At 40.4% G+C, this 105328-nt stretch overlaps 2 protein-coding genes and 1 long non-coding RNA gene across 6 annotated transcripts; 1 reads left to right on the top strand and 2 right to left on the bottom strand.

Moving 5' to 3' along the window:
- Positions 1-514: 514 nt before the first annotated feature.
- On the top strand, positions 515-21632 carry ZC3H12D (zinc finger CCCH-type containing 12D). Of its 3 annotated transcripts, XM_052784763.1 has the most exons (7): positions 515-720; positions 3321-4791; positions 8721-9160; positions 14202-14341; positions 15359-15593; positions 17373-17479; positions 18168-21632. In XM_052784763.1, exons 3-7 carry the CDS (start codon positions 8778-8780, stop codon positions 19193-19195), a joined length of 1893 nt encoding a protein of 630 aa, XP_052640723.1. In that variant the 5' UTR covers positions 515-720; positions 3321-4791; positions 8721-8777; the 3' UTR covers positions 19196-21632. The 3 variants fall into 3 exon arrangements, with proteins under 3 accessions (XP_052640723.1, XP_052640724.1, XP_052640722.1); XM_052784764.1 differs by lacking the exon at positions 3321-4791; XM_052784762.1 differs by lacking the exon at positions 515-720 and having other exon boundaries at positions 1127-4791.
- LOC128140628 (uncharacterized) lies at positions 21270-28733 on the bottom strand. The gene is made up of 3 exons (XR_008234795.1): positions 28301-28733; positions 23930-24003; positions 21270-22102 (listed from the first exon to the last, which is right to left on the bottom strand). It is a non-coding gene; the product is annotated as an uncharacterized LOC128140628 (long non-coding RNA).
- A 7382-nt stretch (positions 28734-36115) lies between these two features.
- TAB2 (TGF-beta activated kinase 1 (MAP3K7) binding protein 2) lies at positions 36116-104981 on the bottom strand. Of its 2 annotated transcripts, XM_052784765.1 has the most exons (8): positions 88296-88311; positions 56958-57147; positions 53320-53609; positions 49927-51439; positions 42502-42662; positions 41743-41836; positions 40308-40388; positions 36116-38100 (listed from the first exon to the last, which is right to left on the bottom strand). In XM_052784765.1, exons 3-8 carry the CDS (start codon positions 53443-53445, stop codon positions 37955-37957), a joined length of 2121 nt encoding a protein of 706 aa, XP_052640725.1. In that variant the 5' UTR covers positions 53446-53609; positions 56958-57147; positions 88296-88311; the 3' UTR covers positions 36116-37954. The 2 variants fall into 2 exon arrangements, with proteins under 2 accessions (XP_052640725.1, XP_052640726.1); XM_052784766.1 differs by lacking the exons at positions 53320-53609; positions 88296-88311 and adding an exon at positions 104924-104981.
- Positions 104982-105328: the final 347 nt, after the last annotated feature.

Consider the following 105328-nt stretch of genomic DNA (forward strand, 5'->3'; position numbering starts at 1 on the left):
CTTTGGTGCTTGTAGTAGTTAAAAACCAAAGGAGAACAAAAAACCCCACCTTCCTCTCTAATATCAAGAATAAAATTGAAAATGTTGCAGCAGAAACATCAGCTTCTTCACTTTGACTTAGCTGAGGCCTGTTTGAAGGGGAACTCTTCATGCCTTAGGCTCTCTGTTCAGAGGTTAAAGGCTTAAAAACCAGCTCCTTAGAGTTTTCTGTTGGATTCCCTTACCTGTAACAACTTAAAAATACGATGTAGAGTCTGTAAACTGTTGTATTCCATGGATAAGACGAAGTTAGAGACCTATTTTGTAGTCATGCATTGCAATTCCTTTAGTTCTTTGTAGCTCTCTGTAGACTTGAGGTGGACTTGACCAAAACCATGTTATGAATGGGGTCTGGTCTTAAAGCACTAAAAGCAAGTGAGAGAGGCTAGTGGTTTGCAACAGAAATCTCTCTTTAATCCCATGGACATCACACAAGTCAGTAGAAGTAGCATAAGGATTGTATACAAGTGGCTGTTATTCCAGGATGGGCGACACAGTAAGTAGTTACCCCAAAACATTTGTGATAACCCTGCATTCATCCCGGTGTCTGCTCTGCTTGATGGCTGTCGGCCTTCTTGCTGATGGCTTCCTCTTTCTTTTTTCAAAGGTCATGACTGTTTATGAAACTCCTCAAGCATAAACCCGGGATGTGCTCTGGGTGGGTTAAGGAGCTGGCAACACGTAAGCATTCTTCATCAAAATCCTGTTTTGGCATGACGACTTGGTGCGTGTGCTCTGCCTTTGGGATGTGTGCTGAAAGAGTTGTTCTGCATAGCCCCATGCGTGGATGGAAAAGCGTGCCATGTGTCCCTGGTTCTGGGCTGCCAAGAATCTTTACTCTTGTAGGTAAAGCTGTACCTGCTTCCTTCCACTTGTCAAAAAATCCCAACAACCACCCAAACAAAAAAAACCCCAGAACAAAGCACCCCCCCCCGCCCCCAAACTATTAGTTGTTTGGACAAGCATTTTAATTGCATATTTAAGAAGTTACATTCAAAATTTTTCAGAAGCATTTCTGAATCTGTTGCTGCTTTTATCTTTGTTCATATCACCCTCCTGTAGCCTGATTTTTTCATATAAAACTTGTATGTTACTGACAACAGGATTACCAGTTTTGCTTGTAGGCTTCCTAGAGCATGGATAATGTCTCTCCTATTCTGTCAATCACCTGTTGCATACATAGGGATAGCATAAGCAATTTGAATAATGTTAAATTACACTAAGATTTATGTAAATACTTGTTACAGGGCAGGGTTTTTTTGTGTAAAACTCTTGGTCTGGTTGCTGACAGAACGTGCTTTTTCTCAGTGAGCAAGCCAGTATCATCTTGGTTAAAAGTGGTAGCTGTGTTTAAAAGGCATCAGTAAACTATATCAAGGTTTGGGTCTTCCAAGTATACAATGAGTCGTTGAAGCTGAAAGACGGTTCCAAGAGCTTTCTGAAACCTTAAGCTGAACAGCAGTAAACTTTTGAACTTGAAACTTGTTTGGGACTTTCTGATTGTAAAAGGTACTTTTTATTATAAGCCCGGTGGAAAATACTTGAGTAATAGTATGTTTTTGTACAAAAGGCAGAGGAAAAAATAGATATTTTAGGCAAAAACAAGTTGGCATCCTGCTACATCAGATCTTAAGATGGGATTGTAATTTTCCAAGATGTAAAAGAAGTTACCATTGGCTGTAGTACTGAAATCAGTTCTTCTCTGTTCTCCCTATTCTGTGGTCAGATGGAGTGCTCACTACTGTGGCATAGTTTTGGGGAGGGAGGAAAGGTGGTCATTTTGGTAAGCATGTAAAAATACCTTTTCTACAGATACTGGCTCTTTACTAGCCTGAATACAGGATTGCCCATCAATAACTGGTCTGGCACTCTAGCAGGACCTGTTGAGTTAGTGATGTAAATTTGGGGGGTGAATACATGTCTCCAAGTCAAAATTGCCAGCGTCTCCAACAGGGAGACAATTTTACTGGCAGAAAACATCTAGACTTTGCCTAATGGTGTGTAAAACTCATATTTAAAATTGGGAGTGTAGTTCGTACTGTGTAACAGTGACTTGTTCTTTGTGAACCAGGAGATTGAATTGAGGGAGTATGGCTTGAGGGTCTGACCCAAGCCTTGCTGAAGGCAGCAGGGAGATTGTTCAGGGCAGGAGGGGGAACGTATTAGTTCCAGGAACTGTTTAAAATATTCCTGGCAATAGACCTGTATTTGATTAAGCATTTGCTTTATCCTGACTGTCTTCTGCTGGTTAGGGGCTAAAGAATTTTCGCTGTGATACTATGGCCACCTACACTTGTTTGATTTTCCCAGCAGGTGAACTTATTCAGATGAGGAAGACAGTAATAACGCTTTTCTCTGGTGCTGATGCAATAAATGACTGCTTCCTTTAGCAAAGCAAATAGCTCACTGGGGTGTGTAGACCAAAACACCTGTTCCACACTACGAGTTTGAAGAGAACGTTTTTTCCATACTAAAGTCTAACAGCGTCGGGAAAGAGGTTTTGCACAGGGAGCCTCCTTGAAAGTCATGGAGGGGTCCTCTCCATAGCCTCCAGGAGCTGCCACAACAAGGCTGTCTTGCTTTGAGGTTGGTAATGATTCTTTCTGGTGAAGGTCTAGTTGTTTCACAACCCAGTAAATCCTCAGTCTTCAGCTCAACAGAGGAATGAACATCCATTAGTTGGGGGATCTTCCCCTCTGAAAAACACTGCAGCTCTTTCCCTCTTGAACGTAACAGTGCCACTGAGCAGCAATAAATCTTTGTGCCGGGAAAACTCGGCGTGCTTGTCAGTGCAAGGGAGCACAGCGGAGAAAGGAAATGTCTGTGAAACCACAGCCTTGGGCGCTCAAATGTTTAGCTGTGCTGGTGAGCAAAAGGGTTTGAGACCATCTGAAAAATTAAATATGATCCTGTATTTCTCATGGTCTTATGTGTCTCAGCTAGCTATCACCTAGGCAAAGGCTCTGAACAGATTTCAGGAATTGGGTAAGGGTCTTCCTGGCTGACCATGATTTGAATGATGTTGAAGTGTTTTGCTCATGGCTTTTTACAGTAGGTGGGTTTCGTCATTTCATTAGAAATGGAAGACGAGTGCAAAATCCTCATATCTGATTTCCTTCTTGTTTCTTTTTATAAGCTCTGGTTTGTTCTTATTTATGTAGTAAAAAAAAGTTTTACTGAGAAGTAGGAGTTAAAACGGTACTACGCAATGTCGCGTGCTTTGCTCTGTTGCCTTCCTGGATTATAAATAACACAGCAACTTTCTCTTTCCTTTCCAATAGTACTGCTCTGTGGCAGTCTTGTGATGAGGTATGTGGCATTCTGCAAGTTTAAATGGAGCAAAGAAGATCCTTCTTCTCCAGAGATGTGGAGTTAAAGGCTCTGGGTGTTCTGCTCTTATAGCTGTTCTGGGCAGCAGCAAACTAATACGTTTCTTTAGCTGTGACCTTAGGAACATTTTTCCTATTCTGTAGCCACTAACCTGCCTAGCCAGACCTTTGTGGATCAGAGGGAGTTTTGTGCCCAAGGCAGGATAGATGAGGCGGTGTGGTGCCCTTTCAGCCTGTGGCTGCCAGGGCATTGCTTTTCAGAGCAGCAGAGCAGCCTGCATCCCAAAGCGGTCCCAGGAGTCTGGGTGTGATGCAAAGGCACATCCATTGACTGGAACCAGCTGGGAAGCGGTGGTGAGGCTTGCTTACCAGCAACCAGTCTTTGGATTAAACAGGATGCCGCTACCAAGGGTTTGGCCACCCTGCTTCCTCCCACAAAATATGCAAGTAGGGGGGAATTTCTGGCCAGGAAAGGTGTGTCAACTTGGGACAGTGGCAGAGGTGCTCTCCTTCTGCAGCGGGGTCTCCCCACCCTCCCTGGCCCTGTGGGCAGAGGGCATCATGCCTGCAGAGCTGTCCGCAGCATCCCAAGGGTCCCAGAGGTTAACCCCTCCTTAAATCTCCAACCCTTCCTGCTGCCTAAAAGTGGATTTTGGGCATATTTGTTTGCAGCAAGGTAAGGAAGAAGCAGAGGAAAACCTTAGTTTTCTATTGGGAAGTGCCTGTCGGTCTTTGCTGTGGACAGGCTGCATGTCTCTGAAGTAGTCTTTTGATTGAGGCACTGGTAGGTTAGGGGGCTTGGTTTGAGTTTTGATATTTCACTGTAGTCTCCCAGAGCAGGTTCCCTCAGATGTGGAGGTGTTGGAACGAGGCTTTGCAATGCGAGATGCTAAGCAAAACGTTGATTTTTTTTTTTTTTTTTTTTTTTTTTTTTCCATGTGTCCCTGAAGGTCAGAAATTTGCCAGATGTAGGGGGAATGAGGCTGAAATAACTTGGTAAAGCATTCCTGGTGGAAAACTTTCCACTTGCCCCTGAATTCATATGCCGTTTTCTTACTGCGTGGTGTTGTGGATCCCTGCCACAGTAGGTTTGACTAATCTTTGCCTGTAACTCAGAACTGATCTGTGTTGGGAACCTCTTTTTTTTTTTTTTTTTTTCCTTTTGAAAAATGAAGTGAAAGTTTATCAACCAGTACAGTTAAATGAGAGCTCAGCCAGCCAAATGAGGAAGTAAAACCTTCCTATAGAATGAGCTCTAACCTGCTCACTGCACTTGTTTGCTTTCAGTTGACATCAGCCTTGCCATAAAGCCTCTAAACACAGGCTGACGACTTCCTTGTGAGCCTGGTACTGCTCTGAATCCAGCTTCTGGCTCGTGAATGGTGGGACGATATTGCTGGAACGCAGAAAGAGCAGCTGTCAGGTAAGGTGCAGAGCAAGTGGGGCTCCCTGTGAGTACGGCTCACTCTCTGGGGAGTTTGTTTTTATTGTTTTTGGCAAATGCAGCAGGGAAGGTGGGGAAAAAAAAGGCGAATCTTAGTCATCAAGACAACAAATGACTGGTCTTGATATTAAGAGTTTATGTGCATCTCTAATTTGTGCAAGTAAAAATCCTTGTTTTTCTGAAAGCAGAGCAGCCCATGTTCTTTCAGAGAAACAGCTCATGGAAGGGCTCGAGTGGGCTGGCAGGCTGAGGTGGTTTGCAGCGTGATTCTCAGGGACAGAGGAGGAGGAAGAAGAGGCGGCCCAAACCTAAGGTGTGAGGTGGGAACGCTATCGTGGCAGGGAGTTGTTGCTCGTGAATGGAGTTATGGCATGCACACCTGGTTTAGAGAAGACTCAAACCTGCTCTGCCTTGACCAACGCCAGCTCTGGCTGCGGCCGTGTCCCCTCTGCCCCAGCTTGGGCAGGCAGGATGGGGCTTTGGGGGGGGCTTTGAGGAGCCCCAGCTCCCTCTGAGTCAAGCTGGTCCTTAGTGTGTTTCTGTGGCTGGAGCCGCTGGAGGTGCTGCTTAAACACACACCCACTGGGCACCTTGTCCTGCTCTGTTTGCAAGTGGAGCAAAGACCTGGTGGAAGGACTAGACAAAAGTTATTCTTTAAAGTCATTCAAGATGAGGAATTGGAATATAACCACTACTTTTTTGGAAGCTTTTTACAAAAAATTCAAATTATTATTTTCTAATCTTCCAAATCTGTCAAAATATAAAAAAGACAGAAGACCTTGACAGGTGTCTCAATTTTTTGGTCAAAAGTAATTATTTTTAATTGCTAAAATGTTAAGATTAAAATAGAGTTTTGGAACCATGACTAAAGCCATTCCGTGTGTGCCTGTGTGTGTATGTGTATGCAAGAGGGGGCACAACATTGTAGACAGAGAGGGGTGCTTTTTAAGCTGGAACATAGGATGGGCACATGATAACCTGTGGATAAATTTAGCCTGGAAACGAGAAGACTTTGGCTCTCAGTGGAGAGAAAACAAGAGCAGCTTCCCAACAGAGTCTGCTGACGTGAGAGGGGAAAAGTGGCAGGAGGAAATGTAAGTAGTTTGAAATGAAGGTCATAAAGTTTATAAATGGGATTTCACAACCTGTTCGTCTGTGATAGCAAAAGCTGGACTCTGTGATGCACAATTTCTCTTCTTGTCATACGTTTTTGTGTGGTTATAAGCAACCAACTGACCTGTTGGACTTGGGCACGCTACTGACTGTTTACTAACGTGTAAGCTAGTGATTTTATTATACTTTAATTCTCTCTTTAGAAGGGTGACCTCAGTGTTGGCTGTGACCGAGCAGAAATCCAGTGGTTAAGTTTACAGAACTAGCACGTTGCTGGTGATGGCCGATACTGCATCGTATCAACCCCAGGCAGCAACACAGAGCTCAGTGTTTGCCACGCGTTGCCCCAGCTCACCAAGCCGAAGGGTGTACAGAAGGGCCAAGCCTTGCAAATGCTGCCTCTGCCTGCCAGGATGCAAAGTGTGCAGACGTGGACCACGGGCTCGGGGCTTCCTGGGATGGGGCTGGAAAAGTGATGTGGCGAGCAGCCTTCATCCAGCACGTGCTCGTGCGTGCTGCTGCTGCTGCTGGGGCTGCTGCTGCTGGGGCTGCAAGGTGCACGCCGCGAGACGGACGTGGCCTCTGCACCCTCTGCAGCTGGAAAGCTGTCTGGTAAAATTGTGAAGGATTGAACCCGATGAAATCCAGGACAAATATATACACAACACAATGTGATGCTAATGTGGGAAATTTCTCTGATATAAAAAAAACCAAAAACCCACATCAGAATAGATAAATACAGGTTTAAAAAACAATAGTGATGGCTATTAAAATATGTATTAATTATTTTGTTTTCAACCTGAGGACAGATAGCAACTAAAATTTTTCATTTACAGTAATTTATTAAAATAATCTAGACATAAAAACAAATCAAGTAGTACATGTTAAATGTTTGGAGTCACTGACTGCACACCTGGAAGAGGGCTTGCTAGCCCAGCTGTGACAGCTCCAGCTGAATTCAGATACAAAGATACATTAATGGATTTCAGTTCAGAGAGTAGTTATTTCAAAGCTGAGAAACCACTTCAGTAATGAAAAAGCAGGCAAATACCTTTTCATCCTCAGTCCATGAATTAAAAACAAGGATTAGATGTAAAAACTGTTATGCTCGTGGATTGCACTGTGAGGAAAAATGGTCAAGCCCACTGGCTAAAATAAGCAATGCTTTGGTTTAGATGGAAAAATACACATGGTAACTGCTTTCCCCTTACATATATGACATATTCAAGGTATTTTTTTATTTTACTGATGCTATTTGTCACTTTTAAACAGAGTGCCGGATTTCTTCCACAGAAGAATATCTGAAAGTTAGAAGGCTACATAGAAAGGTAAAAGGCCAAAGTTGTATGAGGTGGGGTTATAACTAATTATCAGGTTTTCCTGCTGAACTAATCGGTTTTAAATTAATGGAACTCAATGTGGATTTCTTCCCCGCAGCCCGGGGGTCCTCTTAATGCCTCGGGGAGGAGCTGCACTCGGGCTCCTCTCCCATCTCCCTGTCTCCAGTACCTCCGTGCCTTCCTCCAGATGCTTTTGGCTTCTGAGCTCCTGGGGTGGCCCGCAGCTGGGCAGGGAGCTCCGGCCAGCGGGCTGGGGATGTGCAGGGTGGGCTGGGAAGGGGAGCCGCCGGGTGCAATGTGGTTATGGCTCTGAGCTCATCATGAAGGTAGTTGTTTGGTCAGTTAATTCTGCATCATTTGCTGACCGCAGTTAGTGAAGGGAAGAGGGCCGCCCTTATGTCCGACATGTGGGTAGAAGTACCAGCCACGGCTTTTATCCAGGTAACACCAATAATTGCAGAGCTGTGGCAAGAGAAGCTTTGGTGCAAGCATGCCAACAGTGACTGAAGATGTATGGCTTGATGGATGAGTGGTCACCGTGCATGTCCTTCCGTTGTCATGCTTGTTGGGCTGAAGTAGCTCTGGCTATGCCTGCGTATGCTGCCCATCACCTTCATTTACTGGCTAGACCAGAAATGTAAATAGTGCAGTTCTGGAGAAGCTTGAAGCAGCTTTCTGCTGCTTCTGCACACTCATTTCTGGATTACCAGTTTCTCTTGACAATAAATATAAGTGAAATTGAAACCACTTTTCAGACTGCCTGCTTCCAACCACTGCCCTGACAGCTTTCAAAAAAAAAGCTGCTTCTCTGAATATAAAAGTCCTCGCTGAAATAGCAAATAACACGAAAAGAGTAAATCAGGCATCGGAACAGATAAGTGACAGAATTGCATAAGGTATGTTTGTGTGTACGCAGATGGACACATACTAGGAAAGACAAAACTATAGAAAAAAGTTCCCAGCTACTTTGCAAACAACATTTCCTTAAATCACTTGATGAAAATTGCTATAGTTGTTAGGTTGCTATGGCATCTGAGCTCATCCAACAACATCTGACAGATTTTTATCTGTGTCTTACAAACCACACTGAGCAAATTGAAAATCCCCGGTTACACCGTCTTTTGTATCATTTCCTGTGAGATAAGTCTGAAGAACAAACTTACGCATACAGCGTGTCTGTGTACAGACAGGCTTGCATAGTTCATGAAGTAGGATGACACCTGTCTGACATAACGCCTGGAGAGTGGCAAACATTGCATGGGACACTCCAGTGCTTTTATAAATAAGAGTGGACCAGAAAAATGCTTTAATGCTGAGAGAAGACTGGACAGCCTCTTCAGAGAGAAGACGGCTCATCAGATATAGTCTCTTTGCGTGCACTAGGCAAATAACTGAGATCGCACGTTCTTCCTTAACACTTGTGTTTTGTTGTTTCTGATCTTTTCCTCCCTAAAGCTGATGCCTGTTGGACAAGGCTGGGAAGACAAGAGCACTGGGTTTAAAGGAACGTAAATGCCTGCTAAGATGGCACTGGCCAGTTCACTTTCTAGCAAACCAGTACCACCACGCTCCAGAAAAGTTTCTACGGTGGGTGTGGAAGTGCACCAGAGCAAGCTGGATTTTTTCTGCAAGCTGGGCTATGGTAAGCAGGACATCTGCAAAGTGCTGGAGAACCTGGGCCAAGGGGCCCTGGAGGATGATGTGCTGAAAGAGCTGATTCGGATGGGGAGCAAACCTCAAGCTCTGGAGAGCCAGGCTCAGTCTTCCCCGCTAAAACTTGTTGCCCGTGGATCATGTAGCACCACACCAGGGTCCAAGTGGCTTGGAGAAGATGAAAGTGACTCTTCCGATTACTTGAGACCCATTGTGATCGATGGCAGCAATGTTGCAATGAGGTAAGCTCTGTTTCCTAAAAGGGAACTCTCTTCCTCTGAAGCTTTTGAATTTTAAAGCTGGTGGCTTGAAGTATGTTTTCATTTCAGGTGAGAGGAACGTTGATGTATTTGATGTGTAATGTACGAACCACCGCTGTTCCTTGGCTGAGGCACAGCTTGTAGGGACCCACTGTCTCTATACCCGTAAATACGCACGCCAAATGCAATCACTAGCTCACTCTGCATTTTGATCTTTTATAAGCCAACAGCTAGCTAACCACTACTGTTTATGGCAGTAGGATTCAGCAGCTTGCTCTCCCTTTAGTTCACCATGATCTTTCCCTGCCTGTTCAAATGGGTACCTAGGATTTCTAAATCTCTATGCTGAGGTGTTTCCAGGAAAAACTGATGAACAGATAGACAGAACAGCCCAACTAACTTAAGAAGGAGAGGGAAAATAAAAAGACAGGTGACTGTGGTTCCTAACAACATTGCAGTTGTACTGTTTTGACTTGCAAGCAAACTCCAACAATGTTCCTGGCTTGTATATTTTTGTTGGTTTTCGGTTTGGCTTCGTTTTTATGGAAATATCAGGGAATTGGTAGTTGACTTGTACTGAATAGTCTCATTTCCTCCTTAATTAGTTCTGTTTCTGGGAAATGTCATAGCAACCCATCCTGGCCAATTACATTTCCTAAGCAGTGTCCTGACACTGTGAAAGCACTCTTACTGATGGGGAGCCTGGCACATCCATATGGATGGGGAATCCAAAGACAGCAGTGGGTTGGCCTCTGTTTACCCCAGCAATATGAACAGCCAGAGGCTCCAGCAGTTGAGAGTCTGGGACGCGCTGGCTATCCATCGGTTTTTCCCTGTTAACTTGCCTGCCCACGCAGCAGGGCCAAGCCTGTCCCCGCAGGTTGGGACAGGGCAGGGGAGGGCTTCCTCCTTCCGTTAGCTTTGGTGTGAGGTGAGGTGAGACCACATCCCCTTCGGTTAGAGGGCAAAGTGGACAAGTGCATCCAGAGCAACTGGAGACTAAGCAAATTATGCCATCTTCTGGGTGAAGGGAGAAATCCCATCCAAAACCGAGGGATTCCTCAGTCAGGGCAGCTCCTGAGGAGCAAGAAACGAGCAACAGAGCAAAATTGCTTAGCCTTGGCTGGGCCATGAGCTCGGTAGCCAGGTGTTAGGATGTCCTGCCTCCATGTGCATTTTCACCCTAGACCCTCCTTAGGGTGTCCTTCTTGCCTCTCTGCAAAAGATATGAGCACCCATTCAGGCAGAGGGGCTGAGCTAGGCACCTGCCCTTCCGTTGCGTTAGGGGCAATACTACCCCAACTGGCCGTGTGCTCCATTCTTCTGGCACAACCTTGTCCTCACCAATTTACCAGGGCTTTTTTAGAGCAGGCAGAGGTGGACAAGGCAGAGAAGAGCGTTGTTTCCAAGATGGCAGAAGACGCAACCTTGCCGCTGAGCAGGAGGCCCAGAGTAGGCTGGTGGCTAATGAGATTAGTGCATGTTTTGAGCTTGGAGTACTCTGGGAAAGCTCTGAGATCATCCTGCTGTGCCAGCCTGTGCACGGGAGTTTGCTAGACAGAGATTATTTAAAACAAATGTCATTATAGGTATGTGCAGCAGATGGCTTGAGCTAGCATGTCATATCGCTTTCCTAGCCCACATGCCCACATAAATGGGTTTTCAAGAAGCCACGTGTGCTTCTGGCATGTAAAATCTAAATCTTTTTGTAGAATAATTTTCAAAATTTGAGTCCGAGAGATGTTTGCCTGCTAGATTATTGAAGGCTGGTGTTTTGCTGTGGATTCCTCGTCTTTCACCTAAAAGGAATTAGAGGAATGTGAAGTACTTTTGAGTTTCAGAAAGGCAAAGGTTTTACAGCTCTTCTCAGACATCCCCAATCTCTGTCTTGATAAAGTTAAAGACCACCTGGATGATGGAGAAGACTATTAAGCATGTCAGTTCAGTTTGTACTGAACTGACGCAGCCTGGAAGGAGCTGCTTTTTCCTCTCCTGGATGCCTTTCAAAGTGGTGCCGAATGGCATTTACTTTGGCTAATGGCACAGGCTTGGCAAGTGCTTTTGGTATCCTCATTTTAATTTTTCTGGTTTGCTGCTATCAGATGGAGAAGGGCTTTTTGCAGAAGTCAGGGAAAAGGGATGTTAGGTTTCCTTGCTGGGTAAGCATCATCATCAACACCAACAACCATAAAAGTACAGGAGAAGCAGCAGTTTAGGGATGAAGCTGTCAAAAAGTTGAAGCTTGGGGAGGCAGTTGCCTGTGTGGAGAAAAACATTGCGAGCCTTTGTATTTCTAGCTTAGGACTGGTGTTTCTGGAGCATTTCAGAGTTGGTGTTGAGGGCCCATTGTGGGGTGCAAGGTTTTGAAAAGGATGTATATGCCCCAGGGTAATAAAGCAAGTGAGCTGGCGGTCTCCAATCATCAATCAGCCTATCCATAGAAACTGAATGGAAAATAACCTTGCCTTCAGCCAGTCTCACTAGTCAAGCATCTCAGTACACTTTGCGTTTCCATCAGATGTAATGAGAAACTTAGCCATCTGCCAGCCTATCCACAGGAAGCGGGCAGGATGGTTTAGCAAGGCTAGTGGAAAAAATAAATGGAGTTGTGTTAATACAAAAAGGGAACTGTCATAACCCTATTCACTGCACACCGAAGAGGCTACCTAGTCTAGTGCTTGTGCTTACACCTAGTTTTTAAGCTGTGATAGGTACAGAGGCCTTTTCCTAGGCCAGCAGAGTCCTGCGTTAGGCTCTCTCCCTTCTGCCAAAGCTGTGGCTGATGCTGTGTCACAACAAGGTGGAGATGGGGCCATTCGCAGTTTTCAAAAAGAGTTATTTTGACTAAATGTCTTCTCAAAGGGGTTGGAATTGCATAATTTAAAAAGGAATCACTGCATGCTAATTATGGCTTAATTGCCGGAGTCACAGCAAGGTCAAATTGCTGCTTCAGCTTCTGAGAGATGGGCCTTGCTATCTGTGACCCAAGTGCAATGTACCCTGTGGCTGGAGGGAGGGAGAGAGTTGGGACTGAGTTATGACAGATCAGTTATGGTCCACGGACTACGGGGCTGTGTGGGAAAGGTGACTGACAGGAGCCAATCTGTTGTCAGGTGACACAAATTCACCACACAAGGAGAATGTAAAATTTTAAAGCCCCTGCTCCATTGCACGGCAGACATTGGTGTTCAGTTGTGTCAACACTGCAGCATACCATGCGTGTACATATTCTTTTAGATACACGTTCCCCAGGTTTGGCTGTAGCAATGTAGCAGCAACTGGATTAAGTGATAACGCTGAGAAACAATTCCAGGTGCCTATTCTCTCTTGTTCTGCTTGGCCTTTTGGCCGAATCACTTGTGCTTGGGTGCTTCACCTTCTGCACTGGGGGAACATCTAGAACTACTTTCTAAAGCTGACAGGGTCATATAGATGAGTAGTCAATGTTAAAGCAGGCTGTCGCTGAACTTTAAGTTGTGGTATTAAAGATGTACCTAGACTTCCTTTTAAAGGCAGTTAACTGAAAAAGTCACCTGAACTTTCAAGACACCTGTCCAGGTGACTTTATACCTATCCTGGGTAGATCCTATCCTTTAAAACCAAACCAAACAGCTGTTCTAGAATGGAGATTAGATATGTCGAGCACCTCAGACCATGTATTATTGGTGAGGGTTTTTTAAGACTTCCCATTGCCTGGGTATCTATTAATAAAGAAGCAGGTTTCTTCCTCTAAATTGTACTATTTTTCATTTGTGGTCACACTTTCAGCACTGGGACTTTTATTAGGTATAAAACAGAGCTTTGGTTATGAGGGTGATGTAGGCAGAACCTAGAGATGCATTCCTGGGGAACGAAACAGGGAGAGGCATCTAAGACTGTGGCATCGTCCTCGACTGATCTGTCACCGCAGGTAGGTGTAGTAACCAAGACAGTCATTTACAAGTACGTTTTGCAGAGGTGAAAGCCTGAGTGAGACTGTGGTGATATTATCTAGAAAGCTCAAAGTACAAGGATGAGGTTTCTGTAGATAATGTGAGGGCATTTATCCGTTTTAGGACTTTGTGTGGAGTTTATTTCTGTTTACTTGTGCAGAGATAGTTAACAAATTACCTTCCTTTACACATGCACTGCACTGTAGTCACATTTTAGATAAGCAAATGACAAGCAATAAGAACTTTCAAGGGGGGAGAAACTTAGGAAGGATATCACCCCTAATTGTTTTTCTTGAGGTCGTTTTCTGTGTCTTGCTCTGAATATTGATAATTCTTCAGAACCCGCCTTGCCTGCATCCTCTACAGCACCTGTCCTAGGGCTTTCCTACCTCTCTGTGCAATGAAGACAAAACCCCACCAACTAGGGCAAGATAAACATGGGCCTGAGGTGCCTGTGGCCATCTCCACTGAGGCCTTGTCCCTTTTTTGGTGTCCTGGGTTAGGTTCTCTGTATTTCCCATCCTGCCTCTTACAGTTTTCCTTCCCCCATAGTTTGACTCCTGCTTCCAGCGGCTGAATGACCTGCGATCACACTTGCAGCTGCTTCAGACATTAAAATCCCTAATGTCACTGTTACCACAGAAGAAAATTCCCGCATTTTGTTTCTCCTAGGAGAGCCTTGTGGGTTTCTGCTTGTGTTGGAAGAAACTCTCACTCCTCAAACCATTAGCAGGTGAGGCATGTGAAGGGTCTAACACAGCCTAAGGTCTTGCTGGTACTTTAGGAGCCAAGTCCATCCAGATACAGATGGAAGCAACAGGCTTGGGTAGCAGGCAGGTCATGGAAATGGGGCATAGGATACCTCTGGTTTTAAATATCCAAACTGCTTCAGATAACAAGTTTCTGGTTCCACTGGAGGAGGTGTTTGGATCTGCCCTACCAGGATACCCTGCCAGGTTGTTTTCTTGGAAACTGGTGAATGACACAAAAGCTGTTTATTTTGCCATTTCATTACTGGCTCAGTTAAAGAGAAGTCTATAAGCTTCTTGAAAGCTTTGCCTCACCATCCTCCTCCTCTTTTTTTTTTATAGTCATGGAAACAAAGAGATATTCTCCTGCTGGGGGATCCAGCTGGCGGTGGATTGGTTTCGAGAGAGGGGGCACACGTACATCAAGGTTTTTGTCCCACTCTGGAGAAAGGAGCCCCCTCGACAAGACAGTCCCATTGCAGGTAGGTCACCGTCCTGGGCATAATTTGGCAACCCTTGGGTGCAGGTTGGAGACAGGGGATGTGAAGAGCCCGGTGCAGTTTTGCCCTGTAAAGTCAAGCACAGTGCAAGTTGTGTATCAGGTTTCCATCACTTAAATTAGTCATTAATTTACTGCCGCAAGCTCCTGACTAGCAACTAAAACTGCTTACAAGGCTTTGTTATGCTGCTTTGAGTCTTCTGCTTTACAAGCACAACTTGCTGCCAGCTGAGTTAAAAAGTAGTTTGTCAGCTTGCAACAAGTCCACAGAGCTTTTAAGGCCAGCCAGGAGACGATGACATCGTTGCACACATTATCCAAAGGCAGCAGTATCCGAAACGTTCACTACTGCATGACTATTATCTGTTAGCCTATTAACCTGGTACAGGAGATACATGGGTTCCTCTTCCAGAAGAAGGAAATGCATTAGCTGAAGTCTGTGGAGGGGGGTCAGATTCAGTTTGTATGGAAATAGATCTGCCAGATTTGTGCCAGCAGCTTGGCGTCTGCAGATGAGGCGGCTGGGGATCCACCTTACTGCATAGCAGGAATGACAAGAAGTCAGAGTGTCCTCAATAGCAGCAAAAGAAGTTTGTTTATTTTATCAGGCACATTTTATCTCCAAGTTAAGCTCATGTCAGGGCTGGTTATGAGCTTTCTAGCATCTAGCAGGGTAAAAAGGGCACTACAGGGGTTCACTATGCCTCTGGTATAGAATTCAGGCCATCCTTTTACAGATAAGAGTTAAAAATCAAAAAAGGGTATCTCAAATTTTACAAGTAGATGCTTTTGTAAAAGACCTAATTTTCAAGTTGCCAAATAACCACCAGATATCAGTGCATCTGAAAGTCATACTGCTGTAAGTTACCTAAAGGGCTGAAACATCTTTAGATTCCTGTAGGTTTCTAGCACATGATTAAGACCTGGTTATTATTAATTAATTAGTTTCTCTTTTTAAAATACTTTTTTCCCTTTCTATTTCTGCCAACCACCCCACCAGATCAGCACATTCTTGAAGAGCTCGAAAAGCAATCAATCCTTGTGTACACCCCATCCCGGAAGGTGAAAGGCAAGAGGGTAGTTTGCTACGATGATCGCTACATAGTGAAAGTTGCTTATGAGAAAGACGGAATCATTGTTTCCAATGATCATTACCGGGATCTCCAGAATGAAAACCCCGAGTGGAAATGGTTTATTGAGCAGCGACTACTCATGTACTCTTTTGTCAGTAACAGGTAAGAGACGGTCGTTAAGCAATCCTGAATTTAAACGTTAAGGGCCAAGACAGCTCCAACATCAATGCACCTCCCACCAGTAACAGAGTATGCGAGCCTTTTTCTGAAAGGAATTTACTGCAACTTTTCTTATCTCATTTCTTTAGTTTCTGCTCCCTTAGCTTTGGTCTTAAACCCCCCATGTCACTCTTCAGTGAATTTCTCTATTATTTGAATGGGACCATTAGTGACCAGCTTTGCTTCTTTCCAATCCAAATTGGGATGTTAAACCAAGGCTTGCTATCTTTTAATTTCTATTTCCTGGAAGAAACAGAATTAAATCCGTGGGAGGAGGCTGGCTATCTGGCAGTATTTTTAGCTCCCCTACAAGGCAGAACAGCAGTTTTTCCTATGCTTTTGTAATCATAACTTTCTAGAAGAAGAGAGAGGTGAGAAGCTGGTCTCTCTGGCCCTTAACCATCCCCATTGGTGAAGGTTTTCATTAAGGCACTTGAACCATGCCTGTGAGGCTAAGCTGTGCGCTCCTCAGTCTGTATGTACTAACCTTGTCTAAGTTTCCTAGCAGCAGAGGTGTTCACTAGCCATCAGTTTGGCTGGGGAAATGCACTTGGAGACATCCAGTGTGCATGGAGGAGTGTGAGCGGAGAAGCCGCCTCACACTGCAGCACTCACTGTGGGTCAGGATGGAGACTTGGCTCTCCCGCCATCAAAATTGGATGGAAGTGCTTGGCACTGGGTTTCAGTTTCCCTGTAACATCATTCGCAGGAATGCAGTCGCTGAACATCAGCATGCTGTATTTCTCAAAGCTCCAGTCCATTATCTCTGACTACCACCAGGCTTCTTCCCTAGTTACTAATGGGTTACGAATATTTATATGGTATTTTCCTTCCTATTTCATAGGGATTGCCAGACCTTTGCAGAACCCTTCCCTCAGAAAGTCTAGCTGTTACTGTGAAGCCCGTTTGAATAGTTTCAGCAGGACCCTCTTGCACAGCTTTGGGAACCTCTCTAAAACCACAGCCTGAAGTTGGAGGTTTCAGTCCCATTGTGTGGATAACCAAATTCCCTGAGTGCATCCCTTCCCCTCCTGCCCATGACTCCCTTCATCCGACAGAGAGTTGTTCCATGGGTGGGTGCGGTGCAGATTCCTTTGCAAATAAGTCCAGAGATGCTAATTAGTTTTCTTCCTGAAGCATCACATTCAGGTACTGGCATAGAAGAATAAAGAGAGTGATCTGAGCATTTCGCTGGCCTTGTAGCAGGAAGCCTTTACTGAATCCTTGAAAAAGACTGGGCTTGTTTATCACACCACATGCACGATCAGCTGTAACTCCGAATTAACTGCTGGCTTTTTAATCCTCATTCTCCTACAAGTATTTAGTAAGAGAAAAGTGAGTTTGCTGTGGAAGGGAGCTGATGGTGAGGTTCGCAGTGCTGGGACCACAGAAGAGTTTGCTGCGCTGCTGCTGCTTCAGAGAAAAACGAAGCAATCCTGCCACAGCTGAGGCTGCTGGCTGGCCAGAGCTACACCAAGCTGCCATGCCTTTCCAGTTGTTTTATGTTATTAGGAAAAAACAACTACATGAAGCTGAAGCATTGTTGTCTTGGCAGGCAGGAAGGCACCGTGTCTGGTAAGGCAGCCTGAATCCTGAAGGCCAGGCCACAAAAGGAGCATGAGGATTTTCTGCCCTAAGCTTGTGCCGTAAGCTGTGATTGCACTTCAGCTCCAAAAGCTCGAGGTGTTTTTGTTTTACCTCTGTGACTTTTTTCTTTTTCAGGTTTATGCCTCCCGATGATCCGCTAGGCCGGCATGGACCCACTCTTAATAACTTCCTCAGCAAAAAGCCAGTGCTTCCTGAACCAAAATGGCAGCCTTGCCCATACGGTGGGTTTCTCCCTGTGCTGTGAACTGCCACCCCTCTTCCTCCTGGCCCTTGCTTCCCAGCAGCGCTTTACTTCGGCTAAGGGCAAGCGCTGTTGCCATGTGCTGTCCTGCTTTGTGTGGCAGGGACTTGGGTCAGGGCTGCTCAAACGCGTGATGCTTTTTCCTCTCCTGCTTGAGTGGCTTCAGCCTCAGCGAAGGCTGTGGCTGTGCTGACCCCCCCTCCCCAGGCTGCACACCCTTTTCACCTTGCAGAGTGGACTTGTATTGTAGCGCTTGGGAAAGGCCATCCAAATATTTCCCCTCTCTCCCCTCCCAACAGCTGCCCAGCAACGTGCAGGTTTCTCAGAGGTAAATCCCTATACCATTTTTTAAAGCAACCCTTTGTAGCAGCAGGTCTCCCAGCCCACTGAGTGCAGCAACTGGAACATAAATTAATTTCAGACACTTCCAAAATAGCAGAAACTTGCTTTCACTGCTGCTTCACCCTGCAATACTAGGTCACCAATATTTAAATCTGGGGTCAAAAGTACTGAATTGGAAAATAGTACTTCCCCTCTTTGCTGTTTATGCTCACCATGCCCCTGCAAATGCACAGTGCTGAGGAGAAGTGATGGGTGTGTTAATCGACGTGGGTGCTAGCAACAACCTCCGGTTTGATTTTTTTTTTTTTTTTTTTTAATTCTTTCAGGTAAAAAATGCACCTATGGCAATAAATGCAAATTTTACCACCCAGAGAGACCACATCAAGCTCAGCTCTCAGTTGCTGATGAACTCAGGGCCAAAATCAAGGTCACGTTAAGCCTGGGGAAAGAGAAGTGCAACCGCTTGCCGGACAGGACCGGGATAGAGCCTGCGCCCTCTGATGCCTGCACAGAAACGCTGCGAGAAGCCAGTGGCGGCGCAGGGGCTTCCTGCTACCCAGGGTGGTCCCAGGGAAGCTGTCCTGAGCAGCCGTCCAGTGCCTGGGCCGGCAGCCCAGGCTCTGACCTGGGGGTGGACCAGAGGTTGCTACAGCCAGAGCTGCTGCGAGACCAGCCGCTCCTGGAGAAGATGTCAGCGCTATCTGTTGGTGATGACACCTACTGCTACAACTGGTCCATGCGTACCTCTCAGGACAGAGAGGTGACGGACAGCCCTCATCGCTGCGGTGACCTCAGGCACAACCTGTACTCGCTTCATCACCCCCATAGCTTGGACCACACCTGCATACTGGGATGCCCTTTCCAGCAAAGGGTGCTCCCGCCGGCGCTGGGCAGGATGCACCCAGCCCACAGCTGGCCTCAGGAGTGCTGCGGCATGCAGGGGATGGGTCAGAGGAGCCACTACGTCCCTCATAGTGCTCAGCACAAACAGGCCCTGGAGACTCAGCGCCTTGTTTTGCCACAGTCCGCAGCTCTTCCCCCTGACCTGCTTCACTTGTACAGCGAGCATCAGCAGCACCGTTTCCCCAGCCGGCCCCCACAGCGGCCCTTTCTGTTAGACTCAAGCAACAGACTGGGCTTCTTCCAGAAACCCCATGCTTACCCTGATGCCTCTTACGGTGACTACTGGCCCGCCCCAGCTGCAAGGCCACCCTCTGCCCAGCAGGCAAATGTACACAGGGAGCTGTGCTCTCTTTTCCCTTACAGTGAGGTGAACCACATCATGGCTTTGTACCCCGATATCAAGGATATTGCTAGCTTGACTTTACTGATTCAAAGACACAGAAACTTGTGAAACCGTCCCCATCAAACCTTTCCCAACAAGCACAAGTTCTGGGGCAAAAAGATGCTACTCTGAGGCTTAACTAAGTGTTATTAAAGGGCTTTATGGTAAGGGTTATAGCTGTCCCAGGAGCGCAAGTCCAAGCATCAACCAGCTATGTCACATGGGGCATCAAGTCAGGGCAAAGACTGCCGTTCATTGTGGTGGGATCTCATTCACCTCCCATGGGAGTGAACAGGAGGGCTCAGGCTAACTGGGCTGTCAGCATTTGAACCTCACTGATGACTGGGTTCTGGATGGCATAGAACTTCGTTAATGCCTTGACACACTAGACATGTTTTTAAAGTCCTAACCTATTGTTCAACTACCATAAAAGAACCATGCTCTGTGGTCCCCAGTAAAGGGCTCTCCACAGCCCCCCATGAATGCTTGCTCAGCTAGCATAAAAAGTAATTATTTGGCCTATTTTCTCTAAGACAGGGCTGTGCTCTCTGCTAGAAGGCATCTTTGGGTCCATATTATTTCCTGATACAGGCCCAGCCCTGTATCAGTAAGCTTTCAACGATGCACCTCGTGTTTATAAACCAATGCTGTGTACAGACTAGCAGGGGTGGTGGAGGTACACCAGAGCGCTTGAAGATAGCTGCAGGTACACTTCTCAGGGATCACGCCCGATGTAAGTCAAATCAGGGAAGTCATCTTCAATACAAGTCCTGATGTAGACTGAGGACTCAGGCTTGTTAATTCAAAAAGAAGAAATCCAGATGATGCCAAGGGGAAAAGAAGAAAAAAAAAAAAGAAAAAAAAAAAAAGAGAGCTTTAAAATGTCTCTGTTGTATCAAACAAGAAAACTATTGTGGACTTAACTGTTAATTACCAAACATGGTCCCATAATGCAATTACACAGCTGATTTATGATTACAAACATTTAAACTGAGTTCTGTTGGGACATATTTGGTTTTCAGTAAGCTGTAAAGCTGCTAATCTCTGCATTATTCCACTGAATTCTTCAGGTTATAATTCAAATATTAAGGTTGATCCTGAAGGTTTTTGGCATTTTACCAAAGTTTAAGTATGTCAGTGTGACATGTTCTAAAAATGCTTTAACACATTATAAAATGGTCATCTAGAACACTTAATTCTGAAAAATGTCTTTGTTTTTCTTTTTTGTTTGTTTTAATTTTTTTTTCTTTTCCATTCCTCTTAGCACTGATGCTTCATCAAGTCCAACATTCAGGTGGGATTTACAAACTCTCTGACCTTGCAGTATCTCTGTTAGGTTCTTCTCTGAAGTGCAATCAGTGATGTTGCTCTTAGGCAGGAATTAAACATGGCCCTCGCTGACAACTCTGAATTCTCTTGCTTTCAAAAAGGTGACTAAGGAGTAGTAATTTACCATTAGTGACATTATCACATGATGCATTTTTTGAAGGTGGTGATAGTTTGACCTGTTTCCCTCTGCAAACCACCAGCAGCTTTTTTTTTGGTGGTGGTGGTTAAAGAATCTTCAGGAAATAAGTATGCTGCATCCGTTCAATCTCTTATGGCCATGCGGTTGGCTCCAAGAAATTCTAATTTGGAGTTTGGAGGTATGATTTGTCTTCACAGAATGTGACAGGTTTTTTTCCATATGTCATGAATTTTCCTTTTATTATAGTCATAATATATATATTATAACTGGATCACCAACATGGCTTATAAATTTATCCACTGCATATTACATAAAGATGAGAAATGACATTAAAACAAAACTATGGCATAAATGCCCTGTGAAATGCTTTGAAAAGTACTTGAGTTCCACAGCCATCATTAGTTGCGCTGAAATATGCCACACACCACACTTAACACACTGAAGCGACCCGAGACGTTTCATGGATTAAATGCCTATATTGTGCCTATGCAAGGCCAGGCTCATTGGCTTGCCTAAGCACCTGTACTGGAGCTTTCCCAGCTACTGCTGTACACATATGTACACTCACAGAGAAAGTGTGAATGCAGAGTGGAAAAATACCTTCCACATACTCAAACAGAGCAAGTCCCAGATGACAGCATTTGGAAAATATACACACAGCAATGGGGCAGGATATAACCATACATGTCAACATTTATTTTTATGTCTGGAATGTACGTTACATATTTCAATAGAGAAAGCATTTAAAATCTATAGGAAAATTGGCACGCTGCCTTTCTATAGGGCCTTTGGCTTGCTGGAGACATGTGCATAAGCTTTTCTCCTTTTCCTTTGAGGATGCACAGGAATTTGGTGGTTGTTCAAAACGCTCTCTTGATGTTTAATAACTTATTTTTCTTTCATTTCTGTCTGTCTGTCTGGGGAATCTTTCAGTAAAATACATAGAATGTGCATTCTGCTGAGAAAGTGTCTGAGAAAATAAATCAGACTTTGGCGCTGAAGAGAACTCGATTTCTCTTGGCTCTTCTCCTGACCAGAGGGTTTTTTCTCATGGAGCTTTTGTTGGAAGGGCAGCTCAGCAGCAGTGCTGTGTCACTGCCTGCTTGAGGGGAACTCTGCTGCTGGCCCGGAGCCCACGGAAAGCACAGACTGTTCCGTTATTTCACCACAGCACAAGCATCTGGGACTCAGGAGTTTCTGCTGCAGAGCCTCTTACACTTTCCAAGACAGGAGGATTTCTTTTTGGCTTTGTCAGCTCCTGAGGTAAGGGAAGGGGCTGCTAACAGAAAGGAGGCGGCAGCTTTTGCACAGGCAGGGTAGGAGGCTGTTGCTATTTGGTGTCTCTGCTGAGATGCATTCAGGTCCAGCTCTCCTTGCCAAGTTGAAAATGAATCCATAAATCCCAACAGGCTTGGAAAGCCCTTGGTGTTCTTTGCTTTTTGGTTGTCAAGACTCTTAGAAGAAGCTGGAAGCAGTGGGAGCAATCCTCCAGGTGATGGGCTGCTTTCCTAAGGGAGGATTACAGAGTTGCCAAGTTCATTTTAAGATTTAAAAAACCCCCCAAAACTCACAAGAGAGAATCCTCTTCCTTTCTCTACTCTCACCCTTTCCCAAAAGTTAGGAAGCCATAGACACCCTCCTTTGTGAGGGGCTAGGGAAACTAGATACAAATATTTCACTGAGAAGTCTTGGGTAGAAGTCACCCCTGCAACAGCTCCTTAGCATAAAAAGGGGGAAAGAGGGCAGTCCTCTGCACCCGATGCAGTCCTGGGCAGCTAACAGTACCTCCCTCCCACATCTTCTTAAATACAGAAATTTCTCCATCACAGAACATTGATGACAAGTCTACTAATTTGGTGAGCTTAGATACTATAAAAATTAATGCCATAAGATGGTCTATGAAGTATATAATAATCTTGCTCTGTATCAAACACTTATTTTATTTGCCAATTATTCTGAGAACTTTTGCTAATATTTTAACTCACTCCCTATAAGAGCTGGTACACTTTATAAGCAAATATTTGAACTAATCACAAATAACTAAAAAGAACAAGATATGTTTTACAGCTTCTCTCCTCCTTAAAAAATATTGGATTGTTAGGGAAGAACAAGCAAGCCCTGTACTTCAAGTGTGACAGACCACCTCTGCAAGTCAAAAAAATCCCAAAAGCCTCTGCTGAAAGCCTTCAACAGACAGACTCCTATCTTGGACACAGGTACTTATATCTAAGACAAAAATTCAGATATTATCTTTCACCTTTTGCACGGACTTTCCCCAAGCCAGGAGTGGGAACACCTAAGTTTTACTCCTGGAACTGTCACTCATTCACTCTGCCACCACAAGCCCTTTGCTTCTCTGCCTCGGGGTACGTCTGCTCTGCATTCACCCACATATATACAAGACCGCTGTAGTATTTACCTCCTATGTGCTGGTGGGACTGGGATGCTTTGAACCCTTGAAAAGAACAGTTTAATATTACAGCACCGATCGTCATTAGCATTATTAAGAAAGCGCTAGGACTAGCAATCGATAGTGAAGGGGTTTTTATAGCGTTTTAGCCATGTCCCTTCTCTGCCCCGAGTTGGGCTCACCACCTTGAAGTCTTGCAGCAGGCTCGGAGGAACTCTTTAGTAAGGTGTACTGATGTGCTGACTTGGCAAATGCAATCAAAATGGACATACAAATGGAGGAAAGTTGTGAACGCAGTGATTTGTGGGGACAGCACGTGGAAGGCAGCAAGCCAGAATGTTAGGACAACACGTGCAGGGCTGGCAGGCCTCTGAAGGCAGCAAGGAAATTAGGCAATGTGCCTCTGCTGATGAACAGCACTGTCAGAATTGCTCACTGTAACCGCACTGCCAGCTCCTTCTCTTTGCCTTTCCCCTGTGTCACACAGTTTCCTCAGCTTCCCTAATTTTTACACTTTTTTTTTTTTTCCTGTTCTCACAGGGCTCAGGATTTCTATCACACTCTTTATGGAGTGGGTCACAAGTTAAAAAAACCTTCCCCCTCCCAATGCCTCTCCTTTACCTCTGCAAAACCACCCACCCACACCCACCCATAGCCACCCCAAACGCTTGTTTCGTGCTCCCTTCGCTTCCCTGCTCCCTCCCCGCCCCGGGTGCTCACCTCCTCCCTTGCTCTGCTGCACACTCCTCCTGCTCGAGCCCAGATAGCATCCTATCTCTCACTTCACCCATGCCCCCCAGCTGAAGGTTTTTTTTTATTTTGGTTTTTTTTCCCTTATTTTATTTTTTATTTTTCTTCTTTTTTTTTTATTTTTAATATTGTTTGGTTTGGGGTTTTGCTGTTGTTAAAACCATGACAGAGATACCTTTAGCCTGGCCAAGATCCAATATGCTCAGGTTGTTTTCCCATTGCGCCCTAAAGCAGTCTTCCTGGCAAAAGCTGTTTGGGGAAAGAAACAGAGGCAAAGTTATGTTCACAGGTGCTTGTGCTGACTTCGTACAGCTTTCTCTTCTCTAAGGATCAAATGGCATGCTAGCAGAAACTCAGCCACCATACACACTTAACTACCTTAAATCCTACTGTAAAAGCAACGTTCGTCCTTCACCTACCATCACCAAGATTGCACATTTGAGGGAGTTACTAACACTACTGGTTTCATACAGAAGACAAATGGGCATCAGGACACTGAATGGCAGAACAAAACCATGAACTAGAAGCAGGCAGCAAAACATGGATGGCATAAAAACCAGTCAAACTGGACAACTGGAAATAAATGTTCTCATAGAGGACCAAAAAGGTATTAAATAGAATTAAAGAAACATAGAGCTGGTAGAAGCAAGTATAGTACATTACAGATGACACGATAAACCTTGGAAAGGTACTGCTGTGCAGAGTAAGATTGAAAAGGGTGGCTGCCATCCATCTGCACACTCGCAACACTGAGCAAAGTGGGGTCCAGCTCTCCTATGACTGTCAGCTTGCTGAATTTAGTATCTGTAATTTAATATCTGCAGAGATCCCAAACAACAGAGAAAACAGCTAAATAAGAAGTGGTATCAACTATAGTAACTGAATGAACTACAAGGTTGAACACAAAGACAAGACAAAGATACCATCACCATCTGGTGATTTGGTTTCCAGATTAGACCTAGTTTTACTATAGGATTAATGTTCTCCTTGCATTGTCAGTGGAAGAGCTGCAGAGAGATGAGAACTGCCTAACAGGACTAAAGAGCAACCAACACTTGCTGGGAGGGGTAGCAAGAGAAGTGCAGAAGAACATGATGGCTTTTACCACTTGAAGTGGTAAATGGCAAAATGCACTTCATAAATAAAACCACATTCTGCAGTTCCAGGGGAACCAAAGGCACAAATGCCACGATAGCCTGGCAAAGGCTGCAGTTTTTAGCAGGGAAGCAAACTTGGCTATGGTTTGTTATTGCCGAAAAACACACAGCCATTGGCAAACAATTATAAATGTTACTCAAAACTATCATCAGAATGAGAATTACTGAGATCTCCCCACAGGAGGTCCTGTTCGGAAGAGACTGAAGGGAATACAGAAGCTTGTAAAAATGTTATTTCCAGCAGGGAAACATTCTCAGAGAAGAACTTCAGCATCTGAATATCCTTTTGCTCACACATAATATATGACATATGGTGGAACTGGAGCACTGGCTTCACTTAAAGAAACAGATGGAAGATCTTTAAACCTTTAGACCGTCTTTCTTAGGTTACATAGGTCATATTTAAGCCTTGCAGAAGGGGAAAAAAAGAGTATCAGTTTAAGCTGAAGTCAAAGTAACAATATTATGGAAAAAAAGGGGCAGAGAATCCAAGTTCTAGATTAGTAGAAGAGTAGAAAAAAAATACTCTCCAGTGGTTATATCTGTTCCTCTTTTATGATATTGATATGCAACAGGGGATAGTATTTGGGAGACACTGGTTTAGGTCAGACTCTGCACTTTGCTCTTTGATGTTCTAATGTTTGTATTTGTCCAAGGGAGCTTAAGTAGAGGTGTTGAAAGCAAAAGTATAAACAGCCAAGTGGAATGCCTCTAGGAAAAGTCTACCAATTGACATCTGTAAGACATACACCAATAATATATTTTTAAAAACTATGATGGCCAAGTCCACCACAAGGTGTCAATGTGGTAGCACTAGCAACAGGATTTGCTGCTCCAGGGCCGACTTTCACAAGCCAGTCCCGTCCGCTCGCATAAATCCCATCAGCAGGAGCTGCACGCACTTCATCACCGACATGACACGACAGCACGCACTGGAGGGCTCTGCAGCGGAGTTTTGGCTCTGCTCGGCACGAAGAGAGCTTCGCCTGGGCCTCCTGGCCAGAGAGGCTCCTGCAATTCACGTACCCGCAGGCGAGGCTTGATCACACCGGCTGAACCGATTCTGCTGCCTCGTATGCAGAGCTGAGACACGCTGCTTCGTTAAGCATTCGCACCGCATCCTAACTCTAGCCTGTGCATTGTGTTTAAGCAGCCCTAGAAGTGCGCTTGGCAGCTCAGAGGGTCTTCGGAGCTGCAGCACCGTGTCAGACCGTGGAGCAGCGAGAGCCAAACACAGGATCACTTGAATAACGGGTTTCAGAAAGGGGGCATTTTACAAAATCCACCCTTCATCGTGTCTTTTTATTCTCCCCTCACCTGCGGTTCAAGTTACAGCTGCCCTGACATTGGCGGCTCAGGATTTATCTTGGCCAGGGCCCAGGCGCTGCTGCCAGACTTCCCTTTCAGGGCAGCGGCCCTGGGAAAGTCACTCGGGGTTAAGTTTAGAGTTCCAGGTTGGCACATTCTTAAACGCAAGCCAAAAATAAGTGTGAATGGGGATCAATTTTATGAATTTGCTGAGCTGCCAATTATATTTTAAAGCTGAAATCTGAAACTAGGTTTGCCAATTGGATAAGTATCACAGCCAACCCTTAGACAGAAATTAATTGGAAAAACACTTTCTCTTCGAGTCCAGAGAGCATTGCCTTACAAATGTTATCTCTAAAGTCTTTCCAGGTGTACTTTGGACATGATTGGTCAATCTGAACACAGGGGATTTTAATTAGTTAAGTTTATTATCTTGTATATGTGTCAATCAAGATTTAGGCAAATATAAAACAAGCATTCCAGGCATGCAACTGTAAGGCAGCATTAAGGAAGGGCGGGGGAAGCTTCTTCCAAAGCAATTCAAAATGCCACAATTTCCTATTGCATTCCTTTTACACCTTCTTTACTTGCATTTTTGGGGAGCAGGATCACCACAGCTGTACAATTGCCCAAGGCCAGGTAGCTAGGTTGTGCGCCCACATCTCTGTAAAACTGAAAATAAAATTCCCCGCTAGCCAGGCAGAGGCTGGATGTGCAACACAGCACATACGGGCTTGAGCTCACAGCTATCTGAAACCTGCTTGCAGCTTGCCAGAGGCACAAGTAATCCCCTCGTGTTCAGCTATCACATCACCGGCACAGCAGGGATGCTGGCTTGAAGGCAGGATTTCGTGAGCCTCTTGATGGAGCCCGTATTTGCCCATGGGCCAGCAAATGGTTCCCAACACTGCGCCATCCTGACTCCCATTTATTCAGGCCTGCTTCAAATACTGCATCTGTGGTGCCCAGCTCTTGGCTTTCAGGGCTCAAAATGTAGTCTTTTTTATGTTCTGGAGAATGCAGTTTGTCCCATTTCAAGGCAGAATTGCATCACAGCCATTAGTAATAATACTACAAAAGTTACGCATTCTTTCTAGACTCTATCGTATGTACAAGAATCTGTAAAAACAAGAGACATCCCCATCCTTCTTACACAACTTCCAAAGCAAATCTTCTGGGGGACACAGACAATGTTATGATGCATATATATTACATCACACCGATACAGAGCTGGGACCCGAAAGGACCCACAACCCAGGCTGCACGCAGGGTTTTGCTGGAACATCCCCAGGGGTGCTGCTGTGGCCCTGCCTGGAAACACTGCTCTTCAGTACACGGCATCCGAATGGCAGGGTAATCTGTGCTGAAAGCTGCACACAGCTGAAAGCAAAGGCTCCCACAGGCTGGCCCCCATTGTGATTCTGAACAAAGCGGGAAACACGGGCTCCTCTCCTGCCTGCCCAGGGACCAGACAGCTCTATATGGGGTTAAGAGTACCACAAAACATTGCCAGCTCAGGGTTGACTCAGCAGCTCACGTACATTACATCAAGCCCTGCACCATCAAACATGCTAGAGGAAAGTCAAGACAGAATGAGAAAATAGCTGGTTTAGGAGCTCCCCATGCTATACCACGGTATAACTCCTCACAACACTGCAGCAGGGTTACCTGCTCCAGACTGAAAAGGGCTAAAAAGGCAGGGAAAGCAAACTCCATCAACCCAGATATTGGAGGCTGATGAAAAAACACCTGGAAAAGGTCAGCGAGCGCGCTGGCTCACATTACTGCTTGAGGACGCGCAGGGAGAACTAACTGTGCCTGTGTCCTGACAGCTGGCAGGCACCCTCTCAAACCACCAAATAAAAAACATCCAGAAGCAGCCAGCAGAAACTGCAGGTACGGAGCTGCTTTTGTAGCTAAATACAACACAGCAGGGTTTCAAGGGTGGAGAATACCACAGAAAGCAAGCTTTTTCAAACATGAGCGATGGCTGTTGCTTTAGAGGATCACATAGGAGTTGCTAACAGATGACTAACGACAGACCTGACAAGCCTCTGAGCAATCCAGTTTATGCCACCTACCTCAGGCCCTTATCCACAACTTCTTCACCGGCGTGCTTTACTCGTTCGTCTCTTGTAAGTTCAGAGTTAAATGCTTTTACTCTCAAAAAATGAAAAGAAAAACAATTAGGTTATGGCAGTAACAGCAGAATCAATTGTGCTGTGAGATGAGCTGTGTCACCTTTGAGACCTGGCTAGAGTCACACAAACAAAATTCAGAAAAAAAAAAAATTTAATCGACACTTGGTAGTATCTTCCTTTCGGCCTCAGAAGCAGCCCTTCCACACTAGTCAGAAAATGGCAGCTGTGACCAAATGATGGGCAATGCTGAGATTAGCCATTCCCTGTCACCCCTGGGGAGGGTGTGCCATTCCGATGCCAGAACACAGAATTCATGGCTCATTAATAGCTCCACAGAGAACAGAAGCATCACGGAGTACAACCCTGTAAACTAGTAACGAGGACACTTCCAGCTGGGGGGGGCCGGGGGGGGGGTGGGAGTGATGCAATCCCTGCTCCGAAGCATTACTAATGCATTTTGTCTTAAAGTCTCATGAGATGAATTTCACATGTGGAATTAAAAGACACTGAGTTGAAATCAGCACACAGCAGCCTACCACCTCCAGGGACAGTACTAGAACTAATAAAAGTGTTTTAAAAACCAAGACAAAAGCATGGTTGCCATGGGGTGGACAGACTGATGTTCAAGTGAGATCTAGATGCTGATTCAAGCCTTGAATTAAACCACTGTATGCAACCAAAAATCGATAGATTCAATCCTGCTGTCAGGATACAGGTATTAGTCCAGGAAAAGAATAGGATGAAAAGATAGGAGAGTATCAAATAAGTGAAAGAAAATTAAAACCAACACGAAGCAATAGATCAGGAGATGGATGATACACTTTCCAACAAAACTGCGTAAGACATACCTTTGCATGTTACTTATATCCACTTTGAACATGGCTGGGGTCTCGAAGTGGGAAGGAAGTTTCCAAGTGCAGCTATGCTTGATAGCTGTTTTGGGTGCAATTGTAAATCACGTGAATAGTAAAGTATTTCACTCCGTCACCCAACTCTACTGTTTCTTCAGGAAGCATTGAGAACTGGAACACATTGCAGTTGCCTTGAAAAATGGTAAAGTCTGTTTTGCAGAGCAAAACTACTGCTAAGTTTGGAGGGTAGAGCTTGATGGCCAGGGTTGTGGGGCTGGCAGAAATGCACTCCCTGGTGAGATCCATTGGGGAGCCTGAGGGTCCACTACCAAAAGGGAATTTAGCCTCAGCCCTTGCCATTGTTACCTGTAGTCCAGAGTCCCAGGGCCAGAAGCGAAGCTCACAGGGGCAGAACACTGGCCAGGCAGCACAGCATTGGGTTTCCTTAGGGATTCAAAAAGCCTAAGCAATTTAAAAGTATCAAGCTCAGCAGAAAAAAACCCCACGTATAACTAATCATTATTAAAGAGGGAAAGCTTTTGTGTCATGTCCTTCAGCTCAAAAAACACTAACATGACATTTTCTCTCTCATGTACAGGGCAGCTGTGCCAAGGATTAGGAAGGGTTTCTAAAGCCAAGAGTTACACTGCCCCCTTTTTTTTTTTCTTTCTTTCTTTTTCTTTACTTAAGGACAGCAGCAGCTTAGTTGCACTGGCATAGTATGAACCTCTAGTACACAGCCCCATTTCTTGGAAACCTTAACATTCAGGAACATGTATAGAAGACGCGAAAAGAGGTACACACCTCCAAATGCTTTCACAATAACAGGGGAATTGCACAAGAAACTGCAAAAATGAGAAAGGTAATACCGCTGCTGTGGAACAGATAGACAAGGACCTGGGCAACTTTCTTCACACACATCTATAACACAGGATCAAACCACATTCAGACTTCAAGCCAGGTGTCCTATGACAGCATCCAACATCCTCTCTAGGACAGCAATTTTAATCTGTAGACTTTGGCTACCAAAAAGTGGTTCTTACAGGCGGAAAAGACACCTCATGACAATCTCTTCATAACTGTGTTGGGTATCTCTGTCAGAAGACAGTATTTTCTTTCCTCAGGTCATGTTTAAATTTGATTTCTGGCCTCAAAACACAGAGGGAAGGAAAAGGCTCATGAAAGAAACAAAATACACATACACATCCCAGTTTTAATCCAAATTTTCACTGTAGCTACCGGATAGCTGCAACAAAACATAGGAAATTTGGCTTGAGTGGTTGTTCAAGTCTCTAATTAGAGAGGGGAAAAAGGAAAGCTGAAAAGGCCAAGACGGAGGCAGAGAGAGGGACAGAGATGAAGGCAGGCACAGGAATAGCAAAATCTTGGATTCACATTCCACACACTGCTTGGAGCACAGCTGCCGTATCACCAAAGCAGAGCATCTTTTAGAAAGTGAGCCAGTGACACAGTAATATTGCCGAGATAAGCGATCACTGTGGTGGTACTGGCACTTGTGGTATCTTTACAATTTTTATTTAGTATCTTCTGGGATCCTTTGACTGTTTCTCTGCACTATTCCACCCCCATTAGCAGCAAAAAAATGCTATTGCAACAAAGACTGTGAGAAAACTTCTATTAACTTTAGGATGTCTTTACAGGTTATACGTGAGAGGAAGCATCCAAACCCTAAAGTGGTGTCATAAATGTTCCAGCAGAAAGAAGTTCTGGACCTGCTCCTGCTTCAATTGCTGCACAAGAAGGTGGTTCTTACAACTCTCCCAATTTGCCTTCCCTGTCCTCTCTAACAAGTCCCTTTAGACAAACTTAGTTTCAGCCAAATGCCTTTTGAGTGGCATTTCACACTTTTTCACTATGATTCATAGGGTGCCAGTCAGCTCCAGCTCCAAAGTAACCGGAGAAGTATGAAGGGGTGTGACGCATCCAAGCATCTTCTGCATCTTTCTTCCAAACAGCAGCCCCCCAGACTGGGTGACAATAAGCCTCCCTTACAATACTGTAAGACACCACACAAGTCGTTCTGGAAATTTGACTACCACAAAACAAAAACAAACAACAAAAGCAAAACTGAGAAAAGATTTTGTAAAAAATAAATCCATCTGTCCAGTTATGTTCTACCTAGGATACAACACATGAAATGCCAAATACTAAAAATAATAAAAAAAAACCAACCCAAAAAAGGGCTCCCCAACTTAACAATTTACAGCTAACTATGAAGTACAGAGTTGCTACCATGAGTAGTTTGTAAATGAAGTAATTTTTTTTTTATATCAGCTGATAACAGACATTCCATACATACAAATATTGCTTTGCTTATAATCTTAGATCAACATAAATATAAAGCCACTATAAAACTAATTCTTTATTTGAAGTTTTTGGGCTGATAATTTTCGTAATCAAGATTTCACTCTAAACATTCATCCTCTCATCTGACACACACATTTCCTGTGACATCAGAAGAGCTATCAATATTCACTAACCTGTTTTGAACTCGCTTCTAGATTTATTACCTTAATCAGAAAACACCACTTTTAAGAGTTTATTACTGTAGGATGATGGTAAAAAGCTAATCCATAATTACTCATACATTGGCCTTCCTTTTGAGACTATAAAGTGTCTATTTTAAGGAATAAGCATCCAACCTCCAAAACCGCAGAGGCAGAATAACCCATTTTATCCACAGGCACCTCTCCTCTGCCATGGGTAAGCAGCTGCGTACCAGCCGGACGAGGCACGCCAGGGATTTGCTTCCCACTGTCCTTTTCTTAGTGGGACCTTATGAACCTTTCCTTGGCACATAACCAAACATGCCAAGCGTGAGACCCCGGCACACGATGGAGACATGACTGTCACGTGAGCAGATACACAGCGGTGACACCTGCATTTTCATGTAAGGGGAAATGAGTTCTGCGTGAACTGGTTTTGGGTACCTCCTACACAGACTGCACCTCCCGCTGCCTCTGAAGCGAGCCCGAGATGTCGGCCATCCCTTCCTGTCAAAATGCACATAAATTGAATACTCTGATGCTGCTGTTCCCCAACCTTACTGTTCCTCTGCTGACCTTACTTAGCACTGTATTGTACAAGCCTGCAAAGAAATCATGGGACAGAAGCACATTTGGTCACCACGCCCCAGAACATAATATATCAACCAACTCAATCAACCACCACAAAAACGAGGAATCCCCCCTGATGCCTGGCTACATGATGTGATAAATGTGTTTACTTGTACCAACAGACTTCAAAGGTACCACAGACCAAGCACATGAGAAGTCTTCACGGCCAGGCATGCTATGGACGCTACAGCCTTTTCAGCTTTGAGGCCTTACATTTACCACAATTTAGGTTGCATGTTACAGTGGGGTGCAAGAAAAGCAACATCACTTGCTTCTGCATATGAAGAACAAAGGACACAGCATTCCTTAGTCCATTTCCTCCCTCTCTCCATCATCGTATTTCTTAGCCCTGGATCTCAATCACTTGCAACAGGAACTTGAATTTAGGCAAAGCTCATCAGTCACTGGCTGGATGTGGTCTGCTGATATCTACTAAGACAAAACCACATTAAAAATGCTTAATATACACTTTCTCCATTCATTTGTTACCAAATCAGCTACATCAAAATTGTATTGGCACTGTACTCCTATAAACAGTGAGGAAAAATAGCAAGCAGTCACAGAATTCAAAGCTGTAACACAATGCACATCCATAAAAAATGGTATTAGGTTTATACAAGCATCTCAGATTGCTCATTTGAGTACTACCCAAATTGACATGCTACTTTTCTCCTTCAAAATCTGCATTCACATGCAGTATGATAGTGTTTTATTATTTTAAATAAACTTGCAAATAATAGGCAGTTTGAACCCATGTAGATAACCAATCATTTTGGCTCAAAGTCCTCTGTAACTACGCATAAATATCTGCAACTTAAATCAATGAAGAGAATGGGACACTGGGAAAAACAGTCAGCTAAACTCACACCTGCAGCAGCATTGCACTGGCCAGAGATTGTAAAATTTTGGTTAAATATTAAAAATATCTGCATAGTTGATGAAAACATAATTATATCCACTTACACTGCTAGGAATTAACTGTCTAAACGAAGCAATCACTTCAGTGAGTTCTACCAGTGCTGCCTCTGAACATGGCACTGTTTGAGAAGCTCTAGTGTAGAAGCAAGCATGTAACTGATGCGGAATTGCTCAAAAAGAAACAAATAAAAAACCATTGAGAATTGTAGCAAAAAAAGAAAAAAAGTCAAATTGCATCATCCTCAATGTTCATCATCATCCCCAAGTGTTCCTATAGCACTAAAGCTCGTCATGGAGCCTGAAGCCCTCAAACATTTCATACTAACTCTTCCTGTTCTCTCACTCTCCAGTAATTTTTAAGTAGGTTACACAAAACATGAGCCTCACAAGGCATTTTGGACTACATAAAATCAAAGACTGTTCCTCAAAGCAATAAAAGAGCTATTCAAGCAGTCAGGCTTGAAAAAGGAATGCACTCTAATCATTCTACTCTGTACCAATGAAAGCAATCAAAAGTTTAAAGCTAATTTGTATTTTCTGTTCAAACTATAAGGATTTTCTTTAACAAATAAGAGAGAAATAAAGTATGTCAAAGCATTTCCTTACTATTGAAAGTTAGAACTAAATATTAGTAAGAGTTGCCATGGATCACAAGCTACATTATAGATGCTGTTAGTGAACTGTTTCTGCCACTGTTTTATAGCAATACTCCCCATTTTAGAATACCAAAGTAGTAGTATTGAAAAGGGCAAATACTCAGTAGATGTCAATATTTGGCCTTTTTTTTTTAATGCTTGCTCAGCATCTTTAATCAAGTCTTCCTTTAATTTGTGTCTAGGCTCCAACGCACATTCAAGGTAGACGAATTTGGCTGAAGAGATGCAGTACTGATAACGATACTTTTCTTAAAATGAAAGATGCATTCTCCCTGGGCATCTACGAAATATGCTGAAGGTAGACATTTCAAGATCATAAAATTGATTAAGCTCACACAAATAACACACATGGACAGGCACAAATACTGACCACGCAATTTTAAAATTGATGTATCATTAGCTTGAGACTGACGATACCAAATTTGACAATTAATCCAAATTTCAGGGGTGCCACACATAACCATACTCCTGGGCAACAGAATAGCTCTATTGATAGGAGACTGCAGAAGACAAATGTTTTTCTAACTTATGTAGAAAAATAGCAATGTGAACTGAAGTCAGTTCCACAGAGCTGACGTGACACAGCGGCCCTGTTACCAGCTCTTCAGTTTCGCTGCCTGCATTTCTAAAGTCATCCCAATTCTGAAGCTTGACCAAGTGATGAACATCACATTCATGAAAAATAAACAGAAGCATCTCTAAAAGCCAGGAAGTGTGTGCTTCTCCCTTCCTACTAAAGAGTGAAATCTTTTCTTTTTTTTCTTTTTTTTTTTTTTACAATTACAGAGATACCTGACAAAGACAGTACAGAAACATAAAGTCATAAATCAGCATCCAAGATAAACTACTGATGTTCACAATACAAAGTTTAACCTTATAGCAAATGTTTCATTTTTTATATTTATCTTCTATGAGGAAAAAGAAAAAAAAAAAGCAGTGAAATATAGTTCTATTTCATCCTTCAAAATTTAAACCCTTAAAAACCTACCCTTTAAAAACACACAGCAGTGATATGCCAATATACTGGTATCAACTTGAAGAAACAGATAACGATATACGTGACCCAAAATAGAGGAAGAACATAAATACCCTGACGGTGAAGGCAAAAATCTGTGGAACGGATGACACGGGAGATGTCATTTCTCTTGTCCCACTCTTCCAGGATTGGTTATTGAAAATACAGCTTGATACACTCTCATACTAATGTGTTGATGGCTCTGCATAGCTAGCTGGAGCTAGGATGTAAATATTCTTTTTTTTTTTTTTTCTTTCAGAAAATAAACACTCAAATAAATGCAGGGAAAAGATTAATTATGCTTTGATAGGATGAGCAGAATTCCATTTTACCTATTTCTCTGAACATGCTTTTTCCACCCCATAGCTGACTGGAGTTTGTTGTTTGCTTTTTCAATACAGCTGCCCTCCTCACGCCAAACACTACTTTTCATACGGCAGATTAAGGCACTCCAGTTCATCAATCTGTGTTAAGGAAAGCTTTTTGCTGGATCTGTAGTTAAATCTGTTTATAGATGGCTCCTGAAGGGCTTTTAGATGGCATCACCGTGACTCAGGAAAAGCCCAACTCCACATAGCAAATGTCTGTCTAGACAGGGTCCAAGCGGGAAAGGCATGTCCAAGAACACTCCACATCTTATAGCACTGTAATACACATAGCACCAAAATACAGTTTAACCATATTAATTCCTAAACTGTGCTTCTATTAACAGTACACAAAGTATATAATCTATTATCTTAGACAAACTGGTTGCCCATTTTGAATAGTATTTCTAAAATCATAAACCCTTAAAGCATGAAGTAAAAAGGGCCTGTGTCTAGCTTACTACTTTATGAATAAGTGAACGGTTCTTTGGTCAGGACACAATCTTGTCAGTGCAACTTTATGGAATACATTCCTTACACTCACTGAATTAGAATTAAACAGAATAATGCATGGGAGGAAAGATACAAGATTCAACAAACCAAGGCTTAAATAAAATCTCTGGTCATAAGAAATCAGCCTACTTTTAATACTGTTAATGCTTACTGTTCCGTGAGTATTCTGTTGCTCCACAGCATGGAAAAAAGCAAACAAATCACAAAACCAAACATTAGAATATAATTTTTTTTTAATTTTTATAAATAACTTATCTGTTACAAAGGCAGTTTACCCAGCTAAATCACAAAACCATCAACTCAAGATATCCAAATTAGGTTTTATTAATAAACAGGTAAAAACTGATTTGTCAATCTTCACATAGAACTGCAGATGAAGCTGAAAAACAAGGCCTCATTTTATAAACAAAATGCATTGAATGCAAGTGCTTTGGGTCTACTGCCTAATTACCTGGGATTGGCATTTTCTTCCCACATAAAAAAAATGCAAAGCCTTCAAAACAAAGGCCTCTGTGCATTCACATAGATCACTTGTAAAACTCCTAATAAAAGTGTCCACTGGCAAATGTTTACAGTGGGTGACAGTCTACTTTGTCTCTTGCTACATTGTGAGCACTCCCTCCAGCCTCACGCTAAGTGCTGCTACATAATTCTTTGCGTGCCGTCTTTCATGCATACTGTACTGGAATTCCATTTTCTTGATCTTGGTTACATACATCCCCGATCATGTGAATATTTTCCTTAAAAAAATAGATCATCAAAATAAAGAGATGCTTGAGGTTGCTTCAGTGTTCAAGTCTGTTTGATTTCTCTTTTCCAGCCTTTATTTCAGTTGTCCTAAATATTGCTATCCTTGTTTTCTATAAATATGAGACTTTACCACAAAGTCAGGTTTAGAAACTGGCTGCCAAAACAGGAAAGCATTTAAAGTCCTTGAACAAAGCTGTACGATGCTGCTGCTGTTGATTTTGGCACTGTATGTACTTCCCCAATGAATCTCTCTTCAGGAGTCTGCAAGATACCCAGCAGATGAAGCAAGCTTAAATCGGATGCTGATCTGTTGGTGGGTTCAAAGTTTCTTCGTATAAAAAGTTTCCTCACGCCAGACAAAATGCTACCTTGTGTCACCCACCGTAAAACTCAGTGTACAGAGTGAACTATATGCATAACTCTTCCAACTTTTCCTGCATTTTTACCACGCTGCATCTGCAGGTCTTCACAGATCATCAGCATTTACAAGAGCAATGTACAGAATGAGCAGAGGAAAGCTATTTTGTGCATAGTTTCTTATTAATGCTCTTATTTTAAGGCATTGCTTCTCTCAGATAAAAGCTTAAAAAAAGGGACATGATCGTGCTTAATCACTTAAAGGGAAAAAAAGTTAACAAAAAGACTATTACACTATACATACAGAAGTACAAGAAAATAATAAAGGTGAAGAAAAGAAATCACTTAAAGCAGGCTCTAGAGCTATGTACAGTAGGAAAAGCTTTGGGGTATTTCACTGTGTGTACTGTACAGACAACGCATGCAGTTTTTCCTTTTCATCTTTAGATGTGATTGTACTGATTTCTGGCTTCACAGAGATGTTTTCAGGGAAGACAAGGCAAAGAGTACCACTGATTTGTGAAGTTCTTCCCTTTATTGAAGGCACTATGTGGCAGCAAACAGTTTAAATAGTTAAACCTTGTTCCTTTTAGATCTCCTCTGTGCATGTAGTGTTTCACTGAAAGCTCTGAAAACAAAAACGCTAGCACTCTATTCCTTTCCCCTGTCAAAATTCAGTAGTGACATCGGGGCAGAGAAGAGGATGGGCAACATCCAAGCACTGAACATGGTGTGTGTTACTGGGATACTGGTAATACTGTACATGGTTTAGGCAGCTGGCAACTGAGTCTTTCAGCAGATTACCTTTCAGCCGATCAATTTCAACTGCCTGTGACAACACTGAGGTATTACTAGCTCTGTGGGCTGACATTTAATATTAGCAAAATACCATCTCGTCACACCTTCAATTTTACAAAATCCTACGCATAAATGCTTTTTTTGCCCCCCCCCCCCCCCCCCCCCCCCCCCCAATGACTGGATAGTTCCTTGTATGTTTGCTATGGTTTTACAAAAGATAACAGGCCCGTTGGCTCAGAAATGCCTGGGCATTTCACACTGTTCACAGCGATTTAAGGCTGGATGATTTAAAAAAGTACAGGCAGTACAACTCCACTGAGCTCCCTCATCTTCATCTGTGTCTGGAACAGTCTTTGGTGTTTTCACAATGGACCTCTGATCTGTGACATGAAAGAGATAAGATAAGCAGTTACTAACCAAGAACAGCATGGAAAGAATTTTGAGATGATTTTTTTTCAGTAACTGAGAACTATCTTGCTCCTCTGAGAACAGCACAGTTATTACAAGTGACAGAGGCAGCTTTTTACCAGCCCCTTGACTACAGCTTGATTGTAAGTCAGCCAAATGGCACAAGGTGAAACTATAAAAAGCAAGTTTCCCATCCCTTCACTCTGCTTTCTCCCCTTTTGGTCTCAGTTCAAAGCTGTTGCATGAAAAGGAGATAAAATTTAGAAATTAATCAGGACAGGAAATATGCACAAGATTTAGAAGACTGAGGTCTATGGAGCAGTCTAAAATTCATTACGACAAGAAATAAGTGCTCTGTAACCTTTGGACATATTTAACATTTTGACCCTTGAATGAGTATCAGCAGTTCTTCCTCAAACAAGATAAGCAGTCAAATACACTAAAGAAAAATCAATGCCTAGCTCTGTCATGCTATAGGGTAATCCTCCCAGGCATACAAGTGCATGTTTTTGCATGATGTATTAGACAACAATCTTCAACTACTTTAAAAGATGAAAAGAGATGAAAAAGTTGAAAAGAGAGAAGAGTGACTTCTCAAGTTAAGGGTTCCCAGTTTAGGTAACTGCAGCAAAATCTTTTAGCCAATTATTTCAACTGGAGAACATCTCATTAGCAACTAGACAATTGCAACTGCTGCGAAATGACAGTGACAGCTTCGGGAAGTACAAGGCTACTGATCACAACACAAAAAGAATTATTTTTCATTCGTTTCTGAACAGTGGTAATTCTGGTTTAAGTCATAACCTACATCAGAGTTAAACTGAAACAAAATAAAATGAACTGAAAATTAAAGTTAATGAAGGACTAAGATACAGTAGTGATACTTTTTAAAAAAGCAAGAAAGGATAAGAAGGACTGCAGAGGTTTATAAACCAGTCAGGGTTAACTTTGCATTTTCAAGATAGGCTGTACCAAATTAAACACTTAAATTTGTGAGTTCCTAGAAGATGAGTCAATGCAAATGTTAACAACTAGTCACAGAAAATTAATTTTAATTTTCCTTCTTTGATAGGTTAGGTTTTACTTACTGTAAAGGGAACCACATAATTGACAGAACTGCTGATAAATTCTTCATGGTTCAGATGTAAAATGTGTCTAATAGGACTGTATATGGATTTAACTTTACTCAGTATTTTCACTAACAGCTTGGATAATGAAGGATAAAAAACCCTTACAAAGCATGAAGAACAGTATCAGTTTGGAGGAGTTACAGTCTGGAGGACAAAAAAAATCCAATTTATCCAGACCATTCGGAAATACAGAATGGCCAGAAATCCTAAGACAAGATTCTGTAACAACAGTTACTGCGCACCACAAGGACCAATCACACACACATATATATTATGTGGAGAACTTCCTGGACCGAAAGACTGCACAGAAACATTAGTGGATTATCTATTTCATTTGGTGGTCTGCCTATAGGTCATAGTATGATGCTGTTGCAAACAAGGTAATTTCATTCTCTGCTTTACGTAACACACAAGACATAATTATTCTGCTTTGTTTGACATCCCATTAGGGGGAAAAAAAAAATAACGTGCGAAACAATGACAAGCAGAATACTCAAAACTGACTAATAAATTCAGCAGTATTGACTGCCGTATTGGGCAGCATTCCTTTCCACTTCAACTATCTAAAACTATATTTAACAATAGTCAGAAGAGGCTTTTATGTAAATTGTTAATACAAATTCTACAGTAGCCAGAAGTCCAGTCAGGGTAACCAAGCTGAGTTATTGTAACATGTAAATAAATCCACTCCTCACCAAGGACAATGATGAAGTCATCTAAGTGAGTTTCACTGATCCCTAAGCAATGTATCTCACACTCATTTTTAAAAAAAAAGATGGATGCTTCCATTTACTTAAACTACCTCCCAACATATTAGCCATCTTTAAATATACCCCATTTAATATACTTCTCTTTCCTGAATGTATGAATAGAAGAAACAAGAGCAAACAGAAGCACATTTACCGCAAATACAAATAAAATGCAAGGTTTGGATGCTTTTGAAATAATCTATTTCATAATCAACATTTAAACTAGATTCATAGAATAGAACTTGATATTAGATGCAAACCAGGTATTAGTATTAAAGCCAAATTTTACCAGTACAGTACCTTTGGGTTTTGGTGGCACCGGACCAAGAAATCCAATATTATCGTAAAAATTATGAATAGCGCTGGGATTAAAATGTGGTCCTAAAACCAAAACAAACAAACAAAAAGAAAGTGTAGCAGTTTTAAAGATAAACTTGAATAGGAAAGCCTATCAGGTATTGACAGTGATTCTGAAACAGTACTGTTATTCACTTATCACCTTTTATATCAAGGTGTCAATACTGACCCAAGTGAGATATTAAAGATGTCAACAATACACGTGAAGAAACTTACTGCCCAAAATATGCAATATAAAGTCAGTAACAGAATCCAGCAGACCAAACTCCTTAAATATTTTTCTGTCACTCAAATATTTAACAGCATTTTATTAGTAAATTTTACCTGAGACTTTTTCTAAATTGTAACTATACTGAAAGAGATGTGCTATCTACTATGCAGTGTATTATATATGCTTAGATTTAATACTTTGAGGAACTCTTAACTCCAACTTACTGTAACAAACAGATATAAAATCACATGCAATTTGAATATTCTATTTAAGGTCAAGTTTTTAGTGCAGCATTACATTCAGTACACCTGTCTACTTTCTCCTTATCTGCAGGTATATTGTCTGAAGAACCTCCACAGCTCAAGACTGAACCGATCTAACAGCTTGCTGCTGCTAAAAGTGGAAAGCATTAGTCCCTTCCCTCTCACTATCTCAGTTCTCCCTTTCCGTGCCTCTCCCTCACATCAGCTGCAGCAAGCTTTTCCAGCAATGCAACATTTTTTGCTTGGCTAGTGAGCAGCATCAGCTCTGCAAAGGGTCTAAAAAGCTAATACAGAGCCGAAGCACAGTAAGTGGCAAGAGAGGGAAGCAGGAAGAGAGGGGGACCTCTTGTTGGCAGCTCTTGAATTGACTCAGCTGTCTTGTAATTTCGCCCTCATGACCAAAGGCTGTGTCCCTGCAGACAAGGAAAGCGGAAGGAGGAGAGCACACTGGAAGTTACAGCTGTACTTTGTATTTGCTAACTTGAGAGGCTGAATACAAGACAGAAGAAGTGGAAGACAAGAGAGAGAGATGGACACATATGTATGGCTGTATCATTTAGAAAACTTCTCCTCCCTCTTCTTTGATACTCAAATAACCAGATTTCCACCCCCCCCCCCCCCCCCGCATTTATTAAATAAATGGCATCACAAGTTTCTCTCTTCTGAGCCAAGTAAGAGATAGGAATGACTGTGGGATTAGGAAAATCATAAAGCCAACAAAACCAACAGGCTTAGAAGACAATTACTCCCATGGTTTCACTCAAACTAATGTGATGATTTTGCAAATAGTGTCTATACTCATCATTTATAAACACAGACACTTTTGATACATGCAGACAGTGAAAGAAGAAAGGAAAAAAAAAATCAACATTTACAGTTGCTGATGTACTAAGGCATACTGTACCTCTTGCTTGAAACAGATCAATCTCTTTGGTTAGGCAATCTATGTCTATCTGCAGCTGTCTGTTACAACTTCTTAACTGTTGCATTTCTTCCAGCTGAAAAAATAAATCTGCCTGTTAGGCCAAATTTTCCCATTTTATTATCAGTTATCATTCACGTATAGGTAGACAGCATTTAGTTATTTCAGAAGTGAAGATAAAAGAATCTTCCTTATAATGACCTTTCTTTTAATGCAAGCATAATCTTAGAAAAAGCTTTCAGACCCACTGAATTCTTGTCTCTCATCAGACTTCAGAGCTGACTGAACAACTCCAGATTGTGATCAGGACACAGCCAATGGTCCACCAGATCAATGGCTGATCTTCTGGCACTGAAAACTGGTGCATTAATCAGTTTCTCTGAGATTGGTATATGCATGAAGACCAAAAAATACTTTGTGTGGAAAGCAGTATGAGTATTAAACTGTAGTCTGAAAAGTTAAGTGATCATACCTTTAAGAATATCCCGGAAGACTACCAGGTCAAGCCTTTTGTGACTGCCTTTAAAAGCAACACTTCACAAAGCAATTAGTGAACGGAAAGGTTGTGGTTAACTAACACATATTTAGTCTTTACTCTAAACTACACTATTTACTAGTTTAATTCTAGCTATACTGTCTGTCACTAGTATATTGTCAATATATGAGCAACTGTTCCTTTAATTTATTGTGACAGACCACACTTGTGGTTTACGTTTATAGCCTACAAACATTTCAACTTACTGATGGAATTTGGGAAACAGAATTCGATCTTTTCAGGCGCCTTCGTGTTAGATTATTCTCCATTTCATTGACCTCTGATTTTAGTTTATCCAACTTTTTCTTTTGAATCTCAAGTTCTCGTTGAAGTCGCTCCATCCTGGCCTTCTGATGTACCAGTAAAGCTGCAATACATAAAGTCCCATTTTATCTACTTTATTATCCTTCACATGGTGACATCAGATAAAGATGAAAGTTAGTATTCTTTTGGGAAAATACAGACAAAAAACATTGCTACAGATGGCTTTTCCATTCTCCTCACAAGAAAACCTCTGCTGTAAGACAGAAAGTGTTGTATTTTCGAAAACAGCACAAATCAATTACAGACAACAAGCAAATACAATGAGAAAGTCATACCACCTAACAGATGACCCTGCAAAATTTAGTTGTAATCTGTAAAAATCTTTTTCAAGAACCCAACCAATCTACAAGAATGACTAACAGAAACCAACAACAAACATTTCCTTGTATTGTACTCAGCCCAACCACTGCAAAACAGGTAGTATGAAGAGGACTTCAGACAGACAGCTGCAATACAGAGTACTATATGTGCCAGGTAAGCATCAAGATTTTGATTTTTATTGCTATTTGGATTGGAACATAATCCAGTGTTCTTGTCATAGCAGGAGACACCACATGAAACTAAAACAGGAAGTACTACAAGCAATACTGCTGGCAAACATCAGTTATATTTATCACAGAGGCTGGATTGTATACCATTTTATTCCTTAACTATGGTGCAGAACCATTAGCTCAGCTTCTAATTTCTAACACTGCTTACTATCTGTAAAGAAAATGGCATGAGGAGACCCAATTTAGAAACTACGAAGTTAGCTTTAAAAAGCAGAAGACGCAATCAAATTCATACAATTAAGGAGTTTATTTCATTAAAGGTAGGTATACTATCAAATATCACCACATGAGCAGATAACACTGCTCAAAGCAATAATCACCTTCTATAAAAATGAAAAAGTATTTCATTAAACAAACCCAACAATCATTTCAACTTCTGCACAGCCATTCATTCATCCATTAAATTACTAATTCATATAAACCAGGATCAGTTTAACAGACTATGGATACCCTTATAGCACTGTGGAAATAATAAAAAAGTAGCAATAACAAGGTGTTTTAAAAAGATTGAATTTGCCTCACAAAGTGTTTAAGCAAAACTCCGGCTGGAACATCATGTTTAATTCGCCACGATTTCTTCAGGTACCAAAAAATTAGCAGCACTCAGATTTGGTTGGTTAGGTTTTCCCAAGTAGCAGCAGAGTTAAAAATAGCAAAAAACCAAGATGCAACTTTCCATATCTTCAGCAAGCGGAACTGCCCTCTGCTGCAATTCCTGCCTGTTCATTCATTCACGCATCACATTTTGTCTTCCAGACATTCTCAAAAGGAGGAACCATGCCAAACTATTTTTGTACAGTGTTACAGAACTGCAAGGCCTTACTGAGATTCAGCCTAGGCTTTTGAGCCACCTGTGTTCAAAAGATACTGAAAAGACAAAGCTGCTTGAGCTTCTGCTTGGTTTTGTTCGATTTAGAGATGTTTGCATAAATAGGCACCTTTATTTAGGGTAGCCACTAGTCACACTATAGTTAAAGTTGCAGCTGTGCTCATATGTAATATAAAACCATAGTAACTGAAATCCCAAGATAAAGATTTTTGTTGAAGACTTGGAATCATCAGGTAAGTAGTCTCAAAAGACAGCCTCCCCTCTTGAAAAGCCTTTTAGACACAGCTGAAGGAACTTTTTCCCATTTACAAACTCCAGGAGTTACAAACGTAGCTGCAACTATAAAGAAAGGAAATCAAAGACTACTTTGCCTCTACTCTTGGAGGAAGAGTACAACCCCTTTTTCCTTCTACACTTTGTTTCCAATTTTAGATAGTCTCTTCAATTTTCATTGCCTTGGTATTACTGCTGAGGCAACTCTTTGGAGCCCAGATTATTGGTACTTGACCTGCAGCAACACAGCTGTGCTCTACCAACCAGACTCAGAACTCCTCAGACCTGTCAAACTTACGGATGCAGGCTGCTGGTGAGCAGCCAGTACGCTGGACATGGTAAGCAAGAAAAAGGGTTACCAGAGTATCTCCAGCACACATGGCATGGCATGGACTCAAGCGTAAGACTATGAGCAAGACTCTATCTCTGGAGGATTTTGCCCTGCCACCTCCTCCCCTCCCCTTTTTTTTTAAGCTACTCTTATAAAGGGAAAAAACCCCACAACTTCTCATTTCAATGTTCTCCCACTTCTGTGGTTTAGAAATTAAGCAGTCATCATAGAACCGCACAGGGAGCAGAAGGCACTGATGGATGCCCACAGCACTATTACATGCTCTTCATTTTCACATCACTTTCCAGACACGATCCAATTTATTCTCCTAGCAGCTTTGTGACTACTTTACCATTTTAAAATCTGTTGGGATTCGAAATTGTAAACACACTCATTACAAAATTACCTTTACGATTAAAGAAGAAGAATCACTTGATATTGCTATGCTAAACTTCTACTATTAAAAATAACTTGGATAAGGGACTGGCAAGACATAGGTTTAAGTGGTGGCTTTCACATAAAATTTGGTAATTTTGCTTAAATACGAATTTGGCAGCTGCAGGAAAAAAATGGGGTTGGGAAGACAAAATGTCCCCATATCCCACTGCAGTATTTATTAATGGAAAACAGCAATTTAAGTATTCAGCTCCCTCTAGTGTTGATCAGAGCAACTGAAAACGTTAAGAAAAAACTGCAGTGCATCTCTGAATCTAATGCAATTCAGCTACTAGGCCTAGTTTACACTGTCTACAAGGAGACATTTAACGGTCTTTTTGATAATCCCGTGTTTCTTGCAGGAACAGGATTCCACCTATGCAGGCAGCACAGGCACACCCAAGCTTACTCTACATAGACTAACTTGGAGTACAAGCCAGAAAGCCTCAGGCTTGCACTTGTTTATCCAGACATTCTTAAAAAGAAGCTATTTACTGTATTCAGCCCAGCAAAAGAAGTACAAAGATTGCCCCCTTGACTCGTCATTATTGTACCACAACCAGAACAGATTTCATGTTCAACTTTTTAATTATGTGCAAACAGGGTACTATGCACATCCAATTTTTTCAACTTCTGCATGTTCACATTCAGCAGATTGGCAAGAACAGTACACTTCAACACTTTGGCAGATGCCACTGTTTCCTTTGACATTAAAAGTGCACATTTTCCATAAAAAGGCTGTAATCATTATAGTTACAAGGAGCATTAAAATCTGAAGGACAAAAGTTCACTTTTCCTTTCTTAGAGACCTACTCAAACAGGTACTGAATATACTTGTAAATTTGAAAATGTATGCATAATTGTTTTCTCAAAGCCTCTGTGAATCTCAGTTTTAAACAATTACTGCTTTAGAGAATCTTCTGTTATTATAAGTGTTTCTAAGAAAAAAGCTAATGTGGGAACACAATGATTTCACCCTATTCTACAGACCTATGAATTTCTGAAATTTCTTATTTTGCCAAGTATGGTGGTAAGGGGAATTCTGGCAACGCAATTACTCTGTGGCAGTAGGTTCATGAAATTCTCAGGACACACTTAATGTTTGTGCACATTTTCAAAATCTGTATTTGAAGCTGCACAAAATTAAGTCATTTAATATGCATTTAATATGCAATTTCAACAGTTCAGATTGGTTTTTTTTATTCTCCTTTTCCAACATTCTTGCCATTTTATTTCTTAAAAAGAGCGTCACTCAAGTGGGTGCTGATATACAGAGCCAAATGTAAGGCTGTATTTTTTTCTTAAATCACATGATGTAATGGGCTTAAGGCCTCTTGGAGCATGGGGCACAGCTGTATCTCATTCAAGTCTTTATTTTTAAAGATCTACAAGGACTGGTTAGGATTTTAAGAAATGTTTCCTGCAGCTTTTCTTCTTTTTGAAATTTTAAAAGTCTCCAAGAAACCAAAGCAAGGACTGTGCAAAATGTCAAGTTACTAAACTTGTTTATCAATTAACATATTTACATTAAAAACATAGTGGCAAGAATTGCTAAGTAGACATCCACATACATACCTATAGTTGGTACCAATGACTAACTCTACACATACCATCCCCTCCCCAAGAAAATATGAAAAAGTCACAGTCAAAAGCCAAGTAGTATTGAACTAAGGGACTTGAGCTCCCTAGTATGAAAACATCAACTTAAAGATTTTGTTACACAATTATGTATTTTCTTGATAGGATGCCTGCCCATTATACAGATGGAAAGCTATATACAGAATGAGCAACTATTAAATAATTATTTAGCCTCACTAAATAATATTCATATTCAACATATGACTGCATGCATAGTGAATGTATATCACAAAAACATTCCTGAGTACAGAATTTTCAGTTTCTAACAGGATTTCACTGTTTTTCATCCATAATACACTTTATACTAAAGTAATAAATTGAAATCTCAGGTAATTGCTTCATATTAATAAAACTAATTATATTATAAATTGAAATCACTGCTAAGTAATGGGAACTGATACGCCTGTACACACAGAGAACTGATACTAAATAGATTAGCATAAAAACGCATCCTCTTTTGGCTGTCCTTTTGGGCATGCACCTAGCATTGCTTTTCTCACAGCATCATTAATTCTTATTGACTTCAGTAGTGGATGAGTGCTCTCAACATTTCCACAAGCAAGTCCGCAGTATCACAAACTGGAATCCCAGAAAACGAGAAACATTAATTAGCAACCACTTCTGAAAAGTCTGGTGACAGAGTTTCTTAGCATCACAAAGTCAGTGGCGGAGACATAACCTAGCATTCCAGGGTAACTACACTGATTTTATCTGAGCAGTATCCTACTCCTTTTCACATCATATAACCTCCAGTTCTGGCAGCAAACAAGACAGAAATCTGTGGCAGCCTTCTATTACCCACTGCAACTTACTTGGGAGGAAAACCAGAAATCTAATCATGAAAGAGACTGGAGTGCCTACACGCACCATAATTAAAGGAAGCAAAGTTTCTTAGGTGGCAGGCAGCAGCATTTGCAGATAGGTCCAACACACCTTCTATTCTCCTGGGTTGGACCACGCATATGAATTTAATTCACTGGAACAAAGAAAAGGAAATCTCCTTTGCCACTGTCACCCCTGACACTTTGACACTGACACCAAAGCAACTCCACCTTCCACATTCCTTCTACCCCAAGCCAGATTCAGTTCTCCCTGCCAAGATAAGGAACATTCTGGGCAGAAACGGAAAAGCTGATGAAAATACATTTTTCTCTAATTGTGGCCAGAGAAACTACTCATCTGTTCTGGCTACAATTAAAATGAGACAAGCACCTAGAATGAAAGGGTTTTTTTGCACAGTCTGGCTAAGTTATAAGCAGCTTAGAACATGGCCTCACAGCAGAAAGCATCAAGTAACTCAAATCCCTTTTAGTATGTAACAGGAAAAAAACCCCACCTCTAAATAAAAGATTCAAGTTTAAAAGCAATAGTTCAGACTTCTAGATATCGCGATCATACAAGTAAGTCTATCACACACTTCTCAACTTTCCGAAGATTAAAGAACAAAAGTTTAAAAAATACTGCACTTGTTGCAGCAGAAATGGAGCAACACATGCCAGAAATCCCAAACACTTCTGAATGTGAAGAACTTCACAAGCCTGAGTGTGCTTTATATGAACTAGTGAAGGACACAGAAAGCTGGTGCTTCCCTCAGGTCCCTAAAGCTGCACCAGCCCACATTATGCATCTACACTTCATCTAAAAACTGCATCTATGTTGGCTTCAAGAACAACTGCACTCCACAGCAGGCATGAGCCAGTCAATGCTTTTGAATTCTAGGCTGCATAGCAGAAATGGGCATCTCAAGCTTGCATCAGCTTTATAAACTGGATGCTGATACCTGCAGCCTGTGGAGATTCTGGAGGCAGTCAGGTTACACTAGCCATCACTACCAGGGGTACAAGAGATGAAGAGCTAGACGTAGTAAAGGTCAATCCCATCAGAGAGGCAGAACAGGAAAAAGGGACACCCTTCCCCAACAAGTACCTAAAACGCAGAATACTTGGGAAGCAACTTCATGATCTAGAAGAGTATTTAGAGCCTAAGGACAAGATTTCGACTGCTTAATTTCTGGATATCTTAAGTCTTCTAGGCCTAAAACAGCCATCCAAGTCTCCCTTCAGAGTAAGGAAAGGGAATAGCACTTCTGGATGGCAATTTGTTTTGCTTATCTACAGATGAATCATTTTCTGAAGTTCTTTAACTCTTTATTAATTGTAAAAGACAGTCTAGGATGGTTAGTTTTTTTTTGCTTTGACACCTAACCTTTAGACACTTGAGTTAAGATGGATTATTCTCTCACCAAAGATATTACATCCAGAAGTAGTGCGCAAACTATCATCAGTTTTTGATTTACTTCATTACTATAGTACTCCAGATGCAGACCAGGCTTCCAGTGTCCTGATCATTGTACTTACTTACACAAAACAAAATGGCTAAATTAATCTGAAGAACATTTAGAGTGGTCATAGAACAAGCCAGTTTTTTAATGCTGAATTGTTTGCTAAGTCCAAAGAGGACCAATGAGCTCAAAGAGAAATTATTTTGACAACCTATCTTAAATATCCTAAGACTCATTCAACAACTTTATACAAAAAGTCCACAGGAGGGCTAATAAACCATCAAGTTGGTAATAAAAGCATGCAAAAACATGAAAACAGAAGAAAAAGATTAATAGGTTGGGTTGCCATATCACGTATTTTAAGTTTTACCCTCCCATCACCACTGATCCTTTAAAATAGCTTTCTTTGGTGTGGTGTTCCTTCTCACATTTTATAACAGAAGTATCAAGACTTTAAGCATTTTATTGTCAGGCACACATTAGGAAACATGGAGGCCAATACTTCGTCCCACTAATTGCTTTTGAAGTCTGCTTTTCTTCCGTCTTACATACACTTTCAAAAAGAAAAAAATGGGAACATTATCCAATAGAAACAGTTTCTCAATTAATTCAAAGATCTGCCAGTAGACTTGTAACTTTAAATCATTAGGACAAATTGAACAAACTAGATGTTTCAGAACAACAGAAAAATGAAGATGCTACAAGTCCACTTCATTAAACAGGCAACATATCTACTTAAGACAAACAGAAGAATTATCTCCAAGTATTCAGTTACATGTCTTCACCATAAAAAGAAATCTATGATTTGCTTATAAAGCTTTTTTATTTATTTAGGAAATGCTCATGAATGCTAAAGTTGAAGATACTGTATTAACATCACAAAGGTTATCAACTGTTTCCTGTTCTGTAATCTACATACTGAATTGACAACCTGGTTGAAATCTCTACTGTTTATATTAAGAATATTACCTTGCGTGTAGGCAGCATCATCAGATCCCATACTCAATTTCCGTGCATCACTGATCCTATCCACATGTGCTAAAACAGGGTCAGTAAGATGCTGGATACCCTCTGGTTCAACATAGTGATCAGGAAGATTTAGAAGGTTTGTAGGTTCAAAGGTTGGGGACACTACCCCTGGGGAAACTGCAGGGGGCTTATTTGGAGAAACTGTAATTTTAAAAGTATATTTTGTGTTAGGCTGCGTAACCACCACTCGAGGAGAGGTTGCAGTGGTGCTGTTGCCCACTGCTCGACTCTTGGGTGGATGGTGATGAATAAATGCAGGACCCATGCTTACTTGACCAGACATATTCCTAGAAGTGGCAGAAACTCCAGGATTTGTCGATATGAAAAGCGTGGGCTGGTTCCGCACAACTTGATCATCTCCTGTTGTGGCATTTGCTGAAATGTAGACCTTGGGCTGACCGCGTGTGATCACTTCATCAGTATTTGGAGGACTGGCCGATATGTAAACAGTGGGTTGACTTCTACTTAATGTCTGGCTGTTGAGGGAAGAGGGAGTAGTGGAGGTGCGAGGGCCAGTTGAACGCAACTTAGAAGAACTGTTTCTTTGTGGTGGTTCAAGTTTGATTTCAATTTGGTTTTTGCGAGGTCCTGTGGAAATATTCTGAATGTTGTATTGGCTATGAGAAGAGGATTGTGAGCTACCAGATGAATGAATCATAGGTGCTTGTGGAGTAGTAGGAGAACTGATAGGCATATAGACATGAGAAGTCTGGTGGCCTTGATGATTTGGCTGCGTTGAGTGTTGCGATGAGGTATGTGGCGTAGTACTGGATGTAGGAAGAGTAGTCCAGGGACTTGGCTGCGAAGGCTGGTAGACTTGCTGAGGGTGCATGGGATTAAACTGAGATGCCCAGCCTGGCTGCTGCTGTGTCTGTCGAGTGGTACCACTAGGAGCTGTGATGTAAGGCCTAATATAGATAGAATTTCCCTGTGGACTGTTAAGTACAGGAGGAGGTACACCATGTATGTGCAAAGAAGTAGGGGTATTGCGACCAGGCTGAATATTTGGGGCTAAAGTTACCATAATGGGGTTGAATCTGGGTGTTTGTTGAGACAAGTTAGATACTCCTTTGCCGCCTAGGTGAAATCCAAGATGCTGCCCTGGATTAGAAGTACTAACTGTATTAGCCATCCCAAAGACATTAAATCCTTGTGGAACCTGTGCAGGTGCTGTCTGTGGTTCCTGCTGAAACAGTTCATTGTTGGACTGACTGGTTTGAAGGTGTCCATCACTAACGCTGTGAGCTAGAGTCCTACTTCCATTCATTCTACTTCCTTCTCTTCCATGGTGATACACGTTCTGTGACTGCAAATCCAAATTAAGAGATGTCATGTGATTTCGTAGTCCAGGAATCCCAGAATCATCCGAAAAACCTAGGTCTCCTTCACCGTAGAGATACTTTGTGCTCTCCTGAGAGAGAACTGCACAACAGGCATCCAAATTATTGTTATTCTATAAAAGACAGATGAAAGTTTGACATTACTGATAAAATACCATCACAGTTAGATATATATGCATCCAATCATCATAGAAAAATTAATGTAGCATCAAACAGAAAGCTTTAGGTGGTTGGCTAGCATAGCTGCTACACATGCACAAGGGGCTCGCATGTGAAGCTTACTATCTTGAGAACAGTGACTCGGTCACTGGCACTGAGGGTGGAGGTCTGCATTGCTGCTGAAGCAATGACAGGGAGATCTTGGACCTTGACAAGCTAACACCATACAGTATGATACACCTTGGATGAATATTTTTTGCTATTCCTTCTCAATTTCAGAACAATCTTCAAGCAATGACCAAGTCTCTGGCTTAAGGGGGAAATGACAGAAGGAATGGATTCACAGCACCTGCATATTACTGGTTAATAACTTAAAAACAAAAATCAAAATACACATTTATTTTAAATCTTTTCCCAAACATTTCAATACCAGTTATGTATTACCTCCTGCTGAAAATGGAAAGTGAATCTTACTGCAGAGGAGAAATATGCCAACCCAAGGAGTTGTACATGACTTCAGAAGACATGTAAAAATTCAGTTTATACAAATACAGCAGGATTACTCTTTTGCAAGATGAAACTATTAATGGAAAACGCAGGGGACATTTGTATTTTCATTTTAAACCACTGCTTGCAAAGCTTTTAAATACTTATAATTGTACAAAGTTACTTTATAAAACCTGTAATAGGATGACTTAGAACAAAACCCACAACCTAGCTAATTTGCTTTTTAAGAACATTTCAGAAGTGAACTGCTAATACCTCTTCTCTTTTTCCACGTTTAGTAACATTGTACTCTGATCTTCCCAATTTGGTTTCCTACATAAAGATTTTTGGAAAAGAGCGAACATGCATCAGTGGCATAATTTCTTAATATTATGCTCTGTCCGTACCACTTTCCTTAGAGAACTACACCCCCTCCCCCACCCCAAGAAATAACGGTTAATACTTTCAGCCAGAAGAGCACCTATGGAGGCCCAGATGTTATTAAAACTAAATAGGTGTCAAATTCATCCAGCACACAGAAACAGTTACTAGAAAAAATGCATATGATCAAGGAAAAAAAAATTCATATGCCAAGTAGTAACATTATCAGTTAGCTGAAGAGCAACACAAGCAAGATAAAATGATCCATGCTACATGCTTTGTGTCAAGTTATTTTTGTTAAACTAGCAGACAGTAGTTCTCATCCTTCAACCAGGATGAGGGGTCATAGTGTTGTGCAGACATAGCAAGACTGTCTCTACTTTACAGATTTACGAAAGAAAAAAGAAAGAAGAAAAAAGGACGGACATAACAGAAGTGGGAGAGGGACAACAAGGCTGAACTCCACCCACAAAACCAAAACTATGTGCTCACACAGGTCAGATGCAGTTCTGAATTCTTAAAAAAAAAAAAATCATCCCCCACAAAAACCCAGCCACAAAACCTTTTAAAATAACAGATTCCCTAAAGGCTATCTAACAGCCAGCTGTATATAAGGATTGTTGCAGAAAAGTCTTGAGAGATATGAAAATGGGTCAAATCGATGGTATGCATATCAGCTCTAGTTTGGAATAAGCACCAGAGGACAAAGTAATCAAATGAAGTTAGTAGCGAAGAAAGGAATCACACACAGACAGAACAGTGGGTAAGAAGGTAAGAACAATAGCTTTGTATTTGTTGCAAGGGAGAAAAGGGAGCCCGAAAAGGGAAAAAGATAGGATGCCACAGAAAAACAAGCTAGAAAGATCTTAAAGGCAGATTTTGCATGAACTTAAGTGAATTAAAATTATTAACAAAGGCCAAAAATACCAAACCAAAAAGGAACAGGCCAAGCTTGCAAGGCCCTTACATTCAGCTTGAATGCATTTCTTTGGACAATTTTTTTTTCTTTTTTAAGACTGCATCCAATCAATTCCAAAATTTCAGAGACGTCAATGAGCAAATTGGAGAACTCAAAGGGGAAACGGGGGCACATGGAACCCCTGGCATCTTCTGGCTGGCAGAGGCAGAGTTTCAACCGCTTCTAGCTCTTTATAGATCAGAGAACCGGTTGATGGCAGAACTGAGCATATTCCAGCAAAACAATACCCCTCATCTTAGCTCTGCCCATGTCCCAACTGAGTTTAAAATGTTGGCACCCTGAAAGAGAAAGAAAAAAAAAGAAAGAATAAGAATGTTGGAGGGAAACGAGGAAGCAAGGAGAGGACACAGACTTGAGGAGCAGGTAGTTATAGAATGCTCCAGACACAAAAAAGAACAAAAGGAGACAATGTCCACAGACTGAGGACACTGCAGTGACTCCTTTAAATGAGTAGAAGGGGAGAGCTGAATGCGGAAGGCTTGTTGGGGATAATGGAGGGATGCAAAACTTTTCAGAAACATTCAGTGTTGTCAGCCCAAGAAAGCAATAAAACTTTTTATTCCCTAGATTACATAGGTTTAAATTTCATCCTATTAGATTTTTGGTGGTCCTCTGTTTTTAGTATACTAGATATTGTTTAGATATTTCAACAGTGGGCTATTCACCTCAAGACATTTGCATACTCTGTTTATCCTTAAGTTTTTCATTATAAGCATATCAGGCTATCAACCTTCCTTTAAAAAAAAAGCTGAAAGTGTTTGGCTAAAAAAATTCAGAGGACAACTGAAATATCTGTAAAGTTTTCCTGCACAATTCATAGCGATCTGAAGAAACTTTTTTTGTTATAGAAGCCTCTTGTCAATATCATTATAAACTGCATAACTGCTTAAACTCTTTCAGGTTCTCTCCTGGGATATCTTATACATCCTGGTTTAAAAAAGGAAACTTCACCCTGACACATGATGCCTGCATATTATGTATTGTGGGGGCAAGGCGAATGCACCATTTCTTATACCCAATAAAGTCCTTAAGTACTTATCTCTAACCTAAATCATAGTTACCGTGTTTGTCGGAAATTCCTTCCACTATGCTCAACTACAGGAAGGCAGAACTCAGGATTCAGACACCGCTCCAGCAGTATTGCAAATACATGCAGAAGTACTCTCAAATTCTGCTTTCCAGTCTTTACCACCAGTCCAAGTACAAAATTTGTTGGTTTAAAGAGGTCATGTTAGGCTTCTTTTTAAACAAAAAACCCAAAACAACAACAAAAAGCCACCACCCAAAAACCAGCCCCACAAAAAAACCCACAAAACTCCCCACTATCTCAGAGAAGTAGCAGAGCTAGAAGCTAACTGATGCAGAGAAACCAGAGCTCATGAAAATTTCAAAGAACCACCAACATGATAGGATTTTTCTGGCAAGTCTTAGAAGCTCTCAGTTAACAACAAAAAAGGTAGCCTTCTAGTGTAATGAATTAGTGTAATAATATTGCACATATAGAACATTAATTACCCTACAGAATTTTTGAAAAAACCTCTTATGAAAGCTGACCTAAAATACTCCCTCATCTAAACCCTTCTCCCATATCTCTGTCAAAGTATGCGATGTACAGTATCTTTTCTTCACAGTTATAATGCTCTTTATTAAATAATAAAAAAAAATCCACTGTATTCAATGTTATGAAGACTGCTGAGTCTCTCAAGAGCCAAGCACTAGCCTTTAAATTTATCAAGAATTACATTCAAAAGGGGATTACTGATGCATTCACTCTGGCAAGTCCATTGACCTGCTCAACAAGCAGTTCTCGTGTTTGAAGAACAAAACGGTACTTGTAGTATAAGAATTAGATTAGTCCTACCAAGAACCAATATAAAAATGGTAGTGTACAATCCTGAGAACAAATACTGGCAGTTTATATCCGGTTCCGTTCCCTCTTCAGCTAAATAATTAGAAAGAAAGGGTTGCGGAAAGCTTGAAGTCTCATGAGCCCTGAGCAGAATTTTGCCCTCTTGCAAATCAAAAACAATTCTCAAGAGCTGCACTTTTCACAGCTTCTTATTCTAGTAAAAATGGAGAGTCATGATAAAGTCTTGAAAATATCAACATTAAATTGGCACAGTCACACACTTCTACTCCCAACAGTACAAACACTGTGTTTGAATGCATGTGTGTGTGACTACATACACATATGTAAGTATACACATATATGTATTTTATAAATAAAAATACATATAAAAAGCAAGACAAACAATTATGATTTAAAGAATGTTGAATCATAACCACAGATGTCCTAGCCATAGTCCAGAGACAGCTAGCTTCTGGGAAATCATGACCCATCTTTTTTCCAATCAAGCTGTATATACTGATCATCAGTATGAATATTCAGACAATCCTCTTATTATCCAGAGTACTCAAAGGTTGAATACCTTAGATAATGAAAAAAATCCAATCAGTATGGATGCTTTGGGATCACTGGAAAATGCAAAGCAAACATGTTTAAGCAGCATAGTTAAGTAAGTCTATCATCATTTGTTAACTCCAGGCATTCAGGTGTCCCTATGTCAGGCTTTGGATAGGCACATTAATTTACCTCCTGAAGTAACTAACATGATGTTATAGAGCAGAATTTGATATAAAATATGGGCACGTAAGTGTTCTGATAGTGGTAGTATAGAAAACAGATAGCTGGAGGTAGAAGTTGATGATACGGCAGTCCATAGCCTTAGCACTAACTACAGTACCAGACTCAAATGCTTTGTTACTTCCAAGCCCAAAAGAAATCCACAGATTAGCAGCATGGACTCCCACGCTACAACAAAACAAATGAAGCCAAAGCCCTGGGAAGCTCTGGGCAGAAGCAAACCAGTGTATCACACCCACTCAGGTCTAACATGGTGGATGCTAAGCTACAACCACTTAGTCCTGCCTTATGCAGGCTGACTCAGAAAACTTGGTATTGCCCGCATTATGCTCCTAGGCTCTCTGCTGCAGAAGATATGTAAGGCCACCAGCAGTGGCTCTGCAGGCCAAGGGAGCTGGGATTGGAAAGCAGTGGGGCCGACCTGCATGCAGGCAAGGGCCCACTAAATACCTTGAAGCCTGATGGAAACCAGGTAGCAAAGTTGCTTCTGGACCTGCCCTGATGCTCGAAGCAAAAAAACCCCCCACAAACCCCAAAAACAACAACAAAAAAACCCCACCAAACAAAAAAAACCCCCACAAAACCCAAACCCAACCAAACAAAAAAGCTGCATTTTTGTAGCACTGCCTTAAATTGTCCCTGCTGGACTGAAGTTGGCTTTGCATCCCTCCTTTTGCCACAGTTAGTTTTGGCTCTTGAGATGGCCAAAAGGCACGAGCATACTGATTGGTGAGACGATAGTCTCCATGCACACACTGATTTACAGGCTGGTTTACCTTGGGCCACCCCTTATTAGACATGGAAAAAGAGAGGCCAATTTAATACTTACCTTGCTGTGCAACAAAGAAATAGACTGTGTATATCTGTCTCACTCAAAAAGGAAAAAAGAAAGAAAAAAATCCGCTTTCAAAGGAGACACCCATACATAAAACTTAAAATAAGCAACACTGCTTACTCATACAGTCATTAACAGAACACTGACCTGTAACATACATCTGGATACAACACCTTCAGGTACCTCAGGAAACTTCTGTCGCAGGTCATGTAAAACCTGAATATCAATTTGCTGGCTTCCTTGGGCCATTCGTATATTGCCTGGTCAGGATTGTTTTTCAACAGGCAGTTTTAGGCCTTAGTAAAGGGAGTACTCATCTCTTCTGTCCCAGCATTTTCTGGAAGAGGAAGGAAAGCCTTAAGACACTGAAAGCAGGCACTTCTGATGTAACAAAACCCAATGAAAAACAACCCCAAACCCCAACACACACCCACCCACCTTCTTTCCAATTATGAAATATAAGTCTGTATTTTATGTCTGTATTTTTCCACGTGACATCTCTGGCTAACTAATTGTCCTTCACACACTCATAACCTTGAAAATGGCCCATTTATAGACACATCTCCTGATCAGTTTCCTTCTATCTTGGTTTTTATATTGACATTATAAAATATATTAAGAATAAAAAAATACTTGATTTATCAAAGCATTAAAATTCCTTGTTTTAAGAACAGCATTTTTACTTATTTAAAACACAAGTAAACACGAAGAAGTCCACATCAAAAACAGGAAGACAGTGTTCATTCAGCTTTTGAGTGCACTTACACCATTACCTTTACCATCACTGTTATTGTTTACTATCAGGATATTGTGGCTAGAAGTTCAGTGTTTCTAAGTTTCAGGATTTATTAGCAATAGTCTACTTGTTTTTCACCCAACATACTTAAGAAATATTCTGAGATTATGACTAGAAGGAAATAACCCTATAAGAACTCAGGTTTCTTCAACTAACTCTGTTTCTCCTTTGAAGGAAATTACGAAGAGTTATGAGTAAGATTATATCACAATCACCCAATCAACACATTTATACAAATTATCGCTCATGGCCATATGGTATTCATAGGCTTTTACCAAGAAGAGTTTCTAACAATTAAGTTTGGAAGAATGTACCTATGTGTTAGGCAATGGAATGGTATCTTCTTCATATAAACTAATATTACAAATAAATGTGACCATATGGTTTACAAAAAAACCCAAAGTAGTCAACTCCAACATTCATTTACCTCTTAAGTCAGCAAGTCTTATACAAACATCTCTATCAAGTTATTCACTTTCTCCTCCCCTCCTCTACCTGCTTTTCTTTTCTTTTTTCTTTGCCTCATATTCAACATGCACTATGACACCACGTACTGACTCACAGCAACCTCCAGCAGAGAGCTGCCTCCAGTACCAGGAGGCACCTCTATGTGCTGCTCCCTGGATCCTGTCAGCCCAAGTTCTTTCCCAACAATCCCACTGGCACACTCACTTTGTAAGTGAGCCTACATGCTTGTGTTTCTGTACTTCTATGCACTAAAAGGGGACTAGTGGCAAGTTAATTGGGGAGCATTAATCAGAATTTTCTAGAGCATTAACACCACTTGTGGTTCACATGTAACATAGTGCAACGCTACAACTTCTCTTGAGACCGAAAAGATGGAGGAAAACCTGCAAAGAATTGATGGAAAAGCACAAAGCACATAATTTTCAGCATGGATGATGAGACAGGCTTAATACTATTCCCAGACCACTGAACCACTATATTATGTACTAGTCCTGAACCACTCTATTGTAAGAATTTTTCAACTCCTATGTCTTCTCTGGTCTGAACTGATTACAATTACCAGTCAACAGGTAATTGGCTTGCACTAGAACACCTCCAATAATAGCTGAACATGAACTGAAAAGCAACACATTAACCAGTTCAACTTTCTGCCAACAATTTAATAGCTCTGAAGAAAGAAAGAAAAAACCAAAACAACCCAAAATACCTGTTACTCTGGACTCTCCATCTATACGCACTACACATGGGAAAAAACAGCTTGTCAGCTAATAAAATAGTGAAGACTGAAAGTCCTAAGAATATTCCAGTAAACATCTGCTCATTATTTTAGCCCCATAAATCCCAACTTCTCTGATATAATCACAATACATACTTAATTAAAAATACAAGCAAGAACAGAATTTTTTGTTGGAATATTCAGACATGTTTTGATAAAACACAGATCACAATCCTACGAACAGTTTTTAGTGTACATAACAGTACGATATTCCACTATTGAAAACAGCACCACAACTTCAAAAGAACCGTAACATATGACAAGTACCAGCCAAGACTGCTAGAACTGGAAACTCAGGTTATGGTATTCCTTCCCAGAATACACATTCTGTTTATCTGACTAAGCAAGTTCAGTTTTCCTTCTCTTTGTGCACTTTAACAGAGCCAAAGCAGCCCAACTCTTCAGGAACTAGGAAGTCTGGTTCCCTTCAGACCTGTATGATTAAAAAAAACCCCAACCAATCCCCCAAAAAACCAAAACCACCAACCCAAAAAACCCCCACAAAACCATCTGCAAAGAGGTGACCAGTATGAAGATCTGTGAAAATAGGCAAGACAGGGTTTTGTGAGTCCTACATAAGTAAATTAAAAGTAGTGAGCACACATTTAACTTTAACAGTCACAGTATGATTATGGTTTAATTAGATACACACCTGCACTAATCCTGTACAAATTTACTCTGCATATACCAAGAGTGCTATCTCAAAGGGGTAGAGAAATATTGAAGACAACTGCTACGTAAGGTGCCCTGTGCCTGCTGCTATCAGTACCCAAGATCACAAATTTAAAGGTAGCATGGATATGCCAAAACAAGCAGTGGTCATAATTTAGACTGAAGTTTAGACACACCTAAGAGGCCTCAGAAACTGCAACATCAGACAAGCAGAGGATCAAAATATTTTCTTTTGAACAGCTCAAGCTATACATCTGAAAAACAACCATGTTCAAAAGCCAACTGAAGCAGCAAGTCTTGGCTTACACAGAGAGAAACACAATACCTCATCTGAAACAAAAAGCGGTAATTTATTTTCTACCAGAAAAAGTGTCAGGCTTTTAATCTGTTATAGAGAAAAGCTACATTAAACATAACATGAATATGGTTAAAATAAGGGATAAGAATTGCAAAAGTTAAAATGAAGTAATGAAACAGCCTTTAAACACAAATTCCAGTACTAGAGAGTTCCTTTCCCCTCCCACTTTACATGCATTGGCTAGCACAATGTTCAGTATGTACGTATACTGTTAAAATGACACTACAGCCTGTTTACATTTACTCAGGCCTAAAGCAAGCAATTCATAAAGGTTTGCGAACAAAGAATACCATAAGAGTCCCTGAAGTCTTGGAGCAAATGGCTGCTCACTACAGCAGAGCCGAAGGAAGAGCTGATGATCCAGGCAGAGTGCACAAGCTTCAGCCAGACCAGAGAGCAGGCCCTTGAGAGCACGGCTGCACACACGTGTTCTCCTGAAACCACCTGTAGCAGCTATCTGGTCTCAGCTTGGATTAACAGTCACTGCAGATCCCACTCACAATTGCTGAGAATACATGCCCTCAGACAGAAAAAACATGAGCTAGGTTGACACTGCTCTGTAATCTTACATTCTTAACTCTGAAAAAGTCAACTCCATGGCAGTGGTAGCGCAATTTTAAAAATTAATGAATCCACACCTCACTAAAAACACACCCCTGTTATTTCTTCAATGGTTTAGAATGCTAGGCAAATCTGAGCAGTGACAAAACACTATTGATCTTACACTTTCTTTTAAGCAACTGTTAAGAAAAACACTGTTCAGCCAGAGAAAAAAACACAACAAATGAAGCAGTTAAAAAATTCAACTGTTTATCTATGATAACTATACCACAATGCTTCTCTAATTGAAATTCAAAGCTGGCAAGATCACAGCAAGTCCAGAAGAATACAGGATTCTATTAACAAGGAAACTGGTTTACCTTAGTTCAGCATCAACGACATTTTTTTGACCCCTCTTCTACCAAGTAGCCCATTAAACTTGCTGCTAAATAGTTAACCCCCTCTTAATCCTCCTAAGGCTTAATTTTTTTCCGATTTCTCTAACCTAAAGTAACCCATACCACAATATACTGTATCATTATCAGAACAGTAAATCCTATACTCTCCATTTCAAATTCCCTGCACAGTACTAAAAAGTCTGTATTTATGCTCTATATAAATTTCCGTCTTTCATCTGAGGTATCAGATTGGCAAAACAGCACCTTCACAGCTCTTACAGCAAAAACTGCATAGAAAGATTAATGCACCCACTCTTTTCATGAAAGCACAGACAATAGATTAGAAAACATTATTTAAAACATTTAAAAACAGGAGAACATTCCACATCATCACCCCAGTGCTTCATTTCAATAAAATACTTGGTATTCTAGCTCATTTTTCAGCATCTGTAGTCTTGATAAAACACACAATGACCACAATTTCCATTTATTACTCTGAAACAGCATCAAAATAACTATAATAATTACCTTAAAATTCAAAGAAATGCTGCAGAGAAGCTTTTCTGCATCTTCATGGGCATAAAATGACTTACGGGGCATCATCCAACGTTTGCAAAATCCAATTATCTGTTGGGAGCACGCAGTACTTGGGACATTGCTTATTTTTATTTTACTACTGTACTTTTTAAGTTTGGGTGGCTTAGCAACAAGAAGATGCACGCAGTTAGTGCAGGAAGAGCTAGAAATAACATCTATCATTTTACTAAAGTTACTATGAAATTTTTGTACACGTGCATCAAATGTGTCAACATGGTGGAACACAACTGTATTTATTGTATTATGGGAGAAAATAAACACCATAGGCTCTGCTCCCACTGCCTTTATTCACAAAGAAATATACTCAAAGTCCTGTAGGCAGTATATCCACCACATCCACAAAAAAAGGGGTTTTTTTTCTTCAGTTTCAATTACAACAGGTAACTAACATGGCTTCACTGACAATATAGCATATGAAAAATGCACTTGTATCATATGAATATTAAGGTCTCACTCCAATCATCACTTAAAGAAAAACCTACTGCAGAGCTCAAAGATATTTAAAGATTATTAATAAACTCAAATTAACCTTAAGAAAGTCTGAAGTGGCAGGCCAGGAGGCCTCATGAGGCCTCTCTAGTACAGACAGATTAAAATTTTTTTTCCCCAATTCTTGATGTTGCAAAAGGAACCATAAAAAGGACTCAGCATCCAACTTGCTAGAGGAAAGCTTAAAAGAACTGAAAGTTATTTCGACAGATGCATGCCTAAGGAACAGAAACGTAGTGCTGTCGTCAGCCATGGAGGTCAGAATCTAACAGCAGGACATCCAGAATATTGTTAGGAAGTTATATATACCAGTGGAAAATAAAAGGCACAAATGCAAGAGTGAACAGGCAAGACTGCCAGTAAATAGACTGTAGAAGAAAAGGGTACCAAAGGAGGTAAGGGAAACTGCTGGCAGTAACATTTTGGCTTCATTCAGAGACTCAGGCATAAAATAAGGGCAGTACAGCATTACAGAAGTAAACTGAAAAATCTATTCAAGAAATTAATCATCACCAGAAATTAAATCCAGCAATGGTGACTTGGAGAAGGAACTCTTCCTAAAACCATTAAAAGCAGAGTTTACTTACAAAGGAAAACTTTTAAATACTGGGGCGCAGTACAATATAAAGTTATTTTTGTAGTAATGTCCATTTACTAACCCTTTTTACATACTGCTTTTAGCTATTTCAAAAAACCCTTCAGTGTGACTTTATACTGTTGAAGAGAGACATGCACAACAAAGATCCTAGTGCTCACTTATGCCAGAAATACTAAGTAACTGGAAGAATTAATTAGCTGTGTTCTTTTAAAGACTACTGGCAAGATCCCCAGATAACTTAAAAGGCCTGGCAATTGTAACATGATGGAGCTCCCATTGAAGCTTTATTCTGTGAAAACTATTGACACAAAAGTAAACAATGCGTCATCTCCCAAAGGCTACTCAGAACCGTGAGTACGAGACACAAAATAAACTGCTTATCTTGTTTATTAAAAACTCAAAGATGACTTAATGTGGAATATGATTCAGGTGCCAAATACTAGGCTGCTATAATGCTGGACCAATAGCTAGTTAAGAAATAAATAAATTTTTAAGTATCCTTTCTTCTGACAAAGCACATGTTCAAGAGATCAGAGACAATTCTTCAATACAAACCTTAAGCTTAATATCACATTGATTTTTCACAAAACTCTTACAATGCAAGTGTTCTTCAGAGTAAATTCTGCCAAAACTGATTTTATGAAATAATTATACCTAAAAAAAAAAAAATCTAAACAAAGGTGATAGACTAGAATGTTAAGTGCACTTCTTCTTCATTCCATGCCATAAGAAATACCAAAGGTAATTGTGCAAATATTAGCATAACTGCTGTATTGAACAATTCCAGTTGAACTTATGATGCACTCATAATGACTGAAGTCCCATTTCTGGTCAGCTACCACCCTGGAAACAGCCTTTGAGTTCAAGAGAACAGCTTTTGGAAATACGCAGAACACTACAACTGTAAACCTTCACCTTCCCCAAAATCAAATGAATGAAACCTCTGTACCTGCCTTTATACTTCAGCTACATGTAATAAGTAAAATGCTCATGATTTTCTGTAGTTTTAATCTGATCACATCTGATCTGTGTTTTACTCATATGGCTAAAAATGCTATAGAAATAACGCATCTAAAAGCTTATTTTAGAAACCTGGCTGTAAATAATTATTAGAAGGGTGCTGTGAATGCAGAAACAAGAGGACATTTCCTTGTAGCATTAATGGTATAGATGATAGATGTTGTGCATAAAAAAGACAGTTGTAATAACAGCAAATTAGATGCAACAAGTTGCAATGCAAGACCGGTACAGGTTGCTAAAGTGCCTGTTGAGATAGCAGCCAAGGGATTTCTGGCATTTCTTTTGATGGATCCAAGATGTGCACAAAGACAGCAGAAATAGATAAGCAATTATAAAAAGATGACTAAAACCCCAAAAAACCCAACCACCCAACCCCTCTACGCTTACCTCAGGTTCCTTCAGCAGGACTAAGTTGTTCCCCAATTTCTCCCAAACTATTTACCTATCCACTGGATAGCTCAAAAAAGGAAAACTGTCTTCTCCCCTCCCCACTCCAAACTTTCTTGAACAGTACCTTCGCCCATATATTTAGCTACTATTTTCCTGTTATCTTATCCAAACACCTATCCAAGCACCAGGTGAACAAGTATTAAAAAACTTCTATGGACCCTGCTTTTCAGCCAGACCTCAATTCTGACATATACTCCAAGTTGATGATTCAACTGCAGGCTGACCTTAGGTCACTTCCCATTGAGGATTTCCTTATACCAAACAGCTTGAATGATACAGTATGGCTGATACAGATATTGCCAGCATTTCTATCAGCTTTCTTTCAAGAATATAACAATGCCTTTGGTCTATACTTCAGACTGGTAATCACATTATAAGCTTATGAATGTCTATACACAAAATATCCCTCCTAAGCAGGATCTCATTCCTCTGGCAGTAACAAGCATTGCAAGTTTATTGCCAGTTTATACTTACTTGTTACGTGTCAACACTCTCCCTTAGAATTAGGTTAGGGGTATATTTTCATATCCCTGTTGCTTGGGGCAGGAGGGAATCAGACTATAAATGCCATATTCTCCTCTTGCAACCTGCCTCTCTAACCTCTTACATACCAACTTCCACACCTATTAGTCCTTCCTTTCCTTCCTCAACTATACTGGCAAGTCCTTGTTAAATGTAAGACTAGAAACTCCCACTACATGTGCCTAGCAAATGAAGGAAAGAAAAAAGAAAAAAAAAAGAAAAAAAAAATCAAGAGATACCACTGCATATAAGGCCAACTTTCCTTAAAGAAATAGATTCCTAGCTCCAGGGAAGGCTGCCACAGTTTTAACTATAAAACTGACAACTTGCAGGCAGGAAAAGAGAAAAAAGAAAAACTCAAGAATAATAAAACCAAAATTGTATGATTCTCTGAGAAGCTACAACACTAAATACATTTAGAAATCAAACAGCAAGAAATAATGAAATAGTCTCCCCACTCCCACCATGTAACCCTAATACACATTTTCTGAATGGTTACATGGAGTCAAATATCAGGCGGCCTGAACACACACTTTTTCTTAAAATTAAAGTTTAGAGTAATTTTGTAAGGGAGAAAATATAGAAACAAGAACATTCTACCATAGAGTCCCATATTGGCTCTGCAAAAGAGATTAAGTGAAATGATAGAATATAAAAGCTTAAACTAACACCACTAATGCTTTAAATGCATATTTTTAAAGAAAGAGTGCATGAGAACCTTATGATGGAAACAGGATTATTAAATGTTCCTAGAAGAATTTAATTTTTCTAATACATTACTCAGCTTTTCCATGGCTATTTTGAACCATTTCAACAGTATCTCTACTTAAAACAGAATAATTTTATCAAAACCACAAGTTATCCTTCACTCACTACCACCCACCTCCTAAATAAAAAAAATTAAAATAAATTCAGCTCATCACAATTAGTTTCTGGTCTCATCCTCAACCTACTACACAGTGATACTTAAATTTAACTATTTGCCAGACCTCTACTCTGCACTGTTCTGAATCCAAACAAGAATATGAGAGAGGATATAAACCTGATTTCCTTAGATGACCACAAAACTAAAAAATCAGAATTACAAATAAGCATGACTAAGAGTTTTCCCCCAAACACAGTATTGGATTGGATTAGACCAGAAGACTTCTATCAAATAATTAATGATGAGCAAGATCAGAAGAAGATGGTAAACTCTGCAACTGTTCAAAGAAATAATGTCTTCCTATGGAAAATCTGTTTTAGTGGCCATACCTGGAAGCAATTCATACCTTGAAGCACGAGTTGGTATTTTTTTCTTCCTCCAAATTCATTACAAATATTCATTTCCAGAAATAACTCCTGGCCTGAATAACAGGTACCACAGCAAAAGTGTTCACATATAAAACATTTAAAGAGGTTTAATCTGTCAGGTATTTCCTTGGAAACTATGAGCACTTATATGATTTCTTTTTCAATGAAAATTAGTTAGTTGGGGTTGTACTTTTTGATGTTGCGCAAATAAAAAAGTGTTGGGTTTTTTTTTTTACTGTGAATAATTTTAATTCTTGCTAGGTCAGCCATGCTAACTTGCACATTATTCACGGATTTTACGTAAGTTGGGTTTGGGTTGGTTTTTTTTTTTCCCTCCCTTGCAGAATTAATTAAAACCAAGGCCACCCTCCTTTACTGCAGGCCATTCTGTGGATTCTACCAAAGCACAGCTGACTTTTTCATACCTCAGCAATATGTTAGCAAACCTCATACATGAGCACCTTAAAAATGAGGTTTCTCAGATCACTATAAATAATTCCTCAAGAGTATGGTTTCATTAGAGAAAAGTCTATCACAACAGTTATCAAGCTCGCCTCAAGCTATTTTTACAGTTGACCATTTGAAATTTGACCTGTATTCTCTCCACAGTATGTTAACAACAGAAAACTGGATCTGAAAGCTTTGAAATTTGTAAAAAGGGTTTCAATTCATTTTTACTGGAGATGAATTAGAAGTGAGGAAAGAAAAGCATCTCTAAGACAGCTGAGAAAGCATTTTGAATTCTTTCTATGCTTATTCTCAAGGGCACACCCAACCATTTAAGAGCAATACCTCTCACGTGCTCTCCTGTCCACACAGTTCTTCCACAACCGCTAGAAGCTTTGCATCATGAGTTAGCCTTCTGGTTAAGAACATACTAGTCCCCCTGCAATTAATCTCACCAAGTTGAAATGAAAAAGGTCACAAGGAGAAAATCTAAGTGTGCTATTTTTCTTCATTTTTATTCCCTGATAAATACAGTGAAAGTGCAATTAATTGCTATCAAATAACCAATGATTTGCTAGGTATTCACATGAATCTGAAAGGAGAGATTCTACCCATTAAGTTACACTGGGAATATACGTGAAGATAAAAATCAACATGACTGAATACCATGTGTATCTTAAATACAGTACTTGATGAAACTCAGAAACTTTTAAATCTCAGAATCTTACAAACTCTCCACCTCAGAAACAACCATATGTTTTGCATGTGTCTTGCAGCACCTGTTTCATGGCAACTGTAGGATGTCATGTGGAAATGAAGTAGACAAAGTAAAAATTGCATTACATAACCCACTTGGGGGTTTTTTGTTATTTATATTAATGAACTCCATAGTAACTCTAAATTCTGCCTGTATTAAGATTCCAGTCTTAGCATCCTTCATGCCAATTTTACTCAGGTAATTAATTCTCTCCACATTTAAGCAGATTTATTCCCTTTCCTATGCATCTACATACTTGCTTCCATTTGTCAGCTTCCCAATGAATGAAAAATCCATTATTAATTCAGGGGAAGTTCAAGTAGCAAATATTAACCTTCACATCCCCAACTGTTATTGTATTAGGTTTCTTCCACAGATTTAACAATATGAGAAAGCTGCGAAGTATATTCCACCTTTCTCCCGCCCCTTCTGCACCCTCAAGTTTCTACTATGGCTGCAACATAAAGCTTTCATAAAGATAATCCTCTATGAACTCCCTGGAGTCTACTGCCAAATGCAGGTATTGCTATTTTGAAGAGTATGCATTATTTCCAGTGCAACTGTTCTGAGATTTGGAGGAAAAAAACCCCCAAACTTAGACAAAAAGAGCCAATCAGAGAAAGAGGCAGGAAAACACACTTACATGACCAGCCTTTATTAAAAGATAGTTTGAAAACAATGACATAATCTACACAAAGCAATATTTGCTTAATTAAGGTTGTTATTTCTCTCTTCAACTCACTTGACTAGATTTCCTTTAAAAGTTTGATTGACAAACACAAAAAAATTCAAAGCCTTCCTAAAATGAAGTGATGATTTTAAACAACCAGTTTAAATCTGACTTGATACTATAATCTCTTACAGATTCTCTGATCACAATGTGCACTAATATAAGAACATAAGAAATATCCCACTGAGTCAGACAAATAGTCATTTTAGCTCAGTATTGTCTGCAACCAGGGGCAACAAAAAGTGATATTCAGGAAGAACATGTATGTAAGCCTAAGCCTTTCTGTACTACATTCCTCTTGTTCTCTCAGTATATACAACTGTGTGATTAAGGAAATTAGAGAGTAGATCTATTCTATTTACAGACCTGTTGACAACATATTCATCAAATTCCTCTTCTTAACCCACTGAAATCATCTGCCTCCACAATACCCCGCGGAAAAGGATTCCAGAAGTTTGCTACTCTATGCATTTAAAAGTAATAATAATAATAATAATTAAAAAAAAATCAACTAAAAATCTTCTGCATACTCTTTCTAACCAGTTGTCCTATAAGCTTCGAGTGCCACATAGTTCTAAGGTTGCAGAATTTGGTGAGTAACGGTTCTGCATTCACCACCTTCACCACCTTCATGAATTTGTAAGCTTCAGTCATAAATACTCCTATCACCTTCACTTCTTGAAACTGTTAAGTCTGTCTTTTAAGTCCCTCCTTGAAAGGCAAGAGCTGTCATCTTATTTAAAAAAAAAAAAAAAAATTTGTCACTACCTTCTGTAACACCAGTATATCCTCCCTGAAATACAGGGACCATAGCACCCTGTAGTCAGGAGCAGGGCTCACCAGGGCTTTACACAGAAACAAAAAGTTTCTCATGTCCTCAGTATCTTTCTGATAATGCCCAACAGCTATGCAGGCTTTTCTGGCTGCTGCTGAACATTGAGCCAATAGTTTCAGGTAACTGCCATGAATCCAGGACCTCTTTTCTGAATTGTAATGAGAGTTCTGCATATAGTACCTGTAAGCATCACCAGGCCTACTACACACCACAAGATTTCATACTGGAACTTTAATCACCTATTCCTACCCCTCACTCCCACCTATGCTTTTCCTTCTCCATATTTAGCTCCGTAAACATCATTAGCTGTTAAAGTCTAAAATATTTTCTAATGTTTTACTACTTCCTAGTTTGTTGAGTAGGAGATAGCTTGGCAAAAGCTACAACAGAAAGAAGACTCAGAGCCATAGTCAACAAAGCCCTTAGTACCTCAAAGTCAGGAAAGTGTTAAGCTTGTGATACAAAGCCTGTTGTACATGCTGGTTATGACCACAGTAACAAGTAGGGTAACAAGCACCTGAAAATGTTAGTTTGTTTATTTCTATCTCCCTGCTTTCATGAATTTTAATCACTGCTCAACACACAGAACAATTTTAAGAGCAGCTGGCTCCAGAGAAGTTTGTAGAGATCCAGTTTTTGTATCTGACTTCAGTCCAAATCAGATCAAAGTCTTCCTTGAACAAGTTGCACCCTAAAAAGTTGTAGATGTTCAGGGAACTTGCCAGTAACCTACTGCCAACAGCAGCAATAAAATGGACATGAATGACAAGTTCATTCAATAGCTTCTGAAACCTCTACAATAGTTGACTCTGGGCCAAAGGGGACTACCCTGTAGCCTAAGTACACAGAAGCCCATCTCAAAACCTCTTGGCTCCAAAAACCCTCTCAATAGTATGAAACTACACTCCAATTAGACCTGGAGCTGCAGAGCTTTCAGACTTCTGGCTCCACCACTGAAAACCACAGTCCAGCATGACTGGCTGCTTCAGAGCTGTCAATGCACTCTAGAGTCACTAGTCCCATGGTAGCTTCACTGAGTCCAGGTAAGATTCAGCTTATGCTTGCTAAGCCCATATTTCATTTAAAAATCTTCAGCTAAATGAAACGGACATCTGCCAAAACAAGGATCATGATTTCTAGGAAGCCATAACCCCACATATTTCACAGTACTTTTTGATAGTGACTTCCCAGTTTAAAAACAAAACAAGGCAGCACACAAACTAGATACCAAACCTTCCAGAAGAGACTGATGCACATGATTACTATCTGAAAACCCACCATGGGACATCTTTGGGGAACAGTGGCTGGAAGGCTGCCCAGCAGAAAAAGACCTGGGGGTGCTGGTGGACAGCCGGCTGAGCATGAGCCAGCAGTGTGCCCAGGTGGCCAAGGCGGCCAACGGCATCCTGGCCTGTATCAGAAATAGCATGGCCAGCAGGAGCAGGGAAGTGATTGTTCCCCTGTAGTCAACACTGGTGAGGCTGCACCTCGAGTACTGTGTTCAGTTTTGGGCCCCTCACTACAGGAAAGCCATTGAGGTGCTGGAGCGTGTCCAGAGAAGGGCAACGAAGCTGGTGAGGGGCCTGGAGCATAAGTCTTATGAGGAGCGGCTGAGGGAGCTGGGGTGGTTTAGCCTGGAGAAGAAGAGGCTGAGGGGAGACCTTACCGCTCTCTACAACTACCTGAAAGGAGGTTGTAGTGAGGTGGGGGTCGGTCTCTTCTCCCAAGTAACAAGCGATAGGACAAGAGGAAACAGCCTCAAGTTGCGCAAGGGGAGCTTTAGATTGGATATTAGGAAAAATTTCTTCACTGAAAGGGTTGTCAAACATTGGAACAGGCTGCCTAGGGAAGTATTGAGTCACCATCCCTGGGGGTGTTCAACAAACACATAGACAAGGCACTTCAGAACATGGTCTAGTGGGCATGGTGGTGTTGGGTTGACGGTTGGACTCGATGATCTTAAAAGGTCTTTTCCAACATAAACGAGTCTATGATTATATCACCATATAGGAGGTGGCCCATAGGAAGAGCACAATGCTTTTTGCTATTAAAAGATCACATGACCAGGAATATCTCAGGCTTCCTCAATGTAAAGCTCTCTTCAAAATTATACATAAACAATTTATTTTTAGAAAACAGAAATATGACTTATCAGAGAAATAAATTTAGATGGTAACAGTTTGAAATTGGATTTAAAAAAGCACAAAGAATTAAATCCACATTGAAATACTTAGGTAAAGAACAATTGCTGGGTTTCATACTGAGAAGCCAACAATTCTGTGAAACAATGTATTTATGCCTTAATATACAACCATTGTAGAGATCACCCTTTATTACAGCATTGCTACAGTTTCTCACAAATCAAAGTTATTCATAGCTTTCTGTTACTTCGCATATCTTAGCTCTCATACTAAACAGAACAGCAAGAAGTGTCATCACTTCAGAACTAAACAAAAATACTGTTACTACACCCTTCTCAGTGGGAAGACTGCATCAGAGAGGCACTTCAAACCCAACTAGTTTGAAACTGAAATAACTCTCAGATTTATCCACGAAAAGTTTTGGAAAAAAAAAAAGATCTTCAATTTTGTAACTGAAAGTACATTACTGTTTTTCCTTATATTGCTGATTCAAAGATGAAAGAATGCAAAAGGCCAAAGAAGTGCTAAGTTACATGCATGATATATAATGCTTTTGCTCTCGTTTATAGTGACCTACTACTGCTGGATGTCAAATTATGCCATTGTCACATTTCCACAACAGTGGAAAGTCTAAGAGTGAACTTTGTGACCTTTTAATACGCTCCTGCTGACAGCATTACCATATTTCTTCAAAATTCATATGAGAACATAAAGAAGACGAGCCCTGTTGTGTCATGTTTTAGCTGCTTGCCTGGTAGTTCCATTTCTGGTATGCATTTTGGGTTATTCAGTTCACAGCAGGAAGCTCTGGAAAGCTTCCGTACCCAGGCAAATATCTGAACTTCAGCAGTTCAATACAGAAGTCAGCAACAGCATTAAAAATCTCAAAGCTTCCATTATGTAAGCCAATCTTACAATGGTTTTGTTTATGACTAGATTGGTATTTGAAAGACTTCTTTCTGTGTTTCATACTGATGCTAAAGCAAGTACCCCTAAAAATGCTAAGAAATTCCATTATCCTACAACTGTAAGCCAGAAATGAAGCTAATCAGAGATCAAGGGACACGACAGTATTTTAGGGGCAATACGCCAGAATCAAAGTGTATCAGTAATGGCCCGTACCTACAGACAAACAACTCTGAAGAAGGGGTAATGGTTTTAAACTACAACAGCATAGATTTAGATGGGGCATAAGGAAGAAATTCTTTATGATGAGGGTGATGAGATGCTGGAACAGGTTGCCCAGAGAAGTTGTGGATGTTTCATTGGAAGTGTACAGGTTGGATGGGGCTTTGAGCAACCTGATCGTGTGAAAGATGTCCCTGCCCACACCAGGGGGCTTGGACTAGATAATATTTAAAGGCCCCTTCAGACCCAAACCATTCTATGAATCTGTATCAGTGATGTCCAAACCAAAGATAACGGCAATTCTTTCAACTGCATCAAAATCCAATGAATTAAGTAATACTTGAAGAATTTTTTCCCCTACAATTGATGATGTTGCTGAAGTCAGGCTGTATAGCAAGTTGTATGCATACAATTACATTAGAAAAACATACTCACAAAAATCCTAGTAGTAACAAGGTATGGCAATTGTTTTCTTATTCATATTATATGCTGTGACCTTTTTTCTAATCCATGCATTACATTTTTCCTTAGAGGAAAGAAATCACTTGCTTATAATATTGGCCTAAAATGTTATAGCACACCTAATGTTATCAACAATGAGACTTTCTGAAACAAAAAAAGCTCACTGCAAATATTTTTAAAAATTAAGGTGAAGCTTTCTTGCTGCTTTGACTGAAAACATTAATTTATGGAAAAAGAATCATAAGTCATTTGCATCTCTCTCCTCCTTAGGTGCACATAATGTTGAGGCTATTTCTTGGTCTTATGAGAAAGTTTTTCTAATTATTTCTCTGATTTCATTAAGTCAGTCTCCATTTTTTGCTTTTTAACTTAAATTTCTATTTTCTTACTTGTGCAACCCCAGTCTAAACAGTGATTCACTTTGGCACAAGCTGGCCACTGCAATATGGCCCAGCAAGACAGTGGTGTCCACTGCCAGGAAACAAAGACACAGGAAGCAAAGATCTGAAAGTCTTACTCCAACAAAACCTGGTCTTATCTTTAAGAAACTGACCTAGCCAGCATGGGGCTGAGAGGAAGGGAAGGAGGGAGAAAAGCCAAGCTGCAATATATAAAACATATCTCCACTGACCCCCAAAATACAGGCTATGAGTTATCCCCTTCTTCTACATCTCACTGCCTTTTTGGATTTTTTTTTTGGTTAAATCTCAAATGTTTGTATGACTACAGAAAGAAACAAAGGTGAGCATATGTTTCAAGTTCAGGACCAGTTGCACCCTTGACACTCTCTCCAGTTCTTTAAAATTCAAATCAAAACTTACATGTCCTTACTTGGAAGATGTTCAGCTTTGGCAAGTATGATGTGTGTCGTGCCCACCCCCTGCCCCCCCCGTCATGTCTCTCGAATCTGATTAAACCAGGTAAGTAGGCAACTTTAGCTGTGGGTTAGACAAGCAGATGAAAAATTCAGATGGTATTAGTGCAGCCCCATATGAGTTACCACTAAGAGTGGCAAGTGCTTGTCTAAAGGCTGACAGTTGAATCCTCTTACTGAGGATGAAATATAAGGGTAATTATAAGGGTATAAGGTAATATAAAGGATAAGGCTAACTCTTGCCATAAGGAGAAGCTGGAAAAACAAAATTGCTAGGTCTGGAAAACTGATTTGGAGGGAACTACCACCTCTGCTCTCAGACTTAAAAGAATCTTGTTTTCTTTGTCATGTTCCCAGAATAGAGTCAACCAGAGATCTTTCCATCCTTCATTTATTCTATTGCTCTAAGGGTCATTACTACTGCAGCAAGGGCAACACTAATGATAATGCTTTTGAATGCAGTTGTCATGGCACAGTGCCGAAATCTCCTCAAGCCATACAATTAGGAGGGAAACTTATTTTACTAAGTTTCTAACTCAGCCAATGAGATGCAATAACATTTCACAAGGCAAGCAAGAGGTCTCTAGCCTGAGGAATTCTCATTACCAAATTTAAAAAATGAGCTTCTGACAATAGGTATATTAGAACAACAACAATAGAAAAAAAGTCTTTAAAATTCTCATTTCCTGCTACAATAAGGCTACTATGAACAAGAAAATTGCTAAGAATATTCCTTCTGGGTCTTTGCCCTTGCAGCCATGTTACATACTGTTCATCATATTCTACAAACAAGAAGTGAGACCAACGCAATAACTGAATTAAAAGGCCTCAAAAAAGCATGACTGTACTGAAGGCAAATTAAATCTAGTTGTGATACTCTGTATTACTTATAAATTTAAGGGTGGTTCAGTCATGTGACAGCCAAACTCCAGAAATAGTACCTACTCTAAATATATGTTGCTTTTAATTAATTATTCTTCACTTGTATCTTAAATTGGTGTGTAGTGTTCAACGGTTGATACACCTACTGCACAGCAGACTATATTAACGGTGACTTAACTCAGTAAAGACTTTAAATACACATCCACATAAAATAATGTTACTTTTAGGAAAAAAATTAAAAATCAAGCACTGGGAAATTAAGACTAATAAAATTGTAACATCACAATTAAGCCGTATGACGTGTATTCACACACACATCACTCAAGTCCTGCCTAACATCATGCAGTAACTCCACAGAAATGCCAGGAATAGAACTGCACACTGATTTTAACACACTGGAACGCAACCAAAGAAACAATTTCTCTCTTCTTATCATACTCCCAGCTCATTCATCATCTTTCTTTTGTATTTCACTAGGCAAAACACTACACTTCTGAACTATGATATCTTCCGTACAGTCTTATCAGTGCAGTCTCATTGCTGATCTCATTTTAAAACATAGCAGCAATTCTAACTTGTGAAACAAGAAGAATTTTTCCAGGTCATACGGTCAAAATCTCTGATTCCCCATGTGCTCAGCAGGCACTTAGAGAAGAATACTAACATTTTGCAAATCTTATAGGAAGGGCTCTCATATCTGTGGCAGTCATACAACCAGGAACTGTCAAGCACCAGTATACAATGTGCACAAACCACCCGCCCCAGCTTGCTGAAGCCACATTCATGGGGCATTTCCCTGTGATTCACAGCCTACTTTAAGAATGCCTGGTTTATACAAAACACCACTCAAAAGAAAAATGTTGGAATTGAAAAACTCCTAAGCAGTACTACTGGCTTTAGAGGGGCTATCTGCTTAGAGAAAAGCAAAAAGATACCAAGGATAGCTTAAGCAATAGTGTTTTGAGCAAGTCTGTAAGCTATTAAAAGTTACTAACTGTATGATTTAAGAGAAGAATAAATTCATCACATACCACCTTCAGTGTTCTTTCCTATACAGTATAAACAGTTACCTGTACGTACAAATGTATGTTAGATGCCACATACAAGTATAGTTTGAAGCTCTGGTGGTGGAATTTTCGATGCCATTCACATGAAAGCCATTGCTTGAAGCATTAAGATGGATCATCACCAACCCGTAGCTAGCTGTCTGGACTGCTAGCGCACTGCACTAGAAGAGGAAGGAACAAGCGATTTTACTTCCTCCTAGCTGTCATGTATAGTCATGACACCACACAACTTCCTCCTAGTAGTCATGTACAGTCCTCACCATACAAGTTTTTGCTTTTCAAGCCACTGAATTCACATCCACATTTTATGCCTTCATTACCACAAACCAAATCCTTTCACTCATGTTTCAACGAAGATGTAAATGAAGTTTAAGTTGCTTGACCTGTATTCATAACTCAGCATCATTAATTAACCAGTCAATTAAGATTACACTGTGGAACTATCACTCCTGGTATATCAAAGTTTCCTTATGAAACACTAATATCAAAATCATTCACATATGTAATTTAAGTAGATTTATAACAGGCATGGTATGATGGCTAGGACAAGAGGCATTTAGGACAGTCTGAGGTCCAGGTTCTCTTGAGGGTAAGATCCTGCTTTTCTCTCCATTATTACCTGGGCTGGCACTTCCCCTTCCTCCCTTGAGCAAGCACTTGTATGAAAAAATTAGATTACTTATTCAGAATACATCTTAGCCTACTTAGTAATCTCATTTTTTTGGGCTAGGTTAATTTTAACCTAAATCAGTTTCCCAGCCTTGTTCGTCACTCTGCCAATCAAATGCTTGTGCCAACTGGAGCAATAGAGGCTGGTGGAAGCTGTGCCAGCTAAAATCATTCTCAGAACTATGATCTGAAGATTAAAAACTATTTCACAGAATGCTAATGCTTGCCTTCTTCCCTGATGTTCTTCCCTCGAGGAAAAAAAATATTATTTAGTGCCAAAGAAATAAGCTTTTGGAATGTTTTTTAAAAGTATGTCTAGCAAGACAGGTACTTTATTCTCATTTACAATCCAAATGGAAGGAACACAAATTTAACACTTAAAGAACTTTCAGCTCCTGTTTTCAACCTTACCCGCAGTATAAATTATGTGTGGAAGACTAGCTAATCGTTTTTAAAATACATCATTTACAGAGAAACCAGAAGTACCTTTGGACTGTTAAAGAAAGCATCAAACAACAGAACACAAATAGTTCTATTTCATATATACCAGACTCGAGAAAGTATTCAAACAGTTGCTAAGCAGCAGCAGGCTACGGGCATCCCATCAGATTTTAATGTTTCACTGATCATATGTTAAGAGAAAGTTTTGCAAAGTATTTTCTCAAAGTAACTACTTAGCCAGATTTCAACAAAACTATAGTTTGAAAACTTATTGACCAAACACTACAACAACTAAAGCAAATACAGATGCTGTTAGTGTCACAAGTAACACGTATATGTATTTCAGTAGTCTAGAGAAAAAGAATAGAGAACCAAATAAAAGAGAAAGCTTTTAGATTTTGGCAGTGAGCTTTTCCCCTATGGACAGAACAGGCTGTCCCCACAAAACTAGTATTTACCAAACGTGGCCCAACGATCAAATTACACTTTCTTTGGCATTCACCAAGTAGTGAATGCATGTGTCACAAAAAGCCACAAGGAATCCAAAAAGTTTAAAAGTAACTCCAAGTATTCCCTTTACTTTCCACATGCTCCTTTCAGAAAGTGCTCTCAGTTCCCTGCTCTGTATGCAAAAAGTGACTTATTTTATATATTCATATTTCAAGAACAAGTCATTACAAAGAGATTAATTAAAACAATCTAAAAATAATGAAGTAACCTTAAATCATCGGTCCAGGATGGTAATGATACTGATCATAACGCGTCAAAAGCAGGACTTCTCTTATAATTCAGACTGCCAAACTAAGAGAATGATTTATGGCAAAAACATTATGCATGGAAAAAGAAAAAAATTAGTTGCTAAAAAGAGAATTGTGCTCATTCAGATTAAGGACTCCATAAGTAACATTCATCACACTCCTCCTGAAGATTCCTAACATTATTGTTATTTGTTAATTAAATAACAACATTTATTTGGACATACTAATGCAAAATAGTCATCTCAAGTTTTACCAAAACAAACTATTTAAGGCCTTTCATTAACACCCCCCCCCCAAACACTAGTTCAAAATATTTTAGCTAAAATCTACTGGCTTCAATACAAATGAAAGCTGGCTAGTTAGCCACCTAAGAGTTTTCTGATTTTCAACTCTTCAGAGTAATTTCAGAATTAACAATCTAGCCTACTTTGCTTTTGGAGAAGGAGTAGAAAAAAAACTCCTCTGAATATATATGCCCACAACCTCTATGAACCTTTTCAAACCAAGTACAAAGGCCATTTTTGCAGATGCAAACAATGAAGCTCCAGCATTAACATTATTAGATCTGTCAGGCACCTCCTGTAGCACAAGTCCAGAGCACAAGCTACCTTAGCCAGGAAAAGACAGAACCATCTTAAGTTGATTTTGGGGTTTTTTTAGCTTCAATTTCCAGTCTGCTTCTGAGGAATACTCAACAAGTCCACTATCGCTATTCTTCTCACTGTGAGGATAAGATTAAGTGAATCGTCCCCTACGAGACGACTTCAGATCCCCTCTGAGGCGCAAGATCTGCACTGCAAGTTAATTGTCTGGCAGTAATAGTCAAACTTGCATGCTCGTTTACTAAGGAAGTGCTTAGCGATTTAGGGTGAAACTACATGAGAAAGACTGAAAACTTCAGTAAGAGAACGTATCTTTCCTTCTCCCTCCACTTTGCTCCCAGATATTGCAGTTCTGCCATCTTTCTTGCTCTGGTCATGATATTTGTTCACCTCTTCTCTGGGTCAAACTCAAGTGATTAACCTATTAGAAGACAATACCCTTCTTTTTGTTGGATTATTCTTTATGCTTCAGCAGTGATGAGCTGCTGCATAAGCTCAAGCCATCTTGGGTACATTCACCCGTATCACATCCAGCAGATACTAGGGCACACTGGAAGATCCTACCATGCAAAAAGTCTGGAATTGCATTATTCTGAAAGCAAAGATTTCACTGCTAAACTGAGAGAACAATGAAAGAGGCTGACATAAATTACACCCGCTTTCCAAGAACTGTAATTAAGAATCTGAATTACAGACCCTGTAAGTGTGGCTAGACCAAAAGCTGAATTTGAGTAGTCAGTTATGAGCCATGTATTATATTTTAGCAGCCAGCACCAATCAGTGGTATGACTGCACCATTTGTATATTCCACTCCTATTATCTCCCCGTGGGATTGCATATTAAACCAATTCTACAACTAGAATAGGTGCGTAAGAGCAGTGACTGCCAAAGAAACCCAAACCAAGAACATTTCTAAGAAATGTGTGAAAACATATTCTAGGAAGCACTAGCCTCGATTTATGCAACCTCAAACAGACTGGAATTATGTAATTTAAGACTGCTCTGTCTCAAACCACCTCCAACAGCATCCCTGATAAAACAGTATTGAACTGGAATGTTTTCTAAACTTGGGACTTACAACCCTGGAATACTCTGCAATAAAGGACAGCTCCATTTTCATAGAATCACTGAAAAAAAATTAGGTTGCAGGGGACTTCTGGAGGTCAACAGCTCCAAACACCTATTCAAAGCAGGACTAACTTCAGGTTTAAACCAGGTGCACAGGGCGTTGGCCAGTCAAATTCTGAAAATCCCCAAGGATGGTGATTCCACTAGGTTTCTGGAAAACCTCCTCCAGTGATTAATCATCCCCCCAAGAACTTTTTCCTTATGTCCAATTGGGATTTCCCTTGTTGCAATCTATCACTTCTTTTCCTTTTGCTCACCACTTGAGAAGAGTATGCCTCCCCCATCTTGCCTGTAATTCCCATTAAAACAACTTAAGACTATATGTAAGTCCACCTTTAGGCATCTCTTCCCCACATTAAAGATGCTGAGTTTCCTCAGTTTCTCCACATATATCACTAAACATCTTAGTTGCCCTCAGCTGAAATTGCTCTGGTTTGTCAGCATTTCTTGCAATGGCAGGCTCAAGACACTCTGTCAGATGCATCTTCACAAGTGCTGAATAGAAGGAATAATCACATCCTACAATGGGCTGGCTATGTTCGTTCTTATGTCCAGTCTGAAAAGCCCTTTTGCCTATGCTTTGAGAAGACTGACACAGTGGGAAGTACTTTGAAGCCCATTTAGATTTACAGCTGCTGTCTGAAACATGCTTTTTTAAAGCAAGTTTAATTAACTTGAATCTTTTACAGTGCTTTTACATCAGTAATTGTATTCTAAATGAAGCAAAAATAGGTATCTAAAGAAATATAATAATTAGTATAGAAGAGAAAAAGTATTTCTGTTACATGTATAATACTTTCAACCTTTGAATGTACTTCTGATTATTTTGTGAACACAGACACACACAACCCACAGAACCTGGAGAAAAGCATTCAGTTTGAGAGCTGCCGACTTAAGAAAGTGAAGTGGGGAAAAACATGCAGAGAAAAATGAAGGTTATGGGGCTGAATATGCTATGAGGAAGAGCTATAGGAAGAATTATAAGCCTCAATGCATTTCGTGACACCAAGCCCAAATTAAATTCAAACCTCTGTGCCAAGTATTTATCTGCTACTGTTGGGCTCTACGCAGAATCTTAATCAGTAGCTTCTGTGAGCCCCAAATCTCTTTTCCAGAGACCTTTAGATCCCTCTCCACTAACTAGATGTTTACAGCTTTCAGTGGAATTTGGTTCCCTTTGAGTAAGACTTACATCTTTCTAGCCCAGACAAATGTCCCCTCTATACAGAGAGAACCCATTTATATATCTGAAATTCAAATTTTAAAATGCCAAACTTCTTAATGCCAAAAATCAAAGCCACTGCTAACAATATTTTCACAGTCGGAAAGTTTTAGATGCCAGTACAGACAGTGAAAAACCTTTTTCAATATCTTATACTGAAGTTCAGGAAAACTTTTCAAGGCCCACATCTTCCCATGTCATAGCAGCTAGCAGATCTTGCTCTGCCTTTGTGGACAAATGCAGGATGGCCATTTGTTGACTAAGAGAACAGTGAACCTTTTAAGTGAAAGAGCATACAGATATCAAAAAGGGCTACTATGAGTTGTTACTGGCACCAGTCATTATGAAACCAAGTAAAAAAAAAAAAACCAAACCCCAACCAAACCAAAACCAAATTGTTTCAGAAGTACTTTTAAACTTCATTTTCCCCCCACTGCCTTGAAAAGAAGTTTCTTTCCAGTAAGGAATGGAAACTGCTACACTTTCCATGAAATAAAAGTTACCACCATGTTGCAAATTAATGGCTAGTTATTTTAAATGAGGTGGTATAGTTAATTCCTTATGTGGAAAAAAACCGATTAGATATATTTTGAAATGCTGTGGCTTCCTCTTATCCTACAGATCTTCCAGAAAGCCTACTGATTAGTCTTGAGAGACAGACATGCAATCACTTTTGGTCATTACCTGAGAAGTCCTCAGGACAAAAGCAGACAACAGCCTATGAAACAATATTGAGAGACTACACCTCCTTTGAGCTTAAATGTCTTTCTACCTTACCCTTAAAGCTATGTTCAAGCTGTAAAGAAGTCAGTAATCTGCCATTGGAAATGTCACATCCTCATTCTGATACTGTCAGGGTACCCTTATACACATTTTAAAAAAGGAACAGTTCTAGTGATTGGGCCACTGAGGGAATCAAAACAGTCTAAAATTCCAGGCATCCCTGGAAACCGGCCTAGTCTGCAGATGATGAGGCCTCTCACCCCCTATTATTATACAACAGTATTAATGACACTGAACAAGACATCTTAACCATTTCACCGGGAGCCACAGGGGACAGATACAGCAGCTTGGTTGATTGGCGTCTAACAAAATCACATCTGGACAAATTTTCAAGACATCGCAGCATGAATTTTGACCGTACTGTGCCTTTTTACATCAATAACAGCTATACAGGTTTAAAATACATGACTAATTTTAGTCCCTGTAAGAGAGGCTTAGTGACACGGGCCACAGAGAGCATCCAAGGAAGCAAGCCTTCCACAGAATCCACTGAATTTGTCATAAAGCAACACAGGTTATGAATAATTCAAAACTAATAAACCTACAGCCATTCCATTTCACAATATTAAAACATATTCTGAAATATTCCCACTTGCTTCATTGTTTCAGCTACAGTAAACTCAATCCCTTTTTACCATCAGTGAGTCCTAACAGGATTGATTGCTCCAGCCAAATCAAAACTAAATGCCAATACCATCAACATAAGAGGCAAGCTACAGGCCCATGTCTTTCAGGTACAAAACAACATACTCTAGAACAACAAAATCTACCATGAACACTGCCACTTCAGTTACATGAATTCAGAATGAAGAACTATGAAATGCTCCTAGGCCTGGGTTAATAGTAAAATTAATATGTATAATAGTAGATTAAAATATATTCTATCCACTATGTTTCATAGTAAAAACTAATCTAACAATAAATTACTTGAACTCTACAACAATAAATGTAACTTGCCTTTTAAAAAAAAGTATTCCTTGTATCTCAATTTATATCATAAGAGAAACAAACGCAGTTCTCCTAACTTAAAATTCTATAAAGAAAACTCCCTTACAAACAACACTGGACGTTAGAAATTTATTTCTTACAGATTCAAGAGCAAGGGAAACTACTATTACGGTGAAATGAATTGCCCATATGCCTTTTCCAAATTTGGAAGAAATTCTGCATGAGTTTTCTTTATAGCTTCTGAACTATTGCATAATTTTCTCAAATACAGAGATTTTAGCAATTTCACTCTTGCACAGATCAGTAAGTTTATCCACACATTAAAATTTCTCTTCAGTGCTTAGGAAAGCTACAAAGAGTCAGCAAAAAACTGTCTACAAAGAACAGATTTGTGTTTCCTTTCCAAGCCACAAGAAGTAGAAGTTTAGGAGCTGGTTTCCCCCTCCTCCATTTTAATGAAACCTTAAACTTTGCGTAATTATAAAAAGCTCCTTCCAGTTGTTGCCATAGGGATAGTGAACTCTTAAAGGAATATGCAAAGCACAAATTTCTACTGTAACACTACCTTACATTTCTCAATCGATTTGTAATTGTTTGGCATTAACATTACATAAGTAACATTTGATGAAATCGTTTAGAATACTAGTTTGTTGCAAAACCTAAGATTTCCCATTGTCCCTGTGTTACAAAGCCCATTCCAGACGGATATTTGGAAGTTGAATTGGGCAGAAGGCAATCCAAACACTAATTACCAAATGAAATCAATGAAACCTGGTTTATAGGCACATGTGAGCTTAGATATTTATCAGCTTAAAGAGTAAAAAATATGAAATACTGTAGCATTTTTTTTAAATCTTATAAATACACTATTAGTCAAATATGACTGAAGGAAGCCCACCTTAGCTGAATGGTACCTGAATACAAAGAAATGTAACAGTTTTAAATTATTCTTCACTCTGTATCATATCTACCAATATACAGAATTACAAATTGTAAAAGCAAAGCCTAAAAAAATTCAAATTCTTTAACTATTTCAAGTAAGACAGAATACTTGCCTCTTCCCCCCCCATTTATAGCATCAGACTGAGAAGTGAAATAAACTAATACCTAAAACAAAAGAACCACCAGATCAGAAAAGAAATTAAAGAATCTAATTGCCTGACTGCAGGAAATTTGACAAATAATAAGAGAGCCAAAGTTTCCAGACAAAGAATCAAAACATTTTGATGCTTTCTTTCCCAAGTGGACCCATAGCTACATAATCACCTTTCTAAGTGTGTAGTGACAAAAAAAAGAATTCTTAAGAAATTCTGTATTATCTCCTGAAGTCTTAAACCTCTTCTTCAGAGCTTTTAGCTTCTTATTGAATCTACTCAAGAACTGTGAATCTCATTTCTTGTAAGATTTCCTGTTGCCTTCACCTTCAAAAATAAAGATTGCTATTAATCCTTCATCATCTGCAGGAATACCGATGTGGTTAAAGATGGAAGCAACTATCTCAACATTACATGTATTCCAAGCAGACAGCACAAATAAACAGAGGATGCCTTGATTTTATAGTTCTTCCATTTTCTAATGATCCACAGTAGTTCAAATCAGGTTTTTTACGTAAAGAATAATAATTTTTAAACAGAATTGACAGACATGTTGTATGTATTATGTATTTTGACAACATAGAAGTATCAGAGCAAAACCCACAATTATCCTTTTCTCCATTCCACAATCAAAATAAACTGTACTGATGAAAGCTGCATCTGTGTGAGGAATATTTTGCTAGCATGGTGTAACTGTACCAGCAAAACACCTAGAATACACAGATTAAGCCATAGGCTACAGTTTCACAACACTTTTTCCACTACAGTACCAGCTTAAGCAGTCCTCATCCCTCAGCTGTGCTGGCACAAGTGTTTGTGCAGCTGAGCAGTGAGGCTGGTCAGGGAATCGATCCAGGTTAAAAATAATATTTTTCTGATGGTAAATTCCACAATCTGCTTTGCTGCATAGCCACCTGGAACATTAACCAGCTATACTACTGCAACTGAGGGGCAAGGCAGGAATAAGAAGCTAAGATCAGGGCAGCTCATGCCAGCGCTGACATGGAAAGAAATGCTCATGAAACTACACCCTTGGTCTTTAAATGTTTTGGCATTCCCTGATTAAGTGCATTATCCAAATAGTGCAGAATAGAAGAATACTACCTCACAAATGTACAAAAAGAAAAAAAGCCCAGGAGGCTTCCACCCACTTCTCAGGAAATACTATGCAAGGGCTATAAGAAATTGTCTTAGGAACCATTATTTTTTAAAATAGAAGTTGCAAACTGCTCCACTCCCCCCTCCCTGCCATCATCATTATCATTCCCTCTTTGCATGGAACAAGTGTATTCTATCATTTACTGTTTCTTTCACTAGTTCACACACAAAACCTGGTATTGGATCTCTGCCTTTCAGGCAAATGGGCAAGATGCTACTGCATTTGTTCTCTTAGCAATCAAAGAGGAATTTGTTCTCCTGGGCAATGGAAAAGGAGGTGAAAATAAACTGTAAGCTAGGACAGTAATATCTGATTACAGCACCTTTATATGTAAGCACATTTTCTGTGCTATGATAAAGCAACAAGACTAAAAAAAATACAACTCATCTCACAATACTAGTTACTGCATTTGTGTAAGGGCTACACTCCACCTCCTTGATAAGATTTTAACCTTCAGCAGCAATAGGACAAGCTTTTCTGTTAGTAATCTGCTTTACTCCTCAAGTTTTTCAGTCCAAAGGAACTATTGGATAAACATGTCTACAAGGCCACAAAAAGGTATGAACCCCTGCTGGTTGTGCTTTATTGATATAAATGCTTTCTACTCTTGGGGACAAGAGCTATTGGCATACAAACGGCTCAAGTTTATCACTACATGGATAAGGCTTCCAAACAGAAGCTGGTTTACATCATATAAGCATGGCATGCAAGACACAGGGAGCACACACCTGTGTCTCAACCATGTTCAAAAGCAGCATCCATGGCGCATAATCACCTTCCTCCTTCTGGTTACAGCAGTTTTTTAAAGGATGGCAGTTAGCATCTGAAAGCAAGTATAAGCTTTTAGTTAAAAGAAAAAAACCTAATTTGGGGAGCAGTTCATAACTTATTCACACATACATGCTTCACATTTAGGCAAGTTTCTGTACACATCTCAGAAAAGTGAATAAATCAAATATATCTTTTCAAATGTTTAAATTGAAAACATATCAAACAGCTAAGTCCAACTTCTATAGGTTCTTTCTATGAATTTGCTTCAAAGCATTCATGAGATATTTTAATATTATCAACTTAAAGAATAAGGGAATAAATGTATTTTTTTCACCTGTTAACTTCAGATGTTTATCATCAGATTTAATTCAAAGTACAGTTTAGAATTTCAAAGGAGGAATACTGTAATCAAAGTATAAGTCTTATAAAAATTATTCTGAATCAATATTAATGCCAAGAATACACTGTACTCTTTCCAGCCATCACTGGGCACACGTGAGCTTAGATATTTATCAGTTCTCAGAGATGGATCATGAGCAACAGATCTTGTTTAGTATTTTGATCTTTTAGTAAACTTCCAACAGATATTACAATATAACAAACCAGTAACAATAATGCCTGAAAATATGTTGACTCAGGACTTTTTTTTTTTTTTTTTTTAAACCTCAAGCAGGAATGAATTTAGTGTGAAACACTGACACAGGCTTAATTCAGGTTAAGACAGAGTTACCCTCTATCTTGAATACAACTTATCCCACCATAGATCCTTATCCTCCTAGGAGTTAAGGTTGTGCAATTCCAAGTCCATTCAGATAAAATTACTGGCCATTAAGTGTGCAATTGTTCAGCAATTAAGAGGCACAAAATAATGATACGCAATGTATTTGTCAGACCTGGACCAAATGATCTTAAACTACTGATCGTCCTCTAGCATAACTCCACAGCAGTCTATACTGTAAAGGAAACACCACCCTGAAGTCCCAAAACAGCAGGCTGATTTCTCACCTGGTCTGAACGCACCTCTTCAGGGGTCAGGTTTCACTGCACTGCTCTTATGGTGTGAATTCTGATAAACTCACAGTTAAACTAAACTGTAGTCTGTGAAACCTGTGAACATACAACTTTATTTAGGTACTTGTTCTAGCACCTTATCACAGTTGTACAAGACCAGGTAAGAGTCATGAATTTTGATGTGGCCAAAAAGCCATGATGTGGCCAAAAATCAAAAGCTAGCAAGCCACCTTAAGTAACCCTTCTTGACTTGTTTATCATATACCTGTCCTCATCCCTCCGCCCCCCCCAGCCCCAGTTCGGCCCAGTTCAACAGGTTGCTGCTGCCACCTACCGGGAGAGCTCTTGCCCGCCTTTCTCCGCCACGCCAGCTCTGCTCTGGCCCTGCTGCTCACTGGACCCTTGGAGGAGGCAATTCCATTTACTAGTACAGCAGAAAGTTATTTTTTGGTGGGTGAGGGAGAGCCTGAATGAGTCTCTAGCAAACTGAGCTGGCTGGAAGAGGGACCTAAGAAGTGCCAGTACAAGCCCACAGGTAGGGGAAGACTACAGACTGGGGATGTATTTCTCTTGTTAGGAGGGGGCTGTTAGACTGGCACTCTATTCAAGCAGAATGACTGCTGACCTCCAGAGCTAACAGCCAAATAGCATGTTGCTAGTTATAAATAAAGCGACCAGTGCCACTGCTATCATCAACAAATACCTAACCATACCAATGTTGCTGACAGAAACCATAAAAAGTTCATTTCTCAAGCCTACTACTTTCACATAGACATCTAAAGGCACTTGAGCCTTTAAAAAGAAATGCTTAACTGACTTTAGGTACCTTCTATTATCCTTGGTCTTGCATCATTTTATGATTATAATCTGAAGTACCAAATTAATATGAAATAAAGATCATACGTATTTGATTCCAAGCTTTCAATGAATCTCCAGAGAGTTAAGACAAACTACTCCTTTGTTAGCAATTGGGCTAGTACCCATCAGTCCGGTAAGAGAACAGAAAGTGATCTCCGAACACCAATTCATCTTTCCACTGTAAGTCCCCTGAAGTTGCAAGTGAACTAAGGCAAAGAGACTAAAATCAAGACAGGCCAAGTGTTAGATATTCCATGAACACATCCACAGAACAGTTCTACCCCAACATGGCGGGGGGGGGGCGAGAGAATCTGTTACCTACATCATGAAGCATGAACAAAGCATATCAAGTAACTGAGCTGTACAGGTATCTGGTAATTCACAAAAATAACAGTTTCAAGCTTGGCACCAGACGTGCAATCGTGACACTTTTGCTCAGATCCGTATTTTACCACTCAGTCACTCAGTTGTGAAAACCCTTCAGAATACCAAGTTTTCAACTGGATAGTTATACAACTGTAACCTTACAACAAATGTAATTCTGCATCAATTATAGTCATCATCAGCATGAAGCTGACTAGAAGTGTTTGTAATTCCAGTTTTAAAAGAAACAGTCACCAAAAGATTGCCACAACCACATAACAATGAGCTTTGCTTTTCTGAAAGGCTTCAGGCAAGAAAGAAAGAAGAAAGGAATTCTTACCAGTATCATTTCTTTTTCTCTCTTTCACTTTGGTTTATTCAAAACAAGCAGCAGTTATACCCTTTAATGGAGCAGACTAAGTGTTAGAGGCTAAGTGTTGGAAAATTCTAAAGTATATGGGAAGACACTAGGCTCCACAGTCTCTGCCTGACAACATGGAAGGCAAAAGAGCAAAACCAGTCTAGAAGGTTAAGACTCTGAGCAGTTAAACTCAGCACAGACTTTCAGTTTCACATTTGGTGGTAATGCTTTTCTACATATTCTGACAATTTTATCTGACTGAAGGACTTGGAGGAGAAGGAACTTACTCTTGCAGCCCTGTCCTCATTTCTCTCCCGTTTTCCCCTTTCATTTCCACATCACCCAGAGTTCACCCATACCAAAGGAAAAAAATAGAAGCATTCAAAATTAATCTAGAAAACCCTGGATTCTTGTGTTTTTTAGATTTGTTTTGGGTTGGGTTGGTTTTTAAAAAGATTCTCCCCCCAAATTTTTAACCTTGAATTTTTATACATGCAGGCTACGTTCTGCAGCCTTGAAGGACAGAAGCTTGTGTTTTAAGAACATTCAAATTCTGACTTCAGGAGCTGGGGCTCAAAGAACACTAAGTATCACGCAGCTCATTGAAAAACCACTAGAGCTGGCACAGTGGGGTTTTCTGTTACTTGCTGCTGTAACCTCTTCATGCACATCCTACCAGTAAACAAAAAATATATTCAGAAATTATAGAACAAATATATTCAGAAACCAACACTTCAATTACCCTACATCCTTTTTTTCCCCACACTCTCATCTGTTAAAGAGCAACCAAAACAAGAAATTTCACTTTCCGGTCATAATAGAAATTCCACTTGCTACCATCAGCAGGACAAAACCAGCTACGGATGTAGTCTGAAACAGACCTGTCACTATAGGCTGGAGGAAGAGGTTAAAAACAGGTACAGAAAGAGCACAGCACAGATTCCCTTGTAGGACACTCAGGAAAATGAATAGAGGAGAAAGGTCCTGAGAAACAATCACTAATGAGAAAAAAAAAAACCTCACATAGCAGACACTCAGTTTAAACTGCAGACATTTGGAGGGGGACAGGTGACTTAACGCCTACTAGAAACAGTCTTCGACTACCCTCTATAGTATTCCTTTAACCTATGTGTTATTGATATAAATTCTACCAAGTACTGTTTACAACTACAAGGTCCCCAATATAAAAGTCCATGTGCCTACGACTCACTGATCCAGTCCTTGGAAACTGCATCTGTCCTTGAAAGATAATCTTACTGGCTCCTCTGCCAAAACTCTTATCTACCTCAAAACGTTAAGACACCAACATGATTTTGCTCAGTCTCTCCCCCTCATTCTTCAACATTTTAAATTTCATTCTCTCAGTCCATGAAAGAAGTGACTGAGCTGCAAAAAGAAAATTGCCTCAGCAGCTACCTACATGAAGTTGGATGATGAATTTAACATGTAGGGACAGTAACAACAAAAAATGTCCCTTTTTTGTCAAGGAAAGAAAAAAATAAATGTAAACAAACACAATCATAACTGAGAAAAGAGGAGTAAAAGTCTCAGAACAGATTATCAGAGAAGACCTCCACACACACAGTTGTTCAGTCTGATGCCTCGACTCACTAATTGCTCAAATACTGATAAAGGCAAATGTCTGTTCTCCATGCATGTTATTAAAGGTAAAAATAAACAATGCATATGGAATAACCAAATAATTTAATTGTTACCAAGACATTTAAGTAATTATATTGCAAATACCTGAAAACTATAATCATGGTTTCTTAACAAAGATACTTAGAACACCACTATCCCTAACCGCTGAAGAAAGAGGGAAGAAATGAAAAAAACCTCTCTCTCATGAACATCTGTAATCACCAGGCTTCTTCTTCTTCAAAAAAAAAACAACAACCCCACCCAAAAACCCAACCAACCAACAACAACAAAAAACCCCCAAATGAACAAAAAAAACCCCGTGGTGACGAAAAACTACCAATTCCTTTCCCTCATTTAAAAAGTGAGGAAAGAACCTTGAATCAGAACTGTCATGAGATCTGAATCCAACCATAAAAGAGATTAAATGAATCATTTAAGCCTAATCAAAAACTAGTTTGTTCAGAATATTTGGGCACAGAATTAGATTCTCCAGCTTTTCAAAGAAAGCAGTCTCTGTCTTCCTCTTTACACCTTTCACATACAGCATAATTCTTTCTGCTCAAGAGCTTCAATTAAAATGTTTCCTTACAGACAATACCACTTCAAAACATGCATACTACTTCAATCCAGAAAATAAACAGTCAGTATATTAAAGCATTTCACACATCAATTAAAGTGTACCATGCAAAATTATTACACATGTCACAGTCTAAATCTGTATCAAATGGAAAAGCAGAAGTCAGAGAAAATTATTTCTTTTTGAAATGTAAAGGTTTTTTTGAGGTAGAAAATGACTGGCTAAAGCAATCACTCATAGGTTTCTCTTATTTCAGTGAAGTAAAAGCAGATTTTGGCTATTTTAAGGATTTGGGGAAAATTTCCATGCAAGAATTTATTCAAAGAGGTTATCTTTTGAGAACAGCAGGCTTAAAGATATAGTGTAATAACCAAACATACGATTAAAAGCTACATCCAAAGATAAAATAGAACACATCTTCAGTTTTGCATATTGCTGTACTTCATTTTACCCATACTTTCCAGAAAAAATTACTACAATTATTAAGGAAAAATGTTTGAACTTTCCTTGCTAAGCTTATAATCAATATTAAACTCTCCTTTTTTCATTTTGCCACACTTAAGTTTTTCCAATTACACTTGGAACTGGCATAGTAGGAGAAGCCTCAAGGCAGTATCAAACCCAACTCTCTTGCTCTCCTCAGGCATGACCAATGATACCTTGCCCAGCAGCCCCCAAAACAGTTAAGTCTCTTGTGGTTAACTCCCATTCCATAGCATTTTGATCAGCTGAGAGGTGGGTAGGGGGAAGGAAGCTAATGAGCAAAGAAAAAAAACAAACCCCACCCACTCCTTGAAAGTACACTGATCATTTTCAAAACACTTCCACCTTTTGTAATAAACAGGACAGTATCACCTATCACTACCAATTAGTAAAAAGAGTAAAATGTGTGACCACTATCAGGCACTTAAGTATTGATGAGAAAGTCCCATGTCCTATTTCCCACAGAAATAGATGCAAGCAGAATGAAAGGTCTGAAGCAACTGTACCAGTGGGCATGTAGCCAGATAATTAAGTAGCTAAGTACCATGAGCTCCAACTTCCCTCATGTTCCCTAATCATAATAACATTTACAACTACAGGGCAAATTCTACTCCCTTCTCATTCACCCTGGGTGACTCACCTTGAGAACCATCTCAGTTTATTTCATGAACTTTGAGATTTAATTTCCCAGCAACCCTCATGCTATTCTCTCCTGGTCAAGAAGCACAAAGGATTGTGTCACACACACACTTTTACTTCTGGGCTGCTTGAATATTTTCTTTTCGATTCTTCCCCTCTTTACAAAACTCAAACAATTTCTTTAATTGATGGGAGAGGTGTTGCTGGTAAATCCAGTGTTTGGGTAAATACCTACTGAAAGACTGGCAAAAAATAAACTCCTTTTTCACTTTAGTCAGGGATTTGACTTGTTTACTAATGTATCATTTACTCATAACGTTTCAATGACAGTAAGGCAGGGTATTTCAGCCACTCCTTAAAATGCAGTTCCAAAACAATTCAATACTGCCACTGTCATTCCTCCTGCTCCCAGGCATGCATTCCCCCTCTCCCTCCTGTGATCTAAGCCAATGCTGGCACTCATCTGATCCTGCAGCAAGCCCGTTCATGGAGCAAAACCAGCACAGGGGAAAGGCAGTGTTAATTTTCTGCTAGTTTAGTTTTGAGTCAGATGAATGCCAGTGTGAACACAGGGGAAGGAGCAAAGCCAACTTACACTGACTTACAAATCACACCCTTCGTTTTTCCTGAGGGTAGTCTTGGAGGAGGGGGGAAAAAACCCAAGCTTGTACTCAACACTAAAAGAGACTTTTCTGATTATTCATTACCTTTAGCACTAGAATAAACATTTAGCAAGTTAAACATCTAGCCCAACCATACAAGGCTGTCTCTGGCAGCTGTTACAAACAACCAACAATGCAGGCCTGTAGGGTAAGAGGAAGGAAGAGACAGAGAAGTTCTACAGAAGCAACACAGAAAGGGTTAACAGCAGCAAACCACTTCCTTGAGTTGTTAGCAGCTAACTGGAAACAGCTGTGTTAAAAGCACCTGAAATGAGAGCAGGTGGAGAAGTTTCAGAAAGACTGGTAGGACAGTACCCAGGGAAGCTACCACCAAGTGGTAGGGAAGAAAGACCTGCAGCTATTTAAGACAGCACCATGAAGAAAAGCATGGCCACAGAAGTCCCCTTTTCTGTTTGTGCTTTTCTCTAGAAGGGGAATTGAGGCCCTTGGATATGAAGGGTGCCCATATTAGGAAGAGGCCTGCAGCTGGGCTGCCACAGTTTTAGGCTAACAGAGCTTGACTTTGTATTTAAGTGCAGTTATCTTCACCTGTGAAACTACACTGGCAGAATGTCCTAGGGTAAGAGAGGACTACTTTGACAGAATAGCTGAAAAGGGGGAAAGAAAGGGAGAAGTGTGGTCATGGAAACTAGGAGTTGTTTTCTCTTTCTTCTCTGTTAGTTCCCAAACTAACATAGGTAAGGACAAAACCAAGACCACCGTTGCAACATTTGGGAGGAAGCCTCTAGTTTCCACTTATTTTCTGCCAACTTCATAGTAATAGGGAAAAATAAACAAAAATCCATTAACCTGGAAAAAAAAAAACATACACCAAGATGAAGTAACAGACACTGACAGGCAAGAGTCAAACAGAAATACTCATGGTGGTGCCAACACAACTTATTGTTCCTGTTGCTTTTCTTCAAGGAGCACATTTTATACACAAGAAGGGAAAAGCAACGCAGACGTAACCAGCTGTTCCTCTAGCTCCCAATTATTTTTCCATACTTTTCTTCCAGAATAAAATACAGATTTCCTACCTAGGAACTGATACTACATCATTTTAAAACTCGCTATTTTTCCCGAGTTTCCCATGTTTCACGATGAACTTTCTTCAAAGAAGAGAAGTACACTACTTGTTCTCCAACGTTCTGTAAAGGAAAGAAAGATGCAATCACTGCACTTTCTGCTATGTAAGGGACTAACACCCTTTTCTCTGCACTCTACTCCACACGGGATTCAGGAAGAAGAGAGTAACAAGGGAAGCGGAGAGGAAAGCTGAGGAGAGCAGAAATACCTCCAGTATTCAAGGCTTCTCAATACATACTGTTTCCTGCTGTTACAACCTTTAAAAGATGGCCACTAACCCCTTTACAAATCAACCTATCTTCTGCCTTTTCTACCTTAAACAGTATCTCCTTACAAAGATCCTGACACCAGATACAGGCAACAAGACAACTGGATACTCAGAAGGAAAAAATTAAAAATAACCTGAAAAAGGCAAATGAGCAAAGTAATACAGGGAAGTTGAGAAAGAATAGAAAAGATGCCTCATAGCGCAAGGTGAGTAAACGGCTTTTAACCTTGTAAGGTCCTCCACTTCGTCATGCTGCTTGGGAAGAAAAACGACTCCCACAACAGAAGCAGGATTTACAGAAGACTAAAATCCACATTAAAAAAATCCAGAACATTTGCAACTAAGATTCTGTCCCTGTCTTATTCCTATTCCAAGGCCCTTTCTTGCAAACTATGGACAGGGCGGGCAGAGGGAAAGTGCAGAAATAAACCACTGTTTAAAAATCTAGAAGTCAAGATTACACCATCATCTAGCAGCAAAAATAGAAAAGGGTTCTCTCTGAAACTGACATACATGTATTATTAAACTACACAATCTAACAAACCTTTTTAATTATAAAACTGACAATATTTTGGACATATTATTAATACATGACAAAAGTAAAAAAAACACATTTACCTAATTGCTAAAATGACAAATTTTGTTATTAACTTGCCAATCATTCTAAAAATTAGATAATTTCCCACTCCCTTTATTAAACACTTAATCTTCCCACTCAGATTTTGACCTTCCCCTGTGTTTTCCGGATATTCTATCACCTTGTAGCCTTTAGCTAAGAAATTAGCTGTGTTTTATCTTTCTCTTTATATTTTTTAGAGTTTAACTCCAGTTGTAAGTAGTACATAGAAGTAAGAAGAATCATTAAGTCTCAGTGTTTAAAGTTATCTTCTAACCACAGATATAGCCAGATATCAGGTATGTTCAGGAAACTAAAGCAAAAGCTGAGATCCCATTTTATTAAAAAACAGACTAAACTCCATGGAGGAAAAGTAACTCTGCTAGTCTGGATAGCTCTTCACAACTTAAAACATACTAATACATTTCTTGCATTTGCAACAAAGATAAGAGGCCTGTTAATAGAAGTAGACCGACTTTTGAAAGATAAGATGAACAATGTCACACAGATAAAGTGGCAAAGGATTTGTAACTATTATACTTAGCTTCATATTTCAGAAGGATTCAATTTTTCACCCATTCCAATTTTCTAATGCTTGTCCTGCAAAAATACTAAGCCATGGGTTACAGGGAGGCATAATTTAAAAATGGAGATGTGGACTTTTCACAGGAGCTGGCAAGAACAAAGGTATGAAAAAACTCTTGTGCTTTAATTTTGTGATAAAAAGCACAATTTTCCCCCATAAATGAACAGCAAAGTAGGTATTACTCCTTCCAATTACATATAGTTTAATTCTCACAATAGGTTCAGAAAGTATGACAAAGCAGTGACAATAAAGTCTTAAGTTCAGAAGGCAAACAAAGCTGCATTGCTAGGCTTCTCCTAAATCAATTTAAAATGCTAGTCAATACATGTACATCAGAAAACAAAGCCACAAGAGCCAGAGAAGCTGTACTGCAACAGCAAAACATGAAATGAGAAAGTGCTTTTGAAACCAGTGAATTTTGACAGTCTGAGCAGTCACTGTAGGCATTCTGCAACATTCATTGACATGACAGTGTAAGGTGATGACTTGCCCTTATCACAAACAGGCAGCAGCTTGAAGTTACACAGACAAAGCTGAAATACTATTTTGCTCTAAGACTCCTAAAAACTTCAAACCAGAAGACAACTGTTTTTTAATTAACGAGATCCCATGCTAGGATAACTCTGGATATTTTTCTAGCTTCAGTATTTTTTTCAGTATGAACCGTATTATGTTGAGTCAAGTTGCAGGTCTCGATCTCATTTGCGTTGGCAAGAATTTCTCCACTCATTGATGGGGAGTGGAAAAAACATTCCGGAGAGTTGCCATTGGCTCTACACTGAAGAAACACAAGCTACAGTTTGGCCTGTTCTCTTGGCCAGTTTCAACAGGAAGGAAGCCTGTAGCTCCATCAACTCTGCTAACACCATTAAGTGGTACTTTAAGATACTCTCTGTTGCAGTGAATTTACTTGAAACTAAAATCTGAAAGAAAAAATTAAGCAAAACCAATGTAACAAACTCAACCAAGAAACAAGAAAGAAGTAATGTCAAACTTCAGCACCTAGATAAGGCTTAAACAGTTGTGTTTTGTACATCATTTTGCACACACATGTACATTTACATTAAGCTTTAGCTTGAAGAAGTTTAGTATCTGCCAGCCTAGAATCTGAACATGCAGGCCAGATCGGCAGCTACTATATGTTCCAAAGTCCATCCAAAATCTGCAATTTAAAGAAAGACAACACCTATACACCGATTTTAATTTACTCATCTTTAAACAAAGCTTTATATTCACTAACATGGCTGAATAGCAGATTATAATTTAATAGATTCACCAATTTCCTCTCATAACCATTAAAGGTTATAAAAAGCTCTAACTCAAGGCCAGCTCAAATAATACTCCCCTGTAGTATGCAGGCAAAATGAAGTATCTTTACAAAAGATCTGGTTTGCTATCCCATTTTAACCACATCTTTTCTCAAGTGTCGACAAGTGCTGCACCTCTTTTCTAAATGATTCTGTCCATCTTTCTCTCTTTCCATAGTTTACACACCTCAATGCAGTTATGCTTATCTATTAGCCACACTTTTACCAGTCTCAATGGGACCTGAATTTCCTACTCCACTGCAAAACTGGACTACAGCATTTAAAGACTGAACACCTTAGAAAAACCTAGCCGTTCTTACTGACAAAGAGAAGACTGCTAGGATTCTTACAGGCACCATCACTTGCAGCTCACTTAAATCATGCCTGTTGAAAGCATTTAAGACTCCTTGATTATCTCTAGGGAACAGCAGAAAGATTACTGTTACCATCTTTCACCCAGGTAGGCCACTGGTAAAGAATCCACATATGTGGGTTCTGGGGTGAAGTCAGTTCAACTAGTTCCTCTCCTACTTTTTGAAGAGCTAACTTTTAATTTGCATCATTTCAGTGACTGTGTTGGTGACCCTGTAAACAGCTGCAGTGCCACACTGGTCAGAGATGAATTCTTGAACTAGTCTTCCTGCTTGTCTATCCTAGCACATCTCTTAGGCCTACAGTTTCATGAGAGGCTTTCTTCATCAACAGTATCAGCTTAATAAACTCTTATCTCTTCTTCCACTTCATCACCATACCACAGTTTTGTGGAAAAAACTATTTGTGGGACCATACTATAAACCGCATCAGTGAACTAAGGGGAAAGGATGGCAAATCTGTACACTGTCACTGCTGTAGTGCAAAACATCCCCCCCAGTGCGAAGTTACAGGAAACTACTGAACTGATCTAACAGCTCCTGAGCATCAAGGGGTTAGTCTCACTCCATGAGATCACCTAAGACAGTTAAATAGCAATCAACTTTTCCTGATTAGCGTTCTAACCCCCAGTACATAGACTGACCTGGCTCACAGACAGATGAGACGAGTACCAGAGACCAGCTGCTTTTGTCAGTGAAAGAAATCTTCCCTGTTCAGTCACAGCAAACTATCAGACTGGCCCCCAATGCTCACAAATGCTTGTATTCTTCCATTTTTTTGCTTTAAACCTGCTATCTCAAAGCCATTTTGTTATATTACTCCAAGAGTATCTCATTTACATAGAAGTACTGACAAAAGTGTTAAAGCATTCCTTTCACGGCAGTAAAGGCAGATTTTGTATCAATAAACCAAAAGTACTCGCCCAAGTCAAGGCTGATGCTCTTCCAGAAAAATACGACTCTGCACGTGTAACTGCAGCTACACTAGCAACTTCTGCATGCATCCAGCTACATTATGGAAGGACGACACTTGCATGCATCCAAAATGATGCAGCCATGTTGGTACCATTCACAGCTTTGATGAGACCTATGTCACCAGAAGAGTGAAGATAATGGATTATCATAGATTTTTTTTTTTTTTTTTTTTCCCCTCTGCAGTGACTGTATGAAAGTACTACTGGGAGAACTGACATCTTCCTTTCAGCCTGGAAACCACAGGGGTTTTCAACACCATGCAGGGGAAAAAAGAAACAAATAACGGGTATTTTCTCTGAACCTTACTGACAAACACATCACCTGCTAGAAGCAAGAGGCTGGAGAAAACAGAAATTTCCACAATCCAAATGACAGTTCTCTCCTGCTGCTTACAGTTCATTTTATTCTCCTTCACCAGATACTGTGGAAGAGGAATCCAGAAAGTGTTGCACTGTAGGCCTAGGAAGGGAAGATCAAAACATGCTTCTTGTAGGGGGAGCAGGAACTAATTCTTCAGCAAGCCGTTTTACACATACATTGATGCTAAGTCCTACCTTAGATACACAATAAAGTTATATTGCTTAAAAATTTGCTAGTCATCAAATTTCTCCCTTTATTCAACTCATTTTACAAAAAAATGTTCTCATTCTGACTGAAGTCCAGAGTGTAAGCATCATAGATGTGATCCGCTGTCACAACCTTCAACAGAACTCCCAGCTTTGACACACCTAACTCTACCCTAAGCAGCTATCAATGAATACGAGCTACTCAGGGTCTAACTCAAGTAATTTCAATTCTATGAATCATTCAGACAAATCTTAAAAGTCATGTGTCAAAACAGCTCAATGAATTACAGCTATTAAAGACAGCTTTAATTAATTTTTTTAAGATTGGCACAGTTTAAAACGACTGAAGAATTAACAGTCATAATAGATAAAAGATAACACAAATACTTTGCTCAATGTCTTTGTCTAATCCAATATATGCATCTTGGTAAACAAACTTTATTATTCATGGGACTGCAAACTCTTCTGGGACTGACTTATTTAATAAATATTTATAGAGTGCCTTGCACAAAAGGTCCTAATTCAAGTCAAGCTCTCTAGCCAATATCAAAGCATAAGTAAAATAAAATAATCTGGTATTGGCAATTATTCCAGCAAGACAGTTTAATATGCACAGTTTGAGACACACACACACACAAAAAACCCCTACCCCCATTTACCAAAGACAAGACCAATATTTTAAAAAAAGGGAACGAGACACCAAAGCTTTTAACTGAAGCAGCTTCATAAGCCAATGTGAAACATACTGCTTTGTACTTATCAACCTAAGATGCCTTTTTTAGCATACTTTTGCTGAGCCTCTGCAGAATCCCTGTTCCCAGGCTTAAACCTGTTAGATTAAAGAAGGCTAAGATAACCTACCATTCCCTTTCAAAAAACAAATGGAAAGTAGCAGTTTGAACCAGTGAATGAACTGAAAGAAATCCAAGTACAGAACTCATGACACCTTCTTATTCTCTCAGGAAAGCCTAAATGGAGCAGGGGCAAACTTAGCAACTGATACTCTGAAGAGGAAACAGAATGAGAAAGAAATGAGGAGTGCTGAACTGCTCTCTTAAGAAGGAAGAAAAGTTTCCAAGAAGAAAGATTAGAACAAAAAAGAATGCCAAAGAGAAGTATAAACAAGAGGGCACTAACGCTTCAATTGTAAACTACAGATCATACATTGCCTAGGCAAGGGAAAGGGAGAGTGAAGGAGGGATATGAATTAACAGATCTCCCCTGTTCTAGCTCACTTACAAATATGACAGGATGTCAGTAAAAAGGTGGTTAGAGGAGATTAAAAATTTGTCCCATGCAGAATTTAAGAGTCAAGAAAAAATAAACAGAAAAAAATGAGTGCTGTAAAAAGACAGGGATTACTATAAAAAGAGATATGTAGCACAGCGTGGTCACAGGAGGTGGAGATTTTTAAGGTTTTAAACACATGAATTGACAAAGGATACAATTACATGCCCCACTGTACAACTTCATTTTTTTCCAAGTGTGTGGTGGTTTGTTTTTTTTTTCCTATGGAGGTGAAATAGTTCATAATTTTTTCCACCTGGGGAAATCAGTCTTAGGACTTACATGGGAAAAGACTTTTCTGCATTTCTAACCTTCAGTATAAAGTAGAAATTGACACCACCACTCCCCCCGAACAGGAATATAGATGATTTATCTGGATGTACATATTAGTCATAGTTTCTGAGGCACTGGATCAGTAACAAGTACTAATGTCTCGTGGGGTGGTTAGATTCTGAAACTTACTGTATTTTTTTTTTTCTGTTAGTTTATTCTGCTGAGAAAGTAAGATGTTCTGAGAACATATTGATAAACAGATGGATCAACAAAAGAGATTTTTCTACAAACATATAATGCAATTTCCTTTGAAAAATGCACTCTGAAGCCCTAGCTTTGACAGCCTCTCAGAATTTTCCCAAGAATTACTCCCCAAACATATTTATGCTTGATCTTTCTACGTCACCTATAAAAAATATCAGATAACAGCAAAGCACCTTCTTGAACAATAAAGATATGCTGCAGTAAATAAAATTAAAAGTTTGCTGTTAAGAGTATTTCACATCTGCCAGTGATTTCTTATCCAGTTCTACTAGCATTATCTACAAAATAGAGGTATACCAGATACTTATTTCAAGATTCAATGAACTCCATAAAATCTTTAGTCTGTAATAAATCTGTAATAAAAAGCAAATTATTTCAGGCTTATTAAAACAATTTGATACTACCATGGCTCATCTTTACAGACAAATCTATTAGACCTAGGAGTACATTAAATATACCACAGCATGCGACAGCCCACAGAGGCATGACTGAATTATACTATTAGCATGAGACAAACATCTAAGTCATGTTATCGAAAGAAACTATAACTATATACAATGTAACAATAAAATAATGCTTTTGATAACCCATTTTGAGAATAATATATATTTCTTACGCAGCTTAAGTAACTCCCTTACTCGTGCACATTGTTGCCCCGTGCTGCTACATGCACTGTGTCAGTCTAGGTGTTAGGGTAATATGTCAAGTCAGACCCATACAAAGACATATGCAGGCACAGCAGAAGCAGCCTGTATGCGTGGAAGCAACAATTATCACCAAACATCTAACAGCCACCTCACCCTAAGAGTTTCTATCACTGTAGTCAAAAGCACGCCACTGTTAAAACACAATCTTAGCAGCCCAGCAGTCTGCTCAGCTACCTTACAGATCTCACTCTCCCCCCCCTTTTTTTTCCAGTCTTCATCTTCTTAAGAACCTATTGTAACATGATTTTTGTTTAGTAAACCAAAACTGGCAGCTGCTGCTAACCCTCCTCTTAAAGGAACTGTCCCATAAATAGCAGAACTAACAAAGCCCCATTTCCCACAGATTTGCATTCTCTCAGCCATGCCCCTGTGTTCCAAGTAGTCACATTCCACCTCTATCCCAGATGCCTATTATCTTACCCCTCTCTTCCAAGTACTAGCCACAATATACTTAACCTCTCACGTCCTCTAACTACTGACTGAAGAAGAGTACTGCACTTCACATCTAGTTCTTACCCCACAGACAACTGTTTGCTGGCCAGCTGGCAGGCTAAATACAGGTAACTACTAAATTCATGCAAAACCTTCCCCTAAAGAGATGATTTTACTCAATGAAGCCATCAATTTTAACAAAGCTTGTTAAACGTTATTAAAATGTAAAATCTTTGAGACCTTGCCCCTTGGCTAGTTTCCTTGCTGAAATTAGCTCATGAGCTCAAAATTTATTGAGATACAGGATTAAAGAAAACATAATTGCTCAAGATTTGTGTCTTTAGAAAGGTGAATTAAAGATGGTATACACTACACAAATATATAAAAACCAAAAGGAACTGTATTTCTGAAAACAAACAAACAAACCAACCACAACACAGAAAATAGGTGCATCTCAACATCTTATCCATGTGGGGACAGTTGATTCTGAACTCCCAAATTGCAAAAATTTCTTTTCTAGCATGTCTAATTAACTAAGGTTTCTTAAAGAAACTGCATTTACATGTTCTATTTGTCCTTTTAATAAGCATTTGCATCCTCCAACCATTTTCAAGCACGTTTTAAAGGAGGTGTAAAAGTCTTGAAGATAAAAAAGACTTCTACAACTGCTGTGAAAACTGGCAGCTTTGTAGAAAAAAGGAACTTGAATTCAAGCCTTAAGTGAGGGGAAAAGCAGGTGGAACCCTGCCTTCTCCACTGGCAGCCCCAGCAGACCAACCAGCCAGCATGCACATAGCACCAGATCTGATTAATTCTGGAAGCTTTAGATATTTAGTATTCAAGCGTTTAGCTAACTTAAGAAAAATCATCAAAGTATATATAGCGGCTTTGTCCTGTTTTTGGTAAATTATAGCAAGCCTAACAGTATCATGACTGTGCACAGTTTTGGTTGGTTGGTGGGTTTTTTTGGTGTTTTTTGTTTGTTTGTTTGGTTTTTTAATTTATTTTTTAAAAACTCATACATGCAACCTACAGAAACATACGGAGTTTTTCTACCACCATATGCTCCTAAGTTAATGCTTTTCTAAACACTAAAGGGAGCACAAGCTTTACATCCATTCTGAAACACCAGTTTTTAAATAATGGAAAAATTAAATTCTGCTCATAGTACAACCAGGATCTGAATGAGTTTTAAACAAGTCATCATTAAAGACAGTGAAATTTGATCTTCATCTGTGCTCAGAATAGGAAAATGCTATACATTTTCCATATTGCTACAAAAATTGATTACACATAGTGTTTTTCTAAGAATAGAATGCATATTTTAAACAAAGTAATATTTTTTTTTAAATTCTGTGGCCAGATACTAATTTTAAAAAAGTTTGTTTAGCATATTACCATAAGTTATGCTTAACTTCTTGCAGTCAAAAAAAAATCTAACACATTCTAAAAATACTAACTGTTTAACTACACCTTAACTGCACCTATGGCAACAAGAACATCCTGAGTGATGCCATTCATTCAACAACGGACACATTCCAACAATATCAGGATACTATACACAAACAACACAGATCTTTGAACTTTGACTATGTTAAGCTATTTCACTTGGTTTCACTAGAACCCAATTACTACCCATTAAGGAACACCAAAATCCAAAGACAGCATAACACAAAGCTAGAAAGAACTCAGCAGACATCTGCATACTGTCTGGAATACTTTCTTGCATGAGAGTTGAGCTTGCTGATCAGTTCAATAAAAATAAGTTCCTAATTTTACTATAATTAGGATGAAGGTCTACAAAAACTTTTGAAAGAGAAGGCATTAGTATTATGTCAGTGATTTTTTGGTAAGCATTCTCAAGAGAGCGTGAAACTGAAACAACTATTATACTGAAACCTCTGACTACAATTAAGAGTTTATTAAAAATATTATCTGATTGTGAATCAGACAGCTATCTCGCTCTCACAGTTGCATTTGAATATATGGAATCCAATCCAGATCAGTTTGGTAAGCAGGGTTCAAGATGTTTTAGAACATCCACCAGCATTTCTCCTGTTTGTAATAGAAAGTGTATACTTTTCCAGTTGAGATAACCTACTATGCAATGAAAGAGAAAAAAACCCCCCAATTTGAATCACTGTATACATTAGTGGGAAAAAAGTTAACTTTCTTTTCAATCATTTAAATATTTGAGTTTTGAGTACAGCTTTAAAAAAAATCCAGTTCTGAATCACTGGAATTTTTGTTCTATTTCCTGTAAAATTACCAACAGCAACATCATTCAGCATTCCGCTTGCAGCAGTTCAGAAAAGATCAGCTTGATCCCTCAGTCCTAAATTTACAGTCATTTCATAAACTTGAGGTCACATCTGACCAACTTATTTCTTCCAGTGTTTCCAACCATGGAGATTGTGATAAGGAGGCAGTACTTGCAATAGGATGAAGAGCAATCTAGTTTTATGTTTCAAAGTACACTCTCACAAAGAAGTAGTTTGCCAAAATCTCTTTAAGCTCCCTAGCAAAAAAAAAAAAAAAAAAAAAAAAAAGACAAAAGTTTGCGGAGAATAATCTCTTCAACAGATGACAGGTTTAATTCTACAAGGCTTGAAAAGCATACCAGTTATCTATAAAGCCAAAGACCATTACAAAACAACACAGGACCTCAGCCTTCGAAGCAATGCCATGGTGAGAAAAAAACCACTATCTTCTTCCACTAAGTCACTGCTGGAAAAGAGAAGTTTCTACCAGGGCACTGTCACAGGAAGAATGGCCATTTTCAAGAATCCTGTTTTTGTATCAGCAAATTTAAAGGAAGAGAGAAGAACCCTTTGACTTCTCCTGATGTTGAGAAGGAAAACAGTTTACATTTCACAAAGTCTTTGAAAGCTGGTGTAAGCAAGAGTAGCACAGCATAGCAAGAAGATAGCACTGCCCCCAAACGTAATGATAGGGATGATGCTTTATCAAACATCTCTCAGAAACAAAATTGGGATGACCCAAACTGAATATCTCCTCCAACAGCCCTCCTCCTCTCTTCCCCTTTGCAGGCTCTCCTGTGAAGCAACATGAGAAAAACGACCCAGGTCATCTCAGTTTTTAAAAGAAATCAAGAGTCAGCTCAGTGTCCATTCTGCTGCAGTGCAAGCCATGGTACTACCTACAGATGAGCATCCATAAGTTTAACATATGGATAACAGCCACAAGTGACCGAAACTTTCATTTAAATGGAAAGGGAGAACTTGCTGAAGCTGATGACACGTGTCTCCTAATTTCTCAGTGGAACTTCACTCTTGCCAAAAGCAGGTATCAGAATTCTGAGGTGTGACAAAACCCAATTACAATAATACAGATAAAGAACAAATAATTGAAACGCATATATGAAATGCAAATGCCTGGTTATCTGGTAAATCATTAGCTAAGCTGAAAATGACTCCCGATTTCAGCAAATCATGGCCAATCATAAATATGGTGCTAGTGCTATAGAGTCACTAGCCCTCCTTACTGTAGTACATGTGCAGTACCATTTTGGTGGCTAAAGTTATGACACAAAAGTTGAACAGTCTAAGAGAATGACTCTGTATTTAACGTATGTCTTCTAAACATCTATGTTTGTCAGAGTACTGAAAATTATATGCAACACCATTTTCGGTGTGCCACAGTTGAACTTTAGAAATGGCTTTATTCAACCTATATCAAATACCCTAAAGTTATGACGACTAGAAAACCACACCTGAAACCCGTTCCTTGCTAAGAAGTATTCCTTTGGAACTCCTTCTTTAAGTTGTTACTATCATTCATACAAAAACACCTACAGGTCTTGGGCACAAGCCAGGCTCTACTGAGCTACCAGGTAACATACAAAGAACACAAGGTCCCCGCCCTGAAGGCCTTGCTACATCTAACAGGACCGAGCGTTGAGATTTTTAATACAAGCCTTTCAATGAATGAGACAAAGCACTACACACCTCCACACAGCGTTCCCTGGTCTCTTAGAGGGACAAACCAGAAAAAGGGAAGAAGAAAAAAAGAAGCCACACGCATCTCCTCTCTTCGAAATCCCTCTTATCAGAACCATTTCAAGAATTTCTACTCGACAATTAAACTGACTTGAATAATGGAAACTAACGTCCCAAATATACTATATATGGAATGGAGCCCAGCCAGCCCCCGCAGAGACACCAGGCACCAAAAAATCGCACCTCTGACACTGTTACTCATCCTCAAATGGCGGAGTCTCGCCCAGCGCACTCACACCTGTCACCTGCTAGGCGCCAGGCCAGCCCCCCCCTCCTCCTTCTCCTCCTCCTCCCCCCCCCCGCCCCAGCAAGGCGGACCCGCTGGCGGCTGGCTGCTTCCGCTCCTCCCCGGGCCGCCGCAGCCCCCCGCCGCGGGGCAGGCCGGGGCCGCCGCCACGCACGCCGCCCCGCGCCCCCCGACACGCGGGCCCGCCGGATCCCTCCCCGCCCGGGTTGGGGGGGGGGGGAAGCTCCGGCGACTCGCGAAGGAAAATAAGTTTCCATCCCTCGCTGCTGGACGCCCCGCTGCGCGGCGGCTTCCCGGCCCGGCCCTCCGCTCCCCACCCCGCCGGGGCGGCTGACTCCCACCCCCACCCCGCCCCACCACACCACGCCACGCCGGGATGAGCGGGGTGCTGGGGGCTGCTCCCTCCCCGCGCACAGGCCTCCCTCCCCCTGCCCTCGCCATGGCAGAGCCCGGGGCGAGGAGAGAGGCAGGCTGCGGGAGCGCCTCGGGCCCCCTGCCCCTCAGGCCTGCGGGCCGGGCCGGGCCGGGCCGCCCCCCCCCGCGACTCTCCCTGCAGCCCCCCGGGATGGGACCAGCCCCGCCAGGAAACCAGCCCGGGGAGCTGCCACCAGGCCCGCCTCGGCGGGGTCAGCCTTACCCTGCTGCTGCTGCTTCTCCTCCGCCTCCTCCTCCTCCTCCTCCGCCTCCTCCACCACGGCAGCAGCCGCCGCCACTACCGCCGCCACTACCGCCGCCACCAGCGCCGCCGCCGCCTCCGCCCGGCAGGGGGGACCCCGCCGACCCGACCCGCTCCGCAGCCTCCCGCCGCCGCCGTTCCGCTTCGGGGGGGAAGGAGGAGGAGGAGGAGGAAGGGAAGGGGGGGGTCCGTGCTGCCGCCGCGGGCTGGAGAAGCGAGGAGGCCGGGGGTGGGTGGGTGGGTGGATAGGTGGGTGCCTGCGGCGCCGCTCCCGTCCTCAGCTGGAACCGCTCCGGCTGCGCGTCGCTCCCGGCCCCCCCCCTCCCCCCGCTCGCTGCGCTCCAAATCAAAATAGTGTCACAATAT

The sequence above is a fragment of the Harpia harpyja genome, chromosome 4 (assembly GCF_026419915.1).
Source record: "Harpia harpyja isolate bHarHar1 chromosome 4, bHarHar1 primary haplotype, whole genome shotgun sequence".
NCBI classification, from domain to species: domain Eukaryota; kingdom Metazoa; phylum Chordata; class Aves; order Accipitriformes; family Accipitridae; genus Harpia; species Harpia harpyja.

What these genes read in the sequence shown, in the direction of transcription:
- ZC3H12D (XM_052784763.1), top strand. Translation starts at nt 8,778, where the DNA reads ATGCCTGCTAAGATGGCACTGGCCAGTTCACTTTCTAGCAAACCAGTA. An exon ending in GGCAGCAATGTTGCAATGAG is followed by an intron (nt 9,161 to 14,201) that starts GTAAGCTCTGTT and finishes TTTTTTTTATAG; the next exon opens with TCATGGAAACAAAGAGATAT. An exon ending in ATGGCAGCCTTGCCCATACG is followed by an intron (nt 17,480 to 18,167) that starts GTGGGTTTCTCC and finishes TAATTCTTTCAG; the next exon opens with GTAAAAAATGCACCTATGGC.
- TAB2 (XM_052784765.1), bottom strand. Translation starts at nt 53,445, where the DNA reads ATGTGCCCCCGTTTCCCCTTTGAGTTCTCCAATTTGCTCATTGACGTC. An exon ending in GAAATGCATTCAAGCTGAAT is followed by an intron (nt 51,440 to 53,319) that starts GTAAGGGCCTTG and finishes TGTCTTTTATAG; the next exon opens with AATAACAATAATTTGGATGC. An exon ending in TGATGCTGCCTACACGCAAG is followed by an intron (nt 42,663 to 49,926) that starts GTAATATTCTTA and finishes TATGTATTGCAG; the next exon opens with CTTTACTGGTACATCAGAAG.